This window comes from Pangasianodon hypophthalmus, chromosome 1 (genome assembly GCF_027358585.1).
Source record: "Pangasianodon hypophthalmus isolate fPanHyp1 chromosome 1, fPanHyp1.pri, whole genome shotgun sequence".
Classification (NCBI taxonomy): Eukaryota; Metazoa; Chordata; class Actinopteri; order Siluriformes; family Pangasiidae; genus Pangasianodon; species Pangasianodon hypophthalmus.
Genome location: NC_069710.1, coordinates 28,343,800 through 28,487,978, shown reverse-complemented (window position 1 = coordinate 28,487,978; position 144,179 = coordinate 28,343,800). Strand labels below are relative to the sequence as shown.

Sequence of the window (144,179 nt, the reverse complement as noted above, 5' to 3'; positions counted from 1 at the left end):
CGTAACAGCCAGATGGGGAAGTGCATACTGAATCTCGTTGTACTCCTACAATGACAATTTGTATTCATATTCTCTGTCCACTTGTCTTTAAAGGTTCTGTTTTCATTGTCACGAGAGAGACTAAATAAAGTCTATGAAAGTGTGACAACTCTTTCCAAGTAACAACAAAAGACCTGCTACAGAAGCAGAGCTAGACTGTGCGTAGAAAACTAGCTTCACTGAATTACGAAGACTTTTATCGCTTCTGCTACATTATTTTTTGAGTGTTCGGTTCAGTCTGCTGAAATTCTTTGCTTTTTCATTGCAGCATTGTTCACATGCCGACCTATACACACAGATGTAATGACTGACCACGTGTTAACTGGTCAGTAACAGCAGTCACGCTTAACCAAATACCCCATAATGACCTGCAGGAATACCAGGTGTTTCTGCATGTGTAAATCTTTTATGTGCTCAGAGAGTGAAATATGGATTTTAATAAGTCCCACTAGGAGAGGGCCGGAGTCGAGTCCTGGGAAACAGGAAGCCGACGAGATTACCTTACAGTCACGTTTTTGTTTTGTGAAACAATAAACGTGCAGGCTGGACGTGGGAGAAGGTGTAAATTAATACATTTCAGCCCTCAGTTAATTACACAGTGCATGTAAGGATGGAGGATTTTAAAAGTAGATTGAGTGGTATGTCGGACAAAGGGTAGCGTGGTTACCGTTCCAGCTTTCTTTCGTTCCATCTCACACAGGTGCTGCCCTCATCTCATAACAGTCAGGTTCCTCTTTCTCCACGGCCATTCCTACTCCAAGAGCGGATTTGGGAAATGCATTAAAAACCTTCGAAATGGGGCTGTGTTCCACCTCCCGATTTTTCCAAAATGTGTATTCCAGAGCTTGTGCTTAACTCTTCCCAATAGAGCCAACAGTAATTGCTATCTGATATGTATTAGTAGCAGTGGAAAGCACTTGCTGGCCCTGAACACTGATCCTGTATTCTGCACTGACCATACAACAATATTGAGCTGCTTTTTCTTCGCTACTCAATTATTTATGTGCAGATCAATACGCAACAAGCTCCTGGGGGTAGGAACCTGAGGAAGAACCGGCTTTATGGATCTGTATATATTTTCAGGGTTGCTTCAGTATAAAAAAAAAAATCTGTAAAAAATTAAAAACACATTCTACATCCCTAGGTGGGAAAACCTATTAAAAAAACAAACCGTTGTCTAAGACACAGGCTTCTGATCTAGTTCACTTGACACAAATTATAGGAAGGAGTCAGCTAAGACTTTGTCTCATTAGATAGTGTCTGTTAGTCACAGAGCTATCATGTTACAGGCACAGTTCTTCATTTCATTTTACAGTAAATCACTAAACTGTTGCACATCAGTGGCATCTCTAACAAGATACACACCAATTCTGATAATAAGGTCAGACAATTGTTAAAGCTTGTGGTTTACTTCTGTGTACTGAGTTGATATGATGAGCACTGGCAATCCCCCTGGTGGTCATTTTGTCAAAAATAAAGTTAAGATTCACACATTTTAAATCCTGTTTAAATACTGATTATCTCTTTCGAGTGACCAACAGTTCAAAAAACTGCTGTTTGACAGATCCATTGATTTTGTCGTCTTTCAAGAAACGTCAACCAGGGCTCTCACTGCCCCATTTAGTGCCATAGAGCTCTTATTGCACCTAGTGGTCAAAAAAAAACAGGAACTGCCCATTGGGGCAGAAATTACACTGCCTCATGCTCACTCGATGAACGTTTTGTTTCAACAGAGGACAGCTACTGATATTAAGTCTTCTGTGTTTGTCTTGCACACTGTGACATTTGCGAAGGGAACCACACCTGGTGCTTTGAACGCAACTGAATTTCTTTTTTTAAAAAAAGTCCATTTCAACGTAAGTGAACACTGCCATGGGCTGATTAGAAAGGATGTGATTAGCAGGTTTAATTGACACTGTTATCTAGTTAGCTATGTACGTAATTAGCTAGGTTGTTAATATGTCTTTGGAGTGCAATTACCAGCAAACAGAATCCATTGTAATTGCATCAATTTCTCATAAAATGTCATATTTCAATAAAGCCTGATCGAAAAAATTTGAATGAACGACAAGCTCAATTTCTTTATGAGGTAAATTAAACAATTATATGTTTAATTAACATGTTTAGCTGGGTTTTATGCTGCATTTGAGAAAAGGTCATAACTTGTTATTTCCAAACTCCTCTTTGGATAAACCAAAGAAAACGTCAAACTCCTACTTGGAATTCCTACATGTCAACTTGGAAAGATCTCCTCAACCCAGAGTTCAGCAAGTGACATCAAATCAACATGGCTGCTCACAGCATCACCAATAAACAAAGTAGCACTTCTTATTTTTAAATGAGTTATACTGTTTAGATCAATCAACATACAGATATATTCCTTTGTTAAATCTAAAACACTGACTATACAGTTTGTTGTTTTGAGGAGGTTAATATATGTCACTCATCACAGTTAGCTGGGTAGACTGTTGCTAAAATAAGACGTCCATTTTTTTTTTTTTTTCACACTTAGTAGATTGCATGCACAGAGGTAAAAAATAATGCAATTCCGAGTTCCAAGTTCCCACTTCCAAGGTAAGTTGAATGCAGCAATAGACCAGACTACATCTTGTCAACTTTCAACTGCCTAGTATGGGGTTACTCTAAAAAATCACTAGACAGTAGCTTATTGTCAAGTGTGATAGCTGTTGTTATTAAAAAAATACTTCAAAATCTATGGTCACTAACCGCTGTTATACATACAGTACATGATATGAATGTATAATACAAAATGAACATGGATCAGAAAATGTCCACAAAACTGTAATAGTAGTGCACAGTATCAGAGGATTGTATAAAGTCAAATGTGTGATAGAAGCTTTTATTGGCTTTTATTGAAAGGCTAAGAGTGCAAGCGAATGCTCTAGTGCAATATACCAGGTTATTGTCCAAAGAACAATTGTAAAGTACTTCTTAGTTCTATAGCGCAATATACCAGTGACTGTGCAGCCCTAATATTGAATGAATAAATGCAGGAACAGAGGCTGGATGGAATAATAATATTAATTAATGTTAATATTAATATTATTCATAGGCACCAACAAGACTACATAACCAGAGGTGGTAAAAGTACTCAAATCCTTTACTTAAGTAATTACTCATATAAATAACAATTGAAGTACAGCTCAAGTTAAATAAAAAGTATAAATTTTAATTTACTCAAAGTATGAAAGTAAAAGTACAAGAAAGATTTGGGAAAGGAAAATACATCTGCATCAAATTACACCAATTTTAGTTAATGATGACAAATTTGTGCTTCTTTCACCAATGAACCAAAAAAACTAAACTGAACTGCTAACTAACAACAGCTTTATTCCTAATCTCTCAAATGTTAGCTAGCATGATAATAACTCTGACCATACACACTTACTGGATGCTAATAGCTAGCTATCACAATACAAACTGCCTTCATAAATATAAAGTGTACGTAGCAGCAGCTACATAACAGCGATGGCGTCTGAGTAGGTCTCATTCTCACTGTCTCATCTGTTAAAGTTTAGATTTGTTAGGAATTTAGTTCAATTCCTTGAAGCTAACAAGTTAACTTATGATTTTACAAATATGTAATTATTGGGAAATGTAGTGATGTTTCAACATGTGGTGAAAATTAAAAGTAAAAACAAGTAAAGTACAGATACTTAAACTCTCACCTTTGTGGATAACACATATTACATATCAATGATTAATATACAGTACATTACATATAATGACCGATAAACTCTCAAACAGTAAAGAGACTTTTTCTTGAAATTTGATTTGGTCATTTAAATGAACTTTAACTAAACTGATTACAGGACACACTGCTGTCTTCCTTAAGGTTGCTATTAGAGTTCAATCCTCTTTGCCTGCCTGGTTTACATTCACATGACATTTGATCTGAAATCCTCTCCTAAGCTGTGTGTGAATGGCGCTTGCTGATGCAGTAGCACTCCGTATAAGGAATATATACAGTCACATTATATTTCACATCTTTGATTCTGATATTAGCCTCTCTGATATTAGCCTCTCCCTGCGCTGTCACCTTTTTCAGAAACTCTTCTCTGGCTTCTGAGACGTATAGACACAGGATCAGTGTGATTTTTTTTATCCAATAATATTATTGTAGTTATTATGTAGATATTACAGCTATCAAAAATATAGATTTTATCATTCCTATATGTCAACTTTAAATGTGACTTCAATTTTACTGAGGAAAAGTGCTCTGAATCTACATTTTAAGACATTAAAAAGTTTAAAAAATTGTGGCTAGAAACTTTCAGGAATAAAAAGTTCTAATGGCTCCTATAAATAAAGATGATAGCACTCATTAGACTAATGTGTTTAATATTTTAAATAGTTGGATAATGTTAATAAAAATACATTTATTCTGTGATTATATGCTGCTTTTGACTTACTTTGGAAGCAGGAAGTCAGAGCTTGGAATTACATAATTTCAGAACTCCTTAAAATGGAGTTAAAAACAACATGGACGCCTTCATGTTCAGCTTTTGTTAGCAACAACAGCTTTTGTTGATGATACTTACTGAACTTGGGGTTGAGGAGACCATCCCAAGTTTATGAGCAGGAATTCCGAGTTGAGGAAGCATTTTCTTTCTCTTTTCCTAGTCGGAGGTCGGGTATTACGAGCTACAACCTCAACAGCATTATTATTATTATTATTATTATTATTATTATTACTATTATTTTAGTTTTTATAATTATTAGCAACAGTAGTAGTAGTAGTAGTAGTAATCCCAAAAACAATAAAAAAATATATTTATTTATTTATTTATTTATTTATAAAGGCTCATCAATAAAAGTGACTACTCTAATGCATATCATGATCCTTTAGTTCATGGCTGACGTACTGTGCACAATTGTGTTTTTCTTGCTTAAACTGATGTGTTACCAAAGTGACTAATGTGCCAAATCTGATGTCATTATAACTAAGAAAACACAAAAGCACAGTACATGGCATTTGCAGAACTGTATTTCTGAACAACAGATCTCATCATTCTTATGCCATGTTTAGTAATCAACCTGATTTTGCTACAGGCAGGTAGGGGTTTAATTTCAAAGGATTTAAACTTCACATCCCAAATGTATGACAAACTTTTGGCTTATTCAGAATTAAGCACAGTATCTGGAATAGGAATCAGTGTCTTTTTTTCAGGCACAAATCCATATTTGAATGAGACACATTGCTCTCCAGCCAACTGTGTCCCTGTGCACTGAGACGTGGCTGTAGGCTTTGGCTGTGTGTTGCACTACAGAAGCAGGACTAGGGGGAGAAACTTTGCTGATAATGACGAAGGTCATACAGGAAAGACAATCTCGCTCTCAGCTGTCTGTATTCTGCTCCAGAGATATTCACAAGTAATAAAATCCAAGTCCAAGTCTCAAGTCTTTACCTTAGAGTCCAAGTCAAGTCTTGAGTCTTTAATCTCGAGTCTTCAAGTCAAGTCATAAGTCAACAGAATGTACATAAGTATTGTTCACAGTATAGGGGAAACAACACAATAGATCGACAGTTGTGTGCAACTATAGTTTTAGAAATATTTTTATAGCACTTCCTTTCATAGAAAAATGGCTGACAGTATAAAAAATGCCATGAAAAAAAAAAAATTCTATTTGAGACATTAAAACGTCCTTTGTTTTGATACTACACATTTTGACACACATAAAGAAACATTTACATCCATCATGACAATCCCTATTTGGTCTTAACATCTTTTAAAACTTCTCTAAACAAAAAAATAATAACAATGAACAATAAAACAATGAAACTCAGAAGATTACATTGGTTTCTACTTCTGTCAGCTAAGAACAGGAACCTGAGGCTACAGTGGGCACAGAATCACCGAAACTTGACAGTTGAAGACTGGAAAAAGACCAGGGGATTTTTTTTTTCTCTTCTTCAGCTGTCAGGTTTTGGTGATCCTCTGCCCACTGTAGCCTCAGATTCCTGTTCTTGGCTGACAGAAGAGGAACAGAAGTGGAACCTGATGTGGTCTTCTGCTACTGTAGCCCATCCACCTCAAGGTTTGACATTTTTTGTGGTCTGAGATGCTTTTTTGCTCACCACAGTTGTAAAGAGTGATTATTTGAGTTACTATATCCTTCCTGTTGGCTTGAACCAATCTGGCCATTTTCCTCGGACCTTTCTCACCAACAAGGCATTTCCACCCACAGAATTGTCGCTCACTTGAGGTTTCTTTGTATTTGTTTTTCACACCATTCTGAGTAAACTCTAGAGACTGTTGTGTGTGAAATTCCCGGGAGATCAGCAGTTATAGAAATACTCAAACCAGCCCATCTGGCACCAACAAAATCTCTGACATCACATTTTTTCCCCATTCTGATGACTGATATGAACATGACCTGAAGCTTCTGGCCCGTATCGGCGTGATTTTATGCATTGCACCGCTGCCACAAGATTAGCTGATTAAATAATTGCATGAATGAGTTGAGTAGGTGTACAGATGACCAGATGACTCTCTCTCTCTTTCTCTCTCTCTCTCTCTCTCTCTATATATATATATATATATATATATATATATATATATATATATATATATATATTGGCAACAATTGGCAAAAATTCTACAGTATGTTTCAAACTGATCAAGCATTTGTTCCCCAAATGTCTGCTACTACCAACACAAGAAAGCGTGAAATGGATTCTAAGTGCACAACTGTTAGCCTTTCTAAAATCGGGGCGGACTTAGCACTAGGCAAATGTAGGCAACTGCCTTGGGCCCCCAGAAGCCAAGGGCCCCCTAAAAAATGCAAATTATACATATTTTTAAATACTAATGCTAAATAAAATATGCTGAAAATTTTAAATATTGATGTTAAAACACTGAAATGATTCCTATCACTGTTATTTCAGCAGCGTCAATGCAAGCCCCCTCCCCAACCCAGCCTCATGCTGTAATGGAATATCGAGTGAGATGTGTGCAATTCAATAGGGCCCATTCCTATATTTTGCCTAGAGCCCCCAAATCACTAAATCTGCCACTGTCTAAAATGAATTGTAGATGTAGGTGTTTAATTTTAGTGTTACCAAACGCAGCAGGTAGGTCAACTGCCATTGATTAATTATGCCATGAATATGCCATGGTAGAGTAAATGCAAATATTTGCTGATGTAAACAGAGGGGTATCTCGTTAATAACAGTAACATCGCTCTGACACTAATGTAAACTAAACGAACCTGTCTGGGTGTGTTTTCAGGTGTCTTATGACGTTTGATGTAGTCGATCCACTGTCTTTAATTTTCTTCCCACATTTTTTACACATGGAAATCCGTCTGTTACCACTTACGGTGCTCCTGCCGAACCCATGATGCACTGCCCTGTTTACACTGCCGCATGTAATGCGCCACTAGACTGGGGGAACAGTGGGGGATACTGTAGCCCAAAATAAATAAACAAAATAAAGCAACTACACATGCGAAAATAAAAATTCTTTTTTGTAACTTTCACACACACCTTGTCCAGGTAATCATGGAAAGTCTTATTGTTTACAAGTTATTGTTGACGAGTCCAAGTCGAGTCGAGAGTCATAAAGGACGAGTTGCAAGTCTAGTCTGAAGTCTATTTTTATGTGATAAGTGTGACTCGAACTTGAGTCGCAAACTCCAGTGCCCATCTCTGTTCTGTTCAGCTCTACCCATGAGCCTTTGCTCCAGGAAGCTTGTGGCATTTGGCCACAGCTGCTTGCCATCACCAAAATACCGTCCATGAAAAAATGATAGGCTAATGTTAGAATAGGTCTTGGCTTTTCTAAATGACCTCGGAGACGAAGCTTGCAGAAGTTGTAGTCAGAAGCTGCATGACTTCTCAGAGCCAGAGCACTAGTTCAGACAGGTCCGTTTCTGTTTTTCATATTGTAATTGTTATGATTTATGGATAGGAGGAGATAGGTAGGTGTTTTTGGGTGTTGCATGGTAAATGACACAAGGCCAGGACGTTCTACTCACCAGAATCTGGAATAGGCCATGAGTTTAACAGGAGGTACAGTATTTTTCCCATCCAATCTCTACAGCCTGAATCTCCCAGCCCACTGTAACTACATTTTACCTTGAAATATAAGTATTAGAATCTTTTTTTTTTTTTTTTGCATTAAACTGTGGATCCATTTAATAGCCCATGCCTGAGATATTATCCGTTTCCATGATTCGTCCATTATAGATAATGAAAAATGTTCATTTTAGTTCCACATTCTGAACATGTGCACTGCTAGGAAATATTTGCAATCTTCCACAGGGAAGTTGCATCATCCAAATTTCCTGAAGATCATGGGAAGAAGAAAAGTAAGTTCTTTCATGTTTTTGTCCTTTATTTTGAATGATATTGTGATATTGACTGACAAGGTCACTTTGAAAATACTATACCCAAATTACAGTTCGAAAGTTAATTATTAATTTAAAAAATATATTTTAAGTAAATCGTTAGAATGTCCTTACTGTTCTTATGCCATTAGCATAAATGCTAGTTAACCAGATTTGGTGTATTTGCTAATTCTATGTTAAAAGCTTCATTTAAGAGCAAAATGCAGCCATTGCGAGCAACCTTGTAAAATTGTTACCTAAGATGGGTCAAACATTTTTGAATGATTAAATTCATGATTTCTTATGTTCATTGCTGAAGGATTATAATTTAAGAAAAATGTAGCTTTATGTATCATGGGTTAAATGGCACACCATTAATACAAAGCATTAAAAGTATATATAGTATTATACAAGGCCCAGAAATGATACGCGAGTGATCTTGAGATTCAGAAATTAGCATGTGCTAATTTTTATTATCTATTTCTTAATTTATCTGTTCATCTTTTATAAGATGAATAAGCAAAAGGCAGGAAAACTGTCTGATAAATTAGGAGAGTAGTCCCTTGCAATGGCAAAAAAAAAAAAAAACATCCTGTAGCAATTCTTTCTGTATCAACTGCTAATCCTTTATTGTGATTTTTTTGGATCTTCATAGCAAGTCGCTGTGTGGTGCGTTCACTCACAGCACGTTGTTGTTGTGATAAATGGTTCAGCAGAGTGCAGAAACCCGGCGCTGATAACAGAGCTGTCTCTGTCACTGCACCTGTGTTTGGCTGCCCCTTGGATGGCAGGGTTAATGGGCAGGTTAATGCAATGATGGCTCCCATTCACTTGCTTCACTCCGGCCACAGCTGCGTGCGATAAAGCTAAGAAAACACTTGCACATGCAAGCTATTTAGTGGGCGGCGCCCAACAAAGGAAGCTTTTAATATAGGGAGAACCAGAGAGGCGTGTAATTGCTAGTGAATGTAAGAGGGAGTGTATCTTTCTGTGTGTGTCAGTGTATCTGTGTGTGTGTGTGTGTAAGAGGATGTGTAATTGCATGTGTAAGTCTAAAAGTGTGTGTGCATGTGTGTGTGTGTGTGTGTATGAAAGACGCTGTGTAATCAGGTGTATGTGTAAGAGGGTCTGTAATCGCATATGTAAATGAGAGAGAGAGTGTGTGTGTGTGTGTGTGAGACAGAGAAAGAGAGAGAGAGAATTGTAGTAAATTGAGAGTAAATCTGTAATTGTATTGTAAATGTGTGTGTGTGTGTGTGTGTGTGTGTGTGAAAAAGGGTCTGTAATTGTTTAAATGTAAATGTGTATGTGTAACAGATTGTGTAATTAGGTCAGTAAGTGGGTGTGTAAGTGTGTGTACAGTTATATGCAAAAGTTTGCGTTGAAAACTCCTCACCAAATTATAAATTGTGTTGATTTTTGAAGAGAAAAGTAAACTAGTAAAAAAAAAAATCTGCAAATGTTATTGTACAGTTGCTTTATTTGATAAGCTTAAAACATAATAAGTAATTGTGGCATGTGCAAAAGTTTGGGCACCCTACAAAGTCAGTACCCCTTTTGTAGTGCTCCATTTGGCAGATATCACAGCCTGCAAACACATTTTGTAGCCAGCTAGGTGTCTTTCTATTCTTGTTTAATGAAACTTCAGCCACGATCATGTTGTAGAACATGCCTAGCGTTAAGATATTCTTAAGCCATCTTGTATTAACATCATGTTTAAGATTTACATACATATTTTCAGTGATGTTTACGTCAGGGGACTGTGATGGCCATTCCAAAAGCTTCGACTTGAGTTTCTTGAAGTAGTTCATGGTGGAGGTATGTTTTGTATGTTGTAGAAGCCAGCCTCTTTTCCACTTCATTTTCTTGACTTCCATGTGCTTGTGCAATGCTTCCTGTGCCACTGGCTGCCACACAACCCTAAAGCATAACAGATCCATCCCATGCTTAACAGTTAGACAGGTGTTCTTCTTATCAAATGCTTCTCCTTTTTTTCTCTGAACATACCTTTGGTGATTGTAGTCAAAAAGTTCCATTTTTAATTCATCAGCCCACAGCACTTATTTCCAGAATGCCTGTGGCTTATATATTGTTTTACATACATCAAACCTCCACTTTTCTAATGAGATTGCAGGTTATATTTCCTTCTGATGACTCTTCCATGCAGATCATGTATGTACGAGCAATGCTGCAGAGTAGAATGGAGTGTCAGCTTATCCTTCCTGCAGGTCCTTGCTGTCATATGGGGATTTTGCTTTGCCTTTCTGCCCAGCATATGGACATATTCTTGCCATGAGTTCCACAGTTCCCCCTTCACTGACATTTCTTAATGACAATTCTGATCATGGAAATTGTGAGCCAGAAGAGCTTTGATATCTTTTTATAGCCTTCCTCTGCTTTGTAGGCCTCAATTAGATTCATATTCAGATCAGTCAGATGCTTAGAAGAACCCATGGCTGTTGAGTGTTAACACAAATGTTATGCTCTGGAATTGTCATTAGCTGATGATTCCTAATGACAATTCTTGACCTGAGTAACAAGGCCTAACAAGAAAATGATGGCCTAATGCGTTCATTAACTTCTGAGACTGGAAGAGTGACAAAACTTTTGCACATGCCATAATTACTATTTATTTATTTATTTATTTATTTATTTATTTATTTAATTCAATCAAATATAAAGTAACTATGCATTCACACTTGCAGAAAATGTTATTTAAAAAAAAAAAAACAACGTCTGCTGCAGAACAGTTACTTCTTTTCACTTCAAAATGAACAAAATACAGTATATGACTTGGCCAGGGGTGACCAAACTTCTGCATATAATTGTAGCTATATAAGATGATGTGTGATTATGTGCATGTTGCGTGTAAGAGGGTGTATAATTGTGTAATCAGGTGTATATGTGTGTAAGGGGATGTGTAATTGTGTAATCAGGTGTATATGTGTGTAAGAGAATGTGTAATCAGGTGTGTGTGTGTGTGTGTGTGTGTGTGTGTGTGTGTGTAAGCATGGGTTTATTTGCATATGAGGTTAATACATATTTCCTCAGCAGTTATGGGAAGAGATGTGAAGTTCCTCCCTATGCCATGTGTTAGCCTGTGGGTTCAGACAGTGAGTGTGGCCTGGACTCAGACTCTGAGAGTGAATTAGAGAGGGCGGTGGAGTGGACCAACGTCCTTGTTTTATTTTGGTTGGTTGGAGAACGGGCAATTTGGTCAGCCTGTTTACACTGAGTTCCCATCTTGATTTGTGGTGAGCATAGACGAAGCTTAACTGTAAACAAAAGTTCCACATATTCAGTCCAAAATCTGGCCTTCCAAAAACAGGATATTTTCATCCTAGATTTAAGGAAGAAGGCATGTCGTAGTAATCTGGTCATTTCTAAGTAGTTTCTAAGTAAACTTTTTTGTTTCAAGCCCCCATGTAAACACAAAAATGTTTTTGTTGCTTGACTTGTTCCTCAAAGTAGTTGGCCAAATGCTTTTGTCAGTGTTGTAATTAAGTGAGTAATTAATTTGCAAGGCTTTGATACAAGCTGCGGTTTGCCTTGGAGTGAAAACCACAAGTCTGCAGGGTCACATCCCTTCAAGCTCCAAAGGAATACAAATGAATGGCAGATATTTGCAAAGTCTAGTCTCCCATTCACATGAGCCGCATCCTTTGTATATTTATATGTGAGCAAATATAGTAGCAAGTAGCAATGTGCTGGGTCCAAGCATTCTTCACAATCAGTGCCACCACAGAATATTAAAGAGACCACGGATGAACATACTGTTCTTTTCATAAAGTAACTAAGTGATAACAGTGGGAAATGTCTGCTGAAAGCTAATTGACTCAAGGCAGCCATGTTGTTTAAATAATCCTGTCACTGTTAGAAATCCACTTATAGATCAGTCACACAATGGATGATACCAAATTCCAGCTTAATCGGACTATCTCAGAAAAATGTATTCTAAATCAATCACACCCCATACATTGTATACACTCTCAGAATGATGTCCTGAATGTGTCACTATGGTTTTTTACGAATTTATGCAATCAATCAAGCATTACAGCTGCAGATTAAATTGACCGGGATACTGTGTCTATATTGTTTACAAATCTCCATGTATTTTTGACAATTCTTGAAGATTAGACCTTACAAAGTATTCTGAAAAAGATTTTGTGAAGATCTACCAAAAAACCTAGGAAAGTACGTTTTGCATGTTATGCAAATTAACTAAAAATCTACATGTGCTAAATGATTCTTGAGGCTTTTTTGTTTGGTAAAAGCCAAGGAATCAGGGAAAGTACAGAATTTGCACAATAAATTTTCATGTCAAATCATAAAACACTGCACTATAGTGCCACCATCAGTCTACTCAGGTCCATCTCAGTTGTTTGAGTGACATGACCAAGTTTCACATCTCTATGGTCTGCATGATTCATTTTAGCAGGACAATGAATAATAAAAAGGGGGGAATCCTAGCAAACAATAGGGTCCCAACACCTTTGCAAACCTTTGGAAAAAAAAACCCTTAAAAAATAAATAAATAAATCTTTTGACAAAACCTAAAGGTCATGAAAAGTTTTAACCAGTAGCTCTTTTTCACAAGTGCTTTAGACATGGGAAGAGCATTCAGCAAATGTTCAAAACTGCAACAAGTTGCAACAAGTATTTGAATTCAGTGTTTCCTGATTCAAACAGTCTATAGTATTTTCTTTTTGCTTCTCGGTTAACGGGATTAATCAGTTGCAAACCAGCTAGTGTATTCTACTTTCGAAAGAAAGAAAGAAAGAAAGAAAGATGTTCTGTATCTGTGAGTTTAGCATCATTGGTTGTGTTGAAGAAAATATGAATCCTGAGTGCCAGCAGAACGATTACAGAAAAGAATTCAAAATGAAAAATAATGACATGGGATTTAAATAGAATGGGTAAGAATATCCAGCAGGGAAATACTATCCTCTACAGTAGAAGAGACGTGTAATTTTAAACACGAGTCTTCCACAGCCTCTGTGAGTAATTATAGCTCTCAAAGAGACAAAATGAAATGTAATGATAAAATACCATCTATGTCTGTCAAAAAGGAGAGAGTTCGGCTCTATTTAAAACAGTAGTGTATGTTTAGGCTCTAAGGCTTGCGAGCTGCTGTTTTTAGACTTTACGGGAAACTCAAAATTTTCTTCTATTTGTATGTTCCAGAATGGCCACAGCTAAAAAAACACATAGATCTGAGCAATACACTGTTGTCATTTCATTGAATTCTATTTTTGCTTAAAGATGAAGAATGTAATACATCATTATTTACTATGTATATATAATTTCTGCATAACTGCCTTTTCAATGTGGTACATCATCCAGCGCAACAGATTTGGGACTTAATGCTATCTGGTCTGTCACATTTATTTTGAAGAATTTGACAGAAAAGAAACACCGGAGCTCCAGCATGGTGTCGTAACCAGATTAGAGTAGCAGGCCAGATGTGGTAAAGAAGATATGCATGTCCAGTGCAGTGGAGAAGAACCAGGACTAGAGTGGACCACACTGAGCTTTGATGAAGACACTCTGATAGATCTTCTGCCATGTTTGAGCTTAGACAGAGCACTTGCTTTTGCTGCATGAGACACATGAGACTGAAATTCTAACTCTATTAACCAATTGTTTTATTTTTGTCTTTTTTTTTTTTACAGTGTAATATAAATTTATTGTAGTATATACATAAGTACTGTTACCATGTAATAGAAATCAGTATAGTCACTGTATGGTATAGCTCAGTATAGTTGCTGTGTGATAAATATCAGAATAGTAACAGTGTAATTTAAAACAGTATAGGGACTGTATGATACTGATCAGTGCACTTACTATGTGATATACATATCAGTAAAGCTTCTGTGTGATAAAAATCAATATAATTACTATGTGACATATATCAGCATAGCTACTGTGTACTTTTGATCTATATATTTACTCTATGGTATAATTTTGTATAGTTACTGTGTGATAGACATCAGTATGGATACTGTGTGATATATATATATATATATATATATATATATATATATATATATATATATATGTGTGTGTGTGTGTGTGTGTATATATACATATATATATAGTTAATGGGTTATACATCATTATAGTTACTGTGTGATCAAGTTCAAGTTCAAGTTCAAGTGGAGTTTATTGTCATTTCAGCCATATACAAGTACATATTGAAACAAAACAACGTTTCTCCAGGACCAAGGTGCTGCATAAGACAAACACAGAACAACACAGAACTACAAGGGACTACATAATTTATACATAAAGTGCACAAGTACAAACGTGTGCAGACAGCACAAGACAGTACAAATACATCACTGATGTGATATACATCAGTATAGTTCAAGTGTGATATACGTCAGTATGGATACTGTGTGATATATATATATATATATATATATATATATATATATATATATATATATATATATATACACATTATTATAATTAGTGTATGATATACATCAGCATGGTTACTTTGTGATTTACAACAGTATAGTTACTGTATGATATACATCAGTATAGTTACTGTATGATATACATCAGTATGATTACTGTGTGATATACATCAGTATAGATACTGTGTGATATACTGTACATCAGTATAGTTACTGTGTACTTTAGGTCTATATCGTTACTCAATAATTCAGCGTAGTTACTATGTGATATACATGAATATTCTTACAGTGTACTTTTGACCTAGTATCTTTTCTTAACATGTCAAATGACCCATCTTGTGTATTTGTACAAATTACTCATAAGAAGACAAACACATGCTTGTTTGTTTTGGCACCACAGGCACGCACAACCAGTTTTAGGCTAATTTAAGTACGACTGGTTTAGAAGTGTTTACATTACTCTACCCAAAGCCACAATAGCAAGCTGTGTGCTGGTGACAGGCACCACATTACGCTTCAACTGGCACATCGCAGACAGCCAAACCTAATATATCACAAGTATAGCTGCTCAAAAAAAATTATAAAAAAGCTGGTCAGTGAATTTAGTATGCAAGTATTTGGGGGAAATATGTACAAAGAGCAGACAATGTTGCTGGTCTAGTAGTTAATGATTATTCCTCAGTAAATGGCACATCTGCTTTGGCTTCTGCTGACCTGCTATCAGAGCTCTTCCATTTAGATCATGCTGATATGACAGAATTAGTCTCTGGACAAGGCAGACTGAGAGAAACCATGCATAAACTCCTGATCCTTATGACGTGTCATACCCTCCATGCACCTCTCAGATGTCACGTTATTACATTTTTAGTCTTATCACATGATCTAGAAAGGATGAATGAACTTCAAATGGTTGACCGTATTGCTTTCCAGATCACTCTTTCTCTGTCAAACTCTTTTTGTCAGTCTGTGGTGAAGCAAAAAAGCTTTCTTTCCTAAAATAAAACCACATATATAAAACCACATATATGAAACCTTTCTCATAGAAAGCCAAAGAGAAAATGGCTTCCCTTCTCCACAGCTCTTTGAGCTCAGTTCATTGCAGTCAGATGATTAATATTACAGCTGAAGGGTGCAACAAATAGTGCGCCATTTGGGTTTTCACTCACTCTCCCCTCATGCCATGTGAAACCTCTCTGATTGAATGTATTGATTTGCTGGAGGCCTGTTTTTTGCCCTGCCACAGGGTTTAAGGCTAAAACCTTCACATTGAATAAAAAAAGCTCTCAGTGAATCGGAAGTCCTGAATCTCAAGGCTGGAAAATATTTCACCCTTGGTAATGGGACAGAAACTAAACTTTGCTCTTATAATGCCAAATACACTTATGTCAGAGCTTTTTGAAAGAAGGTTGCCCTGAAATCACTGCAGTATTCACTGCTGTCTTGAAATCTTAAAGGTACTTTCAGTGCACTTGTTCTGACTAACAATGCTGTGGAGTTTCGTGATGAGACGCTGAACTGGAGAAAACTTTATTTTGTCAATAGTGGAAAGTGAACCTCTTCATGACGAAGGAGGAAGAATATAGGGTGCAGAGTGGTATTCTGCTTCCTCCTAATGGGCATCACAGGAACTGCAAGAACTCCTATGCAATAAAAATGTACTTGGAGGAAAAATCCACACCAAGTTATAAGTTATAAGTTATATCAAATAAGCATATCAATATTTATGATAAAATGTGATCTTCAGTTGTGCAAAAGATTTATTTTATAATTAAATTCTTTCATTCTTCTTTCATTGATATATTGGTCTATTTTCACTTTGGTTAATGGTTTCCTACATTTATGGGTTCCTATATTACCCACAATTACCCACTGACTACCTGCTGTTAGTGGGGATTTAGCCCTCGCTTTATCTCTACCTAAAGAGAGCAATGCAGTGGCGCTTTAGTCGTTTAGTCTGTCCAGCTCTCTCACCTCCTCATCGGTACACTCTAACAAATAATTAGAGCTAAATCACTAAATACACCATACATATTTTAAATTAAGCATATTTAATACACATCAGGATTTTGTATATATAGACGAATCCTGTTTGTCTCTTTGAACTAATTAACAGTTTCTTCACTGTGCTATGAGCAAACAGATTTGTATTTATGAGCAAGCGTGCACTACGCATGCCTGTACACTTTACCTCTCCCTAATGGCGTGTAAACTGTTTATGCAGAGGGCCAGACTGTCACAGATGTGATTTAGTAGCAAAAAATAAAGAGGCTGTAGTTATTCATGCTGGAAAACCTGACTTAATATCTCCCAGCTGCACTGCGGGTGTTTGTTTTCTCCCTCTCTAGTGTTTTGCATGGATTCCAGCGGGGACACACAGGAACCAGAGAGGAGTTGTTATCATATCCTGATGGCTACGTTCAGATTAATGGTGGAGCAAAACTCCTGGCAATGAGAGCGGAAGCGATCCTTTGGGAGCCCTCACTTGATACAGAGAGCAGATTCGTCTGCCTGGCCAGAGCTGGAAGTTATGTCAACAACCTCCAAGCAACCCGCTGAGGACTCGCATCACGCACAAGCACATGGATGCAGACTACATAGGTGTGCATTCTCTAAAGTCTTGTCACAGTCAATGTGTTTAGCGTATGGTGAGTTCACCACAGAAAACAGGTAAGCAAGGAAGCAGACAAAGACAGAGACAGGACAGGAAGGTTGGTAAAAGAAGTGGATCGCTTTCTTCTGGAAACGCTCTCTGCTGACGGCTTGGTCTGGCGTGCATCCAGAACTGGGATAAAAACATAGTGTTGCTGTTAAAGCAGGGCCGAGTTTTGGCCGGATGGAGCTCTGAAATACAGGCCACCTGAGATTGGCGCCCAGAACTGAAACACATTTACGGGCTCCATTCATCACGCTTTCAAACAGAAGCCTGGGCAGCCGAGCCCCAGACAGCTCAGACGGAGCGAGGGATCTGGAGGGATTCCCCTCATCGTGATAAAGTAATTCATCCATCTGATGATCGTGGAACCCACTACAGCATGAGAGAATGTCTTTAACATTATATGACAGCACTGCTGAATTCTTGAATCTGATTGGTTAGAAGGTGTTGGTTAACTTTCTATAACAGCAGCTTTGGCAGTAATCTCGGCTGTAATGTAAATCACAGGTTTATATCAATGCGCTTGTTCTATAACGTTACATTTCTATTGCAACACCTCATTCACATGGACTTCCACATAACCTAAGACTAATAATGAACAAATTTAAGAATATGTTGTTAACAAACAAATAAAAATGTGCATTGTTGATATGGTGATGATTTCAGTAAGCAATGTTTGCAAAAATTTATGGAAGGAGTCTCCAGCGTTAGCGATTTGTAACAGACAGTAAGTTTTCGGAGGATTTTCAGAACAGAGGATTATGTGGTTTTTGGTTTCTTGGTAATATGACAAGGTGTGTGTGTGTGTGTGTGTGTGTGTGTGTGTGTGTGTGTGTGTGTTAAGAGAGAGAAAAAAAAGAGGAGCCGGTAAGGGAATTACTGTATAGTTATTATAACTTCACAAATGTTCCACAAAGTGAAATGTAACTTTAAACAGATAAACAATATGATGTGCACCTCATTAGTTAAAAATATTGTAATGATTGGAAAATTGCTATGATATAAACAAGATAAAAACTTCAGGACATGCTGTTATTTGGAAAATAATCAACTTTGGGGTGGAAACAGAAACTCTGCTTCACATCAAGCTGCATCACTTCATCCCGTTGTTAATTATTTACCTATAACTTCCACCCCACCAAGTGTTTTATACCTTACTTAGTTTGCAAACGTTGAGTGTAAAAACTCTGTTGCAATAACAAATAAAGTCTTGAAGCAAATTCCTAATTCAGTTGTTAGTCATTGTTAAGAATTATAACCATACAGTTACACATGAGATTGTGTTTTCATTCCTTTGGCACGTTTTTCAGCTACACTAAGAGCTCCAGAGTGCTGTGCTATTTGCAAGCTGTTGACACAAAACGATGTGTCTGTGCATGGTGACCTCATTAGGCCGTCCCCAGCTGTGCGGTTAGTGAGGTGAGAGTGGATTATTCCTGCGAGTAACGCTGTGTGTCTCCCTTATACGCTCGCCTGAAAATGTCAGGCTTGTTTCAATTAGACACATTCCCCGCAAACGGGCCTCAAAGACTAAACTTGGAGGCTTATAAATATGTGTTAAGGGGTAAATGGTGAATGCTTTTTAAACATTTCTGAATTCAGCATGTCAACAGTCAATGTTGTGGTGTTGCATGGTTGCCTCAGTAGTGTTTTTCAGTGCTCTGGGTCCAGGCTGTGTTAAATCACCTCCCTTTTCCCTCTCATTAGGCCACAGAAACCCTGGCCTTGTGTTTTGGAGCCATGATGAAGTGATGCAGGAGAGGGAGGAGAGCTTTTCTTCCTCCCCGTCACGGCTCCTGACAGCTGGGGTGCTGACTCGAGCCCCCTCCGCTGAGCCTCTCTGCCACTGCAGCACACTAATGAGGCTTGTAATAGCTGTCAGGGCCCTGAGCTGCTAGGGGAACAGAGAGAGAGAGAGAGAGAGAGAGAGAGAGAGAGAAAGAGAGAGAGCACTATAATGAAGGATCATGTGTACATTTATAGTATGTGGAGCAGACCGACAAATCTGCAAAATAACTTTTCTTAATTTGCCGAGCTGCTGTGTGATTAGACAAATGTCACAGTATTCAACTTTTTGATGTGAAATTTTATATTTCAGATACTTCACGATTCGAGTGAAAGTGCTACACGTTATCACGAGGCAAAAATACCTTTTCCCTTGCCATCTAAATTCCACCCTGCAGACAGCATTGGACTTTTATAATTTGGCCCTTGTGTACACTTGACCATTTCTTGCATTGACAGGTTGGCTGAACCACTGAACCTAATGAAGGGGCTGTTACCTGGTATCTCCTTCCTTACAGTGTGTGTGCGTGTGTGTGTGTGCATGTGAAAGAGAGAGAGAGAATGAATGAATTTCAATATACAGCTCTCTATAACTGGGAATAACTGTAATTCCCATTTTCCACTTGGGAAAACACGTTTAGACCTCAGAGTGGGAATTATGGGAATTATGAAATGGAATTTTGGGGGCTTTCTGACATCCTTAATTTCTCCAACAAAACCTAAAAGTGTGTCAACTCATATATCTATTAAAAATGTATGTATGTGTATGTAAAGTGTGTTCTTTTTTTTGTAAACCTTTTCAGGAATCACTCGTAACCACAGTTAGCATCCTAGGAAATTACATCTAAAAAGAGGGGTTTTGGTTTGCTCCTGGAGGAATTTAGTTTTCATGATTTGGCGCCAAACCAATTCAAACTTCTTCTGAATGATCACTTTTATCCTGTGATGAATTTCTTTGCTGATGGACATGATCTCTTCCAGGATGATTCCGTCCCCATGCACAGGTCACAAGGGCTCAGTGAATAATTTGGTGAGGTTGAAAATGATGTACAGTAAATCAAATGCTATGGCCTTCACAGTCACCAGATCTCAACCCAACTGAACACCTTCGGGAACTTTTGGAGCAATGTGTTAGACAACGCTCCCTACCACCATCATCAAAACACCAACTAAGAGAATATCTTTTGGAAGAATATCTTTTGTTCATCCCTCCAGTTCAGCTCCTGAGATAAAGCTAGGCTCAGTGGTATCCTGAGTGTACCTGAACCCATGTTCTCTCCATTTTATAAAGGACGATAAGCACAGGTTCAACCAGCTTTTTTTTCACTTTGCAGGCAGCCCTATGTGGTGTGAGGTTTGAGTTCATTATGTTTTCAGCTGTGGATTGGCTGTGGATGGCAACCTAAAGATGTAGTTTACAGTATTTAAACCTGTTTCTGTACCTAGACATAACATTTTAAATATGCCTAAGAAGAATTGTGATTCCTAATATAACCATGAATGTGCGTGTGGATCGCTCCATCCCCATCGGTGTCACGGATCCTTAGCATCCTCCAGTTTTATCTGAAAATGAAAATCATAAGGCATATCTAGTTTCTACAGTGGGTGTGGGGTTGATTATCAGAAAGGGGAAAGCTTATCAATGTTTTCATTGCAATTGTAGTTCACGTCACAGACAGCAGGGGGCTCTACGAATAACAAAATGCTCCTTCAGCGGTGTTATTTAAGAATGAATCACTGAGTAATTATTATTACTTTGTCAAGCAGGTCATTATATAAATAAATACAGTACTCTATTGGGTCTTTAGGCCCTTTTTTACTCCCAAAAATGTAATTAATATGATTATATTACTTTGTCTCCATTGGGATGTACGTATTGTCTTAATTGGGCTTGTCAGATAGAACAAAAAGTAAGTACAGCCAGTCAGTTTTATATATCACTTTTGCATACTATATATGATACTATGCTAAAATATTGTTCTTTTAGGGAATTTTAAATAATTAAATAATGTATTACTTTAAATAAATTTATCATTCACAGGAACAAAATAGGAAATTCTGACCATCCTGATGTACAGCCATGTAAATATTTTATTACAGACATCATCCTGAGCATCTAATACCACCTGAAAGTGGCATATTGTGACATTCCATCACTTTGTCCATGTGACACTTTGTCATTTGTCCATCTGATGCACCTAAATGAGCCACAGTACTTTTTGAAAATGTGTGTGCATGTGTTTCTGAATGTAGTTCCATGTAAAATAATCTTATCATAAATTTTCCCCACACAGTACTGTGTGAACATATGCACATAATCTGTGACCAAATGTACAGCTATGTTTCAGTTTACACTGCTAATGAATAGGCCATGTAATATTTTGGCACTGCATGAAATTAAAACCATACACTGAGGAGAATGAGTTATAAAATCAGAATTCAGCTGTTCCACAGTTTTACACAGGATGACCTCACGAAGCGCAGAGGGCCGCCTGCAAAGGCCAAAACAAGCAGCCTGAATGTTATATAAACATTATTTAGGTCCAGTTTATTCCCCAATCCGGGAGTGTGACAGAAAAGACTGGCGCAAAAACAGAGCCAGGCCAGTTAGTCTCTCCACTCACCACTTCGCTCACACACCAGAAGGCAATGAGGGTTCTGCTGAGATGTAGAGTTTTATTTAAAGTCAAGTGGCCAGTGGTACACCCCAGTCCAGGGTTGGGACGGTAAGAGCATGTATGTGCCTGTGTGTGTGTGTGTGTGTGTGTGTGTGTGTATGTGTGTGTGTGTATGTTTGTGTGAGAGAGAGTGAGAGAGAGAGAGAGACTTTTTCACAAGTTACTGCAGATCATTTATCAGAACAGTATTTACACAGCCACCAGTAAAGGCATAAAGAAGACTGCCAGACTACCTGTACTACCACAAACAGACTTACTTTTACTAACAAAAAACACAGACAAAAGACAATTTGCTTCTTTTCGGCATGGTTTCATGTCACAGTTCCTAAGGCAATGGACGCCACGCGCTCATGTTTGTTTTAGTTTCTGTCCTGGTCCTGTTTCTGCACCTGTCCTGTCATTGGTCTGTTACCCTATTGTGTTCACCTGTTCTGAGTATAGTTCTTGATTAGTTTGATTTCTAATCAATCCTGTATATATCGTTGTGTGTCGTGAGGCCTGTAATGAGGTCTGAGGGTCTGAGTTTACTCACATGTATCCTGACACACTGTCTATTCACCGCACATTACACCATATCTCCTTGCTTAGCCCATACACAGAGACAAAGTAACCCCAAATCCTTTAACATGGCAGCCAAACCTTGCACCTGGTGACTTTATCTATACAACATAAACAGGGGAACATATTTACAGACAGTAAACAATACCATCAAAGGGAATATACTACATAGTGGGAATATGTACAAGTCTAGAAAACAATATCAAATGGTCAATAACAAGCTTTATATGGTCAATAACGAGCTTTCAGCAAATCAAGTGGCAGCAGCGCACAATCAAATCATGCAGAAACAGGTCAAGACCTTCAGTTAATGTTATGTGAGCTCAGTGACATTGACCGTGGCATGGTTGTTGGTGCCAGACAGGCTGTTTTTTGTATTTCAGAAACTACTGATCTCCTGGGATTTTCACATAAAACATCTGAAGTTCACACAGAATGGTGCAAAAAACAACACACCTTGTTGATGAGATGAGGAGAATGCCCAAACTGGTTCATGCTGACAGGGAGTCCACAGTAACTCAAAGAACCACTCTTTACAACCATGGTGAGCAGAAAAAAGCATCTCAGAACACATGTAACCCCTTGAGATGGATGGGCTACAACAGCAGAAGTCCAAACTTGGGTTCCACTTCTGTCAGCCAAGAATATCTGAGGCCACAGTTCAAGATCAAGTTCAAGTTCAAGTTCAAGTTCAAGTGGCTTTATTGTCATTTCAACCATATACAGTTGGTACAGTACACAGTGAAACAAAACAACATTCCTCTGGGACCATGGTGCAACATAAAACAACACAGAGCTACCTGAGACAGTGGGCATTAGGATCACCAAAACTGGACTGTTGAAAATCGAAAAAAAGACCAGGCCATTTCACCAATCTTCAAATGTCCAGTCTAGGGAAACTTGTGCCCACTTTAGTCTTAGATTCATGTTCTTTGCCAATAAGAGTAGAAGCCAATAAAGAGTTTATTACTTGAAATATTTCAACATAGTGCATGCTAGTAGCATCTGGTGGTGAAAAGCATGGAGTGCAGATAGTAATCTACTGCATGCTAGTGGAGGGTGCAGAGGGTTTGGGGGTTCCATCTAACAAATCTGTCTGTTCCCATACTGTGAAAAGTGTTGGATTTTTTTTTTAAGTAAAGGCAACTCTATATAATGCTGTATTACAAAAAAAAACAAAAAAAACAATGCACTTTAAGGATATCTCTATTACGTCCAATTGTCTCAAATGTCTACTACCTTCAATGACCTTCAAAACGCATACTAATGTTTGCATTTCTTTTGAATTTCTACTTTTCTTTCCAAACCAGTCACATGGTTGTTATGAAAGAACAAGTCAAGCACTGATATAATGTTTCGAAATAAAGTGTGTTGGGTTTTTTTTAACGTGTCTCAGAGTTTCAGTATAAAGGGTGCCGTCACTAATAATGAGTGTTCTACTCTCGATAAGGCTATCCAGCTCATCACAGCACTGAATTGTGGGATAGCAGATTCGCTTAACTCACCACCAGTATGTAAAGCCTGACTCACTTTTCCCAATGACCAATCACTGATCACCACTGTTCCCAACATCCAATCACTGGTCACTATTTTTCCTAACAACCAATCACTGATCACCACTGTTCCCAATGACCAATCACTGATCACCACTGTTCCCAATATCCAATCACTGGTCACTATTTTTCCTAACAACCAATCACCGATCACCATTGTTCCCAATGACCAATCACTGATCATCACTGTTGCCAACATCCAATCACTGGTCACTATTTTTCCTAACAACCAATCACTGATCACCATTGTTCCCAATGACCAATCACTGGTCACTATTTTTCCTAACAACCAATCACTGATCACCATTGTTCCCAATGACCAATCACTGGTCACTATTTTTCCTAACAACCAATCACTGATCACCATTGTTCCCAACGACCAATCACTGGTCACTATTTTTCCTAACAACCAATCACTGATCACCATTGTTCCCAATGACCAATCACTTGTCACCATTGTTTCCATCATCCAATAACTGATCACCTCTTTTCCCATCATCCAATCACTGATCACCTTTGTTCCAAACGTCCAATTACTGATCACCATTGTTCTCAACAACTAATTACTGATCATCTTTGTTCCCAATAACCCAGTTTTCCCAGTTTTCCTTCATGTCTATTTCCCAGCTTTTTACTACCACTGCTTCATTTTGTCTGAACTTCAGGCTGCACTTCACTTAAATGCAGGGGTGGAAAATACTCAAGTAATTGTACTTCATTTCTATAGTTCTATCATTGCTATAGTCTAAAATATTTAGGTGTATTTATACTGTACTTGTGTATTATTGAAACTGAATACCTGTACTCTTACAAAAGTATCTTTACATTGTACTTTTTTATTTAAACCTTCAAAGTACTCATTATAAATCATTATGGGCTTTTCTTCGCTCATCCAGCCTATGAGTGTATGCTATATATCTATCAAATGGGCTCAGTTTATCATCCAATCAGGTTCATCCGTGTAGAAAATAACTACCCATAATTTGTAATTGTCTGTGAAATTCTCATGCTACACAATGTAGTTAGCACTGTAGCTATCTGTGTGTATTTGAAGATGGATAAGCCACAAGTTCAAGCTGTGTGGAAGCTTAAGAAGAGCGCCCCAGGCCCTACCTCAGCAAAATGTGTCAATATGCTAGAGTAAGCAAAGAAGTGTATAAAACTTGTCTTCTTCGCCTCCTTACAAGGAATGAGCTCCATCTAAATTGAAATTGCATGCTGAGATAAGTTTTGATACTATGCTAATATTAACTGGCTAAATTTAACTAAGTTGACCTGTTTTTCAAATTCTAGCTAATGGTAAATATTGGTTATTCACCAATAATGATTAGTTTATTCCTTATCACACTACGTAGTAGTCATGTTGTGAGTTAGCCATGAATATGACCAGCAAACCTACAGAGATTGGATTATGTTTTTCATTTTTAGTACTAAGAATGACTGAAAATATGACATTAACGTAATTTGATTAGTTAAAAACATTTACTTTTTGATTTTTAATCCTTGAGTGCATTTCAAAGTAGCAACTTTTTTAACTTTCACCTTTACAAATTACATTTGGTTGGATGCTTCCAGTTTTAATTGGATAAGGTTTTGACACATTGACTATATTTTCACTTAAGTAAAATTTCCTCACTTAAGTACTTTTCCACACCTGCTTAAATTTATAAGCAGTTGTTTGTGGTGTCTATTTATTCTACTTTATTCTAAGTGTCTTCAGAAAAACGTCCTTCTCTGTGTAACACAAATGACCTTGACAGTTAAGTGAATACACAAATTTGTCCATTACTCATCTGGCAACTTCAGAAAAAAATATTCTTCTTTATGCAAAATAAATGATGTTAACAGTTTAGTGAATATGCAAATTAGTCCATGAGTCACCTGGCAACTTCTAGAGAATTTTTGAGTGTGCATTAGTTACTTAATTAGTTACTGCTGAAAAGAGCTGGTAACAACACTGCCTACATGCTGGCGTGGAGAGGGGGTGAGTAAGGAGCACATTTTTTTCCACATATAACCACATGATATCACATTACATCACATAGTCAGGCATGCTGTATGTATACTGTATACTGGAGGTATAGTGGATATCGTCTGGCACGTATACTGTATTTGTTGCTTGAGTCTACTTTGCTCATGATTGTATTGATGTTTTTGCAATAAATTAATTAAAATAGACATCACTATGTGGACTTCAGTTTTTATACGCATGTCACACATGTGCTATTCTCTCTCCCTTAGCCTCTCAGAGACTTTATTTTGCAACTTTCAGTCACTGTGGTGCTGTTCTGTGGTGCTCACGGGGTGACATTTTGGGTAGGGTAAACAATGCTAAGGCTCCTGTTTTAAAAAACATTGCATACTATTGCATAACTTTTCTTCACATACTGAAAATGCCACCCTCTGAGTCATGAAAGCCTAGCACTGAGATCCTTTCATTTTAATCATTTAATTCTCCATCTTAAGCTGTTCTATTAAGTCTGCAGACATGCTGTGCTGTGTTAGTTTTTAGCTTACTGACCCGAATACATTCATTTATTCGCATCAAAGTGTTTGGTGATTTTTTCCAGAAAGTTTTGAGTGACTTGTAACTGCTGAGGAGTTGCATCATACATTGCATCAACTCTCTGTAATGTTCAAACATGTTAAAGACGTAACTAGCTCACCCTGTAGTGAAAATCTAATTTGCATTATCAGTGCAATGAGTATCAGTGCTTTGTGGAAGAGGGGCTTCGTACGTGGGCTTAGGGATGGAGGGATTTTAAGAAGTTGTGGTGAAATTACAGGGTGTCACTCATGTAATATAAACACAACAGACCCACAGCCATTCACTGAGAGGTGTACAGTAGAGAGATATGACTCTTTGTAAATAATTAATGAATGAATTAATAGCAATGTGTCTGTGGTGCACTATCCAGCTACCAGTCTAATGACTTACAATCAGTTACTTACAAAGGGGCTGGATTTCTGTACAATCCCTCTTGAATATTAGTACTTACAACACTGCATTTTTTTTAAAAATATTTATTTATTATAATTTTTCCACAATGCTTTGCTGTCATCATGTGGCCAGCATTAGAACTGCATAAAACAGAATAAAAGCTGAAGAAGGTTTTAAGATGTTTTAAACACACATTTAATTAGGAATCTGCCCTTAAAGTGTTGGCTCTATAGTCATTACTTGGAGAATTTACTAGTAAAGAAGTTGTTCATTTTATCCGGTATCAATGTGATATCATGTCCTCCATGATACAGACGTTGGAGGCTTGGACCTCATATTGAATTGAATATTGTGATTTTGAAATTGCAAAAAAGTCCCATAAAGTTATCAGCATGCCTTTATAAACATGCTTAATTATACCGCAAATTGATTTTCCCCATAACTTTCCTCCCCATATTTCCACTTTATGGAGCTGTTGTGGAATTAAGTGTTATCTCTGCAGTCACTGCTTTTATATGATCATTCCAGCAGTGAGAGCTCCTGTGCATATTAATTGCATGAGGTTATAGGGAACCACCTTCTGAAGCTTTTATTACCTACTAAGAACATGTAGAAGTGTATGTATGTATTTATTTTACATAAATATGAATATTCATTGATTTGTAATCTTCTCTTGTTCTCACCTCACTATAAAAGAAGGAAACCTCCTCTGAGCAGGGACGCACTCCTGCTAATTGGAGGGGAAGAATAAAGTTCTCTCTATCATCTGCTGAATTTTATTTGGGGAGTAGGGAAACTCTCCTACAGGAATAACAGTTTTATTACCTGGGAAAAGAAAAGCTATATATAACACTGAGTTGTACTTGTAAAATGCTATTTTTGTTATAGATATAATGGATTGTAATGGCTTGATTTTACCGTATAACACGTATAACACATTCAAAAATAGATTTGACCCAGAAGTATATAAAAGCATTCGCAATGCTGTAACAGCACATGTTGATCAGCTGAACTGATTTATGATGTTATACATGGTAAGATTTTTGGAGACTAAAGTGCTAAAATAAAGGTAAAAGAATATGATATAAAAGATTAAAAAAAAAAAAAAGACCCCAAGGCCAAAGAAACAACCTATAATATAATAACATTAATAAGATTAATTCAAATATTAATCCAAATTTGACTTGTTTTTTTTTGTTAATATGTTATTAACATTCAAACTGCCAGATGTGGTTATGTCCCAAATATGTGTTGCACATTTTATTGTTTACTGTTATTCAATTATTAAAAACAGAACAAAGCAAAACAACATATACAACATATTATAATTAATATTATGTTATATTAATATTATAGTACTATATTAAAGTTATTAAATCAATATATTAATAATCATTAACTATATTAATGACTATTATAGTACTTTATGTCATAACAGCATAAAAAATCAAAACAAAACAAACAAAAAACAAAAACAACAACAACGTGTGGGAATCTTTCACGTGGGCGGAGCTTCTGTGTCGCTTTATGGGAAATGTAGTCCTTGAGAAAACTTTGAAAGTCGTTTTACTAGTTCGCTTTGATTTCTCAGCTTCTTTGGTTGTGCTATCATGATTATTGACTGAAATTTGTTTCAGTAACAGTGCATTTTCGATAATTGCAAGTTGCAGTCGGTGTTACCGTTCTATAAAGGCAGTGGGAGAGCATCTCTTCCGGGTTGTGCTCAGTGGGCGGGACTAAGACGTAAAGCCTCATGTCCGTCCCCGCCCCTTTCCGAGAGGACCGCTTTGTGGTAAACATGTCGCTGCTGTCTCGCTCTAAATTGCTCTTCAGTATTAAGAGACTAAGACCCTGTCTTCTTGACATGAAGAGCGGCTGTTCGTATGTCTTAAGGCGTTTCACGTCCGAGCTGAAAGGTACCCGACATGACACTCCTGGCATAATGAATAGTGAGCTAATGTTTATTTAAATTATTCAGAGCGTCCTTAGTGACATTTCACAGTCTTCACCCTCACGCGCTTGTCTTGCATTACACTACAGCAGTCATCTGCTTCCTTTTCAAATAGAATATACATAATCATAATCATCATCATTTCAGCATGACGGACTTGTTTTTCCTTTCAGTTTTATCTAAAGCACATTGAGTACAGGACATTTTCAGAATCATAGTTTTCTCAAGTGCAATGTGACTCAGGTCAAAGCTCAGACTTCTTTATTATCTCCTTACTGTGTCTTTATTATAATCCACTTTTAGTATATTATAACACTTTTAGTATGTTATAACATAAACCAGTATTACAGTATTCCTTCATGCTTAATGTAGTGTGTGTACACACACACACACACATATATATATATATATATATATATATATATATATATATATATATATACAGTACTGTGCAAAAGCCTTATTTATTTTATGACTTCTACATTATTGATTCAGTATATATATATATATATATGTGTGTGTGTGTGTGTGTGTGTGTATATATATATATACACACACACACACACATATATATATATATATATATATATACATACATGTATACAGTACTGTGCAAAAGTCTTATTTATTTTCTGACTTCTACATTATTGATTCAGTACAAAACCATTTTAGATTTCCAAACATTAGTTTTCCAGAACAAAATTAAATGTTACAGAAAAATGTTTGTATGTCAGTAAAGAAAGCAGCATATTACATAAGAGACACTTTTCAGACAAAAAGACATAATGAAGGCTGCTGGGTTTCACTGCAGAAATAAGAAGCGAGTCGACAGTCAAAGTCTCCAGTAGAACTGTGGCTGCTTCTGCAAGATGCTCAGTAACACTTACAGCTCATTTCCTTATAAAACTGCACACACTGTATTTGAGACTACATTTTTTTTCTTTAAGCGAAGGATTGTCACACCAAATATTGACTTTGTTTTGTTTATTTTGTTTATTATATATATATATATATATATATATATATATATATATATATATATATATATATATATATATATATATAATGTGGTCTCACATGTTTAGGATCCACATTGACAATCTCTTTTCATTTTTTGTCATTTAAAATTGGAAAGAAACAGAAGGTTTAATATCTAAAATATTTCATATACAAGATTCTGCACTATTTCTAGGTCCCTATTTAAATGTAAGCAAATGTGTGATAGTAACTGCTTTGTACAAAAGCTCAGATTTTGCTCATTTCCTTATGCCTCAATATCTCTTTGATTTGATCTAAAATGGATCATAAGGTTTATACTGTAAAAATATGTACAGTAAAGTACTGTAATTTAAAGTACAGTAAAGTACAGTTGTTTATTGTAAATTACTGTAAAATGTGCTGTACACTGTATACTGTAGTATACAGTGTACACTATATATACACATATATAATAAACATATACGTTTAACGTTAAATGTATTTATACAATAACATATAACATATACAAAAGTACAAATAATTGCAAAAGAATACATTTTTAATAATAATGTTCTGTTTTATATTAAATACACTTATGCTTAAACATCACTGGACTTCACCACTGCACAGATATTATTGTTTTATATTTGTGTTATTATTCTTTTTGCAATCCTATTACAACTAAATGCTTCAATATGCAAGTGAGCGCTGCAACAAACTACACTTTAAAAGAAATGTTTTGTGAGCGTTCAGACACATTTCGGAGGTAACATTTATTCTTTTTCTAGGATTGTATGGATAAATCCTGGAAATCGGCATGATGAGACGAAATATATGACACATAGCACAATCACAGTCTGTTCCATTATATGTTGCAAGTGCAATATTATTGTGCTGGGATATCTGTGTTCATATCACGTAGTCGTAATGGACTCTGGACCTGGATGTTTGCCCACTTGGCAGAGCGATTGACATGTCATAACTGTACTATTATAAAATTCTCTCTCCAATTCATTCATAAACCAGATTGAACCTTACAATATCAGGGTCACTTAATGGCACATGTGCTTCTTGTCATGGATCTAAAAGTGCAGGGTTCAAAATTGGATTATACTAGAAAGTCTTGCACATTTCTGCAATTACGTCCTATAATCCTGACTAGACAGACTAATCTGTGTATATATTTGATTATGTGAACAATCTATTCCTCATACTGTATTACCATTCTTAATATTCCTATTCTATATATATCATCTTGCCCAAAACAAATGCATGGGAGTGTAATTTGCCAATAAAATGGATTCTGATTCAGATTCTGATTCATTTTATGGCATTTTGTGTTTTAATGCTTAATACAGTGGCAAGACACTTTCATATACACAGTCATTACAGGACCAAACAACCAAACTAAATAATAATAAAGAAATGATGTTATTGTAATTATTCATTACCTGGTGTGTTTTTTTTCTCTTTAAATCTTTAGGTATGAAGCAGGTTAAGCCACTAGATGGCATCAGAGTCTTAGACCTCACCAGGTAAGATGGAAACGCAAAGAGCAGCAAGGCATCGTTGGGTGAAATTTAGCTACTGAAAATTAGACCGTAAAGTGTGTTTTGTCCATTGCAGAGTCCTGGCTGGTCCTTTTGCCACAATGATCCTGGGAGATTTGGGGGCAGAGGTCATCAAAGTGGAGCGACCAGGTGAGTTAATAGCTTGTGCTTCCATGTGTAAAGTACCTGAAATAGTACTCCATAAAGTATCTATGAGTTAGAGTTAGATTAAGACGAGTGAAACGAGCATAGTTAACAGGTCCTGTTTAGATTGGTGTGAAGCTTCCCATCCATGTAAATCGTTTTATCTGTCAGTGCATGTTGACAGAGATCCTTCTCTAGATCTCTGCACTTAGCAGCAGCTGTAGAAAACATTCACGTGCATCTGGACATCAGCACCTGACCAGGTATCTGCCATGCAGGGCTGGTGTGAGGGATACAGTACGTGGTGCTCCTCATTAAAACTCTTTAAATATGACAAAAAAGCATCCATCTTGTACAACTGTGATCCCTTTCTTGAAATTCCTTTCAGATTAATGTTTGTGTGTGATATCACTATTATTTCTACTTTTTTATTTCTAATTTAAAAACCGTGGACTTGAGGTTTCTTTATGTAACACTCGGGATAAATCCTGCAGGTACAAAGTAATAAAGTGGATTTGGAGAAATGCATTGTTAGCACACTGAAGAGTTCAACAGTAAAGTCATTTGAACACTACAACAGGACTACAGGACTGTGGAGTACTTTATTTCATTTAAAATAATATTAGATTAAGTTATGTATGTCAGGTTATTTAGGCTACTCAAAAAGATATACAAGAGTACTGTAATAAAATTAATTACTGATAAAAGTAAAAAGTATAATTACTGTATAATTAGTGCTTAGTATAAGGAAATGATCTCACCATCATTTTTCTTTTTTTTTCACTTTATTAATTACAAAAGCTGTATAAAATGTGTGTGTGTGTGTGTGTGTGTGTGTTTATATACTAAATATTCTCACAGTAATATTTTTAACCCTGTGAGGAAGACTTTTTTTTTTTTAACAAAAACCGCAGCTTTAATTACAAACAAATAAAAGAGCCACAAGTTTTTTTTAATAGATAGAGAGATTAAGATTAGGGTTAGATTCAAGTGTAGACATAGCATTAATTAGCTGCATTAATAAATGTATCAGTGGAAGGTCCTGATAAGGATAGTAAGACAAAAGTGTGTCTGTGGGGGAGGTGGGGGTGGGGATTAATTTTTGTTGTTGTTGTTATTCATTATTTTTTTTTTAATTGTTCATTTTTTTAAATAGTGTTATAAGACATAATAGTTTTATAAACTGTTCATTAACATCACACATTCACAGCATGTATAAAAATGTCAGTGATCAAAATATGTCTAATCCAGTCAGAACAGTATTGGTCCCGAAACAATAGTCTGTATCTCATCAGTGCATCTCTAAGTGTGTTTTCTGTGTGTGTGTGTGTGTGTGTGTGTCAGGGACGGGAGATGACACGAGAGCATGGGGACCTCCGTATGTACGTGAAGAGAGCGCTTATTTCCTGAGTGTGAACAGGAATAAAAAGGTAATGTGAATGTGTCAATATTGTGGATGGATATATGGATATGATGCACTATATAGCCAAAAGTATGTGGACACCTGACCATCGCACCCACATGTTTCTCTTCCCCAATCTCAGTTGGAAGATCACAATAGTATAGAATGTCTTTGTATGCTGTAGCATTACTGGAACTAAGAGGCCCAAACTTGTGCCTCTGTGCACAAAGCGAGCTCCATGAAGACATGGTGTGTTAAGGTTAATATAGAAGAACTCGAGTGTCCTGCACAGAGCCCTGACCTCAACCCCACTGAACACCTTTGGGATGAACTGGAACACCGACTGCACCCCAGACCTCCTCACCAACATCAGTGCCTGATCTCACTAATGCTCTTATAGCTGAATGAACACAAACCCCCACAGCCACGCTCCAAAATCTAGTGGAAAGTCTTCCCAGAAGAGTGGAGGTTATTATAACAGCAAAGGGAGGAGGGTTAGATTTGGAATGAGATGATCGATAAGTGCATATTAGTGTTATGGTGAGGTGTCCACTTCACAAATTCACACTATTTAATAAATAGTGATCTTTTACACAACGCTTCTTATATATTTCTTCTAGAGCATTGCTGTGAATCTTAAAGATCCAAAGGGGACTAAACTGATTACAGAGGTAAATGTTTGACACTACTAAAGTTTCACTCTCATATCACATGATTATTTAAGTATTAAATTAATACTATACTATACTATACACAGTGAAGATATTCATGAATGACACATACAGGTTGTCTTATTCTGTTTTTGCTGTTTTGTTGAATGTCCAAGCTCGCCAGAAATTGTGATATACTGCTGGAAAACTATCTTCCCGGTAAACTGGATGAGATGGGACTCGGCTATAAGGATCTGAGTGAAGCAGCTCCGCAAATTATCTACTGTTCCATCACAGGTACCTTTTTGAACAGGAACTAGAGAGTTTCAGTAGGTGATGCTTCAGAATAGAATAATATTAAAACTATAGGTTTTAATTTTGGGTGGAGTGATGTGGCCAGGCGCAAAGTGGCGTTACTTTTACCACCCAGAAATTGCTTAGTTTGCTTTAACAGCACATCCCGAAGTGTTTCAAGCCCTGAAGACTTTCCTGTATTGGGAAATTTACTGACAGTAACAAAGAGCTAACACTGGAGACTCCTTCCATAAATGTTAATAAATGCCTCCTTATAGAAATCTTAACATATCAAGAAGTATTAAATATAACACTTTTCTTCAAGTCTTATTATTTGTTATTGTTTTAGATTATGAGGAGCGTCCATGCAGGTCCCTGTGCTTGAGCTGTTACTGTAGAAATGATAATGTATTAGAAGGAGCACCTTAATATAAACCCGTCAGCTACAGTAACATCAATGTACAGATGTGCAAAATGTTTGCATTCGAGTATTAGATTTGTGTGTGTTGAGAAATATCACTATAGGCTTTAATGTGTCTCTGATTGAGTTCAGAATTTTATAACCCATAAAGTAAGGGAAATAAGTATACAGACACTATTGTTTTTGTTATTTAGTATACGTCTAATGTATATATCCACTTCAAATTTGCATACATAATGTCTCTTGACTTTATACTTATGAATATGAACAAAAATGTAGGTATTCATAAGGATAAATAAAAATATCTTTAAAAAATTAAAAAAATATTCGCCACAAGTTACTGTTGCTGGCAGCTTTGAGACCTTCTACAGTATTTAGCTTTTTGCAGCTTTGTAGTACAATTTTGGTTCATTCCTCTTGTCAAATCATTTTCAGTTCCCCACAGTTACAAGCCTCGCTCTGATGGACTCACAATTTCAAAATCCTCTAAAATTTTTCACTGGGATTCAAGTCAGGAGATTTTGTGGTGCAGTCCATTGAATATCATTCTCTGTGTAACTGTAGTTCCTGCTGCTTTCAGGTCGTCCTGCAACTCCTTTCTAGTGACTGCTGGCTTCCCTCTTACTTTTCTCATCATTAGTCCGAGAGCTCGTTGTGAAATCTTGTGTTGCAAACCTGTCCAGGGATAATTAGTTGTTGTTCCATGAACTTTCCATCTGCATATTATTGAACCAGTTGTACTGACAGGGATGTTTAAGATCTTTTATTTAATTTACTTAATATTAGAGTAAGTTAGGTGTGTCACATTAATTAGGCTACTCAGAAAGGTATACAGGACTACTGTAATAAAATTAATATCTGATAAAGTAAAACTTATAATTACTTTATAATTAGTGCTCAGTATAAGCAAATCAGTCTAAACTACTGTTTAAAAATGTTTAATCAGACAGGCTCTGTCTTATGATCTCACCATCATTTTTCTTTTCATTTTCACTTTGAAAGTGTGTGTGTATTCCCACAGTGGTACTTTTAACCTTGTTAAAACACTTTTATGTGTTCTAAAATCCTAAAATCCTATTTTATGCGACATCTACATGTATTTTAGTATAGCATCAGAATACTTTTTCCCCCATCAAGTTCATTTGTTATGAATGCATGCTCTGTGTTCATATTTATAAGGCATTAAGACATTACACATGTAGACTTGAAGTGAATATATGCACTGGAACAAATATGAACAAATGTTTTTATACTTATTTCCCCTCACTCTATTTACTTAATGTAAAGAACTTTATTTATTTATGTTTTTAATAACAGCCTTGTTAACACTTACTTACACAGAAACAGAAAATCGGACCGGGCGGGAGTTGGCACGCATGCTTGTGAGAAACAGCAGCACATTATTTTGAAAGTAGTGAGAAATTGTTCTCAGAGTTGTAGATAAATTCACAATGTCCTGCTACTGCTCTAATGTTCTCAGTATGTTTGCATTTTGTGACAGGCCTACTTGAATTTACTGTCTTATTTTCAGTCCTTGTAAAATGGGCCAAGCCTTATTTGCAAATAATTCCGTTACCGCACTAATTTGGAGTGGCTTGGCTTTGTCACCATAATGACTGGCAGGAGACTGTTTTCACGTGCCACGCACCAATAAACCCAGGGTCAAGTCAAACCCGATTAGCAAAGACAGATCATGGTTTCAGTTAACTTATGAAATCGCATATTCCTTGAATAGATGCAGAATAAAACACTGGACTCATATCATCACTTTCACAGTCTGTTTTGAAGAGGAAATTCTATATTTCACAGATTTTTTTTCTTTTAGTTAATCGCAGTACTTTAAAATTTAATCTAATTCGAGGTTAAGCCTTAGGCATGTAGTTGTGGTGTGTGGGGGGGTAAAAGTGTAGCAATTTATGGTAAACAGAAAAGGCGCCCCATGGTGAGTTTACCACCACAAAGACCGTATATTACATGCCTGTGGGTACACACTTTTTTCCCCTACACATTTTTAGCCTCTAATGAACAGATTCGGAGAAATCCTCAGATTTTGCTTGCTACCATTTTTTTCACAGTCGCTCTTAACAAGGGATAAGGAAGTGTTGGCAGCCAAGAGATGGGAACCGAATTTACTTTAACTCTTTACAGATTCTTTACAGAATTTGTCTAGTGGTCCAGTCGGCTCAGGAAAAGAGTAAACTGTGTGTAGTGATGGGACTGACACTGCCTGCTGTAAGATGTGTGATGGATTGTGTTCAGTTGCAGCAGACTAACCTGGAATGACTATCAGATTACAGGTCATAGTTTAAAATGGTAGTAAGTTAAAAGACCATTCTTTCAACAACTGTGTCATCATAATGAATAATATCGAATCCGAACAGTCCATTAAAGGTATATTCCGGATTAAGGTAAGCTGTAAATAGCTACTTTACACTCCTGGCTAGCCAGCTAGTTTGTTTAAATTGATCGCCTGATGCAGTTCCTAATGAACACAATACCAATAAGCTAGGAGCATGTTCTGCACACATTACTGGCTTTCCTGGGTTTTCCCACACACACACACACACACACACTGCTGGCTTTTCTGAATTCATACCCACACACACTGATGACTTTTCTGAATTCATAGCCACACACACTTCTGGCCTTTCTGAATTCATACCCACACACACTGATGGCTTTTCTGAATTCATAGCCACACACACTTCTGGCTTTTCTGAATTCATAGCCACACACACTTCTGGCTTTTCTGAATTCATAGCCACACACTGCTGGCTTTTCTAAATTCATAGCCACACACACTGATGGCTTTTCTGAATTCATAGCCACACACACTTCTGGCTTTTCTGAATTCATAGCCACACACACTTCTGGCTTTTCTGAGTTCATACCCACAAACACTGCTGGTTTTTCTGACTTTGTCCCACACACCCACACACACTGTTGGCTTTTCTGAGTTCATACCCGCACACACTGCTGGCTTTTCTGACTTTGTCCCACACACACACACACACACACACACACACACACACACACTGCTTCCTTTTCTGAGTTTGTCCCACACACACACACACACACACACACACACACACACTGCTGCCTTTTCTGTGTTTGTCCCACACACACACACACTGCTGGCTTTTCTGAGTTTGTCCCACACACACACATACACACACACACACACACACTGCTGGCTTTTCTGTTTGTTGAAAACATTACTCTGGATAACAGATGTTTAATCTGTCTATTCAAATCGATAGGATAGCCCCACGGTTTTTGTGTTTAAGGCCAGTAGTTTTTGAGAAGTCAGATTCTTTGAAATGTTGAGCAACAGATGTATGTGCTGCCTCTTAAAATGCTCGCCCTCATCCTGGGAAATAATGCAAAGCTATTTCATTCTCACAAGCATTTACATTTACAGCATTTAGCAGACGCCCTTATCCAGAGCGACTTACAGAAGTGTTTTGAAGTCTCTATCAATAAATACATCCCGATACTGGTTCACTAGGTCCAAGAATAAGAGTACGATCAGTCTATAACCCTGTTAGGGAGAGAGTATAGTATGAAAAACACACAAGACAACACAAGATTTTTTTTTTTTTATAACAAAGTCCTTATTTAAGTGCTCCATGAAGAGATAGGTCTTTAACCAGTGGGAATTGAATGAGCACATCAGTGGGAAATGAATGAAAACTCAAGTACGGATGTTTGCTTGAATTATTTGTGTATTTATGGACACTGCAATGATTGCAAGTTGTAAGTGTTGCAAGTGTTCACTATCACATTGGAGGTTTTGAAATGCTGCTACTTATACTTCCGCATTTATAAAGAAGTGTGAAATAGGTCTACTCCCTGCGAGAGATTTTACAAATACACACTTAAGAAAGGTTGTTCAAGAAAATTGTTTAGAATAGTTAAAGGCTTCTAGCTTTCTAAAATTCGGTTCAGTTCACTTTTATTTGTATAGCAATTTTAACAATGGACACTGTCACAAAGCAGCTTTTACATAAATATTCTGAATATAAATTTTAAATTTATAAATTTATCTCTATTCAATAAGCCGGAGGCAACGGTGGCAAGGAAAAACTTCCTGAGAAGACATGAGGAAGAGACCTTGAGAGGAACCAGCCTCAACAGGGAACCCATCCTCATCTGGGTGACACCCAATAGTGTGATTATAAATCATTTCCTTTCTATAACTGAATAATATTGAGTCAAAAAGTGCAGTTGTGTAAACAGGAAATTATGAGCTTAGGATCATCTTATGAGTTTGAGTCATTTCTGAATTCATTATAGTTTTAGCTTGAAGTCCGTTGTGTTGAAGTTATCAACTGTTCAGTGATGGAGACATCGAGTGCAAAAAAAGAAATTTGACTTCTCAGATAGACGCTCTTTAATATAAGGTTCTGCATTCTCAACTTTTATGGCACTCGCAGAGAGACTAATGTTTTAGAGCAGGGGTCGTCAGCTGGCGCATTGTAGTCCAGATACAGACCCGGCTATGGTATTTCAATGTGTCAAACCAAGGACACAGAATAATGTAGCAGAATTGATTAACATACAAAAAAACCTGTCTGTATTTCAGCGACTCTGTTTGTTTAAACATGAACTAGCTCGCCTTTACAGCAGTTTCTCTGTTGCAGCCAATTGCATGCATTTATGTAAATTATTTAGCTGAAGGCACAGAGAAATTTGACATTTGAAAATTTGACATTTGAAATTTTCAAAACTGATAATCATAGACCTTAAATCGTAGATTAAAAAAATACAATTAAATTAAAAATCTATTCCCTGGTCTGATTAGTGAAGTGACAACCTGGCTTGTTCAAAAAAGTCAGTGATGAAAACAGAATGTTTAAAGATGATTGGACAGAGAAGTATGTGTTTGTTCTCTGGTTTAATTTCGATATGATGTATCTCATCTGTTCAGATACTATGGCACTAGTCAAAAGGTGTAACGTGAAGCTTCACTAAAAAACAAAACGTAGCCACTTCAAACTTATTTCTTATTTATAGTCCTGAATTTATAATTAATGGTTAAACATTAAAAAGTAACTGTTGCCATTGTCATGTTAGCTGCTTGACCTTTTGCAAGCAAGGAATTTTGCATCGACGGACCATCTTTCAAACACTTTTCCAAAACCAGTCTGATTATATTTCTTTTAAAGGGACAATTTGTAATTTTTACAGCTATCTGCTGCCAGCAGGACAACTTGCAGTTGCAGTGAAACATTTTTTCCACTTGTGTCTCCACACTTTCTGCTGGAAGTCCATGAGTTACCTCTTAAGGAAAGCTGTTCATTTCTAAGCAAAAAAAAAGTTTCATTTCTGGGCCAGAAAAATGTACACCAAAGCCTGAAATGAAGAATCGTCCAAAGAAGTCAAGTCCATTGTAGTGCAGTGTTAGTGAATTAGTTTCTTTTACAGGTATTTTTGAAGTGATGTAATTATTATAGACATAGAAACACTTTTAAACATTACAAACAGCACCTTTACGTTTGTTTCAGACCCAGACATCATTGTGGAAACAGGAATGAAGAGTTTGCATCTAAAGCGGTCTAGTGAACCACATAGAAAAACATGCTTAAATAAACGCAGCCGCTTGTTTCCTTTTCATCGTGTCTGTGGTGAGAAGATGTGACACGATTTTGGTTATGTCTTTCTTGGTGAAATGCATGCAAATAGTTGTGTTTTTACGTATTTATTTTTAGCTTTCTTCGCTTCATGTGAAGGTTACAATTGCAGTCAAATTCCCAAATGCCCTCTCATTATAAAATCCTGCAGACGCAGCCCATGAGACCTCATTAAATTGTGGATGGTGGACAGTTAAATTGAAGTGATTTACAGCACTCATTTTATGCAGTTTAATTTTTCTCTTCGGGGTAATTTTTCTCTTTCTGCCTTTGTGTGTGACAGAGACGCATGTAGACTAGCAGAGGTGACGTGTAACCGATGCCTTATCCAGCTATGAACTATGACTCAACCCTCAAAGGCTTGCATTTTGTATTAAAATTTACATGCAAAAAATGATGTAAAAAAAGATGTATGTTCGTAAACTCTGTGCCTGATTTCTAATCTAATCTAAAAGAAAATGCTTTTAAAAAAATTGTGATGTTTATTATAATTGAGACCATTATCATCAGTTGCATCTCATGTTTTTAAATTAATAACATCAAGAACAATTTCTGCGACGAGTTTCCAAAAGCGCATTGGGTTTTGTGTGACATACATGTGCTTCACAGTTTAATTCTCCCTGTTATAATATCAACAGTTGAACACATTTGTTAAAGAGTCCAGTCAGATATCACTTTGAAGCTTTAAAGACCGTTAATTCTTGTAACTGCAACAAACTATAGGGTTCAAAAGCAAAAGTGATTAAAACAGGTGAAATGTAAGCTTACAATAGCTCTGTTTGGAAAAATAACCCAGGGAAAGCCATAGTACCGTTAAAATGAATCACTTATTGGGCTTTAAATTGTAAATCTGACTCGTATAGAGGTTGTTTTCTTGTCTTTAGCACTTATTCTTGTCCTGCACTGTTTGAGTCCTTAATTGACCACCTCGGTTTAGGGCTAAAGGGTACAGAGTGTTCCTAAGTTTAAACATTTTAATCTGAGAAGGATAATTATGACTCCTAAATTAAGTTTGCACACTAACAAGCACTCTACCAATTTTAAAACTGGATTTTGTCCTTTTATTTGGTCAAACCACTTCAGGATTTTGGAGAAGCATTGTATCCACATTTTATACAAGTGTAAATGCCACTCATTTACATTTATGGCATTTGGCAGACGCCCTTATCCAAAGCGACTTACAGAAGTGAAAGGACATTACGTTTTACATTTATCTCTTTTATACAACTGAGCTGTTTAGGGTTAAGGGCCTTGCTCAAGGGCCCAGCATGGGCAGTGTTGGTGGTGTTGGGATTTAAACTCACGGCCTTCCGATCAGTAATCCAATGCCTTAACCACTGAGAGACCACTTGTCTCTCCAAGCCACATTTGGCAAAACAAAACGCTTCCCAAATGGTGATGCACATGCGGAACAAATACCAAAGTTGTTGTAAAATGTTAGATTTAAAAAACAACATGAAAATTTATGTAAAATCATCTATCATCTAAAAGAAGAACCCTGCAAGTTGATGTCCGACGAGTTTCAGTCTAGTTATCCAGAAACGCATTTGACCACAAGATTAAAATCATAAAGCCAATTCACATCACAGTGTGACATCATGCACTGCATCAAGACGTCATTCAATTCCATTATAACAATTGTTTCAAGCCACAGTGGCATCAGGCATTTTATGCTTCCTCTCAATTTTTTTTTCCACTCAAGCTTAAGCCCCATAGCAATCCATTAAACCACATTTTTATATGCTGTGCGTTTTATTTAAAATCACAATCTGCAAAGATATCCTGATTGCACAACTTGTAGTTGCAGAGCAAATTGTTTGTCCCCTATGATACTCGTTTTACCCCAGCTTGAGTAAACAAAAGAAATAAAATACACTGGTTACAGGCTCTTTTGGAGTATGAAGCAGATTCCTAATTTTGGTGTTACATCCTCTTATATAATCCTGTGTAGCTACTGTATGTAAGTTACGAACTGGGGGACATTTGTACAGGAAACTGAGGAGGTAATGAGCAACAGGTGAGTGTAATTAAAGTAAGTAAACAGGAGAGTTCGCTTGGCATGGCTGAGAGCGATGTGGTTGTTACTGTTAATATCAGTGGCAGCTGGTGGTGATATCGGATGAGAGGAATAAAATCTAATATCTATCAATAGCTCAACATTTAAACTATTAGGGTTGACCAATACATGATATCCCCAGGTCTCATTAATAATAATAATAATAATAATAATAATAGCAATTGCTAAGAATTATGTGCTCAATTCTGCAAATGAAAATGACACACACGCACACACTTAAAGGCGATACGGAGCTGCATTAGTGATTTCAATTTTTTTTTTTTTTTTTTTAGGGTTTTAAGCCCATTTTGTTTGACTGCGTTCATGCTGCATTTCCTCTGAATAGTAAACATGGTAAACAGAATAGCTATATAGCTTGAACCCTTTTGTTCAACCAAAAACCACTAAACTTACGGTTCTGTTGGTTATCCTTTTGTGTAACTTTTGTGTACTCTGATTAGACAATGTGTGCTTAGTCTATCGACTTTTCGTTTCTCCTTCAAACACATTTTAGGGTGAAAATGATGATAAAATAAATAATCCACTTAATTCATGCACATTACACCCGCGACTGAGTCTGATACACACCTACTGATGATGTATTACGACGATGTCACTGAAACAGACTGAAAGATTATAGCCCATGGGAGCTCATATCTAGGGGGCGTGTCACTCTGTGTAATCATGTGGCACGCCTGTCACTAATGTGTGAATCTTTAGCGATGGGCTCGTTGCAGTTAGCCCACAACCTTGCTTTATATCAGTCTGTGTGCTTTTCTTACGACCGCTAGTGGTGCTGTTGCACTCGGTTTCAAAAAAATCCAAAATAATTCTCTTTAAAATATTAGTGAAGCGCAAATGAGACATTGAGGTTAATATCTTTCTCAAAACAAATAATTTGCCAGAATTGTAAATCCACCTATTCATAACTGATAATATACTGGCATCAGAGACACATTTCCTAAAGCTGTATGTTCAAAATAAAAGTGAATCTTGTTCGTTCCTCAGGTAGAGGAAGACATGCCTGTTAACCTCACTCTTAAAAAAAAAGTCACACACAATCTCCTGTCTTACTGCTTGAGTTAGTAGCACTTTAATTAGTGTTTAATTAGAGACCACAATCAGGAATGGTGGAAGCCATTCATTCATGTCCAGCTGATGTATAGCCTACGTGACAGCTTTGGCAAGGTTACTAGATTGGTCCCAAGTCTTATGTGATTTGACCCATGAACCACACAGGCCCCACACTGCCATGTCTTTCCATGACTTACTGTCATCACTTGGCCGATTGCTTCAACCCCGAGAGAGCAAGACAGCGATCTGGTGGCAATTTGGAGTGACCCCATTTTATTCAGGTCTAGGTTGTCAGCAAACAGGTACTGAATAACCTGTGCAGTCTGATTGCTTATGTAACCACTTGAGTTCCCTGAGGCGATCTCAATCCCATGTTTTGGCAGACGACATGCAGAACCAGTGCTTGCAGTCAAGACATAATTCGCCTAGTCCTCCAGAGACATGGGTCATGAAAAAGGGAGATTAATCAAATGCTGACCTCACCGTTTTCAGCTCTCTTTCTGCACTCATTGAGGTATATCATGAATGTAGAGAGGGTGGCCAGAGTGTGGCCTCAGGGGTTTGAACCAGAGAGTCTGTTTTCCTTCTGTGAAGGCTTGAAGTCGTATAAATTTCTACTCTGTGGGTCAAAGGATTAAGTGTGCTGGTTATTTGGCCATTGTGTTCTCCATCATAATTTGAGTGCATTTAAAAAATAATTAGTAAGTCTCTAATGACACCACAAACCATGTGGATATGTAATGATCTGAATAATTGGGAAACATATTGTGCATGTTCCTAGCAGACTTCGCTTTACTATATGATCAGTCTTGTTAGTGTGGTTGTCTGTCCACATTTTTAGCATGATAATTACTTACAATCACTAAATATTTTTAAGCATTAGACCAAAACCGGCCAATATAACTTGTCATCTGATAACCTGTGAGATGAAACCTCATTGGCAGCCATGTGCATACAGGATACCTGTAAAATGGAGCCAAGACATGAAGAGGTGAGTGAGGAGAAGCAACCAGCATGCCAAGAGAAGTTGAAATACTGTGACACATCAAATATTCTCGTAGTCCACATATAATTGCTGGACAACATCATCCAATCTGAGGACATACTGTGCTCTCTTTTTCTCAGAAACGTGGCTTAGCCGAACTGCACCTGGCATGGCGATACAGCTGGATGGCTTTTCTTTAATCCATGGGAATCTCACAGAAACCTTGAGCAGAAAAGGAGTGGGAGTTGTGTATTTCCTGATGAACTCTTCCCAAACCACATTAAGACATGAGGGAGTTGCAGATAGACTATATCATCATGGAACAAACAAGAATACGTTACTGACATTTAATCAAAAAACATTTAGATTCCCTGTAATGCAGCTACCAGAGGAACTACCTCTGAGTAAGACACTCAGATTGTGACATAACAGAGCCAAAGGTTTTAAAAAAGTGTCTGACTCATGCTATATATAAACAACAATAATGGTGGATGAAAACTAATCTATTTACAGAATGATAAAGTGGGCATCTCTGCATCCAGTATGAGACACTTTTTTTTTTTCTTTAAATTAACATGGAAGTTTGACTCACTAGTTAGCCCAATATCTCTATTTTCACATGACTCATCTCTCTGTTGCATCAGAGTCCAATGCCTTAACCATTCAGCTACAGTTAGAAAAACATGCAGCATTTATCTTTATGGCATGAAGACTGTGAAAAATCAATTCAATCTGTTTAAAGCCTACATTGTGAAACTACAATCACAATATGCTGGACGTTATGATACAGAACTGATGTGGCATGGAATACAAACTTTCACAGACTATAAATCAACAAATGACTGCCATTTTTGCCAATAGCTGTACCCTCACAGATGATATAACATTATATTTTTTTGTTTTAAGCTTGCCAATGAAGACCCTTTTATACAAATCCAGGAAGCCTCAGATGAATTTGATTTTTATACTCATGATTTGAGAGTAAAGTTTAAACAAGAACACTTTGACAAGCAGCTGGAATCCACATTTTTAGAAGCTTCACTGATCAGCTAGCTTGTAGGTTCGTGAGCATTACTAACATATGGACATTTGATGCATGTATTGTGAAATATTTAAAATGATGCTGCTCTGCATTAATAGATTGATAAATAGATGTAGTTTATTGATCCCCAAGAGAAGATTTAGGTGCTATAGATTCGGTGCTATACATTCAACACATACAATTTTAACAAATAACACACAGTGGAAAAGACGTCAGTGATACAACAACAATCAATTGATTGTATAGATAGATTGTATGTACGAATGAATTCTGTCGCGTTATTCATTCATTCTGGGAGGTTGGGGGTGGGTGCTGTTGGGAAAAGGTGTTGTGGAGTGTGATGGTAGCTGGTAGAAAAGACTCCCAATAGTGCTTCCTAGAGTACCTTGGTGGAGTGAGCCAAGGCCTAAAGCTGCTCTTGGGAAATGTGCCATGGAATGGATGGGCAGAACTATTCGTGATGAAGTCCAGTTTTTCAGCCATCCAATTTTTCCACGTTCTTTGTAATTGTTTCCAATGAGTCGAGAGTTAGTGATGAGATGGACTTGGCTTTCCTCATCAGGTTATTGAGGTGCTTGGCTTCTCCTGAAGTGATGCTGCTCCACTAGCAGCTGGTCACAATTAACTGACCCTAATGGTCTGCTGCACACATTGAAGTACCAGAGCCTTTGTGGGAAGAAGAGTCTGCTCTGGCCTTTCCTGTATAGTGATTTGGTGCTGTCTGTCCGGTTCAATCTGCAATTCAGGTAGATCCCAAAGTACCTGTAGGACTGCAACATCTCCATTTCCTGCCCTTAGATTGTTACCAGTCTTACAGTCTCTTTAACACCACTGTTTCCTTTGTCTTACCAGTGTTAAGCTGCAGGTTGTTTATCCTGCATCAAAAGACACCACCAGTCCTCTGTAATCTGATTCATATCCATTGTGAATGCACCCCATAATGGTGAGGTCATCAGAAAACATCTGAAAGATAAGTTGCTCCAATGTTGGTCTACCATCTCAGACCCACAGTTCTGGACCCTCACAAACTGTGGCCTTTTAGTCAAGTAGTACACGATCCAGCTAACTATAGTGATATCCATGTTCATCACCCTAAGTTTGTTCCCCAATTAGACAGGCAGTATGGTATTAAAGGCAAAATTAAATTGAAGAATATGATCTTCACTGTAGCTTTATGTTTGTCCAGGTGTGTGTGGGATCTGTGTAGCATGTAGATCAGAACATCATCCACGCTTAATTGTGCCTGATAGGCAAACTGTAGTGGGTCCTGATATTCAATGACCAGTGGTCTGTAGTGGTCTGTTTTAGGACTAGCCTCTCTAAGGTCTTTCATGTGAGCATTGAGTGCAAAGGGTCTGTAGTCCTTAAGAGTCCTGGGGCATCCTGTTTCTGGCACAGGAACTATGTAGCACATGTCTTCAGCACCCTGGGGCTGATTCTATCAGGCCCCACAGCCTTGCCTTTGCAGAGTTTTCCCAGTCCTGTCCTCACATTCACATTTTCCGCACAGAAGTTGATGTAGTCTATAATACAGTGGCTAAGTTCTCCATTTTCCTCCTCAGATGCCTTACAAAGCATATCCCAGTCAGTCTCCACAATTCCATCCTGCAGAGCCTCCTCAGCCTTCTTTGTCCATTTCTTCACTGTTCTGATGTTAACAGGGAGCTGTTGAACTACGAGTATGTGAGGGTAAAATGCACTAAATTGGTGGCAGAGCAGCAGTCTTGTATGCCTCCTTGACCTTGGCACATACAAGATGAAGCATCCTATTGTCTCGTGTTACATTCCACATATTGTGAAAAACTTGTGAGTGTGGAGGAGAGGGATACATGATTAAAATTTCCAGAGATTGCTGTGAATGCATTGGGATGATCTGCCATTATTTTACTAACCACAGAATGTATCTGCTCTGTTGTGGTTGCAGCGCTAGCAGAGGGTGGGGCAAACAAAATCAAAACAATAGGATGTGAAAACTTCTGAGGCATGTAATATGGCCACAGTCCAATACCGAGGAGCTCAATATTTCGGTTACAAACTTGTGCTTTGAGAGTAACGTGTCCGAGGTTACACCATTTATCATTCACATGAACAGCAAGTCCACATCTTCAGCTCTTATCACTCCTGTTCTTCATATGCCTGTCTGCACAGCCAGTGTGAAAGCCATTCAGTGAAACTGCAGAGTTGGGAGTCTTGGCTCTGAGCCAAGTTTCAGTGAAACACATGAGGCTACAGAGGTTGTATTCTCCGTGGTTGCTGTTCAGTGCTGAGAGCTCGTCCAAATTATTAGCCAGAGACCTTACATTGTCCATGATAATATCAAGCAGATAAGGTCTTTGCCTCCCTCTTTTATTCCCATGGTCTTCTCTCGACACATCCTCGTAAATTCACACAGCAGTTTGAGCTTAGGCACGGTGATAAACGAAGGATGCAGGGCCTTTATTATTATCCCCTACACGAAAGACAAAAGTAATATTAAAATAGAAAGAGCAAAAAAAAACTTATTTTTGATTTTTGCATTTCCACTCTTAATAAACAATAAACCTAAACCTGTTTCCCTGTGAAAAACGAGCGTTAAATATACAAAAGACAACAAAAACCGAAAAATGCCGTGCCGTTAGCATAGTTTTCATTTTGCGCTACAACTGCCAAAACAGATCATTAGATAAAGGAGGTTGATCCTAACCCTATCTACATGTCAGTGGAAAAGCTGCGGAAAGGATCAGCAGCTTAAAATTCCCAAGAATGATCATGACCCAGGGGCAGATCATATTACTGCTATCACCATGAAAGCATAACAGTGTCTTGACTTTTCTAGACTGCTACAGAAAGCCTGCTGCTGCATATTATACTCATCAACTTCTGTAGCAGCACAGGAGAATCCATTCTCACTGATTGCTTTATGTCTCATAATAGCATCTGAACAGCAAATGACCATGAGGCTCTGAAATGGGTAGCGTTATATAAACAGAATAGAAGTATTGAAATCCTGTTACATTTTATCATGAAATTAGTCACACTTGTAAATTAGCACTTCCTTAGTTTTGGATCTTTCTGCACTGACATATCAAGTACCACCACTTTTTAGCTAAATGCAATCAAAGCAGATGTGCTACTTATCGACGATGTAAATTACACGTCATAGTTCAGCAGAGTTGATCTTAACACAAAGTTTCTCTCTCAGAATTTATCCACATGATATAAAAATTCTGAAGGCAAATTGTTTGATATAAATGTCATTTAGATGGCAATTTTTTTACTTAATGGTCTTCTTGGCAGACACCCACTCACAACTGACCTAGTTTCTTAAAGGTGCTCTTAAGGTTCATATTCAGATAGTACTATAACCGGAACAGATCATCCATTTTTGTTTGTAATGTTATAACGGTATAACTGTCACATACCATGCTGCAGTTTGATTGGCTGACATTCAAAACAGTGTAGTATTCATTAATATGGTGGAATGCATAATTTTCACCCCTTTGAACTTTTCCACAATTTCTGTTGTTACAATATATATTATGTCATGAACCTACACAAAATAACCCACAAAATGGAAAGAATATGGCATAACTGCATCTCTGCCTAGAGGAGGCTGTCCACCAAAAGTTAGTGCCCTGGTAAAGAGGGAATTTTTCAGAGAAGTAGCCAAGAGGCTATAAAACATTTTAAGAGGCATTATCTTTTTTTTGCCAATACCACCAATTTCATAAAATCTGAACAGGAGAAGAAAAGAAGATTTTTTTTTTTTTGTTACAGCCGAGGCTAGGTTAGACTGCAACATACGAAAGGCATAGGAAGGGATGGCAAGACCAGGATTGCATTTCTTTTATTTGTTTTTGGTTTTTTTTCTCCGTTTTTTTTTTTTTTTTTTTTACAAAAGAGTGGATTTAGGCACTTTGGAAGCTGACCAGGCCAAACTAATAAACAAAATCCCTCAAGATATACACAGAATAAACTAACTACCCTAGCCAACAAAAAGACACAAGAATACAATTTCTTTCCTCACTCTAACTAATCCAAAAACCAAGAGAACGTGGAAGAAACATAAATGCTGTCGACTTCTTACTAGCAACTATTTATAATGTACTATTTACAAGAAATGTGTATTTGTGTGTTACAGTACATGCGGGAGCAAGGCGTGTACTAGTTGAGATCCTCCAATCTTCATCCACAAACAGATTCAGGAACAAGACATGTCACAGTAGGCTGGGTCTGAAAGAATAGCAGATAAAAGACACCCAATCCCACCACTGACGTAGACACACAATAGACAAAAGTACAAAATTGGTCACATCTCCAATACAGAACAATATTCTTTTCTTCACATATCCTAGCTTGTTAGGAAGTTGAGTGCAGGGTCAGCCATTATACATCACCCCAGGAGCAGAGAGGGTTAAGGGACTTACTCAAGGGCACCAGTGGCAGCTTGGCAGTACTGAGGCTTGGACTTTTACTGAACGAATTTTCTGATCAGTAACCCAGCACCTTAACCTCTGAGCCACCACTGTCTCATTTTGGCTGATATTAGCCAATTCTGTTGCCCAGTTGATAGTTTGTTTCTTAGTTCGTTATGTGGCCTTGCTTTATTCCAGCTAATGTTTGTGTGTTATGCAGCTCTGCAGTTCGTATGTCTTATTGCAGCTCTGTTGCATGAACTCAACAGTTTGCTTACATAACACTGCTTCATGAGTAAAAGTGGCAGTACAGTTACCCAAAAGTGCTGCCAACATCATGTTAACAATCTCTCTTTCTCACTATTTTCCTCCCAGTGTGATCACTATTTAAGTCTTTTAAATAATTTGCCTCCAGTCAAAAGTTGGCTTTGATTTTGTTCTGTTGTGTTTTGGTCCACTGTAGTGAGAACAAGTAATAGCTGAACACTTTCAAACTCTCCAAAACACAGCTGAACATGTGAGACTCTCAGAACTACGTGTACCATGCTTGGGACACAATGTAAATGCCACACGTTGTTCATTCCCCAGCAGTGCATTTTTGAGGTCTCCATGACCTGCTGAGACTGAATCCCCTGTCTCTTTTGTTTTATTATTCAGGTTTCATTTCTTTACAGCAAATTAAATAAGATTAAGTGGCGTCTGAGAACAGCAGTTATTGTCAACACGTGTCCTTCGTTAAGCGGGCCCACACATTCAAACACACTGAGGTTTGGAAAAGGATTCCTTTCACATGCTGTCAGACTTTCCAGGATAGAACCTAGACCACGTTTGATGAACTTTAGCAAGGTGGTCTTTAAGAAAGCTACAGTTAGTTTCAAAATTACTGACACTTTCATTTTTTTTTCTAAACCAACAATTCTTTAAAGCTGTAGTTGTAGGGCTTTAATAAAAAAAAAAGACTATTGAGTCAAGGAAGGAAAAAAAACAGTCAACTTGACAATACTGTAAGAGTAATTAACAGTTGAAGCTGTGTCAGAGGTGTTGAGTTGGAATTGTTTGGAAATTTGTATGCGTACATCATATGCCACCCCAGATACCCCAAAAATCATCCCTCCCTGACTTTAGGCATGTGACTACACAGTGACAGACAAGAGTCTACTATTATATTATAAGGGGGAAAAGGATTCAGGACTGATTTCTTTCTTGCTGAACAGCAAAGGCATTTTTTTGCTTGAAAATTTGGTGGGAACCTAGGGAATGATAGTCATCTGATTCATCTTGGCTGTGGAATTTTTGGAGCTGCATTTTGGTGGTTGCTCTCACGATTTGCATATTTTTTGCAACTTTTAATAATTTTGCACTGAACTCTGAAACTGATCTCGAGACTTTTCTTTACCTTTGTACCTCAACATCGTACTGATGGAAATATTCACAAAAAGCATCACTGGAACTGCCATTGTTGTTGTTGTTGTTGTTGTTGTTGTTGTTGTTGAATGAGACCTAAATGAATCTTTTTGGTCATGTACACTTTCAGATGTAGTGATTTACTATCATTAAAAAAATGTCTGCTAATTTGAATGTACAATGGGATCAGTTGTATGCACAAATACTGGGCTTACTGCAGGTCTGAATCTATTACTGCCTTGATCGTCCTTACTGGTATTTTTAGCTGTTTATGCATTTTAACCGTTATCTGATTTGCACAGATCCATCTGTCTCTTTTCTGTTGAAACCCCTAATGAAACATTTCCTTTCCTCTTCCATAGTTCTCAAACATGAAACTCCTGAAGCAGCCAACTCTGCTCCGCCTGAGGCCTTTGCATGTTTATTTTGCTCTGGCAGCCATAGCTTTGGCTTGGGCATTTTGTCCTGAAGGCTCGTTCTTTGGAACCTTTTCCCTCCCTCGTTTCATTTAAGGAACGTGTGTTGGAGGCATGTTTTCCATTTTTCAGTGTATGTCTGGACTGATGCTTATTGCATTTTGGTGGTGCTACAATGTGATTTATTGCCATTAGTTGTGAAGGCTAATTAAATTTGTTTGGATCTTAGCCTTCAGTAAATTGTTTTGGGTGTATTTTGCTCACCCAAGTTAAGATTGCAGTGTTGACAGCCTGTGAAGGGTTATTTATGTCCTGGTTAGAATTGAATTCAAGATGGGGAATTGGGGAATACACAGCTTAATCATGCATAGCAACAGCCTTAGTCTAAGTAAAATGAAGGGTAGTTAAATGGTCTCAATGAAATAAATCCTAACCACACACATTTTCTGTCAAATGAATTCACAGCGCAAATTCTGAATAAACCCAAAATAAATACTTAGCTGTCCTGACTGCTGCAAAGGTGTAAGGAATGTATTTGGATCAAGATCTGTGCCAAATGCTGTGTTGATTGGAACTTAGCTGAAAGTTTTAGTCAGGTATAGAATAAAGGATATTTCTAAAACTCTGTGCACGAATGTTCACAAAAGCTTTAAATACACTATAAAGCTACACAGGAGGCCTGGAGATTTACACAAAGCTCTAAAATGTCAGGTGTTGTTTCCTCACATGGATGTAGGGATTGCATAAGCATTCTGTTTCAATGCATCTGTGTGTGTGTGTGTGTGTGTGTGTATTTGTGTGTTATAGGCTATGGCCAGACTGGACCCAAGTCACACCAACCGGGATATGACTCTATAGCATCTGCTGTGTCTGGGATGATGCACATCACAGGTCCTGAGGTGAGAAAGGCTAAAGCAGGTACCATATTTTTATGCTGAGTCATGATCTTTTGTTTTACATTTTGTTTTACACGAGTTTGAATTTGTGAAGTTTTGTGAACAACAGATTTTTCTCTAAGCACACAGAATTTAAACAGTGCCTTAGGTGTCTTATACTGTGGCACAACTTAAAAATATGGTATACTGTGGTATATGGTATAAGTTTAAATAACATTAACTCACACATTAGTGTTTATCGTGAAATATGTGTCCTAAAGGATGGGGATCCAGTGAGGCCTGGAGTTGCCATGACGGATCTGGCCACTGGACTGTATGCTCAGGGAGCGGTGATGGCTGGCCTGCTGCAGAGACAGCGGACTGGACGAGGTCTTCACATCGACTGCAACCTGCTCTCATCTCAGGTCAGCTTCTTCATCTTTAAAGTCAGTTCAGTCTTTAGTGACCACTTCCAGAAGATCCCCTTGGGCTAAAATGCCTATAATGTAAATGTGTACAACTGATAGACTTTGCATATGTAAAATGGCAGACATTAGTTCAAATAATTCAACAGTCAAATCAGTGGTGTTGTTTAAAAACATTTGTGATTTGAACTTCTTCAATGCCGCAGTTTCTTTCCTGGAGCACTAAAGATGAAATTATATGGGTTTATCTTCAAACATAAATGTTACTACATGTGGATGACATGTGTTTCAGCGTTTGGAGTCAGTCATTATGTTAAAGGCCACCACAAGTGTTTTAGACGTATGTCTCCCACACAGTAGATAGTGCATCCATTTGAATCTGCATTTAATCCAAGAGGGATCTCTGAGATGCAGAAAACATAAAACCTGAGCCCACGTGCCATCTATCAAGGTCCATAACAATGTATCGGAAGCCCACTCTTCCTTTCTGTATGATGGGAATCTTATTAAAATCCTAATTTTATAATGATGTGTGTGTACAGCTTGTAGCTGTAGAGCAAAGTATGATAATGATACTTATGGGTAAACAGAATACACACAAATATGCGGTTTATTCTCCATCCCACTGTTTTCTCTTTTTTTAAGTGATCTGTGTTGTAAATACAGCTGGTCCAGCATCGACTGTCCCCATTCCTCATGCTTCACAGACATTGTTGTATGCTTGAGTGTTAGTTTCCTTAATGATAATTAAGTGAGCTGTCACATCGTTTGTGCAGATGGAAAGCATGTGAAATTAATTGGACAGCTGGCCACTGTAAGCTTATGCAATGTGTCCGGTGTGAATTTAAGGTAATACTGCTCCAGAGTGAAAACATTCATTAATAGTGCACAACAGGCCTATTCACTATCTTTTTTGCAAGGTCTGAGAATATCATCGCTGCAGTAAAGCATGGTGGTGGTAGCATCATGATGTGGGGATTCTTTTCATCAGCAGGAACTCGGAAATTAGTCAGGGTTGAGGGCAAGGTGGCTGGAACCAAATCTTAGAAGAAATCTTAGAAAAAAATTTGTTACAGTGTACAAGACACTTGAGACTGAGGTAGAGGTTCAGGACTACGACCCTAAGCATACTTCCAAAGCTACACCGGGTGGTTCAAAACCAAAAACCTCAATGTGTTAGAATGTCTCAGTCAAACCCCAGGCCTCAATCCAACTGAATATTTGATAATAATTGAAAATTTCTGTTCACCAACATTCTCCCTCCAATCTGACAGACATTTAGCAATTTTGCCAAGAAGACTGAGCGAAAATATCAGCAATCAGATGTGCAAAGTTGATAGAGACATATCCCAAAAGACCCAAAGGTGTTTATTGACCCAAGGGGTCCAACCAACAAATGTTTGCTTTTTTTTTAAACTAAGGTTTATGCCACAATAAAAATATTTTTGCTTTTTTTTTTTGTGTAAAATAAATTTTAATTGGGGGGTGGCGTGGTGGGAAAATACATATGTAAGGCACTGTATGTGTATAATGCTACATTACAGATCATTTATAGAGCTTCTAGAAAGGTAGGTAGGTTTTCTAGAAAGCATTTTGGTTTGGCCTGCATACAAATCCCAGTTGATTTTTTTTTATTTGGCTTGTTAGTGAAGCCAAATAGCCCTGGTGAAGGTCATAGAGGTGTGCCTCGCAAAAAGAAACAAGCCAGCATCTGTAAATTTGTATTAAAAATTGGCACATGATCACGGGAAAGACTTACCCTAAGTAAACTTAACAGATGTGCAAAGACTGTGCAAAAGTCTTAGGCACCCTATTTTTTTTTTAGTACAAACTTAATTTTCTGACTTCTACATTATTGATTCAGTACAAAAACATTTTAGATTTTCAAACATTAGCTTTCCAGAACAAAATTAAATGTTACAGAAAAATGTTTGTATGTCAGTAAAGAAAGCAGCATATTACATAAGAGACACTTTTCAGACAAAAAAACATAATGAAGGCTGCTGGGTTTTGCTGCAAAAATAAGAAGCGAGTCGACAGTCAAAGTCTCCAGAAGAACTGTGGCTGCTTCTGCAAGATGCTCAGTAACACTTACAGCTCATTTCCGTATAAAACTGCACACACTGTACCTGAGACTACTATTTTTTTTTAACCGAAGGATCGTCACACCAAATATTGACTTTGTTTCATTTATTACAGTTTCCTGCTTTTTATAGTATTTTTTTTAAATGTAGAAACATTTAATTTTATTATTTTTGAAGGCATCTTTGCTCTACAGCATTTCTTCGCATGTGCCTAAGACTTTTGCACAGTACTGTAGATTATGCTCTAGCACCACAAATAGACAGCTCAGCTGTTGAAACCGTAATGCCTTAGAAATCAATAGAGTGTGAAATAGCATACAGTTTACATGTCACCAGGTGAAAGTGGCTGTCTCTTGACAGCATGTTGCTGCGATCCCGGAGGCGAGTTTACTTCAAAGCGAGCTTTCATTAGGTGACGAGGTGATGTACAAGTCAGATGTTGACACTGTTGCTGTTACTGAATGCTTTATGTTCTGCTTGTGCATTTCCTACCTTGTAAACATACAGACTTCCAGTTTGGCTCAGGAATATGTCAGACTGTTCCCTGAACTTTTGTGGTAATGCAGCGGTCAAGCTTCTGCACTAGTGACCAGACGGTTGTGATTATAAATCTCTAGCCTGCCAGAAAGTTTCATCTTTGTGTATCTTTGGACAGTACCACGCCTCACTTCTAGGTCACATTTGGGGGAAGAGAAGGCTTTCTGTGTGCACTCTTCCTCAGGCAATGTAATTCATTGTTTTTAATCATGACTCTCTTGTTCTCTATGCTTAAAAAGATTTAATAGATATTTGCATTTAGTTTTGTAGATGTACCTGATGTTCCAGATTTTTCTTATTTGTTAGGGTTTTATATCTTAGATGGTTTTATAGATATATCTGATGTTCTGGATTATTCCTATTACTCCCCCTCCCCCCCCCAAAATCATTCATGCATACAGTATTAACCTGCTGGTTTGTGTTTCTGCATGTTTGAGCAAAGATTAGAAAATGTGAAAATGAATCCCTCTTGTCACAACATCCTCGGGCAATAAACCTCCTCACCAGCAGAGGTCAATATCACCTGAGTTCTGGCTCTGTTGTTCACTTCCTCTTCTAATTTTGCTTGCATGTCCTGGTCTTGAACTATATAAGCATATGGTGTTCTGTATGTCTTTGTGAAGTCTTGCCACTGTGTCCTATTCATGTAAGTTCTGAGTTGTAGTATTCTGATGGCCTTGTTTGTGTTTTAACCCTTTTGCTATTTATTGTTCAGCCTTTCTCTTGCTGCTCTGAGGTATTGGTGCCTTATTGGGTATGATATTTGCTTGTTTTTGACTATGCTTTTTGAATTGTTTCATGCAACAATTGCAGATGGATCATAATTCCTTTCCAGGATCTTGTTTGTTATGCCTGCACACTGCTTAGTAGGCTTGTGTGATATTGTTTGTGTTTATTTTTTTTGTTTTGTTTTTTTTCCCCTGCTCATGATTGTTTTTATCAAATTCTGGTAACTGATTTAATTGTCCAGAACTGTTTTCCACCATTTCAGGTTTAAGGAGATTAGGAGTGGGCAACTGCATTAATTTAGCTAAGTGGTGGATTCTCATGTGATGCACAGTAAACACTTGATGTACTCCTTTTACACACTGGTTGTCTAATGTCTACATGGTGACATTTTTCCCTGTTGATCTTCTCCTTGAAGTGTTTAAGCTCATCTAAGCACTGACCAAATCAGGAGAGGACCTGTTTAATCTTTTTAGGTCAAACTTTTCATCCTTTCTTCTTTTGGCCAACAACCAAAAGTGGCACCTTTGACCATTTTCATGCAATTTTTTTCAAAACACCTGGGTAAATCATTAGTCATGTGAATTGGCTTGTCTCCTGTTTTATTTGGGAGGAAAAAGACTTCTACTGCTTTTGATGTATTTGAGTACTAGCATACTCAAAATGTATAATAATGTTGGCAAGTGCCACAATGTAACTGTCAATGAATATTGTTGCAGTTTAACACCATGTAGAGAAGATAAAAATTGTTATTGCACAAACCTACTGCTTTTTTTTTTTTCTTTCCCTTGAGGCTGCTGCCCCTCTGATATTCTTGCCAAATGTCCACGTTTTTTTATTATATTGATAACATTCTTACAACCCTGATCTAGAACTTCAAGAAGTCATGCTGAATAAGGGAGCCTGCTGAATGCTGTAAATATCCCCTCATCTTTAGTCCTGTGCCTTTTCACTTGTTATAAAGTGGTTCAGATGGTAGTTAAATGGCTGCCACTTGTAACGCCATGCCTAAAAGAGGAAAACAACAAAATGAACAAGACTGAGAAATTAAGGGAAAATACTGAAACTGGCTAGGTTTTTACCAAACCAAGTGTGTCTAATGATTGTGTAGAGTTATGTTACAGTCTTTATTGTTCTTGCTGGTATTGAAAAAGGGTAGATCTTTTAGTGGTCTTTGCAAAATTGTAGTGTCTGCCATGAAGCAGACTTGAATCCTCTCATTCCTCCACTTCAGATGGCTTTCATTGTTTCCATATGAATCCACTAAACACCGAACTGAGCTTGTAGCTGGACACACAGAAGCATTCATATCTCCAACAATAGAGAGCTCTCTGCTCTACACATCTGATTGCATTTTGGTTTAATATGAAATGAGACTATAACAGCTCAAAATAATATTTATAATTACATGGATTATTTCCTTTGACATGGAAAGCCAGAACTCACAAAACATGACTTTTTTTTTTTCCTGTCTTTTTTTTTTTTTTTTTTTTTGCTACATGCACTGTGATTGTTTTTATCCTTTTTTTATATGTATTTAGTCACACCCAAGTACACAAATAAAAGAAATCTGTTTCTTGTATGCAAAATACTGAGCTCAATCTATTGGAACCTTTTACGTAATGTGTGCTTTCAAAGCTCAGCCAGGACATTTAAGGAATTTGGGAATGATTCTCACGTGTGCTAATTTCCATAGACAGGATGTTAGACAAAGATTTTCCACTTTGTTCTGGTGAAATAGGTAACAGAAGCATCTCTGAACCTGTTTCTCCAGAAACGCCTTAAGTCAGTAAGTAAAAGTACATTGCAAAAATGACCCCTATCTTCTATATAGTCAAGTCTATCTAGAATTTCCTATTATAAAATCACAGTAAACCAAATGTATGATTATTAAAATCGATTTTCTCCCCTCATCCCCAGTGTAAATGCAAGTATAACTAAGGAATAAAAAATGATGGGGTGTGCTGTTATGGGAAAATAATCCACAATGCGGTGGTGTCACAAATTATCCTGTAACGACGCACTACGAAATGTTTTATTCCTGTTATACCAAGTCGCTGTGAATGAATTGTTACTATAGTAACCATAGTGTGTTAGAACGAGTGTATTAATATAACCTGTGATCAGAATTATAGCCAGTACTACTGCCAGAGCTGCTGTTAGAGAAATCTATACCTTCTGACCAATCGCATTCAAGAATTTAACAAAGTTATGGTGTAAATATAAATTGGTGTCAATAAGTTAGTATTGGTCAGTAAGTAAAAATAAGTGTAGTATTATGTACAGAATGAAACAGCAAGCCACTGTAACTAATAAATAACGACACTAACTTTTTCCATTTGTTACAAAATGTGAGCAGCGGTTAAAAAATGGACACTTAACTGCTGAACCTCTGTTTTTGACCACAGGGAGTTGGGTAATGCATTTTATATGGATACAATATGTATGTTTCCTCTTAAACTGAATCAACCTTGACATTTTCTTCACATCAATACTGCAGATTGTGCATAAAAGCTCATAATGAGATGCTTCATTACTGAAATTTGTCTGTTATTCTTCATGATGCATGATGAGAAGTTGGAATCGTAGTCACCAGTCATGTCAAGATGCTTTAGATTCACAGAGAAATTCTTTTAAATGTGCTGGAACATGTCAGTGCGCTATTTTCCATTCCTCGTGTCCCGTAACTGACATCTTGGCACTTTGCACAGAACTAAACCGTGAGTCCATGTCTCTTGGATGATACCGGTTCAACTGAAGGATGTGGTTTCAAAGAAAGTGTTCCCATAATGCAATTGTTTGTAGCCTGTCTGTTGTGGTTTACTTGGATTTTTTCTTGGACTCCCCTTTTCTTCCCCCTCCCCTTCCCCCTCTTCTCCCCTCTTTGCTCCATGTTTTGTGAATAATTTCTTGGACTCTTGCCCTTCTTACTCCTCATGCGTTTTTAATTGTCTGCCTTTTTCCGTTTTTCTTTAAAGTGTTGCTTTGACTGGGCTTGACTTTAAAGCTAGGTGCTCTGAGGCTCTGCTGTAGCTGTTTGTGCTAGTGCTTGTTTCTAGAATGGCTAAAGGGGACATGTAGGATATGGGTCCGTTTTATATCCGTTTTATCTCCGTGCCACAGGGCTATGGGGTCACTACTCTTACGATTAGATCTGAGCAGCCCGGGAATACTGACCTTCTCCTTCACATCTAGCGAGTCAACCACTGATCCTCTTGGGTGCAGTAATGGAGAACATTTTACTGCAGCACAATCATAAGCTTAAAGATATGCTGGAAGGTGATCATTAGAGCTTTTTCCCTTTTTATCTTCCCCCCGCTTCCCCCTGTATACCAGTGGGAAACAGTTATTTCTAGCATTTATATGTCCATTGAATAAAAGTTTCCCTTGGTCACATGTTGAATTGATTGAAATCCCCTAATGCAAGCAGTGTAGAAATTTTGTTCTTGAATATCACATAATTTAATCTGTAACCCAGTGAGGTACCGGTTAAGATGGTTGGGAGCAACTTTGCTTTTGGCATTAGGCATACATTTTACGGCAATGACCAAGCTGCTACTGATGCTAAGGGAAACAGGCTGAAAGGACACGTAGTTTAAAAAAAAAAAAATCAATCGAAGATCTTAGACTGAGTAAAGTTTGTTTCTAGTGGATTAGTTCCTTTTCATCGTAAGAGAAAACAGCTTGAAAGGTTTCTCTCACTTAGATGTGATGCCAAGGACAAGACTTAATCTCAGAGAAAGCCGAGGTCCACGATGTGTCGCTTTGATTCATACAATTGTTTTAATTGGGAATAATGATGTTGGAAAAACATGTGCGTAGCAGATTTATTACCAATATCCAATGTTTCTTGGTGATTTCATAAAGCTACCTCATAAAATATAGTGTTAAATGAAAGAGACAGCAGGATTAGTGCATACAAAGAGTTGTGAATGTGAGGAGAATGAATGAAGCTTTGGCTTTTTGAGGGTCCCTCTGTGGGGTCTTCGGGGAGTGCAGTTTTTTGTTATTGGTGTGAACTGGAAAGGGACAATGTGTCTAACCACAGAGAGCTCTCCGAGTTTCCCATCGGGAGTGACGCTGAATGAAATTGAAAGCAGTTGTGGATCAAAGCTAGTAAATGTATTTAAACGATCATGCAATGAGTATAGATGTTGCTTTGCCGCTTTAGAATAACAAAGTAATGCGATTCTGATTCTGCACCTACCAAAGGAATCATTTTGGTAGATTCACTTCAGGGTGAAATCTGATTTGAACTGGAACTAACATCTGGCCTTAGATGTACTACTTCACATGAATACTACTAAAAGTAATAATGAACTTCAGGATATTGTCTATGCAGACTTTATTTAAGGTGGGACAACATAAAGAAGTGTCTTAGTAAGGGCTTGGGCCAACAAGAGCAACCGCTTCGATGTACCTTGGCATCGATTGGAAATGCACTGGATGAAATGATATTCCCTTAGTTGGTGTTTTGATGGTGGTAGAGAGTGCTCTCTACCACCATCACTCTAAAATCTCCTAGAGGTGCTCAGTTGGGTTGAAATACAGAGTAACAATCACACTATTGTTTCTCATGGGCTTTTTAAAATGCCTTCACCCCACATCCATGTGCAGGATGAGGCCATTTAGGTGGGAAACATGTTTGTGCTCCTAAGATGAAAACTGCATAAGAAGGCTTTCTTCTAAGGTGTCTTTTGATCTGATTAAAGTACTTGATTGCAAATTTGATCAATTTTTTTTTTTTTCCCCATTTATAGTTACACATGATATAGGGGAACATCTATACAAGTCAGTTCTTGGTATCAATGATGTTAAAGCGGCTATAAACAGTCTTTTCCTAACCAGCCTCTCTCTTCACTCTTGAAGTTCAAAAAAACTCTGACAAAAACTGCAGCTTGTCGTGTTACTGAGAAATTGTACATCATGACAGTCTCCATGCTTAAATGTTATGGATCGCTGACACTGGAGACTCCTTCCATGAATGTTAAATGTGTCCTTACAGAAGGGTTCACCATATAAACAGTTATGTTTTTCTAATGTACACCTTGTTTATTTTTAATTTTAAAATTATGGTCTGTTTATTATTAGGTTTAGATGATGTTGAGCATCTGCCCTGTGAATTAGCAGTTGCTATAGAAACAATAACAGAATGAGTGTGTTAGTATAAAACTCTCCTTTGCGTCTTGCAGCTGGAAGTTCTGTCAGAGCTGCTGGTATAGACAATTAATCAACACCGTCAGGCCAATTCAGAGCAGTGAGACTTGAACAGCACTGTGGTACAAATCTCTTTTTAAAGAACAGGAAGTAAGGGGATACTGTGGACAGACGGTTTGAAAAACATTAGATGCAATATTGTAACAGTGATAAAATCTCAGGAAGGGTGCACTATAACAAAAGTAACATTAACATGTTTCTGTCGCCATGTACAATAATAGCTAAGTAGGTCTGTATTTTAAGGATTGACATCTATGCTTTTCTTTTTTTTTTTTTTTTTTTTTTTTAACCATAAAACCGAAACAGCCAGTGCTTTTTAAACAGAACGGTACAGGATATGGGCTCTAATATGAGGTGGTTGGTGGAACAGAGCAGCTGTGATGTGATACATGGGTTAAACACAAGGCTCTGAGCCAGACAGGATCACTGTGGAGGTCTGGCTGGCCTTGAGAATGAGATGGACTTTTTTCTTTTTTTTTTTCTTTCCTCTCCTGGAGACTCTGCTGTGACACTGCATCAAATCTTCATGGACTTTCTTTAATCTCTGCAAGTTTTCCATCTTCCTGTCAATGTTTGTGTCCACAGCTTTAAAGACCTTTTTTCACATTGCAAAAATATTATTTCAGCTGCCTCGCCGTCTCTCCTTTTCTCACCTGGGCATCATAAAATCTGTCTTTGTTCTTCAAACTGACGAGCTATTAAATTAAACGTCGGTGCATTTTTGCGGGCTCCAGAGGTCAGTGTATTGTAAGGTTGGCATTTGATCAGTTTGGATTTCTGAAATCCAACAGTTTGACTCATGATTCCATGTGCAGAAACTTTTTTTTTTTTTTTTTTTTAATAAAAACGCAAATGTTCGCTGATTCTCCAGCAGCAGCGTGTAATGAGCTTACTGACAGATCTGGCGATGTAAAACACGCTCTGTCTTGTACTTTTTCAGGTGGCTTGCCTCACTCACATTGCTGCGAACTACCTCAACGCTGGACAAGAGGCCAGAAGATGGGGAACGGCTCATGAGAGTATCGTCCCATATCAGGTAAATGCATAGGGATTCATGATCATGATTATTATAATAATAATCAAAAAGTGTTTTTTTTTTTTTTTTTTTTTTTTTTTTTTTTTTAACAAATTAATGTAGAATAAAGCAAAATGCAAGATGAAACATAAAAAATCAGGAAAAATGGTAAAAGATGTTAGTACAACAATTAATAAATATTAATAAAGCAATCCACAATTAGTAAAACTGGTGTTTCAGTTACAAATGGTATATTTAATGACACAAACTATGAAGATTTGTAGGACCTTCATTCCTAATATGCTCTCGGACACTTCCAGCATTTAGGGGCAAGATAAGAACCATTTGCTGATGGCTGAGCAGCAACTGATCCTAGGGATTGATGGTAGAATTGCCTAAGCTGAACAAAGTGCATGAGATGTATTGACACGTTGTACTCAATATAAAACCTAATAGGCATCCTGTGTAAATTGAATATATTTTTTTCTTTAGCTGCTTCAGTGTAAGGAAATGGTGTTGACATAAGTTCCTGAGCTTAATGGCCTACTAATAGCATACCCATCAAATTTAGATGAAGGCAGGATCATGCTGTCCTTCATCTACTCCTAAATAAATAGCTACGAGTAAACTTGTGGCTCGTTCCACACCCGGCACACACTCTCGTTGTTCTTAATATTCCATGTGGAATGGCAGTGCTCTCTTCTGCTTCACTTCAATGTGGTTGTGTGGCCCAGATGTTTGCTGTGTGACGTACGGAGTTGTTTGATTCCTTTGGTCTTTATTAAGAAAAAAATCTTTAACAGCAGCATACCAAGGGAACAGTACGTCCTTAGCAGCTGCTGTGTAGCCTTTGGCCCTCGGGACACGGAGCAGGAATCCTTTTGTGTCCTTCACAACCGGTCCTAGCACTACCATTCAATAAAAGGTGGTAGAAAAGAATGTCCTAACTATTCCCCGGGTCAGCGGATGGCGTCTCTATTGGATTGTGGGGGGGCAAATAAAAATTCCCGGTGTCTGCAGAGTGGCCCAGTGAAGTAGACCAAACTGTTTATTTCCTTCAAATCATCGCTGTTTTTGTCAGTCAGAGAGGCTGTGGGCGGAGGACGGTTATGAGTGATGGCATGTGGTGAAATACAAGATTTACAGCAAACTTAAGTCTGACTTGTTTTAATTTCCCCAATGGCTTTGAGGCAATTCAGAAAAGATGGTTCCCAATAGCTCCCATATTTGTGTGAAGTGTTGAGTTGGTTTTTCTTGATCAGACTGCAGCAGCTCTTTAAAACCATTAACATTGTGCCAATCCATGTTAACATCTTTTTTTTTTTTTTTTTTTTTTTTTTTTTTTTTTTTTTTTGTTCTTTTTCCCTGAAAGGCAGATGAAAGTCAGCTGAATGTTTGGACAGTTTATAAAAAATTATAACTGATGCATTATTTATTTATTTATTTATTTTTTGGCTTGTCGAGCATTTTTGGTGTAGCAAAGGATTTTAAATGTATTCTATGTAGGCTGTATTCACCCAAAAAAAAAAAAAAAAAAAAAAAAGAATCTAAATCTTGCTGATTTAGGAAAAAGTTAAAGACTCTATTTTACTCTATTAGACTCTAGTCCTAATTTTCATCCATCCTCTCACTGGCGATTATACACTTTCTAAACAGTGTGTGGAGGAGGCAGAAGTGGGATAATGAGGACTACATATAACTTCATGACACCACATGTTGGCCTTCTAAAATTTGGAGGTATTAAAGGCACCGGCACCTCATCATACCACAAACTCATTGAGAGATCATTCAGACAGTGTCAGTCTACTATAATAGTTTCATGTAATACGCACAAAAGAACAACAATCCAAAATAATTAATATTGTCAGTGCAGTCAAAAATTATTTTTAGGCCAAACCACTGTTCCTGAATTTAGTAAAAGTTGCAGACGGACTACATACATACGTAAACTGTTTAGAAATGTAAGAGCATGCACAAGTTTAGTTACAATCATAGAGAAATTTTGTTTTAGCAGGTTTCATAAAGTAAGATGGTACTAGATGGTATTTGAATATTTAATATTTCAGTTATTGTTAGATTTGTGCTTTATACATGCATTATGTTTGTGCTTATATTTTGTACTTTTTAGGTAAAACTGAAATTTGGGATTCTAGGATGTAGTCTTATAAAGGGGAAGGCTGTGTAAATAAATTCCTATGGTTTAGGACAACTTAATACATCAGTTATGTTAAATGTATATTAAATTAAATTCTAAACTCTAATTCAGGGGTTGTTGAGCATGTTGGCTGGCATAAACGCGAAGTCCATTCTTATATTAATGCATACGAGTTCTCAAGAGCATTAATCTTTCTCAACACATTTACCACTATGAAATAAAACACAGGGTTCAGGTGAGGCCTAGCAGATGCTCTAGATATAACTCGTGCTTGATTGCTGAATGAATTCATATTCATCCTAATCTGCTGACATTTTTGACCGATTTGCTATGTATTTATTGGATTGTGACTTAATCATAATCCTAGAGCTCATGTTGATATAAAAGCCTGGCTTTATCTTGTGTGAAATAATTTCCTGATCCATAACTTCTGTTATAAAACTCCAGACAAACAGTTGCGACTGTGTTACCTTTCAGCAATAAAGCAGATGTTTTATGCATCTGACCGTCAGTGTCTTTTGTGCATCTTGTACACCCTGTTTGTGTGACGGATCAGCTCTGGAAAAACAAGCCATTCATATTTTCACTCATTTCTGGGCACGTTTCTCAGCTTTGACTCCTGATATCTTAGTACTTTGGACTCGTTATTTCATGCTGCTCAGTAAATCAGCAGCAGTTTGATACAGCGGGGTCACTGTGTGCTCTTTAATATGCTCCATGAGCCTGTCCATCTGTCTCCCTGCTGACTGCTTTGGCTGTTCTTCTTTACCTGGACCACAGAGCTGCGCAGAGTTACAGCAGTGTGTGCGCGTGTGTTTCTCAACCTGCTCTGTTTAAACTGTCAAGGGCTTTAGATCAGTGGCTGCTCTTTTTCAGACTCCTCTCCCTCTCTTTCTCTCTCCATGTCTTACTTTCTCTCTCTGTCTCTCTGTCTCTCTATCCATCTTTCCACTTCTGTCTCTCACATGCACTGGCAGGCACTGCTCTTCACTGGCAGTTCCTGTGAAAGGAAGCTGTTAGCAGTTATTGGAGTGTGTGATCAGAACAAGAGTCCTTTGTGTAGTTCATTTTCCTTTCTTGTGAACTTAAACCAAACATTTTCAAAATTCCAAAAATCTTTTACACATGGCGCTTCATTTTACTGCCTTGTCCTTTCCTCATGAGAAATTCACTGTAACACGTCTTTATTGCTTATTGCTTTTAGAATGCAACAAATACAATGAGAATTCATTGTTCAAAAAAATTACTTATTTATTACTTTATAAATTTAATAATTTATTACTTATTAACTAGTTCTTCCACCATGCAGTGTAGTCTATTAGCAGTAAACTTTGGTTGCTACCCAACAAAATGGACAAAGATTAGGATATTTTTAGTGGTTTTATTGGTTTAAAGCCTGGCACATGAGTACAGAATTCAGTTATTATAAATCTACTGGTATGTATATTGCTTTTTGAGTGGCTTCAGATATGGCTCACCAGATTTTAGAAACAAAATTATCCACTTTATAATAAACATTTTAAATGAACAAAAATCATCAGCAAATCCAGACTTGCAGTACTTCCTCATAACTACACACCATTACTATTAGTTTTGCTTTAGTTAATGAATAATTGATAAGTTATTGAATAATACGCTTTAAGCTGTATTGCTGAATAAGTAGTCAGACTTCTAAGGCATTAAGATAATCACTGGAGAAATTAGCAATTTGATCCATTGTTCCCTTCAGTTTAAGGGAACACTGTTCCTCCAGGTTTAGGCGAGAATATTTTGCGCTTTATTACCTTCCCAGTGATTGGTGTTAGCCGACAGGCATGATTTGAAACCGCTCTTCTGCTTTGAGGCCTTGCCATGTGTTCAGTGTGTTATCCATAACACTTTTGAATCCTTTTTTAGGCAACAGATTTCTCTGTAGTGTTTATATTTGTCAAAGAGACTCTTAGCCATCACTCATAAAAGCAGTTGTTGTGCTGACAGCCCATTTACATCCTCGCCCACTGTTCTTTCTCTACAGACTCAGTCTGGGTGAAAGGGTGATGGCTGGGATTGCGTTTTTGTTCTCAAGGCTTAGCCTGGGTTTCCCTACTCCAGCGGAAGCATGCTGGCTAAACATGCCGTCTAGGGAGACTTGTGGGAATCTCGTATTGGAGCGTGGCAGTGGCTTTAAGGGGCAATTTTTACCACTGTGGAACTTTTAAGTGACTCTGTGTTTTGTCTTTGTCTGCGTTTTGGGTCTGCTCTCAACACAAAGCACATGTATAAACAGAAGACAGAATGGTTTGTCAAAAATTTATTTTACCACGAGCAATAAGTTTTAACAGCATTGTCAGTTTTACCAGATGGTAGCTGATGTTTTGGACATTAGAGTTTTTAAAGTCAGTATTTTGCAAAAAGTCTCAAGTGTAATTTTTTTTTTTTTTTTTAAGCTTTTCAAAAACCATTTCAAGTACAGTGGGTTTGGAAAGTATTCAGACCCCTCCAGTTTTTTACACACTTTGCTGTTATGAATTTAATTTAAAATGGATTAAATAGACTTTTTAACATTAATCCATAATGACAAAGTGAAAACATTTTTTGGAAATTGTTTAAAATTAATTAAAAATCAAAAACTGAATTCTCTTATTTAGATAAGTATACTGACCCTTTGGCACCAGTTACAGCTTTGCGTCTTCTTGAGAGTCTCTACTAGATTAGCATACCTGGATTAGCATTCTTCCTCTCAAGCTCAGCTTGGATGGAGAACATCGCTGATCTGCCATCTGCAGGTCTCTCCACAGGTATTCTTTGGGGTTCAGGTCTGGGCTTTTGCTTGGCCATTCAAGGACATTCAGAGACTTGTCCTAAAGCTCTCTAGTGTTGTCTTGACTGTATGTTTCTTGTCATTGTCGTGCTGAAAGATGAACCTTTGCCTAAATACGAAGCTGCATGCAGTCTTGAGCAAGGACCACTCTGTATTTAGCTGCATTCATCATTCCCTCAATTCTGACTAGTCTCCCTATGATGCCTCCACCACCATGCTTCACTGTATGGATGGTGTTAACAGATGATGAGCAGTACCACATGCTCTAATGCTCTCAATCCTTTAAGTGCCTGCCATATGCATTTTACACAAGAGTGGCTAACCTTTCTACCATAAAGACCTGATTGGAGTATTTCTGATCTCGTTGTCCTCCTGAGGTTTTCTGAAGCTCTGAAGAGTGGCCACTGTGTTCTTGGTTACCTTCCTGGCCAAGGCCTGGAAGCACTAGTTATTTGGTCAGTCAGCTAGCTTTAGGAAGAGTCCTGGTGATTCCAAACTTCTTCCATTTCACAATGATGGAGCCCACTCTTCTCCAGGGACCGTTCAAAGCTCAAAGTGTTTGTATATCCTCACCCAGCTTTGGCATGCCACAACTTGATCAGTGGTCTACGGAGGTCTACGTACTGTGGATTGTGGGACCTTGTATACACGAAGCCTTGCTAAATCAAGTCCAATCAGCTGAACTTGTCACAGATACACTTGAGCTCTATTTGGAGTGCCTTTAGCCAAGGGTCTGAATGCTCCTCTAAATGAGATTCCTGTTTTTGATTTTTAATAATTTTGCAAAAAATTCTAGTTTGTTATTATGGCTTATTGTGTGAAGATCAATGGCAAAAAAAAGTAAATGTAATTAAGTTTTAAATATGACACAGTAAATCTCACTTTAGGATATCAAGTAAAATGCCTATGTATGGAATGATTACACTGTTTCGCGAGATTAATATTATGTAAATAATAATAATAATAATAATAATAATAATAAATTGTGTTATTAATAATCATTTGTTAAATTTACTTTTGTCCACTCCTCGTTTATGATTATTAGGCACAGAAATTATTACATATTCATGCTCTGGGATGCTTTGAGTGTTGGCTCGGGTATTTCTCCAGACTCTACGTCTGTTAGTCTCACGCTGAGTTTTTAGTTATGTAAAACAGAAAACATTCCATTGTACGAATGGTAGAAAATCTCCACTGGTTATTTCCTCTCAGACTCCTCTGAGCTTTTTGGAAGAAAAAAAAAAGAAAATAAAACTACAGAGAAAAAACATTGAGCTCAGGCAGATCTGCTTTTCTCAGCTTCACTCCAGACCTTTGAACTGCGTGAACTGCATGTATAAGCATCAGGATGAGGCCAGCGGTTGATGATGCTCAGGCGTAATGCACCGTGGCAGCCTCAGACCTGGAGGACTCCGCAGTGTGGGAACAGTTTTGCATCCATAACCTGAAGTAAGGGACAGAGAGGAAAGTGGAGACATGCTAGATGCATCACCATGATTAGGTGTGAAAAATGTTCTCTATTCCTTCCGTGCACGTAGTCAGCACTGTTTTACTCATAGAGTGCACATGCATAACGCAGTGTTTTAATGGTGGGAACAACAGTGAAACTTTTTTTTTTTTTTTTTTTTTTTAAATGAAAAAGGGGGTTATATAGTGGATTAGTAATATCATGTGCTTCCAAGTCTCACAGTGATATCACGTTTAGAATAAGAGCTGGATTAAAGATCCTTAAAAAAAAGAAAAAGGAAAATGCTTAGAAATATCCAGATAAATGTTGATTCATTAGGTTAATAATTCAATATTTATACTCAGGAAATTAAATATCATACAGTGTGTGGTGGTGGTGGTCTTGGAAAACCCATCTGATGTAAATGAGGCTGAATTCTGGCAATCAATCAAAAATGCCAAAAAAAAAAAAAAAAATGGGTTTAAAAAATAATTTAGCTTTTAGCCAGCAGTACCCTTTTTTGCACTGGTTTAAGAAACCATAAATATTTTTTAACCAAAATGATTTACTTTGTAATCTTCCCTAGGGTTTCTTCAATGATCACGTTGGGTAAGGTGTGTGGGTTTTTTTTTTTTTTTTAATTTTTTTATTTTATTTTATTTATTTATTTATTTATTTTTCAATGGGTACATGCCGTTGCAGAGTGGGTCCCTGGAGGACAAGTGGTTATGCCTTGGCGCTCTCACCGCAGCGGCCCGGGTTAGGGAACCAATCCCAGTCCTGGGGATCAAGACGGTGCCGTCCCAGTTCTGGCCCCAAGCCCAGATAAAATCAAATATCCGCTGCAATGATCCGCTGTGGCGACCCCTAAAGAGAGCAGCCGAAAGGAAATGCCATTGCGAAGTATAAGCCTCATCAATTCAGCAGCTTGTTTCAGAAACTGATGAACTCCTGGGATTTCCACACACAACAGTCCCTAGAGTTTAAAAACAAAAACCATCCACTGAGCGGCAGTTCTACATGCAGAAACACCTTGTTTCTGAGAAAGGTCAGAGGAGCATGGCTAGAATGGTTCAAGCTGATAGGAAGGCTATGGTGACTCAGATAACCTCTTTACAACTGTGATGAGCAGAAAAGCATCTCAGAACACACATCAACTTGATGTAGATTGGCTACAATAGCAGAAGACTACATCAGTATACTCCTATTTGCCAAGAACAGAAATCTGATAGTAGAAAATGAATTCCAAAACCAGTACACAAATAGGTGTTGGATGTTGATTTATTCACTAAATCTTTTCAAATTTTAGTGCCTTGATCTTAGGCAGAGCTGAACATTTATATTAAAATTCTCTAATAATTGGTCATTCTTTATCCAGACGACCGTGCACATTTTCTATATCCGGCTGTACTCCAGCCTGTTCCCGTCCACCGGCTTGTTCTGGATCTTCTCCTGGCTAGACGTTTGTTGGATAAGATGGAAATGAAAGGGCCACACAACCTCAAACCTTTTGTCTAACTGTGTTTATCAGTCAGGGTCAGCCAAAGGCTGCAGCAACCTGCCAGTGTGAACAAAACTCCACATGACCTTTGACCATTTAGATTACATCAAGACAGGAATTCAGTTAGCGTGTGTTAATTGCTCGACCTTGTCCGAAACGTTCTATGGGAAAAGAATGTGACGGAAGTTTAGGCGGAAATTTCTTTCCCGAGTCCTGACCAGAAATAAAGCAGATGATTTAAAGCCTGTCTAGAGACTAATTTTAATATTTACTGTAGTAGAATATTTAAACTAGGTCCAGGATCCAAGTGGTTCCTTCCCTACAAATCCCATGGATTAAAGTTCTCCTTCATGACAGATTTGTCATGTTGATCTTATGGAAGACATTTTAGATGTGGTTTAAGGGGCAGGAGTAAGTCGGTGGCTAAATAACCGCAACGATTTTTCATAGTAAAGCGTCTTTCACATAATTTACTTCACCACTGCATTTCATGCACATTAGCTTCAGTGGGATTTGTGGCACAGAGGCAAACCGGAGTTCAAGACTTCATGCCGAGTCACTGAAAGTTCAAATGTCTTCAACTTTTGCGTGATCTCCCAGAAGCAAACCCCCGCGAGCAGCAGGCGTCCCTGCGTGGTTTGGTCACACTTGGGCTTTGTGTCACTTCAGCAAAGCTTAAAAAGCACAACAGGAGAGAGCAGTAAAGCGACACTGACCTTTCACATGGTGTTTAAGTTAAATAAAAGCAGCTGTGTTTTTATGCTTTCATGTAGTTGTATTATTTAGTAGTAGTGTTTTCATGCCTATAAGTGTGATATTGGAACAATTCAGTCAGCTTATTGGCACTGAAATTTTTAAAATGACCAACAATGAATGTATAAAAGTAATTACACGAACAATTTGTAATATTTTGAGCTTAATCATATGAGACACTGTATGTGTTATATTACAAAGTACTTTTATTTTATCCCTGCAATGGACTGGCATCCCATCCAGGCTGTATTCTGATCTCTGCCTTCTTTCACCTCCGTAATGTTGCTCGTTTACGTCCCTTCTTAAATATCAGTGACGCTGAGACACTGGTTCGTGCCTTCATCACTTCTCGACTCGACTACTGTAATTCTCTTTTCTATGTTCTACCAAACACAGCATTAAATAAGCTCCAATATATCCAGAACTCTGCAGCTAGGGTTCTCACTTTTTCTAAGAAATCCTCCATCACTCCCATCCTACACAGACTTCATTGGCTACCCGCTCGTTTTCATATTCAATACAGGATTCTCCTCATCACCTTCAAAGCACTTCATGCTCTCGCCCCCCCCATACATTTCTGATCTCATTCATACTTGCTCCCCAGTTCGCACATTACGCTCTTCAGATGCTGGTCTACTGTGGCGTGGAATTAACAGGTTAGCATCGTTTGGTGGACGAGCGTTTTGTATCTCTGCCTCCACACTCTGGAATTCTCTTCTCAAAAACATACGTGATCTTTCTTCATTACAGGATTTCAAAATCCACCTTAAAACACATTTTTTTCTTTCTTGTTTTTCTGATCTCTGACTGTATGATCGATTCATGGCATGGATTTCTTGTTTATTTCCTTTTGTTCTTTGTCTGCTGTCGTGTTTATCTATTTTCTTATTGTAAAGTGACCTTGAGTTTGCAGAAAGGCGCTATATTTAAAAAAAAAAAAAAAAAAAAAAAAAAACCTCATCTCATGCCCAGTGTTTCTGGGATATGAGCCAGCTGAGATGCTGAGCAGCATTTTTTTTATATATATATAATTTTTATTTTTTTTATTTTATATATATATAGTGTGTGTATATATTTTTATCAAATCACTTGATTTATAAAATTATTGGCACAATGACCATTTAATGTTTACTGAACCCTCTCCTGGAGACCTAGGTATTGCATCTAGACTGGCTGTGTAAATGTTAAATGCATCAGCAGTGTATCATACCACAGTCCCCCATCAATATATAACTGTAGAAATATTCATTTCCTGTAATGCAATTACCCAATATGCACTAATCAAAGCAAAATATGATTTTAATGTTGTCAGGAATCAGAAATGATTTTAAATGGTAACCCACAATAGTCCTTGACTCGATAAGCTCATTCATTCATTCATTTTCAGTCACGGAGTTACCCTGGTCAGATGTATAGTGCCCCACTGTACCATCATGCCACCCTCGAACAGCCGAACAAAAAAATAAAAATCTCCGGAAGGTTTTACACATCTCGGGTCCCTGGTGTGACAATACATCCAAGATTCCGGCAAACTAATCCACAGAGCAGTGCACTCACCATGAAATGTCCAGCAAATTACTTGCTTTTATTTCTGGTATTATGCATCTGGTCACCTTTTAAAAAAATAAATGGAGAAAATGAACATTGGAAGGCTGATAGCGTGGAGTTTGGGTGTTCTCGAATTATGGTTTGAAACAGTGAATTGAATATATAGGGACAACATGAAGGCATTTAAATAGTGAAACGTCAGCCTGCAAATGAGACAAGCAGGTTATTTACGCAATTTGACAGTGTATTAGAAGCTTTGCGATGGCTAGCTAGGTATATGTAATGTGCGTAGTGCTCTCAATTAAATATTTTGCATGATGTTTATCTTATATGCAAACTTATCCTTATCTCATGTATTTAATATTTGCCAACCAGAATCCTTTTTTTTTTTTTTTTTTAATGAATTAGTCATACAGTACATTGTCTATGACTGAGACCCATTTATGGGGAGGGGGAAAAATTATCAGCAGTAGAGGGTGCAGATGTACCCTTTGCATCCACTATAAAATCGCCTGTGTTTGGAGAGAATAAGAGCGCTGAGCCTCTGCTTGTAATGTAGTAAATTTCATGCTTCTTTATGTTTGTACACATGATGCAGTGCAGAGCGCCTGGATCACCAGCCACAAAACAGCTCCGAAAAAGTGTTAATGTTTCACCACTTTTGTTTACAGTGGGTTTTAGAGGCTTTTACTTGTAAATTGATGTAATGCATTTGTTTTTATGCTTTTCTTGCAAAACCTTTGGACAGGAAGAGTTACAAGATTGTTTGAGGTGCGCTAGTGTTCTGCGGATCACTTGGGAGTGTGCACTGTGTTCCTTATTCGCTTTTTACAGCCTGTAAAAATTCGCTTGTGTGTTCAAACTTGGATAATTAATGACAGGCTGATGTGGTGATGCCTGATACAAAAATGGAGTTGCTATCACATCACAAAGTTGATTATTTTCCATTAACAGCATGACCCAAAGTGATTTATTCTTATTGTATAACAGCAGCACTAACATTTTAATAGAAAATTATTATATGGGGTGTCCGAAAAGTCAGCAACCAATTGGAATATGCTGAGCAAATATGAATATGTTGAACAAAATCCACAAAAACATGATACCGCAGCTGAGAAAATGTGTAGAACGTAAGGGTGAACATGTGGAGCATATGTTGTAAATAAGAAATGCAAAATGAAGTATATGCAGTTTTACTCTCTCCTTGGTTCCTGACTTTTCAGATCCCCTGTAGAACAAGAACATACTTGTTTTTTATCCATTTATAGTTACATTTAATGATGTGGAATGTCCCTGAAACCAGATAATTCCTGTTATTACTTGCGTTACAGCAGCTATAAACAGTCGCTTCCTCACCAGCTGCTTTTTTTTTTTTTTTTTTTTTTTTTTTTTTTGGAAGGTCATCTTCAATAACTTTTATAATGTGTATAAAATGATAAGGTTAAAGTAAGTAACTGAATAACACACTGGGCTTTAAAGGAGAAGATTTGCCATGACCTCTCAAAATTATTAGTAACATCTCGATTTAGGAACATTGACCAGACGAATGAAGGTTGGTGTGTTGAGTCTAAAGAGGATGTGCTTAGTGAGGCTGTTGTTTTTATGTTCTGTTTAACAAAAATAGGAAAATCACTCGAGCCAATCTGATGACAGCAGGAGTAATTGTGTTTGATGGTGTTCCATGATAGTTAGGTCTCACCCTCAGGCTAGTTCCCATGCAGCTTGCTCTGGCATCAGTGCATCAGTAGACCCCTCGTGGGCGTTCCTGTTTTGTTCACCTTGATTTTCGTTTGTTGTTTACACTGCCTTTGTGACTGCTCATCCCAGCCTGGAAATGGCTCCCAAGCTTGAGCGCATCTCCTCTAAACACCCAAGTTGTGTACCTACGTTCAGCCACATTCCCAAACGACACTGGGACCTTTCCGGGAGGCAGTTAAAGGAGCAGGTTTAATGAATGTGGAGTGGAAAATCAAACAATCTGCCGTCTACATTTTGGATCAAATTGTACTCCCCATTCCATGCTAAACTTAACTAATTTCCATCCCAGTAATCACCAGTGTGTCTTTGGAAGCAAGCGCACATTTTCAGATCCATCATTTGACCTCAAAATATTTAGAGAAGATCAAAAATAATTTGAACAAAGTCAGGCACAATTTCTTTTGGATACGGTTATTCATTTTTCAGTTTCAATTACCTGCCACAAAACCAGGTCCAGACCCCTAATGGGCCAATTTGAGGTTCAAAATGATAAGACGAGAAAAACCTCAAGGATACAAAGAAAAAAAAATTGATACAAGCCAAGATTTAAAAGAGGAACTGGCTAATTTTTGCTTGGCAGGGCATAGTGAAGGTAAATCATGGACAATTTTGGATTAGACGCTTGCCGGTACTGGACCCTTGGTGGGGGGAAGAAAGGTCAAATCTAGAACTCTTGAGTCCAAAACGGTTGCAAACTAGAACCCTATTAGGAAACTAAGGACTCTCAATGACTTCTTGAAGAACTTTTGTCTTAAAAAAAAAGATAGAAATATGAGAAGAAATGAAAAATGTGACAGCTTTAAGTGTGTTACTGTACATTTCATGTGAAATGTTTGATTGAATAAAGCTTTTCACTTTTTTTCATTTGTTTGTCCAGGGCTTCAAAACAAAAGATGGATACATTGTTGTGGCTGCTGGGAATGATCAGCAGTTTGTCAAAGTGTGCAAAGTAAGGAGGATCCTCTCATCTTTCTAATTTCTTCATAGTAAGCATGATTCGCTTCGTTTGTCTAATCTCCTAATCAAAGCACAGTCACTCAATCTATGCTTAAAATACAAGTCCAGGTTATCACACCATTACATTGACTGACTTTTGGTTTTTCTCTCCGCTCTCCTTTCTGTCCGCATCCAGGTCCTGAACCTAAACAAGCTGGCAGAAAATCCGAAGTACAAGACCAACGCATTACGGGTTCAGCACCGCAAAGAGCTGCTGCAGCTTCTGGCTGAGAGGTAAGCAGGCCTTCTCACGCATCAATTCAACCTGCTAGCCAAGGAACACAAAAATGACATGCTCACCACAGGCATCCCTCCATCCAGATGTTACAGCTCTCTCTTTCCTCTCCGAGAGGTCACGGCCCTCATTAAAGCTGTATCTGTGTTTCCTCTTGGAGCTCAGAGTGTTAGAGCTGAGGAAGTAGGTTGATGTTCCAGACGCAGGCGTGTCATGGGTGTAAGCGTCAGCTCATTGTGTTGAATAAACTGCAGCCCGGCCACCTACAGAAGGAGCAGACCGCACACTCAGACGAGCCCCACAAATATTTCACTGTGTACAAGATGCTTATTCCAACAGGCACAAATAAAGTTTGACACGCAACTGAAGGACGGATTGTGTGGGTTTCTCAAATTCTGTGATTTTTAGGTTTCTTTGCTTTGGTATGTTCCGGTTAGATTGGTCAGATGATTGAACAGCAATTTACTAGTCGTTCCAGAAACCCAAATAAAGGGAAGGCAGATTTTGGCTTCTGAATGCTTGATCACCACTGAACACCACTTCTAAAAAGATCTTTCAACCGAGTCTGGTATTTAGGCTTTTTTAGTCCATCATATTTTTTCAGTTTAATTTATCGTTATGTTTAAATATGTAATGACTCTCTTGCTTTTGTTACATCATATTACATTTGACAGCAAAGAAAGTTCAGTCTGGTTTTCACTTGATTTATTTGGGCATAGAAGCAAGCGCTTGTGTTTAAACGCAGCGGTCTAGACTAGGGCTGGCCGATATTTTTGTCATATCACGATACATGACATTTCTAAGGTACGAGATGTGTTTCACGATATATACGTAGGTTTACTAACTAATATTGCCAGCAAAACAGTAGTTTTAAAAAAAAAAATTATACTACAAAACTAAATTACTTAAAACTGAAAACTAAAATACACTAGTAAATTAAAATACAATTTACATTAATAATTTATAATATTTAATAATTTTGCTTTACAATGATTTACCTTTTTTAATGACTTTTTTTTTTTTTAATACAGTTTTAATGTTTCAGCACAAAATTTAACTCAGAATCTCTAACTATTTAAAATAAGAGTTCTAAAAAAAGTTAAACATATCCATATAGCTGTGATATTGCCAGAAAGTGTATTGTGACAATTTATCACAATTTTTCACAGTTTATCAATATTATATCATCATTCCTCAGCCTACTTCCCAAGACTACAGGTTCTCAACTTTGGGGTCGTGACCCCATGAGAGGCGCATGGAGTCACAGAAGATTTTTACCAGCCCTTATTTATAAAGTAGTTCAATGTACATTTGTTGTACGATTGATTAATTTAATAACAAATAAAACTGTCAGATTATTATTGTTCCGATTCTTTCATTCAGTCAAGTCAGTAATACAGCAGACAGCAGCACTGCTGCATCCAACACACTGTTAATGTTAAAGTGGCCTTTACATAGGACTCTAGCAGCACACACAGTGGCTATTTAAAATAAAAATGAGCTTATTTTAGCATGTCATGGTGTCTAGAAACACTAAAGAATACAATATTTATACTGTATGTTGTCGTATGTCATAATCTAAACAGCATGTGAGTGTAGAAGCGATTATTAGATTAATAACTTTTAATCAGATATTGTGTATAATATTTTATAATATTTAAAGAGATTTGCATTGACTGAACCAGTGCAAGAAATCATAGAAATGAATGTTTTTCGGTGTAAAATGGGCTTTGCGTTCAGGAAAGTATCTCGTGAAATGCAATATGTGAACCCGACAAACCCAACAAACACAACCATTTGCTAGCACTTATTTGTGGGCCACAGGGTTCAGTGTCCTCGTGTGCATCAAATCAAAGTAACGGTCTAGGTTGGATGTAACCGCAGAGATGAGATGCGTGCTTTCGACTCCTGACTTTGATAAGCTGCAGTGCGACAAACAAGCCCAGTCCCATTAGACCTGGTGAATGCAGAGCGCCTGCAGTCATGGACCCTGACACGGACTGATTCATAAAACACATTGTTAAATGGGGTAAAAAAAAAAAAAAAAGTGTGATCTTTCCCTCTTTGATGTATAACAATTAAACATGATGTGCGATTTAGTGTTTGTTTTTTGTGTTTTATGATCAATTTTAATCTTTAAATAAAAGAGTGAACCATCATTCTGTGGATTGTGAATGTATTTACAATAATGTGCTGTGAATATTAAAGTAATATGCTTATAATTTCTACTAATTTCCACTAGACATTATTGTGAGAATTTGGAACCTTTAAAATAGACATTGACTTAAAAAAAAAAAAAAAAAAAAAAAAAAAAAAAAGCAGCTTCAAATCCCCTAATCTAAACACTGTTGGAAAAACCCTGTCTTGGACACCATTACTCAAAAAGAATCTATATGCTTGTCATTTTAATAAGCTGAATGAGCCGGCAAGCATGTGCAGAACCCGACTCTGAATACAAGGAACCTTCTCTGTGTAATTATTGATGCAAGTTTTGAATTTAGATCCCCAGGTCATTGCCGACTCTTTGCTCAAAAAGGTTTGTACCTCTAAAACAGAAGACGTAATGTTACATTTTAAGGATCCTCTGTAGAGTTTTGTGGATGTATTTTAACCAGATAAGCACATGTGACACATTTTCCTCAACAAATGAATTAAATGCAGAGCTGTTTTAGTTTCCCTGGGTAGGATTTTATTATTCTTGAAAGTACATTACAATGCATACAGTTGAGGGCCAGTGGTTTCTGGAAGGGTCAAAAAAGGAAATGTACCTCTGTATAACAAAAAAGTAGAAGTAGAAAAGAGGAAAATAATACTGCAATTAGACAACAACTCAAAATATAAAGCAAAATCAGTGACACTTAAGATAGGATGCAGAAGCTGTTAATGATACAAACGAGAACATTTTCTTCATAACTTGATGAAAATTAAATTTCTACGTCTATTTTTGTCCTAAAGATGTGCAAAGCTCAGGTCAATTTTATGTATCGCTTTTAACAATGGGCATTGTCACAAAGCAGCTTTAAAGAAATCTGGAATATAACATGTATTTTTTTTTTTTTTTTTTTTTTTTTTTTTTTTTTTTTAATTTATCCGTAACGAGCAAGCAAGCAGCAATGGTGGCAAGGGAAAAAATCTCTGCGATGACATGAAGAAATCTAGAGAGGAACCAGACTCAGAAGGGAACCCATCTTCATCTGGGTGACACCGGATAGTGTGATTTATCAATTTCTCTTCTGTGACTGTATACTAGAGTCAAATAATACATTAGCAGAAAATTGATTATGAGCATCATTAGAGTTTTAACTTTAAGTCCATTGTATCCCACTGAAGTTATGAACTGTTCAGTGATGGAGACTTGAGTGTAAACTATCCTTGGCAATTGTAATCTTGAAGCTATCCAAGGAAGACCATTCACAGCCATCTTTAGGGTTTCAGTGTGGTACCATCCACAGTAATCTCATAGTGATATTTAGGCTATCCATGCGGGTCATCCTCATCATTTCAGATGATGAAAGCTCCAAGCAGAAGTGAGGGATCAGGATGGATCAGGCAGGTCCAGAGGGTGGAGGAGTCAGGAGTCAAACCTGTAGTGTAATGGCAGTATACATGAAGACAAAGGTTTTTTTTCTGGGCATTTCTTTTGTGCTTCACTTTTTCTCCTCTTCTGTGTCCTCTCTCCTTCAGGTTCTCTGAGGAGTCCACTGCTAAATGGCTGAGATGCTTCGAAGGCACCGGAGTCCCCTGTGGCCCCATTAACACCATCCAGCAGGTGTTCTCCGACCCACAGGTCAGCTTCATCCCTTTTAAGCGAGTGTCACTCACAATCTATTCATGCAATTATACAATCCTTTCCAAACACACAATGTAGTAATGTTTGCACTCATTGCAAGTTTTTTCATAAAATGTTAGTCTAGCATCACTAGAGTTTCAATCTAATATCTATTATCTTAATATGTAAATTGGGACCAGACCTGCACTTCAGCAGAAGATAGTATTTCCTGTCACTTATTATTATTCCAGCAGTCAGTGAAGCAGGATTAGAGGGAGTAAGAGGGAGTCACTTCCCTTCCTTTCATCCACGTTAGTTGCTAATAGAATCAAAACAATGAAACACCGTTAGACATACTGGCCCCCAGTGGGTGTAATTGGGCACCACTGGAATGTGAACCTGTGCACATTAACTCACGCCTGGTAGTTTAATTCCAAACACATGGTACGGAAAGTGAATTTACTGATTTCTACGAAGCCTCATTGGCATATTGAGGCTTATGCCCAAGGCAGAGAGATAAAAATATTGGGGGGAAAAAAGAGGCAAGAACGAGGGAGGGGGGAGTGTATTCGTTTTATTTTATCTTTGTTCCTGATGGACTTGATGAGAAACACACTTCCTCTGGGAATTTTTGTGTAGCATTTTTGCATGTGGTTTCCTTCATTTAGATCCACACTACCTCTGTGCAAGGACAAACATGATGCTAATTCTGTAACTGTAAAGGCATCTCATGACACACGGCAGACTTGCAGTCCTGCGTTCCAGTTTATAAAGAGTAGAGGAACAACACCATATGGCAGAAACGTGGAATAAACAAAATAACAAAAGACATGCAATTATGCAGCAGGATACAAAGCTTTCTGTGCTTTTCACCCAGGCTTCTACAGCCAACGGCGAAGGATGCATGGATTAAACCTAGGATTAGGAAGATGAAAAGGGAAGAAAACATCAGTGAAATTAACCCATGGAGAAAAAATGGCTTGACTCTTGTTTCCCAGTGATTGTAATTTAGTAACAAACAACATATCGTACTTTTTTTTTATCCACTTACCGTTACATTTAATGCTGTGGAATATCTTTGAGACAAGTTAGTTCATTTATCACTTATGTTATTGTACTGTAGCTATTAACAGTCATCCTCTCAACAGCCTCTCTCTTATCTCTTGAGGTTAATAAGATGGAAAAAATGCAGTTTGCCATGTTAACGTTACCTTAAATTGGCTTTACCTCGGTCTGTTGCGAAGCTGTGGTACTGGAGTCTCTTTATCTTGATAATGTATTAGCATGCATGTATTAATATAAAGCTGTGATTTAAATGACACTGGCGTTACTGTCAGAGCTGAATCAATGCCTTCTGACCAATCAAATTTGAGATTTCAACAGAGCTGTGATATAAGAAGCACAGGTGAGAAAGAAAATGGAGGAGATCAAGCAGGGCAGGTACGGAAACTACTGGAAGCCAAGACAAGCGATATTCTGAAAAACTTGCATTGACTTTGTATCACACAATAGTGAAAACAGCAACACTGCAGTAAAGATCTCATTACTGAACCGTTTAAGATTATGAGATAGAGAAACATTTTTTTTATTCAAACGCCCTATAACGCGGTCTGTGTCAATGCATACGGATATATCCCAAGAAACGCCCAGGAAAATTCTGTCAGCTGCCAATAATGACTGCATCTGGTGAAGGTCTGTTGGAGCCTTATTCAAACCTGCCCTGGAGGAAATTATCCAGCAAACGTGAAGATCAAGCTGAGACGATGGTTCAGAGTAGGGACAATACCAGTGGCAGAAAGAAAACCAGATGGAGAAGTGACTGAGAGAGGGAAGAGGAATCCAGGGCTGAAATAAAGGCTCGGTTGTCATTTTCCTAAAAAGTGGTGGACTTGATTCACTGATCTACTGGGTTATCATGATTCATTATCTTTTGATATGCTCCGTCATGAAATGGAAACTCGGACAGTAACTCTGAAGTAGCATGCTGGGTAACTTGACACTTTTGAAATCCCACTATAAGTCAGATCAGTTCCTCTGTAGGAGACAGCCTATAACTCAAGATGCTTCCTTCATAACTCATGTGTGTGTCCTCTCTCTGAAGCCAGAAGTGATAAAGTGTTGTCCTTGAACTTAAGTATTATTCAAGATTTGTCTTCTGTTAGATTAGGACTTTTGGTTTTTGTTTACATCCTATGCCAGTTGGTGCTTCCATAGGCTGTGAGCAACATGAGTCACTTCTCCACACCGTAACGCACTGGTCCTCATCAGTCTTTCAGTAAAGTTGTTTGTAAGTGATTTCTCGAGTACACAATTCTCACCAGATTTACAAAGTACCGGTAAAGCTGATATATTATTTTTTTTTTTATACTCATGTATGTGTATGTTGAGGAATACAAATCACCTATAAATTACCAAGCGTGTTCACGGCACACCTGATTTACGTTTAGTGACGCCCACAAAAAGCTCGCAGAGCTTAAAAAAAAAAATGCCAGAACGAATACTAAATGGTGCCTCTTAAAACTTGCAGTAATGCAGCTCAGCCACTGCAGAGCATCGGCTGTCATTAATGCACACTAACTATTCCTTCTTTTATAGGGTGCCATTTCTTTTGTTCTAATTTAAAATAATTAAGACTAGCTATTCAATTTATGGATTCAGCTGCTTTGTTTCAAGTCATTAATATGAAACGACAGAGTTTCACAATTTTAATCAAAATTGTTGCAAATAAATGTGTTCATACTCGGCTTGATAAATTAGGCTTTTTTTTTTTTTTGGATTGCAGTTATGAGATATTTAAACAATACGACCTTATAAAATGGGCAGATGTCCACCATTTTTAATTTTTCATGTAAGCCTACTCCCCCTCCAGGGGTTGCTCACAAGGAATCCTCCAGCCATCCCTCTTCTGGGCTTTTCTTTCCAGCTGTGTCCAGGGGCAGCCCAGTCCAGCCCAGGGGCAGCCCAGTCACCATGTATTGCATGGTCATCCTCTCTTCTATTTTGCCTTGGGTGATATTTTTGGTAGGCTTGATCCATTCCCAGCATCTAAGTATGGTTACTTCCTCCATCGGCTGCTGTTCTCTCCTGTTTCATGGATCTTTATTTCTGTTGGTGTAGGTCTATTGGATTTGTAGGACAGGTGTTGAAGGCCACCATACCATGATAATACTTTGGCACCAGTGTTGAATTCAAAATACGTATATAGATTTTGTCTGTGAATGAAATCCTATCATGGGGTGCTTGAAGACATAGTTAATATTTATTCATTTTCATTAAGCTCTTTAGTTACTTTAGTGGTTAGGGTCGTGGTGGATCCGGAGCCTGTGCCGGGGACATGCGTGCGGGCGTGCGTGCATTTACACCTAGGACCAATTTAGTATAACCGATCCTTCATGTTTTGGGTTGTTGGAGGAAACCCGCATGGACATGGAGAGAACATGTAAAAATCCACACAGACAGTAACCTGAGCTCAGGTCCACACCAGGTACCCTGGAGCTATGAGGCCACTGTGTTGCTTCACCAACCCCCCCCCAACCCCCCCCACCCAATCGCACATATGTAAGCTACAATAACAATTCCTCCTTCCGCAAATGAAATGATATTCAGTGCACAATTATACCAATTTTCGTTTCCGCAAACACAGTTACAAAAAAAAAAAAAAAAAAAAAAAAAAACAAAAGCTTTGTGGTCACTCAGGAGAGATGTTAACTCTCGAGTTTTGATACAGACATTTCCTGGAACAAAGAAAGCTCACTTTTTTTCAAGTCTTTGTTTTTCCTTTCTTCATCACATTAAAGCCTGTTTGAATTCAGCAAAATCCATTCATCTTGACTTCGTATCCCATTTCAACCTTTCACTCTCATCAATTCCACGTTGCGTTTGATGAAACCCAGTGTTCTTTCGTCTTCTTACAGACCGACGAACGGCTTCGAATGTGTAAACATTAATGTCCCTTTGTGAAACGTATTCACGTCCAACAATAACTTCCCTAATGCTGGCTTATTTTTGCAATTATATTTTTTTTGTCTAGCTAGAAAGAATCATGTCTCCTAAAAGTTTGTGTTCAGCATACACAGAGTATCACTTTGCTCATGTTTCATATCCCATAAATTACAGCAGCGAGGCTCTGTTTTGGTCTGCATGTACGGTGGATGTTTTCAGGCTTTTTTTTTTTTTTTTTTTTGTGAGATCATCTTGTCTTTTCAAAGCTGGTGGTTGTTTACAAATGGAGCCGGTTATTGATTATCTTTGCTGCAAGCTGCACACCAGAATCCGGTTCACACAGCTATAAATATTAATATTATTATTGAATGTTTCCAATGCACTGTTGCATCAGGTGCCAGCATCAATGCTGGACTTGATTATAATAGCTAGAAGATGTGAAAATATTATGTATTCTCATAAATAAAGAGAAGAAACTGCATGTCAGTAGTTGACAGAAAGATGTTTTTGCTATTTTGTGTGCGTAAGGGACTTTTATTTATTTACTTAGATTTTGTTCATTTCACTTTCTATTGGAGTAATTATTTCAACCTTTTCCTTTTCTTGAATCTTGTATCAACTCCTCGGCCTTCCCAAAGCTAATATTTTCACCTTTAATTCTGACATATAAATTACTTGATCCAGCTCTCTTCACTTTTCAACATTTGGAAAGAATTTTCTGATTTTTTTTTTTTTTTCTTTTTTTTTTCCCCTGATAACTATTAATAGCTTTGTATTTAAAGCAATTTAGCTTGAATCTTGCTTGTTTTTACACTAGCCTAAAACCAGCATGCAGCCATCAGACACGTGAGGCATCTATTATCTATAGTCTAAATGAAAATGAAGTACAATTAGCCAACAAGTAACACTTTGAAGAGCTGCCTAAGATCTTAAAGCTTCAAGTTTGCTGCCTAACTCTTTGGCTTTGTCTCTGGCTGATGGGAAAGGAAGCTTTATCCAGCTGCTCACAATAATAGATAATTACTGACCTTGGTGTCTCACAGCAGATTTTTCCTACAACAGTTAGCAAGCAGCGGGATTTGCCTGGGCCCCCATCAACTTTCTAACGCACGTGGATGATCCAACAACCAAGCAGTCACTTAAAAATGTGTTACAAGCACTACCAGCTTTCAATAGTAGCAATACGTTTATAGATTATTTTCCCTTTCAGGGATGCAGTGGAGGCTTCAGTCATGTGTATTAATGCATGGTTGCATTTTTTATAAACTTATTAGCTAACTCGTCAGGAAAGTGGAAGCTCCAGTGTGCTACCAGTCCCATGTTTTGATTGGGTGGATACCTAATTGACATGGCTAAAAGGTGATGCGTAACATATGATGAGCTAGTTAGCTAGTTAAGTAAATTCATACAGAATAAGGAAAACTAAATGAGTACATAATCGTTATCCTCTTCCAACTAAATTTCCAATAGCATTAGTGAGGTCAGGCAGTGATGAGGCCTGGCCCACAGTCAGCATTCCAGTTCATCTCAAAGGTGTTCAGTGGTTTCACTCCAAACTCAAAGGTGTTCAATCTTAGCGAAACACATTTCTTAGAACAACACTGCAATGGTGCACTTTCTCAGTGGATTTCTGGTACACATTATTCCTGAATGTACTTTATATGATGAAGCAATCAGGTCAGTTCATCTATGTTCCATATTTTCTCCTCTGCTGTTCTAAAAATCAACTGTTATTGAACCGTGCTTGCTTTTTCATGTAAACTTAATCTCTGTAAAGTTGTGAGTGTGGAATGATATCTCTGAACCTGCCTGATTCATTCGGATGATGAGCTTAGCTTGTACCTGAAAACTTCTGCTGTAATCAAAAAGCCCCTGATCCTTATTCTGAACATCCCTTTAACACACTCAGTACTGTGTGACTTTATATTATACAGCTGTAGAAGAGTAATGATTCATAGTTTTTTTTTTTTGTTTTTTTTTTTTTTTTTTTTTTTTTTTTTTATAAACTTTTGTTGGTTTTTTTCCTTGCCACTGTCGCCTCTGGCTTGCTCATTAGTAAATCTACATCCTGATTTCTATAAAGCTGCTTCCTGAGGCATGTTCACACTCAGTCATATTTAAGTGAATATGACCGGAGAAATACTAGGAGAGCTCACTACAGTAGTAATTTGCTGGCCACTAATCCAGGCCCAGATCCATTTTTGGTGAACTTGAGCTCCTGTAAAAACAATGATTTTATGTTTTGTTACTTAATCAGTTTGAGTCTTTTATGAAGCTTTGTTATCCCAGCGTTCAGGACTACAGCCTCCCCTTTCACTCCCCTACTCCCCAGATTATCAAGACCCGATCAGAAAACAAGTGGGGGGGTCTTCAAAGAATGCCTATGCTGCTGGAAGTTCAGAGGTTTTAATGGGCCACTGAGCTCCGGATTTTCCGTCTGTGTCTATCAGTAGTAGAGAATTATGGGTCAGGTTGCAGATGAGAGATTCACAAGAGAAAAGACAGACAAATCGATCAGACTCTGATTTATGGTTTCTTATGTACGGAAGGTTTTCCTCATCAATCCCACATAAATACCTGTTCAGTGTCCAAATGTCAGTTGTAATCCATATCATTTCTCTCTCTACAGCCAAAATAAGCTATAGCTAATCTGCTTTATATAATGGATACATTTCTTTGGGGGTTAGTTTTTGTAGTCATGGGTCTTGAAGTGGACCCTTTGGAGAACGCATTATAGACGTAAAAAGGTGGGTAGCTTTGAAGGGCTGCAAATTCCTGGTGCAAACTAACAGAATCCATAAGCACCTGATTGATACTATAGTATTGGTTACTTTCTGTGAAGTCCCTAGGTAAAATTTGCAAATACTTCCATTTTTTTTGCCTTGGGCCAGACCTCCTTTGGCTTTTTTTTTTTTTTTTTTTTTTTAAATATGATTTTTCATCTATTTCTCCTAATTTGGTCTTGGCCAGTTCCCACCCACAAGCGAGCTCTCCCCTATCATATGACAGCCACCAACTGGGGCAGGTGAAATCTAACACGTGCCTCCTCCAAGACACGTGAAGCCAACTGCTGTTCATGCTGCATCACAGGGCTGCATTACACACTGAAAGGAAATGCTATCCGTACTGTTTTTCCATACAGTACATGAGCTTGCAGGCACCAATCCTTGGATAGAAAGATTATGCCCCACCCATCCACACAGCACAGCCAGTTTTCCTCTCTTGGATTTCTGGCCACAGATGGCTGTGGCATCATTGGGATTCGAAGTCACGATCTCTGGATGATGGGGCAAACACTTTTTTGTATCCCCACTTAGAAGCCAATTAAATACAGTTTTATGTGTTAAATTCCAGGCAATAGTGAGATTGTATACCCCTATAAACACCCTTTCCTATCCAGATCTAACACTGAACAAATTAAAGGAGAAAACTTACTTATAAGAAAGAAAGGGGGTAAGGGGTGGAAGGAAAGAAAAGGGGCCAGAAAATAACATTTCCTTACATGTATTTACTAAGGGTTTTTCTTTTTTTTTTTTCTTCAATTATAAAAGCATGACTGTGTGTGTTTGTGTGTGTTTGTGTGTGTTTGTGTGTGTGTGTGTGTGTGTGTGTGTGTGTGTGTGTGTGTGTGTGTGTGTGTGTGTGTATGTCATCCGTGAGAAATGGTCCTTTTTAATATTGTTAACCAGATGCTTAAATTTGGATTAGAGCTGAGCATTGCATAATATTGTGTATAAATGACACCGTTAATGTGTTTTCTTCAAAATTATTTGATGAAACACTATAGTTTTCCTTTTTTTTCGTGCTCGACTGCCTTTTAGATATGCTGTGACTGAGCCATCTTATGTTGTCATAATGTTTCTTTTATGAGATTTAAATTTGCACATGTTGGGGACAGAGTTCCATTGTTTGAAATATTGTTATATAATTAAACACGCTCTGCGATGATAAATCACACTTAATTGGATCTGACAGGGACTTTTTGGATGAGGTGTCTAGGGAAGAACTCTCAACACTTCCTCAAGAGTAAAATAGAGGGTGAGGGAATGAAAGGATCAGAATGGAAAATTGTCTCTTGTAAACAGTTCAATCCGACCCACCCGCCAGTCACATTCAATTAGCCTGAGAAGCCACTAAATGAAATCAGCTGGTGTTAAAGCGATATGTAAGACTGGGGTTGTGTGAAATCCACAAGATTGATGCTTGATGACGTGAAGTCTTCATTACACATCCTATTAAACTCTTCAGTTAGTCAGCTGGATAGAATGTAATTAAAAATTAATAGTTGACCAGTGAACTGATGCTTTATACTTCAGGTTGTAAGGAACATTTGTAAGGAATAAAAGACATCAGGGTTTGCTGTTGGAAAATAATCAATGCCAGGGTGGAGTGATGCACCCCGACATGAAGCCGCGTTACTGTTACCACTTCAAAGTCGATTATTTTCCAATGACCGCGTGTCTCAAATGTTCTTCCTCCTACACCACTTGTATTTGACAACAGGAATTTTTATTTATGTCTTTAATAATGACAAGTCATTTAATGTCGTGGATCGTTGGCGAGCCAAGTCTGTTCCTGTTATCACTTAGGTTACGACAGCTATTAAAACAGTTGTTCCTTCACCTCACGTTTTCTCTCTCTTGAAGTTATACGATGCATTCTTTGTCTTATTGTTACTGACAAATCACTGAGAAATGCATATCGTCATGTTACTGAGAAATCTTATAAAGCTCTGATGCTGGAGACTCAGTCCATAAATTCTAAATAAACATTTCCTCAGATAAAACTTGACCATATCAACAATTACACACTTTCCATTTATGTCAAAAGTGTATATTATCAGTTATAATTCTACAGATCCCATAATTGTGTGTCAGCAGCCAGGCAAGATAGTAAAGGTGGCAAAAAAAAAAAAAAAAAAAAACAGAGGAGAGGAGAGGAGAGAGCAAATTGTAGACAAATGTCATTTATGATTTATGACGTATTTCTGACAAGGAACAGCTGGTGTAGTCCCAGATCCTTCTGCTTTCAGGGAACTCCACTCATGCTCCTGATTCTTTCAGTTTGAACTTCTATAATGTTTGCCCAGACTATACTTCATCTCTGTGTTAAATCCTTTCTCCTTAACCCATAGTATAAAGTCACTAATGCGTAATGGGGGAGGGGGATTTTCCTTTTTTTTTTTTTTTCTCTCTCTCTCTCTCTCTCTCTCTCTCTCTCAAAAGTGTCATTTGCCAATTCTATCCCACTAACTGCTACTCAAGTTTTCAGGAAGCACTGGATTGGAAACCCTAGTGGTGTAATTGATAAGGCATCAGCCCGGGTTCCAGTCCCATCAAGTTACTGGGCAGCGGTGGCTTAATGATTAAGGCTCTGGGTTACTGATCTGACGGTCAAGGTGCCACCAAGCTGCCACTTTTGAGCCCTTGAGCAAGGCCCTGAATCCTGTCTGCTCCAGGGGCACTGTATCAAGGCTGACCCTGTGTTTTGACCCCAGCTTCCTAACAATATATGAAAAAGGAATTTCACTGTAATGTATGGTATGTGTCAAAAGGCTTCTTCTCTTCTGTCTGCCTTCTTCCGCATACATGATCTTACAGACTCTCATGATTGGCCAGTGTTGCTCTTATTGACAGGGGACAGAGTAATGTCATCCCTCCCACCCTCAGAGCACAGCCAATTGCACTCTCTTGGACTTTCGTCCAGTAAGGTGAACTGGTCTGCTGTCTGTTATTTCCTTGCAAGTAGCTTTGTTGCTATCAAAATGTTGCCTTCCTAGGCCAATTTCACATTTGGTCTGATTACTCAGACCACACTCGGGGCCAATTCTGGATATTTCAGGGCAGAGCTCATATTCACAGGTTTGCATTTGCTTAGAAGAATTCCTTCCAAACCATGGATTGGTTGCACAATTCCATATATGCACATGTTTGCAAAGTGCTAGGCACTAGGTTCATCCATTTGTTGTGTTTCTTTATTACATATTTATCCTTTTTTTTTTTTTTTTTTTTTTTTTTTTTTGACCAACGCTCAAGCCAAGAAAAACAGCACTCTCTCTTGGATGCTTTTTGGATGTTGTCGTGCAGGAATAGCTGCAAGCAAGGAGCCATTCTCATGCAAGATTTTAGCCTTGGAGGCTGGCATCAGATGTATTTGTTTGCACTGTTCTCTGGGCAGACCCGTGCCACAACATCAGCTAATTAGATACTCCAGTCCTATATGTCAGTGATGTGGAAGTGAGTCCCAGACCAGTGTTTTCAAGAGGACCAGGAATCAGACCTTTGGGCTGCTCCTGGGCTCAGAAATCACATTTACACTTCACCAAATGTACCAAACTCTCGGGGCGAATGGCCCAGAGAAAGTTAATGTAACATTTAAGATCACTTTTGCTATGTATGCTTCCATCAGCAATGAGGGAAAAATATAACTTGAAAATAGGTGCTACTGACTCTACTGATGTTTAAACTTCATATTTATTCCGTGTAAAAGTGTTTATTCATGTTAGTGCATTGGTCTGCAGCTATATATTTTACTTATTTCTAGCAAGGCTAACTGATGTTATGAATCGAGGGGGGGGAAAGTTGCAGTAATGCAACTTTTTTGGGATTTTTAATTAACATCTAAAAGAAATTGCTAAAACTTGTATCATCAATGAAACTCATGAACATACTGACAATTAGAATTTTTTTTTTTTAAACTTCAGTCCGTTATATCAGAACAGGAAAAACTGAAACTTGCCAATAGATTTGGGCTATGAGGAAACCGAGGTCATGTCAGTTGGGCATACTAAAAGCCATTTTGACTCTGAAATGTTTGTAAAGCTGGAATACATATGAGTAAGATTACAGCATAACCCTAAGGCATCAATGGATATCACAAATGCCACTACAGCTGTATAAGGTTGATTGAAAACTGGCATATTCCAGCACCATTGACTGTTAATGACCCTTCTTTCCAGAGCTGTGTGTTCCTTTCTTCTCCAAAGGAAACACCTGATTGTGTGAGATGAGTTGAAAGCAGAGGCTGATGTATAGCATAGAGCTCTGCGATATGGAATTATTTATTCCCACCTGCTTGTGTGAGGACATTTATATATCCGAATGGCCCCCAGACTTTCCCAGTGCCCCATGAAGGGGAAATAAAGTGGAGGAAATGGTGAAACCGTGCTATGTAAGTAGACTTTGTATGTCTTCATGGTGCCATAAATGTCAGCTCATGTCCAGCATGTGCTAACCCCACAGTTCACTCCTTGCCTCCAGGGCCTTTAGATGTGCCCTTTTGCTTGCTAACAGTTTTTGGGTTTCGTGTCTATTCTCTTATGCATCCTTTGTTTCACCTTCCAACTCCACCCTCACTGGATCGTTGAGGACACTGTTTTAATGATCCTGGGTGCTGGTGCTGACTAGCACAACTGTGCACGGCTGTTTCATGATGAGGTACAGGTGGAGACCTTCAGCAGCCGCTCCTCCTCCTTTATTTTTTCTTCTTCCTCTCTAACTGTCTCTAATGACTTCTGGCACCTTCTCACCCTGAAAGTCCTCCCAACTCTCCTGTTCCTCTTCCAGAAGTGTTCACAATAAATCAGGGGTGTGTGAACAGAATCTTAGGAATGGAAAAGCGGGAAGAGAGGCGTCTTCTGATCTTCTGAAGTAGGGATTTGATTTATTAAGCATCCTGCCTTATACCCATTCCATGTGGCAGCAAGGCCTCATTGGATGCATAGTGGAATGTAAACACATTTAGGTTTATATTTACATTTATTAATCTGAGAGACTCTTTTATCCAAAATGGCTTACCAGTGAGGCGAAGTACAATCCAAATCCCAAGCTGTTAAAGGACTGAGCTTCAAAATTAAACTTCCAACTGGCCAGAAACGAGCGTAAGAATTTTTGGAAGCTAGGGTAAACAAATCATAAATTTACTAGCTAGACCACCGGGGAAGTGAAAGCTCTGGTGTGTTTGCCTAGTCTCATGATTTGGTGGCCCAGAAACCTACCTGTTTGGGCTAAAAAATGGTAGTTTGTAATGAATTAGCGCAAGCTAGTTTGCTAGGTAAGTGCATTAACACAGATACAAATGAGTGTATAAAATTCCTACATGGTGAATGACTCTGTGATAGTCATTATCCTTTAAGAAAGTGCCTGAGCTAGCACTTCATGTTTGTGGCTTTGACCAAGTCAGGAAGTTGTTGGCCAGTGTTTCAGCTATGAGCCACAGTGTTTATTATTTTTATTATTATTATTATTATTATTTTTTATAGACACACACACACACACACACACACACATATATATATACATACATACACACACATTTATATATATATATATATATATATATATATATATATATATATATATATATATATATATATATATATATATATATATAATGTAGCACATCACACACAAAATCTATTTTTCAAGTCTGGCATCTTTATTTTTCTCATCATGTGTAACAGAGTTATTCAGAACATGTAGTTTGTGCTATAGTTACCACTGTTTTGTGCATTCTTTTTAAATATACTTACTGAATACTGCTGAATACTGTAGATTTGTGCCTAATTACTGCTGCTGTAATCATAAAAACTTATCCCAGGAGTCTTATTCACAATCTGCTCACACTAAGCATCCTTTCAACAAACTTGGAACTGTTTTACTTTACTCTTCTACCCCTGTATTCTGTAATAACGTATCTTACTGTCCAGTGGCACCCAGAAGGGGACGGGTCTACAGGTTTCTTCCTCAGGTCTTCTCAGGAAGTTTTTCCTTGCCACTGTAGCATCTGGCTTGTTCATTATGGATCTAAATCTACATTAGTCACGATATTTGCTCTGCTATATTCAGGAGTTCTTTTTTTCTATTTAGCCTAACAGACTTTTTGTGACTAGTGAATGTTAGTGTGTTAAGGTATTTTGGTAATGTCATGACTTAGTACTGCCTTTAAAGTGACTCATAATTCAGCATAAGCAAGGTCTTCTGTTTCAGGGGGGAAAAAACAAAATGAATCCAAATCTCTCTACAGTCTCGTTGCTTGCACAGGCATGAGATGCTGTGATGTAACGAGAGATGGAACATCTCAATTCCTCTGAACAGTTTCAGACACAAACGCATCTGTAGTCAATAAAATGCCACTAAAGCAATGCTGGCCTGCGAGTGATTACAATATTTATTCTCAGGTTTAAATATAGCATAAGGACATGGTTGTGCAAGCTTAATTACCCCCATGTGGACTCTCATAAACCTTAAAAATACCAGCCTCCTCCACCAGCAAGGAATAAGGGTCTTCATGCAGACAGAATATAATTCTTTTTTTTTTTTTTTTTCCCTCTCCCTCCAATGAAAAACATGTCCAAGCCGTGTGACACTTCCATAAGTATTGGGATTTGTGGTCCTGTCCTCTAACTGTTCAGATTCAAATCTTTTCTTTTTCACTTTTTTTTTTTTTTTTTTTTTTTTTTTTGAAAGTTTGACCTTTCCAGCTTTAAGACTTGTGATTTAAATGTTTGTGTGGGAATAAACATTGCAGCCAATGATGGAATTGAGCTCGCTATCATCTGATCTGCAGAATCCAGATCCTATACTCGTCTCAGTGTATCACGCTAATTGAAATTGATTTGGACATCTCTGTTGTTCTCTTACGATTCGTGAACATCAGTACTGTTCGTTCATGAGAGTTGTCTTTGAAGGCGCTTCAGTTTGAAGATGCCCCATCAGTTTTATTTCTCATGACCAGTTCACAGGGCGCCTGGGAAACATTTGTATCCTTTGACAAACATCTGTTCAGGCCTCTCTTTTCATCCCCTTTTCTCTATTTTGTTCTAATTTAGAGTCACTATTTAGACATCAAGAACAGTTTGAGAATTTAAAAAAAAGTGTTACTATGTCCCTCCTGTTCTCACGTTATTAAGACTCAGTGTTGTGTGCATATGTCAGATTACCAGTGTGCATGAGAGCTCAGTGTTATTCCTAAGAGTTGAGGGGAAAAAAAAAAAAGTTTCATCTGCATCTACTACGTATTTGACCATTGAATTGGTGACAGTGTGTGTGAAGTAGTCTACAATCCTAATATTTTTCATTCATTTATTGCAATTGGGAAGTCTTGTACAACATGGGTATTTTAGCAATTTTTTTTTTTCTTCTCAAAATCATGATGGCAGATGATACTCATAACACATTTATAAGCAAGCCAGTTGTACTGGCTCAATCCTAACATGTGTTTTGCAGATTTCTGTCGCAAGGGGCCATTAGATGCATCAGACATGGGTACCCCATTTTGTTTTATTTTTTCAGTGTTCAGTAATACACACATCAGATTTTGAATGACGTAAAATGGTCTCAGTTGCAACTTTTGAGGATTTTGGTCTAATGTTAGTATTGTTGTGCTAGATTGTTGTTGCTGGGGTGGTACCATCAAAGCTACATCTTTTGTACCTTTACAATGTATCTTTCACCAGGGATGGTACATGTGGTGTGTTTTAGAGTAAAGCTTCAAAGATAGGGACCCCCCCCCCCCGATACCAAAACTGGTAACGAAACCTCAAGTTTCAGCCTGTATCAATACCCACTGGATAGTTTTTTTTTTTTCTTTAAAAAGCAAAAAAAAACACTTTAAAAAAAAAAAAAAAAAAAAAAAACAGCAAAAAATACATAGTACATAAATTTATTTATATATTATTTATATAATTTTTAAACATCAGCTTTCACACAAAACCACTTACCAGTTCCAATCTTTTTCATGTGTTACAGGATCAGATAAAATGAATTCTTTTTTTTCTTTTTTTTTTCTCTGATATTCATTTCACCATTTTTGCAGGTATCACCCCAGTACCAATCCTGAGTATCTGAACTGTACCATCTCTATTTAAAGGTATCAGTGGTCCTCAAAATAGTCATTAAATTGTTTGTAAAGTTATACTTTCTTGTACTTGGAAACGTGAATAAACATATTAAAGGTACAAAAGATGTGTCTTTGGATGTGTCGCATCACTCGAGTTGTGTCGCATCACTCAAGTGCCAAGGAAAAGAACAGTTTGGTACCTTTATTTCTGAGAGTGTAAGAACTATTTGGCCAGTCCAGAACATTAGAAGTAAGTAAAATAAAGCTGAAATCTGTGTCAGTGGAATTGTTCCCTCTTTAATGCTCCTCATAGGAGCCACTGCATCATAATTGGGCCGTTTTGTCCTTTGCGAAATGATATTCTGGTATATTTCTGAAAATTTATCTCTACTGGAGAGATACTCATGTTATTAAAATTAATGTGTGGAAGATGACAGGTTGCTGAAAAGGATTCTCACTAATTGATATGTATCTCTTGGTAGAATGGATTGTGGCATTGGCATTGATTTGACATGTGGGGGATTGTAATCTTTAGTTCTGTCCATAGAGGTCTCCTTTGCTCTGGAATCCAACCTTGTTTGAATGATCTTGTGGTGTCTTTGCAGCTTTTCCTCTATCCTGTCTTCTCTCCAGCCAAGTTCCGATCCTGTAATGATTTACAGAGGTAAGCTGAGAAGTTTAGGGATATGTGTTTCTTCTCTAGAATCAGACATGATGGTTTTTTTTTTTTTTTTTTTCTCCCCCACAAGGATTTCCTTGTGATGAAATTTGAAGCCTAATTAGATCTGGCTCTATGGTGCCATTGATGCTGGATTAATCCAAGCATTGGCAAAACCTTTGAACAAAAACATCAACACATTATTGATTGTAAATTGTGAAGGCGGGTCCCAAATCTCTTCGAGGCCAGGCAGTGGGTTGAAGCATAGCTCGGCTCGCCACTTGGCAATAGCCTGTTGGTCAAATCTCCAGCCTAGTTCTGGACACGGTCCTCTGAAAGATCGTTGTTAGCCAATTATGTGCAATCAAACTCCGTGAGCTTGGACTCTTGCAGCTTGAACCTGCAACTTGGAGATTTCGGGATTCCAGAGAGGTGACCCAAGAGCTCTAGATGATATTGGAACATATAATGGTGGTCTTGTTTTCGGTGGCAGCAATTGCCTTAATAACACAGGTTTTATAAGACTCTGAAGATTTGAGTGTGTCTATATAGCTGTGGCAACTCGAGAGAGATTCTTTAAAGATGTTCAGGTATGTCATGGACATATGCTTGAAGTCTACATAGTGCCTAATTACAGTATTTGTAGTGATCATGAATATAATGGATAATAATAATCAAGCTAGACGTATAAATGTCTAAAGGCAACGTGGGGAATAAGTTAAGTGAAGAATACCCAGTATTAAAATCTTTAGTAATATGGCTTCAGTCAATTTAATGCATTTTTTGTTTTCATTTTGATGTTTATGAAACCGATCCCCCTTGGTCAAGGGACGGTAGTGTGCAGAGGGAGGAACGAAATGAGTATTTTGTTTTTTTACACTTGTATCTGATATCAAATGGTCCACAGATATGCCTCAGTACGTGCTAAACAGCGAAAACTTCAGCGTTTTCCAGTACCATGCAGCGTGATGGCAAATGTTAGACTCCAAAGTCCCACAATGCATTGCAGCTGTACACCACATTTGCACCTAGTTATGGCAACACTATATAATAGCTTATCAAATTTAAATTTAAAACTTTTAACAGGAGAAAGTTCAGATTTCAGAGTTCTCCTGCTACATCCATGCTCCACTGCTTCCTCCATGTCCTCAGCTCTAGACTGCCACTCTCCCACTCCATATGTCTGTGCTCTGATGGATGAATCTTACACGAGCTCCGGACACTTAAAAGCTGCTTGTGTGTATGGCAGCCTCCCATGGGAAGAGCAGAATCTCTTATGAGAGCTTTAGCCCTCTCTCTCTCTCTCTCTCTCTCTCTCTCTCTCTTTCTAACAGGTCCTGTCAATATCGATGTCTTGTTGGGCAGAGCATCTGGAATGACATTGACTTTACAATCCTGGACCTTCCTGTATTGCTTAGCGTTCCATATCAGAGCATATGAATTTAATAAAAATAAAACAGTTGCTGTTGCCATTTTTTCAACTTCAAAGCAGTCTAAAGTTACGGCTAACCTTAAAGTATGCGGAAGCTGAATCAAGTTGACAACTTTCTAATGCTTATGCCACATCTGAAACCATCAGTGTGTTGAAACCTGGAAAAATGCCATTAACTCAGGGGTTTATATTATAGATTACCTGTGCATAGTTCAGAGAGTTTTGGGGTGAAATGCAATACAACTGTCTGCATTGCGTGACAGTTATAATACAACCTGAAATGGTGTGGCTTAGACTGAAAAGGTGATTATTATTATTTTTTTAAATAAATACTAAACATCAAATATGAGCCCTGCAGCTGTGACCTGGGAAACATGGCAAAACATGGGGGCAGACATGTACAAATTAAACCCAGCATATTAACTCCATGTGATATGATGTAAATGCACATTCTCTTTGGCAAGCTGAATGCACAAGCTGATTTGGTCCACCAGAGGAAGCTTCGGGTGGCTGTTTACTTAAAACCAAATCCCACTAAGCCCCAGCACATTCATGCTCTAATTATCAAATTGAGCTTTTGCTTCATGCTTTGATGGACATATGGTATTTGTAAGAGTGAAATTTGTAGTTAATAGTTACTCGATCAGCATCAACTCTGCCAGTGCCCAGCTCCAATCAACCCCCTGCACTCAGTCATTCAAACTTCAGCCCACTCTGGGATTTCATGATCCACGTGTGGCACCCATTATTACTCATTTGAGCTTTAGCAGAGATCAGGATCAGGAATAGAAGTGTTGATTACTTAAATATTTGGTTTAGGTGTTCTAGAACCTGTCTTTTTGAGGATGATTTGCTGTCCTTTTTTGGAATGGTAGTATTTACTGCTTATAGCTCTTATAATGTAATAATTATACAGCAGGGTCCCTAGCTCAGTCTGTCTGCCCTTCCTGAAGTCCGGGTTCTTCCAAAAATATGCTGTTAGGTGGATTGGCTACTGTAAATTACCCCTAGGTATGAATATGTGCACTTGATGCCCTGCGATGGACTGAGATCCCAGCCAGCATGTATTCCTGCATCATGCCAAGTGTTCCCAGGAAAGTCTCCAGATCCACCGCAACCCTGACCACTATAAAACAGTTGCAGAAGATGATGGAATGCATTAGAAGCACATTCATCAATAAATAATAAAATGGAGATTTTTTTAATTCCTTTTTTATTATTTGTTCAGTAGAATGATCATATTTTATCCAACAAAACATGAGCAAAAAAATGATTAAACTACATGTATATGGAATTTCAAAGCATTAGTCTAAGTTCACACTGGGGGCATTAGCTGTCACTGTTGCCGTTGTGCTGTGCTGCAGATGTGGGTCATGGTTGCCAAATACTGAGCTCACAAGTCTGTTGCCTTGGCTCATGGGTCACACACTGACTGATCTCAAAGATTAGTGAGACCCCAGTCGTTATCCAATCTTCACCAATTGGAACTAATCTATAAACCTTAACATATCACCGCACGGTTTCATTTAAAACCTTTCTCGCTATGGGTAATTAGTCATTTCCGATCTGGGCCTCTGTCAAACATCAGTCTCCACTATGCACATCAGAGTGAATCCAGGCAGAGGAACGTTTTAAAAAGTGACCTATTAGAGCTGTTACTTTGGATTATTAGGTGGTGTGTGATGACTGTCACAGGGTGCATGAGACATTTTCGCAGATCATTTGAGGTAAAAAAAAAAAAAATTCTTTTCACTTTCTAAGGTTAAAGATGGCCAGTGAATTGTTCACTTTTGTACTTGTTCTAAGCAGTTGAACTTTTATACCTTAACCCTTTGCTTATGCAGTGATGCAATGTGACACTTGAGTTAAAATAATCTTTAATTTGGAATTATTTTTGGTTATAGTTTAAATCGTACTTCAACAAAATTATTTAAAAGCTTGAAAAATAAAAATGTTGCTCAGTTTTTCAGGCATAGCATTTGTGAAACATAGAAAGTTATAGAAAATACTATAAATATTTATCATCCTAATGGGTATGGCTATACATTTGTTAGACCGTCTGGTAATTCATTCATCCCGAGGAAGTGCTGTTGTATTGAACAGGGGCCACTGAGTGAAAACTCCCAGTGAGAAGTGGCCTCAAAGTGAGCATTAATCTGTATCTGGGTTAGTCACCTGTCCTCAGCTCACCCCGGTCTTTAATCGTACAGGAAATCTTATAGGCAAGAGAATGAAGTCATGGTGTGGCGCAGTCCAACCTGTTAACAGCACGAAGATATTTAATCTGACCTCTTAATCAAAATATAATACATCACTTGTGTTGCCTTATGGGTGTCATGACATAAAGGTATCTGTTACAGAAGTCGAGAAAAGACGCCTGTTAAAACAAATCACAAAGGTTTAGCATTAATTTTAATTGACACTGTTTTCAGGTGGTTTAAATATCTCTTGCTAGAAGCAACATGCGGTTAACTGTTGATTTACACATTATGATTCCTAAATGCGTTTCCTACAGTTCTGTCAAATGGGAATTACATTACAAGGAGAAGGAAAAAGCCTTGGGCAAGTTTAAAGCAATTCATACTCCCATTTTTAGAAATATATACCCTCGTGTTTGTTGAGGCGTTCAGACAATAGTCAGATTGAATGAATTATTAATGTAGTTGACATTTTGTCTTCATGCACAGAAGAGTTCTGTAGTCACTATGATCTCTTTAATTGAGTACAAATCTTGCCAATTCTCACCAGATAAAAACACAACACAATTTTCTCACACTTTGAATGCAGCAAAGGAGGGAATTAACAATAGAGAGAGGAGAATGGTGGATTGTAATTGACCATGTGAACGGAACCCTACCCTGAGTAATTAGAGACCGGACTGGCCATCTGACAACTGAAGATCTTCTCCTGTGGTCAGTCTCATGCATACACAAACGCATGATTGGGTTTTGGAGATTTGTGACCTTGGCCTCTAAACACTCACAGACACAAAATGCTCACACACACACTAAAGCCTGGGGTGGGAGTGTGGTCACAGAGGGGACAATGAACAGAAAGACATGCGTGTCTGGCATGTTTTCTTGTCAGATTGAAGCCTCCAGTCCCTTTATGGTCGGATTTTTACCTGGAAGTGTGAATCAAAAAACTGTTGATATTGTGAAGATGTTCATTTTTGGAAAGAGTCTCCAGTGTCAGAGGTAAAGCTGTCACAGGAAAGTCTTCAGGAAGGAGGGCTTTGTGGTTTTTTTTTTTTTTTTTTTTGCTCTTGTTAAGTTAATAGAGAGGCTTTGAGGGAACAGCTGTTTGTACCATTAATACTTTAATAGAAAACAGGAACTAAATTGTTTTGTGCACAAAACAAATAATGCTCCACTATACACAAATAAATTTTAAAAAATGTAATCGTTGGTGATTTGCTTCAGTATAAGAGGAATAAAACACACTTTAGAGCATGCTATTCCTGGAAAATAATAATGAAAACTTCAGGATCAAAGGAAGATGCATACATTTTGTCTTTAGAGACGACGCCTAAAGACACTTATGTGTGGATCGTTCCACAGGGATTGGGACAATGAATAAACTCCCTCCACCCACCATCACAGCCCCTCTGTATTCTGCTGCCAGTTACATTCCACTTTTGTTCCACAACTGTCTGGCTCGGCGTTTCTCTCCTTCCCATTGCACTCTCACTCTTTTCCAGACTCCCTATCTTCTCCCTGCCAACCATATGGCTGAATAGAAGCCCACCTGTGTAAACACCAGGTAGATCCTGTCTCTGCTATGGCCTTTTGGACGGAGTTACTCGTTTTTATTTTCTTGGGCACGTTTAGTCGAGGAAGTTCAGCTTGACTAAGGGGTTTCCCTCCCGTTCCTTTAAGCGATGTGTTTGTTTTATTTCCTCTTCCTTTCTTCTAATTCATTTACTCTAAGCACTGTTGTTGCTCATTACTCTTATGACTCTTATGGAATATCCATCATTTATGTGGAGTTACTCATTAGACATTGAATAAAGATGCTTGAGGATTCCTGATCCTCTTTTTTTTTTTTTTTTTTTTTTTTTGGTTCAAGGAAGATCTGCTGTAGATCATTATTTTTCATTTGTCCTCGACTTTGACTGTGCTGCTCAGTCAGTCAGGTATCCAGACCAAACAAAATATTAAAATGAGAATTAGGACTCCAGCACTGGGATAGAGAGATCAGTGGTCTAAAGAGAGCTCCCTTTTCTATAATCTATCTAATTTCACTCAGTATTTTAGTGAGTAAGCTCAATGCTGAATTGCTCCGAGCCCCCTGAGGGGTGCATATGTTAAGCCTTTCATCATGAATGATGTTAATAAATTATGTCCTCCTCTTCTACTTGTGCCAGCATTGACTGGCAGTTGATACTAGATCTTGACTAGCTTTAATAACTCCTGCTGCACAGTGGGGACACTTTTTAAAGTCAATTTGTCTTGCTCTGTGTAGAAGGGACTCCATGCGTCATTGACTTGAGTGTCAAACTTCATTCTGCATATAATGGCCTTGGTCCATCTAACCACCTGTTTGCTCAATGTATCAAATAGGAGATGATGGATTTTGCACAGCCTCATATAACCTGCAGTGAAAGATACTGGTTGTTCCACCTTTCTTATAGATGGAGTTTAGAAGATTTCCTTACATCATGGATCTTTACAAGTCTACAAAGCAGTAACAGTGGCGGACAATGTTTTGACAGTCATTAGTCAGTGCAAACTTTGCATTTCCCTCCCACTACCTGTTCATCTAGTAAACCATATGGACCAAAAATCCCAGTTGTTGTTAATCAGATCTCCCTTTTTAAAATCTCAGTCCTTTCTTGCTAGCCGAAGCAAGGAAAACCATTCTGACCACAGGAGCAAGGTCAGAATTATACACCCACGTGGGTTTTCTGAGGTCACGTCACAAGTCCCTAAGTGAGTAACACCACAGCTGCCTTTGAAATGGAAACCACCAGGAATCTAACTAGCGAATAGGAAGTTTAAACCGCAAGTTCAACCACAGGTCGGGGAATTAATATACATCAGAACAGCGCAAACCTGCAGGCCATCATGGTGACCTAATGGGAAGTATCACTTGCTGTCGTGGATACAACAGAAACAGATATGTTAACCTGCAACTCTAAATTGTTCCTCAAAATATGCAGTAGATCTTGTATATTTTTCAATCAACAGTGATTTGATGCCCTAACTGAATACTGCTTTTGGATCTCATGTCTGTCTAGACAAATCTGCATAAATAATAACCTCAATCATGCGTTCCTGTTGAAAGACTTTTTATTAAACTGTTTTAATAGATCTGTGAAGAGTCATAAAGGAAACCCTTTACTACAGTCTGTTCATACAGAGCTTTATACTCTGCCTGAAGGTAAAGCATTGCTGTTTGTAACTACTTAAACCAGTGTATGTCTTCAGCACTTTATTGCACTGGAAATCCTTTTTGATTTTGTTTCGAAGTGACTTGTGGCCAAGTATGGTGACCCGTACTCGGAATTTGTGCTCTGCATTTAACCCATCCAAGTGCACACACACAGTAGTGAACACACACCCGGAGCAGTGGGCAGCCTTTTTTGCTGCGGCGCCCGGGGAGCAGTTGGGGGTTCGTTGCCTTGCTCAAGGGTCTCACGTCAGTCGTGGTATTGAGGGTGGGAGAGAGCGCGGACCCGAGACTCGAACCCACAACCTTCAGGTTCACCTTCGGTGAAAATAAGTTATCCTTTTAGAAAGATATAAAGTGCAACTACCTGCTCTCCTTTAGTGATTCAATTCAGTTCAACTTTATTGCCGTTATATGTATATGGTGTACAGTAGAAGGAAAAACTTAGTTTAGCTAGCCTCAGGTGTAAACGTATAACATAGTAAATTCAAATAACATGATACACAAGGTGTTTAAATAAGTGACAATTCAGTTTAATTTAATTTATATTTATATTATTTATATAGCCCTTTTAACAATGGACATTGCCACAAAGCAGCTTTACAGAAATCCAGATATAGGTTTAGATTTATATTATAACAGCATTAGACAAGACATTAAACATAAACAGCACACAGTTGAGAAACAGTTTTAAGGCAGTGTGCATGTTTAGTCAAGGTTACTTAAATCAGGTGAAGAGCTCTAGTGATGAGCTCTGATGAAAAACCGAAGAGTACAGGATAGATAAAATTATTAGAAGAGCTTTATGCATTGCATCTCTGTGATATGACCTATTATGACCTCTGTTTTATGACCTATTATTCATACATTTCTCCACCTGTTTAAAGGGAGTGTCAGAAAAGATCAGTAGTTGATGTATTTCTGTCTCTCACCAGAACCCTGAGATGCTCTCAGGACTATTTCAGTACAGCATTTCCTGTATAAATATCTAAAGGAAGATGTATTTCCATTTCAGTACCTGCTACAGTCTGATCCAAAAAACCGCATCATTTGTATCACTTTATACCACTGTGCTGTTGAATGGTTGATTCTGATTGGTCAGAAGGTATTGATTAATTTTCTATAACAGCATGGCTTGGACATTACTTCCAGCTCTGAAGTTTATATTAATACACTTGTTATAATATGTTAGCTGAGTAACAGCACTGACTACTTTGTTTGGTGGACACTCCACATGAACGATGAGAAAACATGTAGTCTTGTTGTCTCCAATGTCACAGTCAGTGGTAAAGGTGGTGAAATCTTTCCCACCACAGGAAAGCCTTCAGGACGGAGGGCACAAGGTGCCTTTTTTTTGTTTTATTAATAAATAAAGAAAATAAACTACAGACTGATGGTAATAGCTGCTAAAATGCTAGTGATAACAGGAACTATTATCTCTTGCTGACATTTTACAACATTAAATGTAACTATAAATGGATAAAAAGTATGATGTGTTGCTCATGAATTAATTTAAAAAAAGGTTAGCAGTGGCTATCAAGAACATGGTTCTGTTGCGAAAAGGGTAGTATAATTCTTTACTTTTTTCCCACTTCCCCTTATCCAATTAGAAGTCCAATTTCCTATGAAGGTGTTTTAGGGCCACTGTTTAAAAAATAAAAAATAAAAATACAAGATTTTGAAACTAAAGCTGTAATATTTTGGGAGGGAAAATGTCATATGATAATACAAGAAGGAAAGATCGCATTATTTAGAGAAAAAAGTCATAATATTTAGAAAAACAAATATGAGAAAAAAGTCACAATATTTTGAGAATAAAGGAACACACAATGGCTCGATGAAAATTAAAGATTATTTTTAGAATTAGAGCAACTGGGCAAGAAACTGCATTTATTTAGGAAAAAAATGGAGTTTACAACATTAAATGTGCTTGAGCATATTTTTTATCCTATAAATGGATAAAAAATATGATGTGTTGCTCATGAATTAATTAAAAACTCATGAACCACAGTTTTTCCTGTAATATTGTGACTTAATTCTTGAAATATTACAATTTTCTTCTCAAAATATTGTGACTTTTTTCTCAAACTATCAGATATTATGACTTTATTCTCAAAATCATGTATTTTTATTTTTTTAACCAGTGGCACTACAACTCTGTCATATATTCACTCTTCATCCCAATCAACAAACCTATAACATGCAGTGATAGGAATAAAATGTACAATATGCCTGATAATATAGTAAGAAACACCTGGCGCAGTAAGGGCTAGTAGACTGTGAACAGATGCATTCATGACATTGTATTCATACGGTTGCAATTAGGTGCAACAGGAGCTTAAGTGGGCCATCTGCAAGAAATATAATAAGCCTGTTTTCGACAAGCATTTGGTTCAAATTCCAGCTTGGATTACAGTGTAATCACAGTTGTAAACTATTGTAAGTGTGATTCATTTGTGTTCATTAGGGTGACATTTTGGAGAGAGAAAAAAATCAGGTGGAGTCTTGTGATTTTATTAAATAAACAGCATTTTCATTCCTAACCTGATTTGACTATTCTTACAGAACGTGCATTTGTTATCTCATAGCTTCAAGTAACAATTTCCTGAAGTGTTGCATCCGTTTTATTGTGTACATTTGACACTCCTATGGTTCAGTGTAGAAATAAATTCATAACAAGACCAATTTAAAAGTTCACAAGGTTTCAGGAAATTTTTTTTTTTCATCTAATTACTTGCTTATTCTGCTTGTCTGCATTTTATGTTTAGCTCGCAATAATTATCCCACACTTTGAACAGCGATCTGGAAACACTGCTCCCCTTTGCTACTTTGACTGAATGAATAAAAGCTGTGTGTAATATGTGTGATCTGGACCATGAGCAAGCGCATCTGTGTTGCATTAGACTTTCGTTACTATAACTCATAGTTTTAGATCTGCTCTTAAATATGCTCAAGCGTGGCACTGAAATCAGTGCTTGACCCTTAATGTTTTCTTCACATAAATGCTATGTTTCATGGGTTATTGTGTGATTATTTATGACTAGGAGCTACTGATATGTCTGCTCATGGTGAGAATTTTATGCTATACACTACAGCACCTTTTTTTTTTTTTTTTTTCTTTCAGTGGGAAAATATTTTTCAGTTGCATATGTCAGATTTGTGGCTGCTTTTATGTGTTAAAATGTCTTCAATAGACACACCATCTGTTCATATTAGGCACAATGCTGGATGATGAATGTTAATGATTAAAAAAGAAAAAAAAAACACACAGAATATCACATTTCATTGTATTCCCGCTAAACATTCCTGTTATTCCTCCTGTAGAGGAGTTGACTTTTTTTTTTTTTTTTTTTTTTTTTTTTTCCTCCTCTCTCTCTTCCCGCAAGAAGTGTTAGCTCAACTTTCAAAAGGTGTAGTCATATGTGAGGTTAGGGCAGTTAAATATTGACTGTATTTGGTTGGAAATTAATCATTTCTGATTAATCATGAGTTATTAGCCATTGTTTGGTTAGGTGCATGTGGAAAAACCTGCTGGATTAAAAAAAAAAAGAAAGAAAGAAAAAAGAAAATACACCCATAGGATTTGGATTGCTGTGTGTTAGCGCTGAACTGTGTCTGATATTTTTATTATTTTTTTCCTCTGCATTTTTATTTGCGTTCACTTGCTTTCAACAAAATAAGAGTGTTGCTCATTTAGGACTCATTTCCATTTTCATAGCGCTGTATATTTACATGTGGAGTGAGCCCGGTACAGTGAACGGTCCGAGCCGTGTTGTGCTCTGATGTCTTTTTGCTTACCGCTCCAGACTTTCCACACCACTTCCTTCACATTAAAACTCATACTTTTGATCTGAAGTTTGTTTTCTAGGCCCCGTTCACTTATGAGTCACACGGTCGTCTGGCTTTCATTATCCTGTCACACTTACAGTATTTTCCGACTTTGGATGCACATGTACCTCTGAGTTGCCACTGCACATGTTGATACTCATGGCAAGTGTTGGCTTACTGTCTGACAGCTGCCTCATAAACATGCCGTACCTCCATCTTGAATAAAGAGTTATTTTTGGGTCTTAATGCATAGATCCTGTTGTGCTCCGTGTCTAATTATTTGATAAACTGCCAGACAGAGCCATCATGATTATCACTGCTTAATCCATGGATGCGTGCTGACATCATGCAACCTAATGGCTCCTTGTAATAGATCCTGCCTACGCAATATATGCGAGTGTTTTAATGGCATTAACGTGGCATGGTGCCTCATGCACTGAATTAACTGTCATAAAAATTAAAACAAAAAAAGAATCGGAATAAATTTGCATGCACCAGAAATACCACATGTATGAAGTTTAAATTAAAGCCATCGATCAATGTGTAGGCCTTATTAATTTCCCCCACCCTCCTGCCTCCACCTACGCAGCCGCAGAGCTTGCCAGCTACTGTGAATTGGTACAGGGAGGGGAACAGGCATGAGGAAGGTTCTCAATGGAAGGATGGAAGAAGGCCTCGGAGGAAGCTATTAAAAAGTGCAAGAAACACAAATAAACATGGATTTTACTGCACGCAGACGCTGAGGCCCAGAGTCTGGTTTTTCAAGCTGTACAGCAAGACACATGTGGCCGTGCTGTTGATGTGCCAGTCGCTCGCTGGCACTCGAGTTTTATTGCTCTCCAGAACAAGAGGTTAACACACACAGGCTCCAGGCTGCAATTTTGCTATCCACATGTCTAACTAAAATTTTATTCAAACTGGCTTTGAGGTCCTGATAATTCCACTTAATTATCAAATTCTGTTTACAAGAAAGGCAGACACTGCTGTTAAGTTTGATCACTGGAATCAGTTTCTCATTCGTTTTCATTATAGTGTACTTCTATAAAGATTTGTTATGTTATTTAAGCAATATAGCACAAGTAAGAGTGCCGTTATACTGCTGTTCTGATAGTCAGTATAACCACATGATTACGAGTGCATTGTTGCTTTTATACAACATGTTATATATATATATATATATATATATATATATATATATATATATATATATAACTCAAGTAACTATCATTTCAGACACAGTATGGCCAAATAATTTATTTATTTTAGCTAAGTAAACAGAAATAGATCCAGAAGAAGCCACACTCATTGACAGCCCATCAGCTAGCTCACAATGATTTGTACGTTCCCATTAAAGATGCATCTGGTGATTAGCTTCCCTTTCATATGTTAGGTGAGAAGTTATATTTATGAAAAATATATTGTTTGCCATGTTTGATGATGTTGCTAACTCTACTGTAGTAACCATTTCATTGGGACTGTTGCTAGAATTGGAATTTTACGTGGTGAACACAGATGAGCGGAGTGACACAAAGTGCAGTTATACTGAATATAAGCCGTCTTGGAACACCACTTGACCAGTCAGATCAGTGGGCTGGAACTAAGTGTTGTATAAAGACATATTAAGACATATTCTTCTTCAGTAGGCACTTTATCCTTTTCAGTGTCACCGTGGGTCTGAAGCTTATACCAGGAACCCTGGGCGTATGACTGGAATACATCCTCGATTTGACACCAGTCTATTGTAGCTTTATTTTTCTTCTGCAATCATTCTTCTTCTTTCATGAGTACACTTTTCCCTTAAATATCAGGTGAGATTTCATAAATACAACATCTACTTCCTTTTGCCTTCTAAATCATTTGCACCTCAGGCACTGCCCTTTGACCTAATGCATATGAACACACCTCCATCTATAGACAGGCTGACCCAATAATTTATAAACATAGACACATCACTTCCCCAGCCAACTCTTAATAGGTTCTCCAGCATCTGTGATGAGAGAGCGAACGAGGGACACGTCAAAGCCGTGCATAACCATTCCATATTGGCGTGTGTACGGACATGGCCTTTGGATGTGCTTTTCACTATTTATCTTCAATGCACTTGTGGCAGTTGCATGAATAATTCCTGTCTTTAATCAATGTCCAGTGATGATTTCGTATGATTTTCTCTCTACCATTTTTTGTCATCTTTTTTAATAATGAGTGATTTCATCATGTCACTGATTTAAAAACATGAAATAGATTTATTACCGGATTTCAGTTCAGTCATCACAACATATCGTTGCTAATAAATGCACAGTTCTGGGACACGGTGAACTTGTCTAACTTCTCAAACATCACCTCGATGTTTTTTTATGAGCAGACGTTCTCAGAAGTGTTTAAGTGTTGTAGCATATGCTTGATAAAGTCTTGCTGAAAGCCTGAGAGGCTTGGCATGTCTGTCAGACGTTCTCTCAGAGTGAATTTGTGGCTCGCTACCTCCCCACCCAGGAGCTTTGGAAGCCTCTCTGTTTTTCTTTCCTGAAGGACACAAACATTCAGTAGATCTTTCACGAACGTGTCTCCTGTTGCAAAAACAAATTGCTACGTCAAACCTTCGCTCTTGTTTACTGTCTGGGTTGGTCAACTCTCATTCTTTAATCCTCTGTCAATCTTTTTCTAAGTTGGGGGAAACCCAGCCATATATGTTGAATGGGGGGAAAAACCCAAGGTCATGATTCACTCTGTTTACTGGAGAAAGAAAAAAGGTGCAGTGGGCGATTCTTCAGGAAAGTCTGGTCTGAAGCCCAATGAACTGGTCAAGCTTAATTATTCTGTTAGACCAATGCGTTATGTGGCGGCCTTGGAAATTAGTTCTGTGCAGGTGGTTTTAGACTGTTTTTTCCTTTATTTTTTTTTTTTTTTACATTTAAATCATTGTATTTTGAAACATTTTCATTTTACATTCCACTTATGTCATCAATCAAACATTCTTCAAAGTGATCTTGAGGTAATAAGGACATTTTCCTCCTATCTGTGAGATGACATTTTGTTTGTTTTGCCATACAAGTACTACTACATTTGTAGCCGTCATGTAAGTTTCGCATAATCCAATGCTGTTCTCATATTTGTGACTTTTAAACGAGTGTTGTAGCAGCACTCACACTGAGATTTTAATAAAACAATTTCAAACACTGCCAGAACTTTGTCGTCGGCCATCTTTGGTCGCAGTAGCATTAAATTAGTCATATTATGTATTCCGCCAATAGCAACTCACAACAAATAGAATTATTTTGTGACATGTGATTTTTGGCAGAAAACCCTGCACCATAGACCTGGCTTAACTCTTGTTTACCTGGGGTCTTGGTGGTGACAGACTTGATATGTTACTTTGAGCAAGATAAAAGATAAAGCAAAAGAAAAGATATTTCTTGTCGACTGGTTTTAAAAAAAAAAAAAAAAAAAAAAAAAAAAGTACCTCATTCCTCACCTATGTGTATAACAATTACACGTCTAGACATCCAGTGGGTTACTTCAGTCTAGATACTTTGCGTGTTCAACACTAGCATACGTTTCTCTTCAACATTTCTTTTTGCTCATGTAGAACTATAGGAAAAAGGGTGGATCAGTAAGAAAGGGAGTGAAAGAAGGTGTCACCTACATCTACATGTCTTCTTACATAACTGTCTGGCTTTAGCTCGCTGATGTGCACATATAGCTCTGACAGCTCTAATGATTTGTGACAGACTAAATAGGGTGCTGGAAGCAGAAGGGCAGGAAAGGGAAACCATCATCCTCTTAAACAAAATGTTCCAAAATTAGGTGTACTTTCATCGTATTTCTATTGATTGTCAGCTAAAAGAGTTTTCGACCTTTTCGAAAGGAGATTATACTGTCGTTTGGTTTTATTTCTCAGTTTTGGAAGGCTTGTTACTGCATAGGTTAGTGCTTTCCATGCTTTACGTTTAATCCATGGAGGATTTGATAATTCTATTAGACTAGAACAAATCATAAATCGGTTACCTATTGAAATCTCATTACCCAGTGTACTGCCCAAGTGTGTTAACTAGTGCATTAATACAGACTAAGGGAAACAACTAAGTATTTGAATTCCCAAGAGAGGTCGACTGCATAGCCATAGTCTTTATCCTCTCCTGATAAAGTTTCTAATGTAGCATGCTGTATTTGCAACCTTGGAAAAAGTCAGCAAGTCATTGCTGAAAATGTTGGCTATGAACTCTGTCCTTGCATGACGCACAGAGATTCAAGTCTGGCTAGCATCTTTATTTTCTCTCTCGGCATGTTTAATCCCAAGGTGACTGCATGTAGTGAACAGGAGAGTTAGCCTATGATGGCTACACTTGTCTCAGCTTTGTCAATGTTTCCACAAACGTGTGTGAAAAGATCATCTGCCCCCCCACCCTTTTGGCTCTGGTTGTTGAACCTGCTGGGAATGGGCAAGTATGAATAAAAAGCTAATAGACTGGATACACAAGCTCTTTGTCTCAGGTAACCCAGATTTTCACCTCTGGTAAGGATACCCCTGAGCTCTAAAAAAGCTATGGTTCTTGAGGCTTGAGAACTGGAAAAAAAAAAAAAAAGAGAAAAAAACTCTGGCTAATGGCAGAATGACTCCGAAGAAGGTATCTATTTAAATACTGAAACTGACTGTAGTTAGCAGTTTCTTGTTCTTCCATTTCAAAGTGACGTATAACGGATTTCTCACCTTGAAGAAATGTTTCTATAAGAAGCCAATTTCACAAGGTCAGCGTAACTTGTACAGACGTGAGAGCTTTTTAAGGACTTGAAAGTGGTACAGAATGTCACCCCTCACAAGCCCTGATGTTTAAAAAAGCTGTCATCATTTGTGTCATTCTGACCCTGTATTCTTCGGTTAGAATCACAGTAAGACCTGATTATTTTTAAGAGGTGCGTTCGATCTGCTGTATAGTGCAGAATCATTGGTGTTTCCGGAAAAAAGCAAGTTATATTCATATTGAATTGTATGGTTATATATATATTTTTTGGTATGTGTTCTCAGGTTGTTCATAATGGCCTAATTGTGGAGATGGACCACCCAACTTCAGGAAGGATTGCAGTGCCAGGTTTGTCAAATCTTTAACCTAAACTTACACATATATAAGTGCATTATGGGTATTCTATACCTAATTTAAAAAATGGAAGATTCTGTGGCAGGTCTTGTTGTATTTTTACTCATTGTTTACAGTTTTATCATGTTTTAGTAGTAATCGTGAAAATGTTGTTGATTAAGGGTTCAGTGTTATCAAGGATCAATGTATCAATGAAGAAACTCTTGCAGCTAAGGGCTGTGATTGGGCAATGCAAACGAATTTGCATTTTGTTGTGGCACTACTACAACACACTGATGAAAGTGAAATCAGTGCAGTAGGGAATAACATTCACTTCTGACACAAAGCCCTTCAGCCTTGAGCAATACCCTGCTGCAGTGCAGTGATGGTTTTATTTTTCAGTGTGGTACGTTGTCTTCACGTCACAAATGAAAAGCATTACCATCTGTGTATTGCATTTCATGTTTTTCCCATGGTGTGATTGCTTTTCTTTCTAGCATGGAATCTTCTCCATTATATATTAGCAGTGCACTGTGTAATGTCATGGTGCTTAGACATTCTTCACTATGTTTTCAGGCCTGGCCGCAAAATGCCAGAACTTACAAAATAGTGAACTTGTTTTTGTTTGCTCAAATAAGATATTAAAATGACCATGTATGACAAAAGACTAGTTCATGCTTCAGATCTGCTCTTGCCTTTTTCCCTGAGTTAAACCACTAGAAGATTTCTGACTTGCGACAAGACGTAAGCATCATGGAAAATTTAGCTTTCCTGCTATGTTGCTCTGTCTCTAAAACATGAACTAAAAAGGTTCCTATAACTAAGACTCAGGCGCTAAAACCAGCCCTGGTTCATCCAGTGGAAAGTTCTTAAAAATATCACTGTGTTCCTAAAAGATTCCTGGAATGGAAATTGGGGTTATTATTAAAGACATTGAGTTTGACTTTATTTGGTTGGTCAGTAACCGTTCATAAATGGGAATCCTGTTGTATGTTCGTGTTTGTTTGTGATGCTGAAATGTTTCAACCTTCTTTAGAAGCTTTTCTGTCACTTGGTATCACCTTCTAGTCAGCCATATCCCAGACGACTTCTCACTTCAAACGCTGTTTTGTCACCATCAAATGTGTTACGTCTTTCATGTCTTGAACAATAGAATATTATTTTATTTTTCTTGAAAGTGGACTGGTTTCTTGTGTAGCACGGAAGTCAACCCCAGGATCTTGGATTTGACAGTCCCAGTGAGACAGTTATGTGAGCTTACCCTTTCATTTCCAATCACTCACATATGCAAAACAGGCTTTTATTGGTCTCCTGATAGACTGTATGGTTTTCCTACCATGTATGTATCTGACAGCTGTCCTTACACGAATCCTGACCATAAAAGCAACATTTGGTAAGGATAGAGACAAATCTCAGCCACTGGCACAAAGATCATATTGTATGATAATCAGTCGATGACAGAAGTTGTTAATAGTAGATTTGTGGAGGACACAGAAGAGAAAGGAGAGGAGGTGCTCCTTGGAAGGAGAACACAAGCCGTAACTGCAGAGCACTTCTCCTGCAATCCTTCTTTGGCCTCAGATAGATCAAGATCTTCATCGTGATACCACCATGGACTGTGGACATGTTTCATCAAAAGCAGATTAGCAAATTAGTGGATGTTTTGTGCCTCCTAAACATACAAACAAGGTCTGCTTGCGTAGATGCTATGGGTCAAACCGTGCTAATGGTCTGTGCTTAATGTCTTCAGTGAATATACAGAAAACACTCTATGCTCGAGTTTATCATGGCTAGTTGCTTTAGTCCATACCTTACCCACTGGCCTTTTTGGTTCAAGTAAATGCCCATGGAAGCATTTACTTCCTGAATAGTTTTAATTCCGTTCCTGTGCCGTTTCACGGTCTTCAAAATAGAAACGTTTCTGGTTGTTTAGTGAAAAGTGATCCAACAATTTCCAAACGCTCAGAGAACTGCTGTGTGTCATCAAGTCCCCGGAGTGATATCCTGGACAATCAGTCAGGCTCTTTGATGTCTCTGATTCTGCTGTTTGCCATTCCGTCTGTGTGCACTTTGTTGACGCTAACCAAACTGAATCGAGAGTGATTATGAAGAATGGTTCACGAAACACAAGGCAAAAACCACAACAAGCACCTTTTTCCATCCCAGAGGCCCTGACCCATCAACTCGACAACATATACATCACACTCCAGTACACACCCCAAGCCTCTAATCTTCTACCGCTATTTGCATTGGACCAAACAGTCAATCAGGCTGCTTTTTTCTCTTCATCAATCTGAAAATCCAAAAGATGTTCATGCTTGTTGCACTGGTAAACAGTGTCTTTGTTGTTTTTTTTACAAACTTGTAACAGAAAGAACTCTAAGATGATGTCTCTATTTACTTGTAAGCTTATGCAAAGTAATTGCTTTGCCACTCTGTCAGTTTCTTTCATGAGGACCACCATCTGAATGGTGTCTATTCTTTCTTAGTGGAAGCATACAGCCCCAAAGAACACCTTCATTGTATTTCCAAAAAGAGGCAAAAGAAACAAAAGCATAATTATGAACATTATGTAATGAGTGTCAGAGCAAAGGCACCAGGGATTAAAAAGATCAAAACATTTTCATCCAGGACTGTGAGACAGCAAACTATCAGATTACATAAACACTTGGACTGGTTTCCCCACCTACCCATTCATTTTCAAAAGCGGGATTAGTATTTATATTAGGTAAGGAATAAAATACCTGGGTGTGCTGTTATAGAAAAATCAAGGACAGTCGGTGGTGTGATGCAGCCTGCTGTGAAGCAGAGTTACTGTTATCACCCTGAAGTTGATTATTTTCCTATAACACCATGCCCCAAAGTGTTTTATTCCTCTTGTACCACAGATATTTGCCAACAAATTTCAATTATTTAAAAGTTGCAATGTATTAAAGAATGATGCATCATACTTTTTAACTATTTATTGTAAAACAAGGCAAATTAGTTCCTGTTATCATGTACATTATAGCATAACATACAGCTTGTCATGTGAACGAGAAACTAAAAAATGAAGACGTTCTCGTTGTGGAAAACTGACTGTTGCAAAGAACTAACACTGGAGACTCCTTCCATAAATGTTAAATAAAATCTCCTTAGAGAAAGCTTCACAATATCAACAATTAAAGTATTTTTTCTTTTGTTTTTTCTTTCTTTAAAAAACATCTGTTTATTAGGCTTAGGTATTATGTGGAGGGCGACTTAGCCTTTACTATAGAATTGTATTCAAACGAGTGCATTGATATAAACCTGTGATTTTACATTTACATCCTGAGCTGCTGTTTTATATGTGTATGTATATATATATGTGTATGTATATATATATGTGTGTGTATATATATGTGTGTGTGTGTGTGTATTTATATATATATATATATATATATATATATATATATATATATATATATATATATATATATATATATATGATATATAATATGTATATAATATAATATATATGATATAGCGCTATGATATAAAATAGAAATAATAACCAAGCCAGCAAAAGTATATCGAGAACATTGTGATGTTGCCTGTTAAACACACTGCATGCACTTTTAGAGGCATTTTTGTGCCATTGATTGTGGAATGCTGCCTCTTTAGTGAGCGTGCAAAACAGTGCATTGTGAGGCATTTCCCAAAATAAACCCCTTTATTTACACAAAAGAGCCTTGGCAGAAGCACCTTGTTAGCTGGGTTTCCGGGCACTGTGAAGCCTACCCATTAACTTGAGCTCCTAAGGCTGAAGTGCTATGGCTAGAGTGATGGTAATGTTTGTGTGCCATGATATTTTTACAGTTGCATAAAATAGAGATGAGCGGTAGCTCACTTTCTTTACCCTTTCAATCTTTTTAATTACTTTCTTTCTAATTGGTCCCAAAGTAATGCTACTACTCCTCTGAGAATGTTGTCATTGAACCTGAATCTGTGCTTCTGCTTTGAGGAGTAAAAAAAAACTGAAGTGTATTTCACACACAGCACAAGCCAGGTTTGTGAAATTGTGCATTTTATTACAGATTGTGATTCCGCTCCTTAAAGTTCATGGTGAATACCATGTCACTTATAATTTGTGTCTTTTTTTTTTTTCTTTTTTCATACCGCTGACCTGTTGAGCCCACATTTGCTCATTGCTTTGAGAGATTTCTCTGCTTTCACCATCAGGATTGATGTGTTCTATAATAGAGTTTTTCCCATTTAGCTAGGACATCCTGTACTGGGCCATGAGTGCTTCAGGAACACTGAAACACTCATGCATGTTGTATGCTTATCCCCTGTCAGGATAAATGCCATATTAGTGATTTGTAACCCCAGGGTTTAGATGCTGCTGTTTTGCTGGCTGGTTACAGTGTTTTTTCTGAAACTGTTAGTCACTACTTTAATATGAGCATGAACTTAGAAACAGGAAAGCAGGTAAATCCACCCTGAAATTATTATTATTATTATTATTATTATTAATATTATATTTCAAAGGTGGATAAATCAGTAGCCCAAGCCACCGCAGTGCTGTGAATATATTTTGTGCTACTTGTTCCAAATCCCACCACCTTCTGCATTACAAACATCTTCCAAGGAATCGACCTGGCTGATGATACCATGATTTTTTTTTTACTAGCTGGATTAATTGGCGTACATGAATGGCAAATGATCTTTCCTAAAGCAGGAACACGGATATGTGGAAATGCTGACGAAGCTGAGGAAAATAAAGTGCTATCATAAAACTCTCCTGGTAGTGTACACAGTCACCTTACAGTCAAACATGCAGAGGGAAAATAAACCGCTAGCCAGACTGAGGAGAGACCTCAGCTCCTACACCAAAAGTTCACCACTGATGTGTCGTGGTCGCAAATTCAAAAACTTTGAGGCGACTTCATATACGCCTTCATTTCCCTTAGTCTGTATTTTATGCACTGAACTTGTTCACCATACATCATTACATGGTATTAGATACATTAGGTTTCCAGGCAACCTAACCATGATCCTGAGCATTATGCTGGAGCTTTCACTTGCCTGATAATGAATGAACTAATGCTAATGAACTTATCATTTGTCTGCTGCTGCTGTAGATTGTTCACTTTTCCACTCTCTAGTATTTACTCTTCATAAGGTTATAAATTCATAAGGTTAATGTCGACCACATTTATCTTCATTTCCTTAATTCCCAACATATTTAGACATGCTACTCAACACTAGAGTTGTCAAACCAGGTGTTCGCTGTGATTTAGAGAAAGTGTCGTCATCCTTAACCCAAATACAGCACACACAATGCATGTCCACTCAGAACGAGTTCTCATTTCAGCACTGGGGATAAATTAGAGGGGGAAAATTTCCCAGTGGGAAATTTCATTAGATAGAGGGAAAAGATGTGAGACGACAGGACCCTGGGTGGAGGATGACCCCACATGCTCTGATGCTGTTAGTGCTGTCCCATGATGTGTGCCAGGATATCACGTGAACTGACAAGTGATTTTTTTTTTTTTTTTTTTTCCCGAATCCAACCCAGAAAAGGAAGGAAATGGAGCTTGTCATTGTGGCTCATATTCTCATCACTCATTCAGGATCAAGTGTGTCATTGCAGTGCTTTTTTTTTTTTTCTTTTTTCTCCTCTCTCTTTTTGGGTCACATGGGTCTGTTATGGAATAAGTGGGTTGTTGAAAATGGAGTTGGATGGAAGAGATGCTTAGACAACACAGACAAAAACAGACTGCCATTGTTTTAAGTGATTTTCTTTTTATATATGTAATACTATTTTTTACAAGCAAATTATTTTTTAAAATCTGTCTTATGGCATAATTAGTTTTTGTTTCTTGTCATTGAGTGGAGCGTGCTTCTGTCTGAGATTGGGGATTCTCATTAGCATGATATCTCAAGAACAAGTGGTTGAATGTTTGTAGGATTTAAATGAAATTATCATTGTAGCAGTTCAGTGTTCACACGAATGATGAAACGGATGGTAATGGTAATACAATTGCATGTATTAATGTTGATGCGCTGATGGTTTTGCGTAAAATCCCATGTATGGCAGCCAAAATCTCAGTCATCAGACAGAGGCTAATACACTTAATGATATGGTATTATACAGGGTTTAAGTAAGGGGTAAAACATGATCGGGCATGGTGTTGTAGGAAAAAAAAAATTATAATAATGCAAAAAGTTTCTGTTACTGCCCCAAAGAATAATTTTTTTCAATAACAGCACATCCTAAAGTGGAAACAATTGCACTTGTTTCTTTATTAGTGAAGGAGAATTCATGCTTTTTGTCCGTTTATAGTTGCATCCGCGTTATGTACGTTATGTAAGTGATAACAGGAACTAACTTGTTTCACGGATTATATAAACTTGTTTTGCGAAGCTATAAACAGTTGCTTCCTCACCAGCCTGTCTTTTTTTTTTTTTGTCTCTTTTGAATAAGACAGAAAAATGCATCTTCTCATGTTGCCAAGAAACCACAAAGCGCAAAGTCCTCTATCCTGAAGACTTTCTCGTGAAAACTTAAAGCTTTACTTCTGAATGTTATTATGATCACTCAAAACAAGTATGAGCAAACTGGAGACAAGCGCATAAAGGTTTTAATGAAAGTCCGTAAGTGTAATACAGAACTAGGAATACAAAGGAAATGTGTGAGCTAACTAGACTGGCAAAAAGCACGAAACACGTCAGAAGCAAGAAATATGAAATATGAACTATGAAAGAACACGCCCTGCCCAAGAAAGGAACCGGAAATATATACATACACAGTGAGATTACGTGATGTAAAGACGTAATCACCATATCAACAATTACACGTTTTTTAAAATCTGTAAATGGAATGTCACACAAGCTCCTACAGAAGTTGCTGAAATAGAAATAGAAATTGTGATGTATTAGAATGAAAACATCATCTACTGACCAATCAGATTCAAGTATTCAGCAGAGTAGTGTTGTAAATATATACATCATATCGCTGAGTATTGTAAGGTTGAAATGATTGCTTTAACCTGAACAGTATGGTTCATAAAGCTTCTATTGTACCAGCACTGATAACTACATTATAGAATTTCAGCCTTAGTTGAGAGAGCGGAGTTGAGCATCTTTCTTCACGAAAAATTTTCCATGTCAAAGGAATGTTAACATTACTTTGAACTTTGCTCTTTTGGAAATCTTTGATTTCCCCTATTCTTAATTTGGCATACACTCCTGCAGTCATTATGCACAACACACAAGCTCGAATGAATGGAGTTTTGTTTTAACCTTTGTGAAAGAACAGCAGAACTGACTCACCCTTTCCCAGATACCATGAATGAATTCATCTGGTTGCAATTTTTTTAAATCCTCACCACCTACACATATACTTTACCTTGGAAGCTGGTACAAAAAAAATAACACGCCACAGCTTTGATCGTGTAATACTACATTATACCAATGTCCCGAACAGTACTGTTTGGTTGACTTTTTGAAAGCCTCCATTCTTTTGCTCTCTCTCCCTCATCTTCCCATTATGTCTGTCACCTTTGATCCATTTCCTCTCTTGCACGCCCATTAAAGGTGAAATAAGCAGTTAAAATGAATCGGGGTGGCTGATTACAGAGATTCAGAAGGTCAACTTTTGCGTGGATGCAAAACGCCTCTGGTGAAGATGTTGGGTCTGAGCTGATGGACTTCGTTGTCGCTGAGGATGTGGGGAGGGATAATGAATAACGCTCTGCTCTTTTCCTTCTGCAGTTTGACTCTGGGAAAAGAGCCAGTGCAGAGAGAAAAAGCAGACTGTCTTAAAACTGTAGAAGTGGTGAAACTGGTGTATATGTAGGTCATTCACCTAAATATTACTTTAATCGACTCCTGATGTACTGTACATGGAAGCGTTTAGATCTATTAAAAAAAAAAAAGAAAGACAAATTGCAGTGCTTTCCAGAATTACTGGTACCAATAGCTATTCCCTCATATAATAAAGTTTAACTGTCTGGTAAAAGAGTAAGTAAGGAATAAAACACAACAGCCACGCTGTTATCGGGAAATAATCAACAACAGCGTGGTGTAATGTGAAGCGGCGTGCCGTTTCCACTACAAAGTTGATGATTTTCCTATAACCTCACGTCCTGGGGTTTTATTCCGCCTATGTGACAGCAATCTGCCAATAATTAGTCATTAATTAATGAAAGACTTTTAACCATTAATAATTATATTTAACCCTTTCATGCATAGTGTCCACAATTTAAGTCAATTTAAGGCTCTTTCTTTTTTTATATTTTAGTAAAATATAAGAACCTCCAAGTCACTTGAGCATTGCTGTAGACTATTTATCATTCTCAGAAATAACAAGTGTAAATAATTGTTTTTGTTTTAAACTAGTGTTTTTGGGAAGATTTTGTTTTTACCTCTATGCCATGCAACAGTCCTAAACTATGTAAACTGTTCAAAAAATATTTTTAAAAAATCCAGACCTGAAATTTGCTTAAATTTTAATAATAATAATAATAATAATAATAATAATAATTATTTATTTATTTATTTATTTATTTATTTATTTATTTATTTATTTATTTTTCAGGCATAGTGTTTTAGCCTTTTTTCCCCACTCATGGACTTGTTTAATATAAGTAATATTTAGACAATCAAAACTCATATATCATGCAATAAGGAACCATGATTCTGTTTAGATATTACTTTTTTTTTTTAAATAAAGATTCTGGATACATTTTATGTTACTGAGAAACAAAAGCACAAAGCCCTCTGTCCTTTTACAAAGCACTGACACTGGAGACTTTCTTCCATACATGTTAAATAAACTTCTCCTTACAGAAAGACAAATCAACAATTATAGTTTTTCTCTCTTTATAAACAGATTAAAATGTGTTATTTATTAGGCTTAGACTTTGTGAGTTATATTGCTCTGTACTATAGAAATGAGCACATTGATATTAGCCTGTGATTTGCCTTGCAGTTGAAACTATTCAGAGCTGCGACTAATCAGAATATAGAATTCAATAGTGCTGTGGGATAAATATATTAATAATCTTGTCATATTTATTGGCACTTCTTTATTTTTAGATGTAATTTTTTTGTCAAAGTATACAAAAAGCATTCATTATAAGGTATTATCTGGCAATTTTATGATTTTAAGACATTAAACCATATAAAAAGAAACAATTTCAAAACAAATACAATTTTGAACTTTGTTTTCTCTTCTACTTTTTACTTTTTCAATATTTTGGTGTAAAACGTATCCAGTGGCGTGTGAATAACACTTCTATTTAGCTAATTTTTTAGATAGAACATTACAAGGTTTTAAAATATTAATAATTTCAGCTTGAGCATGAGAATGGCCCACTTTTGGAAAATGTTTGCACATTAGCTGGATCTTAGAGTCCTCAATTCTCCAATTTATCCACAATAACAACATAGTAGTAAGACTTGGCAGAGGAAAGCCTATCTCTTGTTAAACTGCACACTTGATGTGTCTTTGGCTACAATGTTGAGTATAAATGTAATATCGGGCCAGAGACTGTCAAAACCATAAGTATGATGAGGTTTTATGCTGATGTTGACTTGTTATTTATACAAGCTGTGTGGTTTTCTTTTTTTTTTCTTCTCAAAGGATAAGTAGCACTATGGAGTCTCTCATGTATTGAGGTAATGTAGAGGGGGAAATCTAGCTGGTGTTGTATAGGATCTTCCAATTGGTCAGTTCTCCAATTTATAGCTGTGCAAAATAGCTCTGCAGTTACACAGCCTAGGTTTGGCAGTGTTTATCCAGATTCTCAGCTTAAAATTTGTGCAGTGAGTGAGAATACACAGTCCAGCAGCAGGACGTACAGTAGTTGAACCTGGAGATATTCTACCTGAAAAATCAACATGTGATCCCTCTGTGTTCTACACTCTCAAATAACATATGTGAAGACTTATTTCTGATCTTTTAGCTTCTTGTGTCACAAGAATATTTATACCACAGTGCTAACGAATTCTTGAATGTGATTGGTCAAAAGTTGTTGATTGATTATCTATAACAGCATAGTGCGCTGATTCTATTACATTATCCTTTCTACTGTAAAATATATACACAGGGACCTGTATAGCAAAATACATTTTTTTTAATGGGTGTACTCGTTGAAATGAAGTTTTGAGAGATTTATTGAAATTTAAAATTAATGTCAGTGCTTTGTAACAGTCAGAGCTGTAGCTTTTCAGAAACGGCAAGGTGTTCAGGACAGAGGTCTTTGTGCATTGCATGCTAATTTTTTTTTTTTTTTTTTGTCTTAAGCTAACACGAGATAAAAAAAAATATGGCTGGTGTCTGTTTATAGCTGCTGTAACATAAGTGATAACAGGAATTAACTCTTAACAGAGGTTCCAAAAACATTAAATGTAACTATAAATGGATGAAATGTTGAATGTGTCATTCTGTGATTAATGAAAAGTGTTACCATTGGCTAATTGTTGTGGTATAAGAAGAATGAAAGCCTTGGAATGTGCCAACAATTACTCCAGTTTGCATCATCAAGAGCAAACAGTGTTTCATTTTGTACATAATTCCCTCATAGAAAGTTGATAAACTTGTTGAGAATGCTGTAAAAGTTTCACCTACACAGTGTATTAATTACACAATTACACTTTTTACCCTAATTCCTGAGCCTTCATCCAGTTTTATTCAGATGAAAAGAACTCGTTCGCCATCAATTCACTATTCCATAGCATGCAAGCGGTTCTTCCCCCTCTTCCCCCTCCAGCCAATGGCATAACACTCTGACTGGAAATTCTTTCTCTCGCTCTTTATGCCACCGATGCAGAACTGGAGATGATTCCTTACAGATAGCTGTATACTTACTCACTCCAGACAACAAACAGTACAGTGGGGGGTTAATCGTTTCCTAACATACATTGCCCTAGACCTGCTCTTGATAAAGAATCAGTGAAGCTAAAACCTGACGGCATTTCTACTTCTCCCTTGCTTTGTCAGCGCCAGTGAGAAAAGATGCAACTAATATTTTTATCCCAACTCCACCAAATAGCTAAAGGGCCAGACAGAGGCAGAGAAATAGAGCCTCATAATCCTGGGAGTAATTTAGTGATTTAGTGACTGTCTTTGTTTTTTCTTTTCCTCCTCTCATCTTTTCTGTCTCTCTCGCACTCTCGTAGCCTTTAATAAATAGGGTTTCTAATAGATATGCCTAGCCCTGAATTGGATTCCAGTTGGCTTTTTTTTTTCTTTTTTTTTGTGAAAAAAAAACACAAAAAAAAACACCCTGTTCATGTTGTCCATGTTGTTAGCTGAGCCAAGTACCATTCCAGGTTCAGCGTGCGAGGAACATTGCAGCGCCATCAGGACTCACTCAGGACTTGGATGGCATTGGGAGAGTAGGAACGTGTGCAAATAAGCCTCCATATTTTAGGCAATGGAAACAGCAGTAGCCTTAAGATCAAATCATGACCCGTACAAGCCTTTAGTGCAGGAATGATAGCCATGTGCTGGTGTACCTAACGCCACAGGAGATCTCTATGGAAACTACGGAAAACTACGCTCCCAGCGTATACTCAGGAGGAAAAGCGAATGTGCTTCATGCTCGGATGCTGATATTTACATGCAATCAGAGGCTCACAGGCTTCCAGCATTCATATCATTCCTAAACCATTTAGCTCAGCTAAAGTCTATTACAGAACTTCATGGTGGAGTATTTTAATTTCTGAAAATATCTTCAGATTTACTCCTTTGCCAAACACTTTTATCCAAATGCAGTAACACACTTTTTATAGAAAGTTCATTCATCAATATAATTGTTGGTTATGATATAAAGTATCTTGTGGGAATTTTTATAAACTCCTCTTTTTAGAAAAATGCCTCATAAAACATTAACATGCCATAAATAATTCCTTCATAACTCATCATACCACATGGTATACTGCACAAACTTTATAGCTAATAATGACCTGTGAATAATTAGACAAGCAACTGTAATATACAGAATATTAACAATTATTAAAATATTATAAATATTTAAAATGTCATTACTGAGTGCTTCTTGAAATAGCAAGGACATACGGAGCCTCTGAGAGAGCTTCCTGTCCCTGGGAAAGTGTGCCCTTCTTATGTTTTGATGTTTTGGAACAAAACGTCCAGTGTTTTTTTGTTTTTTTTTTGGCAATATTCCTTTATTATTTTTAAATGTTAAAGTTTTCCATAATGTATGTTTTTTGTTATTGTTTTCTTTTCTTTTATTAAATGACTTCTGGAATTTACTTACAAATAATTTATCATATTCCTAATGCTACTCAGTGATGACATTTGGCATATAAATGTTTATAATGTGTATATTATTGTTAATACATGTTAATACATTCATTATGGTTAATTATAGTTGCTTAAAATTTTATAGACACTGTTGGAAAATCTTTTTGTCCCACTGGAAGGAACTCTGAAATGTTCTTTGTAGCATCCTGAAATAGTGTTTCCCTGTCAGAAAGTAGAATAATAATAATAATAATAATAATAATAATAATAATAATAACTATTATTATTATATGGTTGCTTTATAATTATGTACAGCTCATTATAAATGTTGCACAGTACATTATGGCATTGTAAAGAATACTTATAACTTATGATTATTATTATTATTATAAAGTGTTATTTATAGAACATTGTTAGAGCTTTCATGAGGCATTATTATTATATTTTATAAAAATCCTACATGGACTCATTACTAACCTACAAAGTATTAGAAGCACAGTTATAGTGGTTTGTGAATATTTGCTTCATATAAAGTGTCACACAAACATGTAGTATATATGTATATGTATGTATATAAGGGGAAAAAATGACCCTTTGTCCTTGCATACTTGTCGTACTGTCATATTTGCATACATTGCTGTAGATCTGTTGCAAAAAAAAAATAGCAGTGAACGAATCCAACATGGGACGGGAGGAGAGGACAGAGAGGGCTTTGTTGCGGAAGAGGGAGAGGAAGCCCTTGAACCATGCCTGCGGAGGAGAGAGGAGCGTGTCCCTCCCTCGCCAGGGTACAGGGCTGAGGAGAAGCAGATGTTGGCGCTGAAGATGACGACAGGCTCGTGGTCTTGTGAGCAGAAGCAGAGGAACGAGGAGTAGGGGAGGAGAGAGGGAGGGAGAAGATGGAGGATGTGGTTAGGGCATCGCTCCTAACTGCTGAGGCTGCGAAACCGCACACACGCACACAATCATGTTCGAGTTTTGCTGTTCCCTCCTTTTTCTGCCTTTTATTTTAACGGCCGTCTCGCCCTCCTCTCTGTGCCGCCCGGCTGCCTCTGCTTTTGTTTTAGGCCATGTTTGCCATCCTCATCTTTTTTTTTTTTTTTTTTTTTTTTTTTTTTTTTTTTTGTGGGCATTTGTCATTTTTCATTTATTTATTTTATAAAATTTGGTATGAACATTTTGAGATGAGTTGAAGGTTTTGCAATAGACTATTAGAAAAAAGAGTTCTTTTTTTAGAGGTCGTCTTTAAGGGTTCATTGGATAAGTGAGGGTTCTTGGCTTCCAAAAAAGAAAACATTTCCAACTTCGATCTTTTCTCTGATGGGGAAACACTCTGTTTCACAGTTCTAGTTAAAACCTTTAAGGGTTCCCCCATAGAGACAACCAAAGAATTAACGCTTAAGGCAGGGGCTCCCAAACTTTTTGGCCAAATGACTCCACATTTACAGTTATGAATTTTCTGCGACCCCAAGCCTTGACCACCCTACATTTTTTCACCCTACTAAGTAAAGGTTCATTGGATACTTAAGGGTTCTTAGCTTGCAGAAAAGGGTTCCACTTGCTTTCGTCTGTATGAAAAATAAATGCTGCTTGTACAAACGTATTATGTGCATGACCAAGCATCAATTTAGAGCCTAAAATATGATCAGACTCTCTTATATAACCCACTTTAGAACACATCACTGTCATGAAATGTTATTCATGATTTAGTGCTATTAATATATTATGATTCAGTGACATTTAAAGATCTCCTGAAGTTCTTAAGATCCCAACGAGACTGGATTTCCCTGCATGAGGATTCAGACTGCCTCTAACCCAACATGAGTTTGGATTTCAAATCTATAGACCATGTCTCCTTTTTAGTAAACATACTAAATTTACTAAACATGACAATTTATGTGGATAATCATTTCCTGATTGTCTGAGCAACTTGAAATCAAAGGTACAAGTAATTTTATCTTCATGGCATCCAGCCCTTTTTACATATGTTATCCTATATCATTCGTTTATGAAACTGAACATCAGGAACCAGTTATAAATAGCACACAGAGGCAAGAGAAAGAGATGTGACTCCTTCATCTGAAATGGCTCCTCTAATGAAGGTTTCTCTTTTTCTTATCTCACTTACTCTTAGTAACTGTTTCTTGTGCCACTACTGAGAACTAACAGAAGTTCTACTTCATATGACTCATCCATGTGTTGAGATTCTCTCTGTCCTGGAGTACAGAAGGAGTAAACGCTGGAGGTTAAAGCATCAAAGCATGTTTCTGGAATGCCGGTAAAGTCTGCGGTGGGTTTGACCTATTGGTGTGTTGGAGAAAACACAAAGCACAGGGAAAGGAAGCGCTAAAGGCCTCTTCTGCATATTAAAGCAGTCTGTGGGGGGGTCACAACCTTTCATTGCGTGAAATGATTTATGAATTCGAGTCTTTCACTTTTGGTTTGTTCACTGAACAAGCATCTGCCTCGGATATTTTGTCAGAAGAAGACTGGTAATTAGTTTCAGCAAAATTAATGAGGCTTCGGCAAGTAAAGATGGAATAGGGTATATGCTAATGCCGCCTAATGATTGCAATAGCATGACTACAAGGAAATGAGTCACACGCTATGATTGCTTAGTGTCATCCATTTTTATCATCCGTTTTTATCATTATTATTTCTTGAAATTTTCTTTAATGGGTTTTTTAACCTCTTTCTAAGCACCTTGCACCAGGTTTTACCAAGTGTAAGGAATAAAACCTTTACATTTATTCATTTGGAAAACGCTTGGGGTTGTGCTGGGGTTGTGCTGTTTATAGGAAAATAATCAACAATGCCGATGTTACTGTTACTGCTCTGAAGTTGGGTATTTTCCAATAACAGCATGTCCCAAAGTGGTTTTTTTTTCTTATATAATAGCAATTTGCAGATGCTATTTTTTTAATTAAATGTCATTTATCCATCTATGGTTATGTTTGATGCAAAACAGCCACAAAACAGGTTTGTTACATTATAAGAGCTATAAACAGTTGTTTCCTTTCCAGCCTCGCTTTTTTTCTCTCTTGAAATAAAAATCTTCATCTGTTCTAAAGATGTTCCCTTAGCGGAGAACTTAGTTACTGCTTTACCTTACACCAGAGACTCCTTCCAAAAGTGTTGAATAAATGTCTCCTCACTGAAAACGTCCACATATCAACAATTACATTTTTGAATTAGTTTCTGTCATGTGTCTGCTGTACAAGTCCCTGTATTAGTTGTTACTATAGAAACGATAACATATTAGAAAGTGCATTAATATAAACCTGTGATTTGAATTAAACCTGGCACTTAAGGTCAGAGCTGCTGTTTTGGAGAATTAAACACTCAGTACTGAGGTATGAGCAACTTTTAGTGTGTCTATGAATATTCACAGCCTGGACAGAATAGCAATACCAATAATCTGAGAAACACCAAGCATAAGGAACATTTTTTTGTTCAATTTCAAATAAAAAAATATGTATATTTGGTACAGATTCATTGCAGTGTTGGGATTTAATGATCCATTTTTTTTTAAATCAGGGAAAAAAAAAGAAGTCAGTGCTGATATGGTGTCATGTCGTTGCTAGTTTCAGCCACAAAATGGCCTACAAGAACTAAATTACCCACCAGCCCTAGCACATCACATGACAATGTCACATGCCTCACTGATCACTCACACCTGTATCTTGTTGCACTAATTACTAACCCTATTCAAGTTCCAGTTTCTTTTTGTTTCAGTGGCTGCGTCTCAATCAGCTCCCTAGTTCAGCAGATAGGGCACTGATGAGGGAGTCGGCCATTTTAAGGGCTGTCCAAGTCACAAAATCCTTCCAATGCACATTCACTCCCTAAAAAATCCCACAATGCACTGCAAAAACCAGGGAGCATCGATGCTCACTATGCTCCCTTACTGGAAATGATGTAATGTTTTCTGAAGCCTCTCAGCTCGAAAAAAAAATAGAGGACCAACTCTCAGGCAAATTCATCTACAAATGTAAGTAGTTTGTTGTAGCTCTCGAATGATTACTTACGTTAGCGATTTTTCAACTTTATTTGACATTCTATACAAGGTTTGTTTGAGTCTAATGTCTTTTAAGTGTTTAATAATTAAAAATAATAATAATCCAGTAGCTAGCCTACGATCATGCTTGGAGTACCATGACAGAAACATATGTGATTAAGCTAACAAATTTGTATGACGTATAATGTCAGAAAGATATCGGTCCTGCCTGTTGTTGATAATTGCCAGTGGGGATGTTTTACAACGCGAGTACGTAGTCATGTGGCCGGAAATTGAGTCACCAGTGTCCCAATGTGTAGTGAGCCAGGGTCCTTACCAGTGCCTGAACCCGTGTACACGATATGCTGATTCACGACCTAGGCAGCTAGGGAGCTGATTGACACACCCTTTGTCAAGCTTATGTTGTGTTTCACTTTGGTTATCCATAATGTCATGTATCTATTACACCACATTGTTCTTGCTCTCATTCTTGGTTTTTTGTTTGTTAATGATCTGTGCTTTTTTTCTTTTGTTTATTTTCTTTAATAAATACCTGCACTTGCATCTGCACCTGACACATAGATTTGGATTTGTGATTACAGTTGAGGTCAAAAGTTCACAGCCCCCTTTCAGAATCTGCAAAATGTTTATTATTTTACCAAAATAAGAGAGATCATACAAAATGCATGTAATTGTTTATTTAGTGCTGACCTGAATAAGATATTTCACATAAAAGATGTTTACATATAGTCCACAAGAGAACTGAGGGTCTCATATGCAACTATTACAGAAGGTTCAAACGCTCACTGATGCTCCAAAAGGAAAGAACATGCATTAAGAGCCGGGGAGTGAAAACTTTTGAACAGAATGGAGATGTGTACATTTTTCTTATTTTGCCTAAATATCGTATTTTTTTCATTTAGTACTGCCCTTCAGAGGCTACAGAAGATAGTTACATGTTTCCCAGAAGACAAAATAAGTTAAATTTACCCTGATCTTCAAATTCAAAAAGTTTTTCCTTCTGGAGCATCAGTGAGCGTTTGAACCTTCTGTAATAGTTGCATATGAGACCCTCAGTTGTCCTCAGTGTGAAAAGATGGATCTCAAAATCATACAGTCATTGTTGGAAAGGGTTCAAATACACAAAAAATGCTGGAAAAGCAAAGAATTTGTGGGACCTGAAGGATTTTTCTGAAGAACAGCAGGCAGTTTAACTGTTCAGGACAAACAAGGGAACAACTATCAGTAAACAAAAAAACGCAGCTGTGGATCATTCAGGTAACAACACAGTATTAAGAATCAAGGGGATGTAAACTTTTGAACAGGGTCATTTTTATAAATTCAACTATTTATTTCAACTTATTTTCTCTTGTGGACTATATGTAAACATCTTTTATGTGAAATATCTTATTCAGGTCAGCAGTAAATAAACAATAACACGCATTTTGTATGATCCCTCTTATTTTGGTAAAATAATAAATATTTTGCAGATTCTGAAAGGGGGATGTAAACTTTTGACCTCAACTGTAGCAGACTTGTAATCTAGACACGGAAATAGCGTGTTATAAATGTTGTATATTGGTACGGTATAGTTGTCCTAGTGGTCTTCCTTGAGCACTGTCCTTTTTAGACTTTTTCTGTTTAGATTTCTGACCACTGATGACGTTAAAACGGATGCTTCAGAAATGGGAGCACAGTAAAATGTCAAGTGCAGGGGGAATCCAGGGTGGAAAATCATGATTCATGATATTTAGCACGTTGTTTATACAAGGACTTGCATCATTTTGTCCAACCCAATAAACCAGTATGCTCTATGTGACATTTTTAGTCCTGGATATTTGTTTCTGTAAAATTCCTTTTGGTTGTCATAACAATATACATTTTATTTTAAGCAAACAAATAAATGTCTATTATTTAAAGCTGTTTTTAACTAAGTGGATGTGATGAGAGAATTTATAAAATTGCTCCGTTCGTTTCTAATGTTTATTGAATGTCTAAAAGTTTTGGCTATGCTCACAGCCATAGGTTCAAGAGGAAGATGAACATTCATTCATTCATCTTCTGTAACTGCTTTATCCTGATCAAGATTTTGGTGGATCTGGAGCCAATTCCAGTAACACTGTGAACAAGGTGGGAGAATTCCTCCCGGCCGGGACACCAGTCCATCACAGGGCAAAGATAAATATATAAAGATATATTCTAATTATGAACAAAAACTATTATTACTGAATTATTTTACACGTGCAACCGTTTGTTTCTCGCAGGTCCTGCTGTCCGATTCAACAGTTTTGAGTTTGACAAGCCAGCTCCACCCCCTGTGATTGGTCAGCACACAGTCGAGGTCCTGAAAGGTATCCTGGGCTACAGCGATGATGTCATCAACCAGCTGCTGACTTCACGGACCGTCACTCAAAATACAGTTTACTAACGCCAGCGAACAAGGCATGGCCGAGTCCGCTCCCAAAATATGATCATACAGCCTCCTCTTACCAAATAAACACACTCGCACCTTAATGCACACGCACACACATATGCACACCGACATGACAGTGTGGGAGAAATATTGTTCCACCTCCCCAACTCAGTGGTTATGTTTTAGAAATTACTCGGCCAAAAAGGCCAACCGAAAGCAAGCCGCAAATGTAACATTAACAACAGAATGACGCATGAGGAGGCTCGGAGGGTCTGGCCTGCCAGTTGGCGTGTCCAGTGGAATGTGGTCTGGCTCCGTGACCTGCGCTCACATTCACATCACCTCACTCTCTTCTTCCTGTTTTATTGATCAATAACGTATGCAGACTCCCTGCTGGATAAGCTTTCAAATCAAACCTTCAGTAATGGAAAGAAAGAAAATCTATTTCTCAGCTCTTTGGGCTGCCTCTTAAACTTCTAAGCTCAGTTTGCATCACCGTTTTGGCTAAATTTACAATCTTTGACTAAACATTGAGTCTAGAATGGAAATACCCTACAGCACATGTGGAAATACCCAACGGTAAATGATACACGGCACACCTCATACTGTTTGCCTAGTCTGAATTAAAGTGAAATTGAAATTGATAGTTTAGCACTCCACAAATTTAAGTGGACCAAAAAAAACCAAGCAGAGGACCATCTGTGACTGGAAACATAGTTTAAAAAGCCTTTTATCTGTTGATCACTTCTTGTAATTGGGTAAATCTCACTATAATAGAACTGCACTATGGTTCTCTTAGAAGCAGACAAAGATCACCTCTCATAGGAAGTGTTGGATTATGTCCAAGTGTGATTGCTGTTTTTATACCTCATTGAATTCATGGTTTAATTCAAACAAAAGAGTCATCTTAGTCATATGCTTTCGTTTACATTCAGAATTATTCCATGATTTAATCCACAAAACGTTATTTTAAAGCCCCTCTTAACTTTTTCATAATTAGTTTCTTATTGTTAGCTACAGCTTCTGTAGTGAATATACCACAACATTTTTTTTTCTGTTAAATATTTGGAGTTATATGCAGGACTATGTTTAGTAGAGGCGACGTCAGATCTAGGAAAGTACCAAATTAAATTTGGCCGAAAGCTTATGTCAGCTACCCTTTTACCCCACCTGCTGAAACTGAACTGACTGCTTTCCTTCTCACACAGCCTCTTTGTTCCTGAGTGTGAGCAAAACTGCATCTAATTCAAATTGTTTACCATTTTATATGCACTATTTTGTGTCATTAGCTTATGTGTGGTAATAGTTTTTTTTTAGTTAAACAGTGAAAGAAGTGAGAATTAGCACAATGACTACAACTGAGATTCGTTATATTGTTAAATCTAAATTAATTGTCTGTCTATTTAAAACATTTTTATAATACTCATTACACGTGGGCACATTGAAAACCCAAGAGTATAGTTTCTGGCAATGTTTTTTTGTGATTGTATGATAAAATCTCACGATGTTATAAATAGATCTTTGTTGATTTGGGTTAATTTGGTCTGCTACCAAAACTTATAACAGTCAATTATGAACAAGCCACTCGCCACTGCGTAATACTATAATCACAAGTTTAGTAATTAGAGCTGAGTGCACACTACACGATTTAACCTTGACTTCCCTGGTTTCCCAGTTTCCCAGTGTCCCCTAGCCAAGCAGCATGTAGTGTGAGTAGTTGACCAGCATTTTCTCAGCCTAAGGCGCCAATATTTTCAAGCATGTTTAACATTCTCAGCAAAGAATCACTTAGTGTAAATCCATCTGTGACTTGTTGCAAGAAGAGCAATGAAAAACAGCTAACGAGAGTCCAAGAGGAAATCAGATTCATCTGCTCCCATATACAGCGGATCAAATCCAGTTTATCAGTCAATTTCTGTAGGTGAGGACAAAATGTAAGCACAGTAATATAGCTTCTATAAGAACTTATTTGCCATGTCCTACTCAAATGGTTGTTAGGAAAAGCAAAAAAATGGCGTAATTCCTGCTGGTCCACAGCATAAAAATAGCTCCTTTTTTTGCACTGTATCTCCAGTTCTCTTTGCAGAACAGACAATCCTCACTGCCTGCATCTTCCCAACCAATATTTCCTCCACATTTTCTCTTATTTCTCTTTTGTCTTGTTTCCACACAAAATATTGACAAAGTCACAGTCACATTTTGGACAGTTCTCATGTTTATTTTCCATGAGAAAGCAGGATTTGAGGATCTGGCATGCTTCAGAAGTGATCTTTTCAGCTAAAAGATTTTGTACTGTGTGCGTGCCTCGTCAGACACCGATCATGTAGTTTGCATACCACAAAACTATTTCTGAGATTCTGAGATTTTGAAAGTCTGAAAGTCGTGTAGTGTGCACTCAGCTTTAGACTGACAATTTTGGCAGTTCTGGCCCGGGGGAGGGGGGAAGAGGAAGCATTTATCTGAGCTCATTGCACATCCCGGAGACTGAAGAATGCAGCATTTATGTAAGAAGTGTCAATGCAATAAAATGATATCGTGTCTTAACTTTTGCACTCTCACTACATCCAGATGTTTATGAACTGAATGAGCGTTGTTTGACTACACTTCACAATGATGAACTCAACAGGTGCAAGGTCCGAAAACACAACTCTGTTTGTTCAGAGGTTCAGTGGCTATAGTACCTCAGAGTAGAATGATTCAGTCCCTCAGGGGAATTAGGGTTGTTTCGGATGTCAGTAATTGCCAGATATTTTTCACGTCTGATTTCTTCCCGTCTGTTCTGCACAAATGACTTGATGTCAAACACAGACTGGGTCACGGCAGGACAGCATTATGAGTGTGACCACTATAAAGGACACACCACAGAAAAAGTTTATTTAAATCCAGCCAGGAACTGTCATGTGATTTTATTACATATGCAGCATGATTAGTCTTAACATGTGGTTTTGACAGAATTTTGTTTAGGCTCCACGTTGAAAGCTTTGAGTGGCTGAGTTTTGCTTTTAGACACCGTGAGAAGCAATTCTGCTCTGTCGAGAGCTAAAAAGGGAGTTTTCCTGAATGAGTCATCTGTTTGAATGGTTCCAGATCATTTCACTGGAATCACGTTTTAATAAGTACCCCGGATGAAGTACAGGTCAAATCATTATACGTCTACAGACATGTTTTTGCACTTTAAGATTCTTTAATGTAATTTTATTGGGCAATTATAAGAGATAGGTCCCAGATTCTGGCTGTAAAATATTGTGTTTAAAATTAAAAGTAAAAAGTTATGAAAATATAACTTTGCATATTCTTAATAATAATAGTATAGAGATAATAATAGTATGTACTCTACTTTTGAGACTCGGACCCTACATTCACACTAGTAAGCAACAAGTTGCATGTAGCTTGTCTACTGTTATTGCTTGTGGGCGTGACCTGTCCAGAGATTTCTTTTAGTTCCAATGAGAAATGGTGGTAGCTATATACAGTATAATGTAGCTACTAAAGTATACTAGTGTAACACAAATTATATAATGCACTAATCAGTGTGTAAATTGGTTATTTGAATCATTCAAAATAGTTGTTTTGATTTGTCACTTTGGTGCATTATACTTAATTCGCTTGGAATTGAGAATCTAATTTCAACTGTTTGTTGCGCTGTCACTGAAATCACAAGACTTTCATGTACATAGCAAATGAATGGCGCACTATTGCTTTGTCACTTGTTAGTGTGGACATTGGTGAGAGAGTCACTATAAGTGATGGTTAACTTACCAAGACATGCCAGAAGAAACCAAAAGAAACCTGGTTATATGTCTACACTTGTGTAAGCAGAGCCAGTGATGCAGAGGACTTCTTGTTTCTGCTTTTGCCTTCAGCTGCTCTCTTTTGAGATCCAGCCAAAGTGGTGGAATGAGAAAGAAATGCAAGCATCAGATCTGAGACTCAAATATGTACCAGTTTATGAGCAAACTTGTTACTCCCATGGAAATAGTTTGGAAGGTGTGAGCGACTTTGATAACTGCTTCTAATCAGCTGCCCGGGAGACGATTGTTTATGTTTACAAGTCCTTGCTTGCATGTTTTCAGCGCGTGATCTCGGGATCACATGGATATGAAGTCCTGGGAGAGCACTGGGAAGCGCTTTCCTGTTTTCAGTTTGGGTTCCGCTGACACGTTCGGAGAAGGAAACGGGTTATCCAGCCCAGCCAGCTGTGCTTGACATTAGCCTCTTCCCGGCGTCCCACACTGCATCTCTCCGACTCCAGCCAATGGGAGTTGACCCATGCCGCCGTCACTTCCATTCGAGTGTGTGTACACTGTTGCTGTGACGATGGAGGGGTTCCGGAGTGATGGGCTGCCCAAGAGATGAAATAAGCAGAGCTGGAGCAGGCCCAAGGTTTCAGAGAAAGAGACGGAAAGAGTGAAAGAGGACGAGGAGAGAGAAAGGTGGGATGGGAAAGCCATCTGTGTGACTGCCTGGAGAAACTCTGTTAATCTTTCTACTTCTTCCATGCTCAGAGAGACATAAATCTTCAGTTAAAGTGACCAGGAACTTTTGGTGAAGGGTCGGAAATTTTGAAGAGGATCTTCCACAGGCTAAAGGTGGCAGCTTTCATTGACGTGATGTTCCAGGCAGGTTTTAAGCTCTTAAAATCCTGGTTTTCCCAATTGCTGATTTAACCTACAGCTGCCTACTGCAGCATGTTAGTTTGTTGCACAAGCACACCAAACCTTTGGCATTCACTGGCAACTGTATGCTGCTTACATAAATTAGGTTATGTAAAAGTTCTCTGTCACTGTTCCTCAGTTCTTCAAAGTTGTGCCATATGGACAAACTTGTACCATAAACCATATGGCTGAACAGTGAAAAATCAGAGTTCTGACTCCACTTTCTCAAATCAAGACCATCGACTCTTTCAACAGTTGGATTAATCAGCAAAAGTGCATCAAGCCCATAAATCATGTAAATAATGATGTTGCAGTCTAGAGTCACCACTGCTACAGTGGAAAGCAGTGCCTTGAAGCCTGATCTTTTAGCCCAGTAAATGCAGTCATTTTGTTTAATGGATCATTCACGAGGGTGATGATGTAAAGCCTCACTTGCTTGCACCACGGAGGTTATAACACCAGTATCCAGAGGGAGGATCAGCTGTGAGTGTGTGTAATTTCAGAAGGAAAGTGTGGGAGTGCTGAGAGGAAATGGCTGTGGCCTGATGACAATCTCACGCTCGGCAAAAGCCACCCCAAACCTGCTGGAGTGTGTTATTTAGTGAGATGAGACCTGTATACCCAGAGATCAGCTGAAAAAGTACTTTGGTCTCCAGCCACATTGGCATTGATGTGTTTGATGTTTGAGCGGTAAATACAGGCCAGCTTATGGCTTCTGTGCTGTGATAACAGTCTTCACTAGCTGATGTAACTGCCTGTGTCCAAGAGAGCAAGAGAGTCCCTGTCCTCTGAGATCATTTGTATTGAAGAGTGCAGTTGGTACTTTCTTACAAATGTGGAAGTTTGATAGATTGCAGTGACGTGTTAGCTGGGTATCTGTCATGTAATTGCGGAGAAATAGCATGTGATAAATTGGGAATAACTACATTGGAAGAAAATTCAACCTGAATATTACTCTTTATAATTAAAATGGGATCTTCAGTAGTGTCCAAGATTTACTTTGTAATGAAATTCCAAGTTGACCTTTTTAGTTAAAGCTTTTACATGAACGTGTTGGTGTGTTTTCACTTTGGTCAGTGTTTTCCAACATACACACAGTGCTGTTGGACTACCTGCTGATGGTGGTGCCAGTGGGATTTAGCCCTTGCTTCATCTTTACCGAAAGTAACTGATGCAACAGCGCCTTAGTCTGTACAGCTCTGTCTCACCTTCTCATCTATATACTCTAATCAAACAGATCAACTTCTAAAGGAACTTTCATGCTAATACTGCAATCAACACCATCACATTCATCTGCTAGAATGCTATCTAGCCGAGCCGAGTCTTTGCCCTAACTCATATACAGTAGCTGCATTGCATTCTGGCACTTTGAGTCCAGCATTTGCACCGATGTCTCAACTTCCACACTGGATTTCTCATTAATATGATGTTGAATGTTGATGAAAAATGATGTATGAGAAAAGAATCTCTTGCTCCTTTTGTTTTTAGGAACTAACAACAAAACCTGTTGAGTGATAAGTGTTATCATTTATATTTCAGATTGTTGATTTTTTTTATCTTATTAAACACCAGTATAACTGTGCTAGCAATAACAATGCTAACTTCTAACACACTGAGCAACAAATTAGCACCAGAATCTGTAAACATGTCACAAATATATTTCAATATAAACTTATTTAATGTGCTTTAAAAGTGAAAGAGGCAATAATATAACATCAGTAACTAAAATCAGTATGTCCTCTTTTTATAGAGTTTATACTTTCCTACTTTAACTTGAGTGAAAAATTTGAACTTTATACTTTTCTACTTTAACTTGAGTGAAGAATTTGAACTTTTACCATAGTATTTATTTAGATGAGTAATCGCACTTTTACATGATTAAAGAGTTTGGGTAGTTTCCCCACCTCTGCTTCTAGAAATCATGAGTGTGTTGGTAGTTATAAAATATGTAGACTGATTTGCTAATGGACAATATGAATTAATAGAACAAAGAAAGCTGAATAAAGTATTACAATTGAGTAAGACTCTTCCAGTGCATTTTTTTCTTTCATTTCTTTAGAATTGTTTATTGTAAGAAATAAAATTTTAAAAAAAAAAACATTTCTCAAGTAAAATATATGCCTTTTCTGAATTTGGTGATGCTTTGTAATGAGTTTACATTTCTCTTTGAGAGAACCTGACACTATTACTATCCCATCTTAGAGTATTTTTACAGAGATTTCAGTGCTGACAGTCTTCTATTTCAGACAGTCACAGAGCTGCCAGGGTTTGCTTGTGAAGGCATCGCGTATGACGAAGTTAAGTACTGTTGGGATTAGTCAGTCCCTCTCTTCACTTGGCAGCCACAAGCATTGTGGGACAGGTCCAGCTAGTCACATGATGTTCAAAGCAGCGTAGTAAGGATGTAACTGAATACAATTACATTATTCAGAATGAACAGATAATGTGTTCTAAATGGATACAAATACAGAAATGAATAGGAGATGCACTATTCTCCTTTTTCTTGCAGAGCATCTGGTTGAGGCTAGAGGTATGCATCAGAACTGAGATCTCACGGGATGCATCTAAAAATTTTGGCTGGAGGTTTATACTTTCATGCCGGTACAGGCAAGAGATCAGGTATGAAGTTTGCAGACCACGTCCATTAACAAGCAAGGCATTTATAGCATCCATTCATTCATCCTTAGTAACTGCCTGGTCAGGGTTGCAGTGGTTTAAATTAGGCTACTACTTTGTTTATATTGTGGAAAATGGAACCAACTAAACTTGTTAGAAAATATCACAGGCAGGTACAAACAAAAATAATGACTACTTTGGGTTTCAATCTGAATACAGATACATCCTTACAATGAACTTTATGATGTGTTTGGGGGGAAAAATCTCTCTGTATTGGCATGCAGCATCACCCACTTGTCATCTTTACTACACTGGCATTTCTCTGATCTGTGCATTTTAGTGATGTTCACAGAAAATTCCAGTGTGTCACACCCTGCAAGCCTGGACTTTTTCACTCCATTCATCCATGCTTGCCAAGTGTATTGTATTTTTCTTTCATTCCTTTAAACTTGTTGCATCCTTAATGTAGCATTTCCCCCTCTAGCCATGTAATGAAACATGCCTGTTGTTTTGCGGTTGATTTATTTTTGTGGTGACCTGGAATTTGTCTACACATACTTCCACGCACTGTTCATTTGAAACTAAAAGAAATGCCACAAATGTCCCACCTATTAAAAGGTCAGCCATGTCCCTTGGCTCTGTGTGGTTGAGCTTTATTCCTTTGCCTGGAGAGAAGGGTCATCGTTTGGTTAAGCAGGAAAAAGAAGTTGACTTTTGAGCTCTGGGTGCTCCCACTGGTGCAGAATGTCTGGGGTAACAGGGACTCAGCTCAGCAGACAGGGGACAGAAGCCAAAAGAGAGAGAACAAATGACTGAGGAAAAATATAGAGAGAGAGGTGTTCAGAAGTTGGAGATGATTTTATCTTTGTTGGAGATGAATTGTTTATTCCAAGCCATTTACTAAGTATAACTCTGTATATGAGCATGAGGGGGGAAGAATGTGAAAGAAAATGCATTTGTCAATGTTAATGAGATTTCATCCAGAGTAAAAACAAAGAAAAGACATATTTAAGGGCTCTTTTTCTCCTATTAGTCAGTTTCCTGAGTCTAAATCGGACCGAAGTTGATACTTTTGGTTTGCCTATACTTATAAGAAACAAAAAAAAAGTTCTCCTAGATTCTTTCATTCATTGGTCAGAAATATAGTGATAGAAAAGGGTAAACAAACATTTGCCAAGTGAACCATGTTCCTCTTCAAACTGTGCTTCTTGATTTGGTTGTCTGTTTTTTTTTTTCCTCTGATTACAGTGTTTATGAACACTATTCCTGTTTTTTTTTTCTCCATACTGGTTTTTCAGCATGGTGCAGTTGCTTTGATGAGTAAATCTCATTCTGTCTTCTGTAAGGGTATGCTTGAAAACAACATGGATTTGAAGACTTTGATAACAAGTCATCCTATGCACTTTTAACAGTAGACATCATCATCAAAGCAGCTTTACCGACATCTGGATGTAGATTTCAGATTTAGATCCCTAATGAGCAAGCCAGAGGCGACAATAACGAGGAAAAACTCACTGAGATGACTTGAAGAAATCTTGAGAGGAACCTGATTCAAAGGAGAACCCATCCTCTTGAAGGTAACACCAGATAATATAATTTAAATTCTAAATCATTGCATTATACACATGTAGAAGAGTACGATGCAGGTCCTTTGAGGCATCCACCTCAGTCCCAACCTGGTCAGAGCTTCACCAAGGACAACAATCACAATTCTACTTCCAGAGTCTTTCAATTCCTCAAAGCCTCAAAGGTTATATGATATGGATATGATGATTTGGAAAGATTTTAACTGGACAGAGAGGTTCTCATTAGCGTGTGAGATTGTCAAGGTGACCTCTTGACTTCTTATTGTAAAAGAGTGTAACCAGCTGCTTAAGAACAGACTTATTGAGCTGAGAAACACAACGCTTGAGAATGATAACTCAATACATTCATTTTTCTTCCACAGTCACAGTGGTACCTAGCTGAATTCAACCCAGACTTCTCCATCCCCAGCTACAGATTCCAGCTCCTTCTGGAGGATCCTCAGGCGTTCCCAAGTCAACTATGAGATATAATCTCGCCAGCGGGTCCCTGATCTGCCCCGAGGTCTCTGATCATTGGTACAAGCCTGATACAGCAGGAAACTTTCAGGGGGTGTTCTTTTAACTTGCCCAAACCTTTACTCCAAGGATCTCTCGGATGGTCAAGCTCCTCACCGTATCACAGAGAGTAATCCCAGCAACCCTCTGGAGGAAGAAGAATATAAAAATACTGAACCCTATATAAACCCAAATAGCAGTCATGCTACAAATGTGGGGAAACGCCTAACCACAAAACCTGCAATGTCCAGAAAAGGGAATAACACCACACTGATGGGCAAGAAAAGACGATTACAGAAAAGTAACTCTGTCAAAGCAGAGCATAGTTAATAAAACGGACAGTGTTTGCAAAGCATCCCTATTTTTTTTTTTTCAGAGAAGACTCTGTTTTGTAAAATTGTTAATCAAATGCTAAATGTAACATTGGAAATTTCATAAGCAGTACCTCACTAAATCCCCTCAGTTCATACCTCAAGTTTAACTGCTAGCTGCGATGCCATGAAGCAGGCAATAACCCCAGAAAATGAATTTATGAGTAAGGAAACAATGTACTGGTTCTAAACGTGTAGGTTATTTCCATTAACACCTGTGAAAATATTCTCTGGTGTGAAAATACATTTCTTCCATGTTTTAGCAGTAGCCTATCCAAACTGTTAGAGAAAAATGTCTCAATCATACACTCTGCTTCTAAAGAAATGAAGCTGTAGAAACAACACGCTGTTTCCTCTTCATAAATCACACTCATTTAAAAAGCTTGCATATCTGAATGAGCCCCACAATTCTTTATGCAATGTTTTTCACATCCTCTCCCTGATGGATGGTCAGTGTACTACCTGACCTCAAACTGCTACAGTCTGCTACAGTTTGTGGATGCCTGACTATCACATTCCCCAAACTGTTCCCTAGGTAAGCAGCGCACATGCACCCGGCCATCCATATGATGTAAAAGAAAATGTGATTCCTCAGACCAGGCCACCTTCTTCCATTGCTCCATGGTCCAGTTCTGATGCTCACTTGCCCATTGTAGGCGCTTTTGCCAGTGGACAGGGGTCAGCATGGGCACTCTGACTGGTCTGAGGCTACGCAGCCCTATACACAGCAATATGCAATACACTGTGTGTTCTGACACCTTTCTATAGCCAGCATTAACCTTTTTAACAATTTGTGCTACAGTAGCTCTTCTGTTGGAACAGACCAGACGGACTAGCCTTCGCTCCCCACATGCGTCAGTGAGCCTTGGGTGCCCATGACCCTGTCACCGGTTCACCGGTTGTCCTTCCTTGGACCACTTTTGGTAGGTACTAACCACTGCATACTGGGAACACCTCTGAACATGCTCTGACCCAGTCGTCTAGCCATCACAATTTGGCCCTTGTCAAAGTTGCTCAGATTCTTACACTTGCCCATTTTTTCTGCTTCCAACACATCAACTTCGAGAACTGACTGTTTACTTGCTGCCTAATAAATCCCACCCTTTGACAGGTGCCATTGTAATGACATAAGCAATGTTATTCACTTCACCTGTCAGTGGTTTTAATGTTATGGCTGATGAGTGTATACTGTTCGTATGAGTGTGATGGTCAGGTGTCCATATACTTTTGTATAGTAAGAGTCAAAAAAAAAAAATTACTTGTTTTTGCATTTTAGTTTTTGGTTACTCTCATGTGCCTTTTTTATTCTCTCTCCTATGTAACCCTGCAATACAATCAACAGCTACAATTAGAAAACTACTTACTATGAAATTTTATCAAAATTGATTTGAGAGAAGTTTATTTTAGGGTGAGATAGTGTTATACTATCTTGTGTGAACTGAAGTGTACTCTTGTCCTGTATGTAAAAATAAGTTTACAAAAATTTGCACATTGTGTTTTCTCAATAAAAAATATGCCTGCTGTCCTGTCATGGAAGTCCAATGGAATGTATTCCCATGGGCTGCATTGCACCCATCATTCCTGAGGTTTACTTTAGATCCACCACAACTCCAGGATAAAGTGGTTACTGAAGATAAATGAATGTAGCATGACATTGTACAGTCATTTATTCATCATGGGCCTTTTGCACTTCAAATCTGTGATTTTTAACTTTGACCATTTTTAGTATAGCCCTCTATATTAAGAGCATTTTGTTAAATACATTTTTATTCATGTCTTTACTTTCATCACACTTCTGGGACACCCACAGAGAGGTGCCTGGGGCAAACATCTCCCTACACACCCCCCTGCTGGCTGTATAAAAGGGTTTGACACAGCAGTTTTACATCACATAGTCTGACATCCTTGTATGAAGAGCTAGTGAGCATTTCTACTGACTGGATGTTGTCTGTCTCAGTGTTTAGTGATGACCAGGGTTTATGACCTGGGTATATTTAGGAGAACATGAGTACAAAGGACAGTGCCAGTACCAGGTGTCATTTGGTATCATTACAATTTACCACCTTTTGAAACAAGGAATTAAAGAGCAGATGCATTTGGGTAGAGAGTGTCTCAGTGAGTAGCAGTACCATATCTCCAGATCTACTACAAATTGACCAGGATACAGCACTTGCTGAAGATGGATGAATGAATGAATGTGGGTACTAGGGATATAACCAAACACATTATACAGAATGAAGAGGTTTTTTTTTTTTCTAAATCGGTGGTGGACATTTTTGTTTTGGTTTGCTTTTTTTAGAAAGTTTGACAGAAAGTAACAGGCATCTGGTTAAGACTAGAGGTGTGAGTTCACCAGACATTCGTGAGCACCAGTGAGCAGTCAGATATGAAGCCTGCTAGACAAAGAAGGACCACATACATGTAAGTTGTGGTGCTTTTACAGAGATCATTCATTCATCATTAGTTTATATTAGGCTACTAGTTTGTTTATATCTTGGGAAATAGAACCTAATAATCTTAATTCATTCGAAAATATTGCAGACAGGTACAAACAAAAATAATAACTATGTAAGCAAGATTTTAAAATAGTTCCTTGCAAAAAATCTCTAGTTGAAACCAATTATGAACAAGTGATTAAAAAAGAAGGAAAACATTTTTTTTCTAGTTACAAATACAGATATAGATATAGTGGCATTGTGTTTCATTTCTAGTAAGTACATAATCAGCAGCATTTACTGTTATTCCTAAATTCATTGCAGGACAGAGACAGGAATGCATTTTTGAAATTCCACAGATCTGAGGTTTGTACATGACAATGGGAAAAGCATGCCCTTTGTTTTGAAGACTAAGTCAAAAGGCATGCATTTCACATTGTCACATCCAAACATAAAATCTGTGGAATCTACAGGACATTCCTCTCAGTTTTTGCATCCCAGTACAATAAAAATGTGTTCACCCAGGCTGTCTGATATGTCCCGACTCTCCTTGTGATATCATAAACATCTGGTCATCAGTCCCAAATATATTTAAATGAAAGAGCTCATTTCTCCAAAACAGGTTTATTTTGGTCTTTTTCCCAGCTGTCCTTGATCATCCAATGCCACAACTCTGTCACAGGCACAGAAACGGGATCTGAATGTGATCTGATGTTATGTTACAATAGAATTGTATACAGGTGTTCCCTCGGGCCCTTACTTGGCTGTTAAATCGCTCCTTTTCTTTAAACAAGGAGGTGCTTTTCAAGACTTGAGTGTAGTTTGCTTATGATTGACCTCAGCACCTCCTGGGTCTCCTTGTGGTCTGGGGAAATGTAAAGGATACAGACTTGTTTCAAAGCATGTGTACAGAGCCTGAGGCTTCCTGCTCTCTCCTTTAGTGGATGAGCGGATCCTGTTACATAATTGTGATATAGGCGGTTTGTACAGAAGCCTTTTATGATACGCAGGGACGCATGCATGGCAGGCTGGGTTGGCTGAGGTGGAGCTGTAAAACCGAGGCCAGATGTGCTTCATTGGTAGCTGCTTGTCTTGGTAGTCGACTTCTCTTTCTCTCTCTGTCTTCCACTCTCACCCCTTTTTGCCGTGCTTGTAGGTTACTGCTCTTTCATTCTGTGCTTTGCTACTGTATGATGCATCTCTACACATCTACTCCATCACTAGCTGCTCCAGCGTTTCACACACTCACACACTTACTCTCACAGCAGGTTGCCTATTTTAGATGTTTTATGAGTCTCTGGGCACAGCAGGACTGGTGCCCACCTAATGCTTAAGCTTCAGGCCTCGCCATGCTGCTGAATACGTTTAATCCATTAAATGCTCATTACGCTGCTCTCAATCATTTTCCTCTCTCAACCTTACTTTCTTTCTTTCTTTCTTTCTTTCTCTCTTCCTCTCAGAGCTTGCTGGGCCTTCCGCATTCTTTTTGCATTTCATCCAAAACTATTTAGTCCCACTCATGTTCCACGAGTGCTTTATTTAACAACTCTTTGCTGAGCATGGCAATCCAATTATTTACAGCAATCAACTTGACATTATTGGCACGTTAAAATCCTAAACTGACTCAAGGCATGTAGTGTGGTCTGAGTGCAAAGCTCAAGTGGAAGATATTGGCCAATGAACCCTGCATTTCCAGCTCATCTCCCCATGGAGAACATCTCGGAAGGTGGTTCCATAAAAATTCCTCCAGCATGTTCTGTAAACATTGTAAATTCCCTAATGTCTCTACTAATGGAGAAGATATCCCCTGCTTACATTAGCGTAAAAGTGTCCCAGCTTTGGAGGATGATGATGAACTACAGTGCGAATGATAAAAGTTTTAAAAACAGGGCTGGGGAAAAAATATAAAGTATAGTGGATACAGTGTGGGCTTGATCAGACCTCACACTAGAGCAATGATGATTCTTCTCACTTCTGCACGTGTTTGTGTATGTATGTGTGCGTGTGTTAGACTGACTGTTTGCTCCCTCTGAAGTCCCGCCAAGGGTGTGTTCTGTTTATTAGTAGATGAGGGAAATGAGGGGTGGGTCAGCAGTGGGAGCGGTGTTTTCGGAGAGGACCAGAGAAGAACACTACAGTCTAAACACCCATTCCAGCTGCTGCAGGACACTGTGCTGGCCAGAAAAAGCGTCGCTCCTTCCGTTATATCATATCCAATGGCCCACATGCCTGCCTTCCCATATTCAGACACTCCTCACATAGCAGCCAGCTACACATTTGTCTGGTGAACCTGTCCTAGGGTCCTGTAATGTCACGTCTTTTCGTGCTTACTGAACTTACTATCGCAGGACTCGATCAGTCCCCAGCTGGATAATGATGAATAAGCTCATTTATCATCAGCCTTCTTCATAGAACTCGAGGGAGATATGGTAGTAGCGTCACTGAAACTAATGAGAGGTTCGACTTTTCTGCGCCAGAGCCTCAAAACACATGCAAGTGTGCGTATGTGTCATGTGCATTTCCAATCAGAGGCAGAAGCCAGAAACGTGATTGAGACCGGACGCCCCCTGAGTGCTGTAACAGGAGGAAGAGCAGTGAGGGGCGATGGCCTAAGCGCTTCTGTCAGCCGATGACACTTCCTATGAGCACTTTTATTACTTCTGCTTCCATGAGAGGAACTTGGGCTCTGGGCCCTTGAGTGATTTTTACGCCTGCATTCCTGGTGTATCGCGGCTACAGCATAGCCACAATACAAACTGTTCCATTTCCAGCTGCAGCAGCGGCTTCCTGTAATTCCCAATGCTTCATAAGACTGCTCTGAGTGTTTACATAGTATACACACAGACAGCTTTCACAAGCAGCCGGTGAAACTGAGAAGAATGTTTATTGATGAACGTGACACCACAAGTCAAGGCGACGGTGAGGCTGTAGACTCCTCTATAAAGTATTGAACGCAGACACGCACTGCAGCCCATTAAGGTGAACTCAGATGTCTGTT

At 37.8% G+C, this 144,179-nt stretch overlaps 1 protein-coding gene across 3 annotated transcripts; it reads left to right on the top strand.

Moving 5' to 3' along the window:
- The first annotated feature begins 28,719 nt into the window (after positions 1-28,719).
- On the top strand, positions 28,720-135,696 carry sugct (succinyl-CoA:glutarate-CoA transferase). Of its 3 annotated transcripts, XM_026944750.3 has the most exons (14): positions 28,720-28,897; positions 31,394-31,445; positions 31,537-31,610; positions 32,949-33,034; positions 33,627-33,677; positions 33,833-33,953; positions 52,183-52,274; positions 52,532-52,675; positions 62,180-62,275; positions 75,094-75,165; positions 75,349-75,446; positions 79,132-79,234; positions 110,327-110,390; positions 128,875-135,696. In XM_026944750.3, exons 1-14 carry the CDS (start codon positions 28,735-28,737, stop codon positions 129,036-129,038), a joined length of 1,380 nt encoding a protein of 459 aa, XP_026800551.2. In that variant the 5' UTR covers positions 28,720-28,734; the 3' UTR covers positions 129,039-135,696. The 3 variants fall into 3 exon arrangements, with proteins under 3 accessions (XP_026800551.2, XP_053090241.1, XP_026800552.3); XM_053234266.1 differs by lacking the exon at positions 110,327-110,390; XM_026944751.3 differs by lacking the exons at positions 110,327-110,390; positions 128,875-135,696 and adding an exon at positions 95,990-96,117.
- The last annotated feature ends 8,483 nt before the right edge of the window (positions 135,697-144,179 follow it).

What these genes read in the sequence shown, in the direction of transcription:
- sugct (XM_026944750.3), top strand. Translation starts at nt 28,735, where the DNA reads ATGTCCGTCCCCGCCCCTTTCCGAGAGGACCGCTTTGTGGTAAACATG. An exon ending in GTGTGAACAGGAATAAAAAG is followed by an intron (nt 33,035 to 33,626) that starts GTAATGTGAATG and finishes TATTTCTTCTAG; the next exon opens with AGCATTGCTGTGAATCTTAA. An exon ending in GGACTAAACTGATTACAGAG is followed by an intron (nt 33,678 to 33,832) that starts GTAAATGTTTGA and finishes TGAATGTCCAAG; the next exon opens with CTCGCCAGAAATTGTGATAT.